At 39.0% G+C, this 121,896-nt stretch overlaps 1 protein-coding gene across 1 annotated transcript; it reads right to left on the reverse strand.

Annotated features, from left to right (window-relative positions):
- Nucleotides 1-32,628: 32,628 nt before the first annotated feature.
- Nucleotides 32,629-119,252, reverse strand: SH3GL2 (SH3 domain containing GRB2 like 2, endophilin A1). The gene is made up of 9 exons (XM_014872805.2): nt 119,111-119,252; nt 50,384-50,452; nt 48,149-48,221; nt 44,362-44,505; nt 42,483-42,616; nt 41,285-41,443; nt 39,776-39,879; nt 36,531-36,661; nt 32,629-34,119 (listed from the first exon to the last, which is right to left on the reverse strand). Exons 1-9 carry the CDS (start codon nt 119,153-119,155, stop codon nt 33,920-33,922), a joined length of 1,059 nt encoding a protein of 352 aa, XP_014728291.1. The 5' UTR covers nt 119,156-119,252; the 3' UTR covers nt 32,629-33,919.
- Nucleotides 119,253-121,896: the final 2,644 nt, after the last annotated feature.

Genomic DNA, 121,896 nt, shown 5'->3' on the forward strand with positions numbered 1-121,896 from the left:
ATAGGCACATGAACCACAAACTGGATTTCAAGATCAGTGTCACACAGAAAGGATGGTAGTGGTGGAAAGCTTTCTTTCCCTGTAGCTGTGATGGATCTTTCAGCTACCTATAACACCATTATGGGGTGGGGGTTGTTTCTTCATCTAAGGATATGTTTTTTATATCCTTAGTTGTTTGATGTTGCAAGTAAGGTGGAGGGCTGAGCATGCTGTCCGAAGATCCCAGCTCTGGACAGAGACTGCATCCCATGCTCCCAGAGAACATCAGCGGGATGCTGCTGACAAAAGGGTAGCCAAGCCAGTTTGCAGAGGCTGCAGAAATAGACAGTAAGGAAGGATTTAGCATGCACAAACCATGACTATTAATTGTGAAGCACAGAGCAGCACAAAGAAGTTAGGTGGTGACAAAAGGGAATATGTTGAGCTGTGACTCTGGACAGTTCAGAACCTCAGAGCTGGACACAATGTAGAACAATACAGATTTGTTACTTTTGGTCCAAAATCTGTACTTGAAGCTTATGAAACGTTTGTTTATTGTTGAACCTGCTAGTTATGCTCAACTTCATCTTGAAGCTGTCAGCATGAGTGACTCTTTGTTTGTCCCACTATTTATTTACACAATAAATGCAACAGAGCTTTTTAGATCAGGTAAATACTCTCTTGCAAAGTGACCAAAGCTTCAGACTTTCTTTCTGGTTGTCATTATTGTGGAAAACATGTATGGCAGCATTTTCAGAATCCTGCAACCTATCCACTAATCCAAAGTTACTGTAAAAAGCAAGCCACTGTTTCCCTTATGCCACACTTGAGCAGAAAGCTGCCATGTCCTCTGCATCCACAGCAATGAAGGAGCCGTGACAGGTACCTGGTATTCCTTGGAATTAAGAAGTCTCTGAAGAAGGGCTGTAAAATTTACGGGGTTTGACATTTTCATCAGTGAGTAGAAGTCTCTTCAGAGATTATTTGAAACTATACTTCCAACAGAAGTAGGAAGCTTCAGGCTATCCAGACTAATAAAGAGATGATGACAGAAAGGCTAATGTGTTGCAGATTAAAGGCAGAAAGAAGATGTGTCCTCAACCTATTAAAAAAAGTCCTACCAAAGGCTGAATTTCAAAACCACGTTTAAATTCCCTCCCGAAAAAACTAAGACATCCAACCAAACCAACACTACTACCATGGTAAGAAAATCAGATGACTTGTAGGGTTATCTCCTCTCTGGCTTGTCATGTGTCCTCATGTGAATTTTACCAATAAGGATGTGGATAGTGCCAAAGGTTGTGTGATCCTGAAGTGCAGCACTAACATTTTCACAGTGTGCTTCATCATGGCATACCCAGGCCTCCAACTTTACAATGTCCTACGTGCCCTGCAATACTGCTGCCTTTATCATGTCACAGATTCTGTGATATTTGAGAGTCACCCAGGGCACTGGATGCAACTGCTCAGGGAGTACGTATGGGTCTCCATTATGATTAATTAATCTCCATTATGATATTTGTGTCATCAGACTCCAAATCCAATGGCTACTTGCAGTCTGGAGACAAGTCTTCTTTAAAGGTTAATGATACTACTCTAACTGCAGCAAATAGGAAAAATATAAATTTGGGGCACTGAGGGGTTCTCATGATGGACTGTATTATAAATCCAGCCAGTGAAGACCTTAAGAAGAGAGTGATTGTGCAGTGCTCTAACATCAGAAGTGAGAAGAAGTGAGCAGTAGAAACCAGAACACCTCAGAAGATGCCAAAGGTAGTCTATGACACAGAGTGCTTAACAGTATTTTAAAAGCCTTCAGTTTTTGACCATGGACACGTGTTGGAAGAACCCCTTTTCTGTTATTCTGGCATGGCCCAAAATCCCTGTGAAAATCTATTTTGTATAAAGTCTTTTGGAGAACACAAATCACTGCCTCTCTATAATGCCTGAGAAGAATGTATGGTCTGACTGTTGTTGGCTGGAACTACTCCGTAAATATTCCTTTATCAAATATGTCCACCTCTCACGTGAGTCTCAGGGACAGTCATTTATTTCCCTCTAATAAAATAGTAAGGTTGTGTTTGCTTGTAAGAGCAGCAACTGAGGAAGCTTTAACTAAGTATGCACATCCCAGGAATCTCGGTGTCCAGAAGAGGTTTTTGCCAGGGTAAAAGTCACTCTGAACAAAATATATGATGTTATTTGAGAATCCCAGAGACTACCTCCAGGCTCCACCCCTGGACAGATTTATCCTGCAAAGCCCAGTTCTTTTAAGCAGTATTTGAAGAAGTTACATAGTTATCACATAAGTATCTGGATTCCAATTTAAATGTTTCTAGCCCAGAAGCTTTCAGACCAAAAAATAGTATTTTCCAGCCAGAGCAGCTAGCTCTTTACACATAAGTAAAAATAAAAATAAAAAGCTTGGCTTTCAACAGTAAAGAGAAAGAACCTGGACTGACATCTTGTGTTGCTATTAGTGCACACTTAGAAATGGGATGTCACAAAATCTGTCCCTCCTTGACCTGTTGTTAATCAGTCTTTCTTCTGACAGCAGAAAGCAATATTCGATACTACTTCTGTGAACCTGATAGAGTCCATTTCTGAAACTGAACAGCATATGTTTGAAGAGGAGCATTGCATTAGCACCCCAAGAAATACACACACTGAAAAAAGGCTTCCAGGTATGCCAAAATCCTGAGCAACAAAACTGTGCCCTTCAACTCCTCTTCATTGCAACGCTACTAGAGGCCGTTACCATCACGCCTGTCTGCAGGGCACTTTTGCATATTGCTGCTGATGTTGGTGGCCAGATTTCACTTAATTTCTTAAATGCAGTGGTCCTGCCCAGTCTGAAGGGGAACAGAAGGTAGAATCAGGCCCATCCCGATCCCAAATCTTGAGGTAAAACATACTAAGTTGCTGCAAAAATGGTGTGCTTCCTCTGCCTGCATGATGCAAAGAATCACAGCTGTTTCACTCTGGGGTTTCAAGCAGTGTTCTGATGGGGTCTAAATCCCTATGGCTGTTATGAATAAATGGGGATCACAGTCCAGCAGGTTCATGCTGTCCTTATTTTTATTTCTGGCTAAATCTGATCAGATTTTTTTCATCCAATGACAGCAACTTTCATTCTGGGCCTAGAAGTTCTCCACTGGAATTGCTAGTAAGTCTTGATAATTCTCCCAGGCCTTGAAAAGCAGTTAGCAGAAAAAATAAATCGTGAATTGCTGTTAGGTATGTGAAAGTTGGAGGTCTGAAAGTGAGAGGTTAGATGATCTCCCAGGATACATCTTAATACCATATTTGAGCCTATTATTTGTTGGAGTGAAGCTGGTGGAAGCAGAGGGAAGAGAGATTTAGCTGTCTAAACTAAGTATAAGTACTAAGGGATCAAGATCACAAAAATTAAAAACAACAGCAAAAAACCTCCACAAAAACCAAACCCCCCCAAAATCCCCAACCCCCCAAAAAAAACCACAAAACAAAACAACAAAGGTTGCTTAGTAATGTGCATGCAGTTAGAATGCTGTTTCTTTGGGTTAATGCCCTTATTTGCATCAAAAAATACTCATTGAAAATTTGAAGATTTAGTTCAATGAAATTCTTTTTTCAGTACCAGATTTTAAAAAATCACACAGCTTCGTATGACACAACTGTGACAAGGACATCTGTGAGAGTCAACAAACACTACATACTGAGGGTTAAATAAAGTATGTCACAGTTTGCTTTTCTTATTCAGGTTTTCATCACAGTGGGAGAAGGGGGGAACCCCAAACAAAACTGAACCAAAACCCCAAAACTCTCCTGGAAAGCCAAGTACTCTACTAGGCCTTTTCTTCACAGGGATTAATGATCCCGATTCAAATTTGTGCCACATTCAGAATAGCAGGGAAGACTCTATCCTTTGTTGGCATGAAATGGTGGGTCTCCTTTGACTTCAGCAGAGTTTGGCCTATTTATGCAAGCAGAGAATTTGGCCCTGAAATTATTAGTTGCATTATAAGTACCTTCTTCTGCCAGAGCAGGATTAGTCCCTCATTCAATGCATTTTGCAGTCTAACATTAAAAATGAAATGTTAAGCATTCCATATGACAGAGTTTTCCCTATGGCTCTCGGGATGTGAACTCATTAAGAACTTTTTCTGTTTGCTCAGCTTATGATGATTTCTCTTTATTATCATCTGACTCCATTACTTGCAGTTCTACTCCATGGTACTACACAAAGCAATTCCCCATCCTTTCTTTTGTGTAAATAACATGTGTCAGGAGAAGGAAAGATCCTTTTTTCGTAGCACTAACATGCATATATGATTGTTCTGCAAATGTTTGACAACTACTATTACAAGCGTTAAAAGTTAATTTAAGAAATAAGGAAAATGTCACCTTTGATCTTGTTTATGTGCTAGAAGGAATACAAAAGTTCTTACTGAGCAGACTGCCAGGAAAAAGCACTTGAAAAAGTACAACATGCCTCTGTCTCTACATGTAGGTGAATGGAGATTGCCAGATACACTAGAAGCACTCTTTAAGGAGAAACCATAAAGAAAGCAAATTAGGAGCTTCCTACTTCTTCTCTGGTGCTGGAAGTACACTCTGTACACTCCCTGACACTATTGCTAAATGCCAGAGAGTGAGCCCTGTTTGTTGAGATGGATTAGATGAGCAGAGGTCTAAAAAAATAGGTCAGCAATTCCTTGGCCCGCTATAAAACCACTTGCTTTAATTCCCCATGATTGTAAAGGTAACTCTGCTTTATGATCTAATTCTACTTTTCTTACATGTTTTAAACAGTAATTTACCATCCAAGAATGACCTCAGAGATCAATAAGGTTACTTATGAAATAAAACAGTATTGCCAGTAAAGATGGCACACAAAGGAGTCACTGAGCCCTTCTTTTAAAATTCTTGCTATTAGAAAGCTAAGTAGGATTTTAGCCAGTATACATACTTTGACCTTCCCAAGCTGCAGAAACTGAAAGTCTTGCTCAGCTCCCAATACAATAATTTTGTATTTTTTTCTATGAAAACTGTGTATCTTATGCTGTTCTTGTAAGTAAATATTTATACCTTTTCAGGGTACTGCAAGTAGTCCTTCCTAATATACTATGAAGTAGGTTAAACTGAGCAGAGAATGAAGCCTAATACAAAGACACAAAGGTCTCTATAAATTGGGAAGTCAGATCATCGTGATTTTGGCTGCAGAACGTAACCGGACTTGAGAAGCTAAACTGCTGGAGCCCAAGTGTAATTCTGGTGCCAAACATTTGTCTGCACACTGTTCCTGTGCAGCTCAGCTTTGTCAACATCTCTGTGACTTAGAAGGCACTGCTCCTCCTTCCTTCACATACTGAAACTGTCCCCTGTTAATGAAGTCATACTGACTGAACATAGCACACTCCAAGTGAACACTGACCGTAGGGCATGGGAGACACGCAAAGAATGGCCCTGCCCTCCCCACCCCAGCACACACCATTTTACAGCCCAGGGCTTTTTAGCAGGGAAAGCAGGCAGAAGTGTCACATGTTCCAGCTCTTTGCTAAGAGCTACTCCCAGCCTTGCCTCCAGTTGGTCACCACCTGCAGTACAGAATGGAAGTATATTTATGGGGCACAGAATTAATTTTCTTTCTATGTCTAGATGTCACAGAGCAAATTATTTTTGCCTACAGCCCCTCCTAGAAAGGTTTTGTTTGCACATTGCACAGCCTACAATATAGAGTCAGGAGAATAGTCACTATTTTTAGTGAAAGTTACTTACTGTCACAGGATACTTGTTTTCTAAATTAGATAAGTTGACCTAGAAGTCCATCCTTGTTTTTGGCCTCTGGGCTTAATTTCATCAGAAAGAAAAACAAAATCTCTTAAATTGTATTCTGATATAATTAAGGTACTTACTTCAGTGATATCATTAGTTTAAATCAAAAAGTATTACCCCCTCCAGGTTCATTTCCATGAACAGCTCAGAGACGGTGCAATAATTCAATAACAATGTCACTTTTCAACTCCTTGGAATGATTATCATATGTAAAGAAAGCAAAAAATCAGTAACAATGGGGGAGTTGAGTTGACATGTTGGAGTAAAGCAATTCCAAAAGGAGGAACAGAACTTCAAAATAATAAATGTAAATGTTTGATCTACCAGTAATTACAACCTTTGTGGCTTTCACCAGCTATACAGTCCTGGATATTATAATCTAAATGACATTATTAACTGAGTACGAACAAGACACAATTGTGTTAGTGAGATAAAACTTCTAAAATACTTTTACTCCATGGTTTTAAATTTGCAGTGATTAGCTTAGTTGGTCTTACAAGGCAGTAGCAAGATCTTGAGGTTTTCCAGCCCCTGAAATGATACACCGGTTCACTTCAAGTCTGAATCCAAGACAGTGTCCAGCAGCAGAACCTCGCAACAAATTCGTGCAAGATAGTCTCTCCACAATATCATGCTTATCCACTGTTTGTATTACACAAGAAAAAAGGCAAATCAGGATTAAAACATTTCAATGTTTTCAAACTCAATATAAAGCTTACTGTCTCAACAGATACGTCAGATAGAAGATGAATATAAACATATACGAATACATTTTAAAATAAAGACAAAGAACAAATGTTGGAATGACCCAAACAATCAACACTCCCCACCAAACATCTGGACACTACAAACTCTGAGGAAGTTACTGCATAAGAATCCAGATTTTGCAGCTGTCTTATAATGAGCTGAACCAAAACTTTGTATCTGATCATATCCGAGTTTTAAAGCTGTTTGGATTTGGACCTTAGTTTGGAGCTCTGGCTGAGTTACAATACATGCATGTTTCTGAGCAAGTAAAATGATTGAGCTTTGTAAAAACCAAAATATTTTGAAATACATGTTAAGAGGCACTTTACCATATTATGGAACTGGATCAACTAATTTTAAATTTTCTTATTTAGAACTTATTGTCATATTCACTTAGGTAAACTTTTAACTGTGTGCTCTCTACTAGTAACACAAAATATACATGCATTATGTGTCTGTAAGTTCCACCTTTTATATGACAAAGAAGTACTGGATATTTAAGAGGCAAAAAAATTGCCTTTTATCAGTTTTGTTTGCATACAGTATTGCACTGCTTGGTAAGCATGAAGTACCATCTATTGAGCTGCTCACTTTTTCATAGCATGGTTTCTCACATATCACTCAGAATTCTTAACATTTTTTAGGTCATTTGGAAATCTTAAAGATCTCTGGTATTCATCAGAATATTTTCTCTTGAAAGATAAGAGGGTTTTTTTGTTTGAATAAAAATCTGAGTAACCAACGCTTCCTTGTTTGCCAAACACACATCAATTCATTTTGTACCACAGAAAGAAACTGTGGCCTTCAAAAGCTACTGCTTTTAAAGACATTTTAAGTATTCCATATATATAATGTGAGATGAAAATACTGAGACAAAAAACACCTGACAGCAGTTTTTCAGAGAATAATTATGTAAGTCCAAGGCCCACTATAATAAATGTACCTGCAGATGCACACAATAAAAAGAGCTGACCATAGTAACTGGCCAAGAAAAGGACCAATAGAAAAGGTTAAGTTTTTGACACAAAACAGAGCCTCAGCATCTGCTTATACTAATATTTGCTGTTTCCTTTCCCCTTTTTTTGCTTGCCACTCCCAAAATAACCTGCCCAAGCTGATCATTCCCTGTTTCCCTCTCTCTGTAAAGAAAAAGTCACCTGTCAAAATCCAGAGATCTGTCAAATGCTTCTGGTATCTGATATTCCCCAAGGCTGCAGAGGCCCTTAGGTACCTTAGGTACACACACTGTACATTGCCTCACATCATCCAGAACCTGTGTTTCAGAAGCAGCAGAAATAGAAGTGAAACTACCCTTTACCACTGTTCTACGGGGGGCTGAATGACACCTTCACTGAAGAGATGCACTAACACTAGTCAGCTGCAGTGAAAAACTCAGAGCATCTGTGTTTGTTTATAGAAGCTTCACCCAAAAGGTTGAATGGCCAGCATGATAACAAAATAATCTTTGAAATACACTTTTTTTTTTCTCTGTGGAGAATTTGGGGATGTAGTATTTCCTTTTCATACAGGATATTTTCTTGCTATTAGTGATTTTTCAGAGATGTGTATCAGACTGCACACCATGAAGATTAGGCATAACTGCCATTCAAAAAACGGAAGATTCTAAAAAATGAGTAGATTCAAGTTATCGTTGGAAATACTCCTTTTTAGCTGTCCCACTCCACCTTTTTTTTAATACTCTAAAAACACTTGGAAATCTTCTAAGTGTTTTAAGCTTCTATGAGGGCAAGAAACATACTTAAAAGATTTCTTATACACCCAGTCATGTGCAAATATTAGAGCTTTTTAAATGAAACAGATAATATTGCAGGAAATTTTTACAATGAACTTTTCTTTTTGACTGCACTGGTCAAGAGACCTGAAACAATGCCATGTAAAAAGCCAGGAAAATAATTTAATTCTAGTTTCACTGCTCTGCATCTACTATCAGTAATTATAGAAAGATCAAGTCTTTTTCAGCAATGCAAAATTTGATGCTAAACACACTACTGCCTTCTTCATCTTTACACATACTTCATCACACATTTGTGAATTATATTGAAAACCAGTGCTACGGAGTTCTATTTGAACATATACTTCTTATATAGACTGAAATTTTGGTGTGAGCTAAGGTGAGTAAATGCAATCACAGACCTGAGACTTAAAAAAGAGCAGTGAGCCAGCTATTTAGCTTCCAAAGACTTCCAGTCAGTCAGCTCAAGAGACTGGATGATAGCCACACTGAAGTGGAAATGGAATATCACTTACACTTATTGCACTGAAGCTTTATTTAGATAAGTGAAATCCAGATCATCATTAATTGTAATCAAAGTAAAAGAACAGATACCTACACTGGCAGGGATCTCCTCATATGGGCCCACTGAAGGTGTTGGTAAAACAGATAGTTCCCTAGTAACTAGCCATTAAATTGCTCTACAGTTCTACCTAGCTTGCTTCATGGTAGACACAGAAAAGAAAAGGAAGGCCAGGGAATGAATGTCTCTTATTTCTGCAGTGTCTTAATTTTGAAAAGGAATAAATTCTGTTAGAAAAGAATCACAGAAAACCTTTAAGCATGCAGGCCTGGTAATAAGATATATTACTATGTACAGCTAAACAAAAGGACTGTTACAAAGCAATTATAACCATCAAAATTAATCAACAGTCTTATTGGAAATTTAAGACTAGTAACTGAAGAGTCAATGATACTCTAAGGTATAGCCCTAGAGTTGAGGGTTGCATCAAGTCAGTAAGACAATAATAAGTCTGTTTTAGTCCAGTCATTGAAATGAAAAAAAACCACTGTAAAAAAGGCTCAGCTATAGGATTTCTATTCTGTATGTCACCACAGAACCCACAACACTTCTCAATAACCTACAGAAAACTGAAAGCCAAATGAAGAAAATCTACAAGTATGAAGAAACATAGGAAGCGAGCAGAAAGGACGTCTCATAAATCTCACAGCTTCGTAGATGGACCCCTACATGGGTGAACCTCAGCAGGAACCTCAGAACACCCTCAGCAGGAAACCATGTTTTACACTACCAAGGAGACAGAAAAAATTAAAATTTTTGCTCCAATTTTATCTAAAGAAAAATTATTTCCTTACTCCAAACCCTGTTAAATCATGAGGATATTAGTTGTCTCATCAGTCAGACACCAGATAAAAATTATTGTCAGTAGTCACATTTGGTCTACATTTACTTGATTTTCAGTGCAGTGCTTCAGAGAAGTATAACAGTGCCCAACAGTCGATCTTTTAAGTGTTCACTTAAAAGCGGGGCAAAGGAGGGAGGAAGTGGAAGACGGGGGAGATGAGAGTCTTCTTGCCTTGGCAAAGAAGTTACCTTCCATAACAACTAGCAGAAAACTCAAAGCACATATTAATAGAGCAAAGCCAGACTGCAAACAATCAGTAATCCAGGCTCTTTTCAGACTCTATCAGGTCAGAACAGAAACACAGGAAGTATTTTCCTCATTTATGTTGGATGAAGCATGTAGCATTTTTTTCACTTATTTGTTCTTGTGCCTAACTAGAAGATGACATATAATAAGCAGATTAAAGAGGATTTTGATTGGAAGATTATGGGAGATTATTTTAATGATGTTTTTTAGTGTGTTTCAAGTACTTCACTGACAGTACTTAATTCTTCCTGTTAAAGCTGCTGGAGATAGAAGAGGTCATCAATTTGGTCACTACAGGATTTCAGTTCTGAAACAACACCTATTGAAGCAACCACAACACTACATTAGGATTCAGTTTAGGTTATATCAGTATAAATATACACATATTTGCCTTAAATAGTGCAAACAAATTGTGTATTATCCAAATTAATAAACTGGTGCATAGTTAAACAATTTCTGTGTTTTTACAGCTACCAAAATAATTTTATATATCAGGCTGGTACTCAGAGCAAGGTGAATAAATACTGCAGTGATTACCCCATAAACTGCAGGTTTTTACCAGGTTGGGTAATATTAATGATATTTGATTAGCAAGTGCTATTGAGGATTGCAGGAAGTACACATTTTGCACAGGTGCACAGGGCAAATCAAATCAAATTTGAGAGGAAGATAGGAAGCCCTGTCAGACACTCTTCTCTGGCTTAACTCTTGAAGGAGATGAGGACAGACAGGCAATATTTCTGTGGCCAAGGGAGTGCATGTAAACTTGCAGGAGAGACTCCTTTCCCACAATGATGAGGAGGAGAAAGGCTTCCCCAAGATCACAAGGGACTGTCTGGGCAGGGAGAAGAGCCAACAGCAGTCTGGCAGGATCTCAGGAGTCCCAGGGCAGCAGCCAGCAAGGGCATGCATGCTGCAGTGCTGCAGAAAAGGAGAGCAAAGGCAGGCTTCTCTTCAGCTGCCTGTTTGCACCAAGTCAGGCTGGGCCTGGCAGCCCTGCAGAGCCAGCAGGATCCTGCTGCAGGGGACTTCACTACCTTGCCCATGTCTCTGCAGGACACCACAATATTTGTGGGGTACTCCAGGACTTAGGCCACTCTCCTTCCCCAGGCAATGCTGTCAGTCAGTGCTCTGCCTGTGAGGGGATCTGTCTGGCCCTCTTCCTCCCAGTCCCAGCCGCTGTCCCTCTGTGTCAGCTGAGGCATGGAAACATGTGCTACTTACTGCAGCAAGGGGGTGAAATGGCAGCATGTCAAGCATGCCTAGAAACCAGGGCTGTGCAGAGCCTCACGGCCCGTCAAGAAAGTCTCTACTTGGAACTAAAACCTCTCTGTGCACAACTTCCCTATATTCTTGGTCAACCCCTTGCCACCTTGATATGGGAGGAGACTGTATAGGGATCATTAGAAAGCGTAGTTTTATCAGAGTTTATAATTCTGGCAATAATGTGAATTACAGCTGGTACTTGCTACAGCACCTCAATGCAGATTTGGATGTGGCAGATAAAGGATGGATCTCAAATGTCAGTGACTGCTGTCAAGGGACAGGAAATTCCCACAAAGGATCACTGCTGGAGATGGATGGGTAAATTGCCCTGCCCTTCCAGTCCTAGGCAATGACCAAAAGAAGCAGCAACAGCAGCTGTCTTGCCTTCCTACAGTCACCAGCTCTGGAAACCCCTGGCAGCTCTGGGACTCAAGTAAAGAGTCTTTCCTTTTCAGATGCTGTTGGGGCAGCCTACAGCTATCTTGAGCTCTCCATGGTAAGAGCCTTTCTCCTCTCTCCTCACCTGCAGCACATATAGTAGGGTAGCAGCACACAAGACCATGCTATTTTCACTCACTTTCCTTCCCTAAGTTCCTTGACAAAATCCTTTGGCATGAGAGGTACTCCTTCCATCTCACCCCAGGAAAGTCACTAGAGTGTAGCAGCATTTGATGGTCGTAATCCCCAAAGCACTGGCCCATTCCATTCAGGTGGCATCTTGAGTCTGGAGACAGGAACAACCCTTCACTTCTGCCTTCTGCTTGTCTTTAAGTGAGCCACTAATTCCTCCACCCTGAAACCCAAAACACAGTCAGCTTCTAGCTGAATGCTGTACACACAGAAACCTGTATTTGTGACAGGGAGACTTGCTGACTTCTGCTCTCTTTCTTCAGCAGCAAATTCTTAAGGGAATGGATCTACAGCCATTTATCTCTGACTGATGTAAACTCCAAAGTCTAAAGCCAGATCCACTGAGAACTCTATACTCTTGAGTACAGGAGGCTTAAAAACCAGTGTAATTTCTCAGTGGGTGCAACTTGGTGGTGAAAACTTGGGCTCTTTCACTCATCTTCCATTTTTCTTTCCTCATTTGCCCTTTGAATTTAATGTGGGAACAGGCATATTCAGGTGGCCAGTTATGTTATTGTCCAACTAATTCACAGGATAGGGTGGGAGAGGGGTTGGTGCCCAACAGTTCCATTGCTACTGCCCATCACTAGACTCTTTCCAGTACCTCCACATCTCTCTTATACTAAGGAACTCAGAACTGGACATAGGACTTCAGATGTGGCCTCACTAGGTGGTGGAGTCTCCTTCTACCTGTTGGCAATCCCTTGTGTAATGCAGCCCAGGACCCCATTTATTTTCTTTACTGCAATGACACACTGCTGGTCTGCTCCTGCCCAGGTGTAGGACTGTGTACTTTTCATTGTTGAAATTTATGAAGTTCCTGTCAGCCCATTTCTCCAGACACACCATGTAAGGTGACAACATGACCCTCTGGTGTATCTGCTACTCTTCCCAGCTTCGTGTACCTTTGCAGAGAGCACACTGCTCCGTGATCCAGCTTATTCAAGGTGTTAAACAGGACTGGACCAAGTATTGATCCCTCAGGTACTCTGCTAGCTACTGGCCTCAAAATGTACAGTTTGCACATGAAGGACAGTAAAGTATTTCAAGACAGCCAGCACCACTTCACCTAGGGCACATCTTGCCTGAACAACACGGTGGTGGAGAATCTTGCCTTCTATGGTGTAGTAACTCCATCCATGAACAAGGGAAGGGCTACAAATGTCACCTATCTGGACTTCTGTAAGCAGGCCTCTGACACAGTCCCCCACAACATCCTTCTCTCTAAAGCGAGAAGATTTTGATGGATGGACTAGTAGGTTTGTAATGAATTTTCTGTATGGTTGTATCCAGACAGCAGTGGCCAACAGCTCAGTGTCCAAATGGAGATCAGTGACAAGTGCTGTCACTTAGACATCTGTGTTGAGTCCAGTACCGTTTAATATTTTCATCAATGGCATAATCAGTAGGATTGAATGCACCATCAGAACATTTGCAGACAACAATAAGCTCGGTGGCAGAGATGACATGCCCAAGAGACAGGATGCTATCCAGAGAAATCTGGACAAGCTTAAGGAGTGGGAATCTCATGGGTTTTAACAAGGCCAAGAGCAAGCTGCTGCATCTGGGTCACAGAAATCTCCAGTATCAATATAGGCTGGGGAATAAACATATAAAGAACAGTCCCGCCAAGAAGGACTTGTAAATGCTGGTAGAGGAAAATTTGGACATCAACTGGTAATGCGTCAAAATGTGGATTTTTACTATCCATGCAGTTAAATATGAATTCTAATTTTAAGATGCATGTGAAAATATAAACTCTTTCAAAGACATAGGCAAATAAGTATGAATAATTAGACAGCAGATACTATGATATAGGCTCTAGGAGAAAATTTGGTGCAGCCATTAAAACAGGCAAAAATTCGGGGCATTATTTTTCTCCTCCTCCTCTCTGTTGATGTCTCTCTACCTCCAAATTTTATTACTCAAATTTACCTTTTTACAAACCACTTTTGGATGCATTGCGTTCAAGATATTAAAGATGAGGTAAAAAAAAAATCATTAAAAGATGCTTTCTGAGAACAAGTGAAAAAAGGAAGCAATATATTGAACACTTCCAAATTCAAACAGCATTTACCTCTTCATTACCAAGATTCTTCTCAGATTCCCTGAATGCTATGCAATGCTTTCTCAGTACATTAAACGTACTTGCAGGTATCTACCTTGGCCTGGTGCAAATTGTTCAAAGTTGTTGAAGAGCTGAAAGTAAGACAAAGCCTTTCTAATTGTGCATGAAAAAGACACCATAGATAATTGCTCAAATTATTTGTCATTGTCATCTATCAGCTTGTCTTCTGTATCTCTAGCTAAATGCCTGTATGAGACTTTCATGATATACTTCACTCTCGCTATTTGAAGGAGCTGTCTGACATATTTCAGAGGTTATTCAACTATTTTTATGGTACTTACTGCACAAGGAATTAATCTCCTTCTGTAGTTATATAAAAAAAGAGAGGACAATGCAGCTTCTCTTGTAAAATGAAAATATGCAGGGAATCCAGAGGTGTGCTAGTAATGTTTGACATTAGGAATGTTTTCTATAACAGAAAATGGAAAGAAATTGTGTGCCAGCTAGTCAGAGATTTTAGATGTGATAACACTTCTTTGCACTGTACTGTTTAGCATGCAGTTACAAGTACCCAAACACAGTTGAAGAACATTCTTCAGGTCTAGGTAGGGCTAAAGCATCTATTAAAAACTTTTAAATTACTTATCATTAATATTAACTGCCTTGTTCTTCATGTACTATGGAAACATACATATGTCATCAAAGAAACCAGATGAATTAGGGTAAATTTGCAATACAGGAATTGTGGAGATGAAATGCTGGCTGTCTCTATAACACCAAATAAAATTCTTTACATGATTGAATATGTTAGAAAGGTCTTTACACTATATTCTGTTTTTGAACTAAGCAAGTGTGAATCTTCCACTTTGAAGAACACTAGAAAACGCCAAGTGTAAGTGAGGAGGAACTAGTTATAAATTTCCAAAGAAAAACAGTGTTGAAATATTTCGGTTTGCTTTTGTGAGAGTTAATATTTATTTTTAGGTTTTTTATTTATTTCAAACACAATAATATGCGTTGCTCTCCACCTGTTTGAAGCACTTAAGTGAAAAATTACAGTCTTGGGCAATCGTGTCATAATAAATCATACTGAGAAATCATGTAGTTGAAAACCTCACTATTTTTTTTCTGTTGTTGGTATTTTGTTTTGGTTTTTTGGTGTTTTGGGCCTTTTTTACTCAGAATTGCAATTTACAATACTGCATTAAATATTGTCATGTTTATGCAAGTTTCTGTTGAATGTATCTTACTGGGTTTGTATGGCCAGGTTCTGGTAGCAGAGGGTGCTAAAGGGTGGGTTCTGTGAGAATATGCCAGAAGCTTCCTCGATGTCTGGCAGAGCCAATCTCTGGTGGCTCCAAGATGGATGCACCACTAGCCAAGGCTGGGACACTTAGAGATGGTGGTAATGCCTCTGTGATAATGTATTTAGGATGAAAATAAAAAGTTATTATGCAGATGTAACTGTGGCTAGAGAAGAGCAGAGAGAGAACATGTGAGAGGAACAGCTGTGCAGACACCAAGGTCAGTGCAGAAGGAGGGACAGGAGGTGCTCCAGCAGGTGCTGCAGCTGAGATGCCCCTGTGGCCTGTGGTGCAGACCATGGTGAAGCAGCTGCAGCCCATGGAGGATCACAGGGATGCAGAGATCCAACTGAAGCCCGTGGAGGAGACCCACACCCCAGCAGGTGGATGCCTGAGAGGAGGCTGTAACCCCATGGGAGGCCTGGGCTGGAGCAGGGTCCTGGCAGGGACCTGCAGACCTGGGGAGACACGAGCCCACACCAGGACTTGTGATCCCATGGGGTCCACGCTGGAGCAGCCTGTCCTTGAAGGACTGCACCCCGTGGAAAAGTGACCCACTTTGCAGCAGTTGGTGCAGGACTGTTGTCCATGTGAGAGTGGACTCTTACACTTCATGGAGAACTGTCTCCCATGGCAGGGACCCCATGGAGCAGGGGAAGGAGTTCCCTTCCTGAGCAGTAGGAGAAACAACAGGGGATGAACCAACCATAACCCCCATTCCCTGTCTCCATGTGCTGCTGGGGGGAAGAAGGAGAGCTGGGAAGGAGATTGAGGTGAGGGGGAAGGTGCTTCTTAAGGTCTTATATTATTTCCTTTTATCCTGCTCTGCTTTTTTTAGTAATAAATTCAATTAGTATCTCTCATCAAAGCCTCTTTTCCCCCGATGGTCTCTGATGGCTTTGGTGGGTGTCCAGCCAGGGCCAACCCACCACACACACTTTTTCTGGATTTCATCACCACTAACAACTAGCTACTATAATGGAAGATTATAATATTTAGTTGATTTTGACAGCATACAAGAGAGATGCTACGTTTTCAGATTCAACTGAGGCTACACTGTCAGTCTTTCTGACTTTTTTGTAGTAAGGGTTAGTGTTCAGTATCCTTTCAAGAAAGGAGAGAGGACTTTACAGAGAAAGCCTTGCATAACCTATAATTTAAAACGTTCTTTATTTATTTCTAACACAAATTCTTACTAGTAAACCAACAATGCTGTTAATTTAATCAAGGGGAAATCATTACTGTCACGTTGCTCTATTTTCCTGTTATCTACATCCTTTTGGATAGTGTGTTTATTTCTACTCTCCAGTTCCACTGGTTTCCTCCCTATCAATTTCTTTGGAAAGGGCTATTAAAGATATAGACAAATTTATTCCAGCCTCAGGACTTCAATTCATTTGTCACTTCGTAACTACATCTATACACTGTGCCTTATTATATGTTCTGAAGTTACCTACAGACCAGGAATGCATTTTTCACCTTTATATTTTGGCCAAATTCCTTTCCTTGCTGTATTTATGAGCTTTAGTAGACCAAATAAGTTCTCTATTTTATTCAATTTGCATGAAAAATCGTATTTTTCTTCAAAATTTAATTTATTTCTATTTCTTAGTAAGCTAAACAAGGATTGTTTTACCAAGGTGTTTCCCTTGTCTTCAAACATTTAACAAGTTTCTTCCCACATTTACATTTCTCATTTCTTTGTAAGTATTGATGTTAGAGGTATATGTAGTGTAGTGGCATCAGTTTCACAAAAACTCTGCATCATTGATTATGACTCTATTTACATGCTTCAGAAAATTAGATGCATTGTTGTTAGTATGGAAGTGCAGATTTATTTTGAATTGCTGGAAGCAGCTTAACAGAATAAAACTCATGAATGTGACACTGTTTTTATGATCTCTGTTTATCATCCTTTAACAGCAGCCCGGAATGAAAACCAGTTCTGGGTGGGGTGAACTCCTCAGCTCTGCCTATGAACCAGCAGACTGCAGAGGTGAAAAATAGCATGGAGAGTAAAAGATGGGGGATGAAAAACTCCACAAATCTTCAGGCCGTTCTGATAGCCTAAGCAGATACCAGGAACTGAGTTTTGATCCCTTCTTACAATCAATCACATATTTCTCATGTAAATTCCTCTAATTGTAAGATTACCTGCATTGAATTACTAGGAAAGATTTCTGGATTTTTGCAGGTGCAACATAAGAGAAGCTGGTCAGAAAATACAGCTTGGGTTTTTTTTGTTTTCTTTTTAAGATGTCAGAAATATATTAAGCATATCCACACAGGAGCTTATACAAAATATTTTGACTGGTAAATCAGTATTTCGGAAATATACTTTGTATGAATGTGTTGGGGTTTAGGATTCTTCCTTTTGTTTCTTTCTTTCAGGGAATTTTCTCCCAGATGTTTTGCTAGCAGATGATAACGACCGGGTACTTAAGAGAGACAAAAGATATGGCCACAGCTCAGGGGAGGAGTCCAGCTGGTTACTCTCCCTTTCTGCCGGGTGTTTCTCAGGAAAGGGCAGAGATAACGGGAGAACTGGGCTGGGAGAAGAGGTGGAGTGCAGCTCCTACCTTTCGGCCTTTGGAGGGGAGAGAGGCTGTGGTCGCTGTGAGGAGGATTCACCGCCACTGCCGGGCTCCGTTTCCTGCTGACTTTTCCTCTACCCTTGCTGCTTCCGAGGGACCTGCAGTGGCACCGGGATCGGCTGCCCCAGGGTTTGTGAACCAAAGCCTCTCTCCCATCCCTTCCCACCTGGGCACTGGGACTGACACTGCCCCAGGGTTTATGAACCAAGGCCTCTCTCCCATCCCTTCCCACCTGGGCACTGGGACTGACACTGCCCCAGGGTTTATGAACCAAGGCCTCTCTCCCATCCCTTCCCACCTGGGCACTGGGACTGACACTGCCCCAGGGTTTATGAACCAAGGCCTCTCTCCCATCCCTTCCCACCTGGGCACTGGGACTGACACTGCCCCAGGGTTTATGAACCAAGGCCTCTCTCCCATCCCTTCCCGCCTGGGCACCGGGACCAACGCTGCCCCAGGGTTTATGAACCAAAGCCTCTCTCCCATCCCTTCCCGCCTGGGCCCGGCCGCCATCACCGCGTGCTGCCCGAGCCCAGCGCACAGCGCCCCCTGCCGGCGCGGAGGAATCACCTCCCCCGCCCTGCCCGGGCAGCAGCAGCGCCCCGTGCTGGCCGTGCCCGGAACTGCACCAAGGGAAAGTGCTGAAAGAGTGGGAAGAGACGGTTTATGGGGTTTTCCGGGGGGTGGGGGTTGTTTGTTTGTGATTTTTTTGCCTTTTTTTTTTTTTTTTTTTTTTTTTTTTTTTTTTTTTTTGGTTGGTTGGTTGGTTGGTTGGGGGTTTTTGTTGTTTTGGGGGGTTTTTTTGTTGTTATACACATTTATACCAGTAAAGAATCGTTATCACTTTTACCATATCTACCTGAAAGCCCATTAATTTCAGAATTATAATAATTCAGAGGGAGGGAGGTCGTATTCTACATTCCAAGGGATGTTCACCTGTCTTTCAAACCAAGACAGAACGCTTAGCTTTTTTGCTCTTAACTGGAAATAATAAAGCAGAAACTTGGGTGAGATGTAGACAAGAAAATGTTTTCAGACCTAATTGGAAGAGAGGAACGTATAATAATAATTTCCCTCTTAATACTTTGAGAGAACTGTATTAAGTCAGAATCTTCTTGTGTCTTGCATTTCTTTTGTGTCAAACTAAGCAGGAATTGTATTGCTTTCTGCTTGATAACAACCAGAGAGGAATCTCTAACTAGTCTTTCCTTACCAGATTCCTGGGCTTCAGCGTTCCTTTCATCTCCCTGTGTGTGTGGATTCTCCCACTAGTGGTTTCCAATTTGCAGAAATGCTCACCCCAAGGATACCAACTGCACAGGATTAGCAGTTTGGGAAGACTGCTAATGCAAGACACTTCGACTATCGTTTTCTCTGTGCATTTGAGCAGCAGTATCTAAAGGCAGTCCTTACACTCTAGATTGTCATTACAGACCTTAGTATAGGAGACCTTTCATAGCAGATCTGAATAATATAATATTTTAGAAAATATTTGGAAAAACTTATTCTGGACAAGTTTATCCACAATGGGTATTATGTAGGATTATGTCTACAGCTGCTAAGTATTGATGTGCAAAATTACTGTAGAACCACATCATGTTTATTTGTCAAAAATAAAAAATATGGAGAATTTTTTTCCTCTTTCTGTACTGAAACCTGTAGAAATAATAAACAGTTATCCAGTCATAGAACCAAAATAGTTGAAAGAGAGAGGAGATGCACACAGCCTGAGGCAGTGCACGGCTAAATGCAGGCAGGAGTTATAAATTTAGGGAATTTTTTAAAGTGCTTTTCAACTAGATTCTTGTTGTCTGAGCATCCACAAGAAAAATAGAAAAGCTATATAAAGTTTTGCAGAATGTTAAGAAGATAAAGACGAAGGCCAAATGGAAAAGAATTGCTGATGCTATTCTAAAATACAGCCAGAAGAGATGAAAAGTAGTAACTATTTCTGATGTCCTCTAGAACACAAGTTCTCAAGGTTTACAGTGAATACACAAGAGCGATGTGATAACAGGAAAAAATGAAAATAAAAAGAATAATCTTGATCACGGAGATTCAGAAATGTGTATTATTTTATCAATATTTTCTCCTTCAGGGCAATCTTCTTAACAAGTAGGTGTGCATCCTCTACATAAACATAAGTTTATGTACATAAAACATGAACAAAATATAAAATAAGAGGCTGTTGCTTCAACCTGTAGACTGGAAAATGGTAGAGTGAAAAAGACATAGTGCAAGTTGTACAGTCATTTTCCATATAAAGCATCTACAGACACCATCTTATGTAACAGGGTCCTGAGGGAACTAGCTGACATTGTAACCAAGACATTTTCTATCACAATTGAAAAGCCTTGGCAGTCAAGTGAAGTTCCCAGTGACTGGAAAAAGAAAAACATTGCTCCCATGTCTAAAAAGCAGAGAAAGGAGGATACAGTGAACTACAGACTGGTGAGACTCACCAGCTGGGCAAGATCATGGAGCAGATCCTATCAAAAGTTGTGATAAGGCACATGAAGGACAAGGAGGTGATCTGAGGCAGCCAGCACAGCCCTTTACTAAGGGCACATCCTGCCTGACCAGTTTGGTGGCCTTCTATTATGGAATGATGGCAACAGTCAACAAGGGATGGCTGACAGATGCTATCTCTCTAGACTTTTGTAAGGCCTTCAACATGGCCCCACATGATATCCTCATCCCCAAATACAGAGTAGATTAACGGACAATTCAGTGGACAAGGGGATGGATGGATGGATGGATGGATGGATGGATGGATGGATGGATGGATGGATGGATGGACGCAGCCAGAGAGTTAGGATCAATGGTTCTGTATCCAGGTGGAAGATGGTGACAAGTGATGTCCCTTGAATCTCTGTCTTGGGACAAGTGCTCTTCAAAATCTTCATCAATGACATTGATGGTGTGACTGAGCACACCTTCAGCAGATATACAGATCACCTGAAGTTAACAGGTACTGTTGACACAACAGAAAGATGGGATGCTATCCAGGGGGACCTAGAGAAGCTTCAAAAGTAGGCCCACAAGAACTGCAAGAAGCTCAAATATGAGGTCCTGCAGCTGGTTTGGGATAATCCCAGATATAAATACAGAGTGGGAGAAGTCATTGAGACTGACCTTGCCAAGAAGGACTGACAGTTCTTGTGAATAAAAATCTGGACGTGAGCCAACAGTGTGTGCCATCAGCCCAGAAGGCCAGCCCTTGGCCTGCATCCAAAGAGCTATGTCCAGAAGGTAAAGAGAGGGGATTTTCCCCCTCTACTCTGCTCTTTTGATTCCCCACCTGGGGTGTTCTGTCCAGCTCTAGGGTCCTTAATAGAAGAAATACATGGATCTGTTAGAGCACGTCCAGAGGGGGACCATGAAGTTGATCAGTGGGCTGGAGCAACTCTCCTGTAATGACAGGCTGAGAGAGCTGGGGCTGTTTAGTGTGGAGAAAAAAGGCTCCAGGCACACCTCACTGCGGTGTTCCAGTACCCTAAAGTGCCTTATAAAACAAGAGAGGGACATTTTATATATGCAGAGAGTGACAGGGAATGGGAAATATATTTAAACTGAGAGAGGACTGATTTAATCTAAATGTAAGGAAAAAATCCCTTATTCAGAGGGCGATGACAGCATTGGGACAGGTTGCACAGAGCATTTTGGGTGCTCATTCCTTGAAGTGTTCAAGGCTAGGTTAGATGGGGCTCTGAGCAACTTGATGTAGAAAAAGGTGTCTCTGCCCATGGCAGGAGAGTTGGAACCAGAGAACCAGATTATATTTAAAGTCCCTTCCCAAGACATTTTATGACACTGTGGTTCTATAAGACCCTGTATATTTTAATCTGGATCTAGGAAATCTTGCTGTAGATCACATCTTTAATTACAGACATACTCACGATCCTATCTCAGGAAAAGTTATGACTTATGTAGTACAACCTGTCTTCAGTGGCCTTTTTCTTAGAATAGTGACTCAGAGTAAGACACCTGAAGAGAGTAAATACTTTTTCTAAAGCTAGAAATACTAGTTTTTTCAGGGTTTTGTTTATTTGTTTGTTTGTTTGTTTGTTTTTTCTGCTGAAACCCAGGAAAAATATGGCATAAGCAAGAAAAAACAGCCATCATTTTTCTTCGGTGGAACACTTAAAAACAAGATAACAGAACATTAAATCTTTTCACTCTTCATTTTGTGTCAAAAGCATTAATTTAACAAAGACAAGAAAAATTCTTTGGTGCAGAGACATTTATATGTAAGAAATTAAAATTTACATTTAAAAGTAAGAAAAAGTTATCTCTCACAAAAAGTGAGAAAATATTTTGAAGCAAGGTAACATCTATTCTTTGATAATAACTTAATCTCATGGGGAAAAAAATAATACCAGATAACATAAGATAGATGAGCTGACTTCTTTATTAAGTGGATCAAACCAGCAGGATAAACTGATAGGTAAAGGACTGGGCACACACGTGCATATGAACAGAGTTTCATGTTAGAATGCTGAGGATGCAGAAGAAGTGACACTGTCTAGTGGCTCCATGATGGGCTATGCCTGAGGGCCTGGCAGACTATGCTTTAACAGTTGAATTTTGGATGTTCTGTTTCTTCATGGTGCCAAATGTCTACATACCAGCTTCCTTAAGCTCTTATTTCTGGGATATTTACCAGCCACATGCTATCTCAAATGGATCCACAATGGTATCACACTGGGCCTCTCCAGCTGTTTCAGGGGTTGTTCTCCTGGCACTTTTTGATCCATGGTCCATACTATGGCTCGTTCCACTCAGGTCTTGCTTGCTTGCTTGCTTGCTTGTCACCTGTGGCTTATTATTAAATGGTTGCAATAATTCTGCAGCATATAAAAAATGCTTAGAGACAAAAATATCAAATATTTGGAAAAGAATGAAGATTTAAACACCTTATGAAAAGGAATTGCTTTCAGCTATTACAGGGTATTTTGCCGTCTCTATTGTCCACAAGTTTTGAGAATCTATTACAGCACAGAATATCCAAATAATTTGGCATTGAGACTGTGCATTCCTTGGAAACCCTATGTTTTGTAATCCAGATGGGTTTAACTGTAAGTAATTCCCTTAGCTCTTTAGGAACAAAAAACTAGCTGATACAATTGCTGTCAGTAATGATGCTCTGAAAGGACCAAGGAATAAAGACAGCAAAGATTGGTTGCTAGAAGGGATTTTTCAGAGCTCATCAACAAAGCATTTCTACTTTGCACATTCACGATACTCTCAAGGAATGTGCTGACACTGTCATGCCTGGAGCAGAGCTTGTAAACCTTCCCTGCTATGGTGGTACGCTGGTGGAAGCAGAAGCCTGTATCCATGGAGCTCTATCCCCACTCTTGTGTTATTGACTTATTTTTCTGTTCCAATAAGGACAAAAAAAGTCTTAGTTTCTTTTCATCTGACTGTTTTGTTTTCTTTTTAATTAATTCTAAATGGTCAAAATGATAGCTAGGAATAGTGAAAGTCTAAGGAAAATGTGTCTCTGTGTGATGCTGGACAAAGACACATTTTACAAAGCATAGCCATTGATGATGGTATTTGGCACTGATGATGACATCTCGGGTGGAGTTATGCAGGGACACACGACAGTGGTTTGCCACCATTGGTCCTGTACCTTCGACACCCTGAGTCTTTTCTGCCTAACCTATACCAAGTTGCCAATGCCTTATTTTATTATTCTCTTGCTCCAAGCACTCTTCTTCTGCACATGGGCATAAGGTTGATGTGATTACAATCCAGTTACGTGGATGGTTTTCAGATTTCTCATGAAGAGTACTTATTTCAGCATTTTTAAGAGGTATTTTCAGCTTTGCTGTTTACCAATACGAATAACTTCTGGAATGTCCCTGGAGAATGGAACTTTACTCCTAAAAACACTTATTGTTCCTTATTGTCTCACTTATATCTGGCATTCAGGTTACAAATTAATTAAATTCCTAGACAATATTAGTTTCCACATCTCAATGCAAAAAACAAAACACATTTCAAATTACCCTACACTCATAGTGAGCACTGAGATAACAATTTCAAAACATATTTTGTTAAAAGAGGTTTTTAAGCACTTATTCCTCAAGGGCTCAAATATAAACTAGTCATAATTTAAAAAAATCTGCTACTAGAAGGAATCTCAATTAATATATGTGAAATATTCAGGAAATTTCAGATGAAAGATACTATGAACTGTCAAAATATTCACATTCTGATATATTGTTCGAGAAATTTTGGCCTAAAGTAAGCAACTCTCCTTCTAGCTAAAGGCTGACAGATGGATTTTGAGACAAATACTGTGTGCTTGAATGAACAATTTCAGAAGCTATTCAGAATTTTCTTTCAATTTTATGTTTTCTGGAGGTGAGTATTTGCAATTCTATTATTATATGGAGCAGAGGGGAGGGAAAAAAACCCCTTGGTTTAAGTGTGTGCCTGACTGAAATAACAAAATTTTGTGCTGGAATGATCTGTAGTGAGCTGACAGCTAAAAATATACAGGACAGATTGGTAATGTAAATGCTATTCAACTGTTTTACCGGATTTTTCAATCCTTAGGTGTGTTTTATTAACCAGTTCTGAAGGTCCGTATAAAAAAACCCTGCCTACATTATGAAAATGTGACAGATGAAAGTAGGGTGGGCTTTAGCTATTTCCTCAGCTTGGGCTTCTGTGGTTTTTGGGGAGCTTAAAATTCTAATATTCAGGTTTTGATGATATTGAAAAAGCATATTTTCAATGTTGTCGCTGTACAGTAGCCATTATCTAATCTACAGAAGTCTCTACGTCTGTTAACGATACCCTTTAAAAGTAAATTTCAGAAAGGCAGCGGATCTATTTGAAAGTTCGTAACGCTATGAAATGTCAGGGTGCCCTCTACTGGCTCACAGCCCCAACGCCAAACTGGAACAAAAATTATTTGTAAGGCACAGTGGTCCAAAATCTGAAAGATCGAGTGCTGCATTTAATTTCAAATATCTTGCCCTCGTTAAAAACAGGTTTACATCCCTCCCATGTCTAGGGCTGAATGCAGCTTGAAGAAACAGACTGGCTTCTCCAGTGGCTGCTGAGTGCATGTCAGAATGAGCCACAATCACAATCACATGCAGCAACCAGGCTGCAAGGTTGTGCATCATCGATGCTTGAAAAAATGATTTCCAGGGTATGAAGACAGAAACCAAGCATGTTCCGTTAAATTTTCTACATCTCATAAGAGCCTACAAGTTCAGCAAGGACTGTGAAATTCCTGCTTCTGCACGATCATTCCCTGCTCAAGTTCTCCACAGGAGGTGTGACAAAAATGGGCTACTGACTTGTGTTAAGCTTAGAAAAAGATTGACAGTTGCACACTATCAACAGGGAAACAAACATCAAGTAAACAGATGCCTCAGGTATCAAGTGAAAAGCTTTTTGTCCAAAATGCAAATGTTTGCTCTGAAGGGGCAGCAGCTGATTGCTGACTGTCAGCATCCAGTGTCTGACACGGAGAAGAAGATTTTAACACGTGTCTGTTCTACCAGTATTTTAGTATTAGTACTAGTATTAGTATTAGTATCTCTCAAAGTATGTGTAAAAGCCAGATAAGCGGAATTGTTTCTTGATACCACTCTTCATAGTTCACTATTGCAGAGAAGCAGGAAGCGTGAGTCACAGGGAATTTCAGAATTCCATGAAGTTCCTCTAGATACAAAGAAATGAAAGGTGTAAGCTGGGCATTATTTATTACTATTGCAAGCTGAGAATCAGAATAGAAATAGAAGCACTCTGGCATGAAGGTGTGGAGAGCACATCACCATTTAGCTGCACAGTCTAGTGAAGTGCTAATGTTTTGACCTCCGAATAACTATGAAACTGCAGTGCATTCATATTTCTTCTTTGTTTCCAACCAGCTTCCCAGTATTCAGTGGAAGACACCTTCAGGTTAACTCTGTTTTCAGACTCTCAGCTGAAGTTTAGAGTATTAATGCTTTGTAAATATTCTTAAACTGTCAAAAGTAAAATGTCTGGCCTTGAATAAAAGCAGAAATTTTGTTTTGGCTGGACTAATAACATAGTTTTACAAAGAAAACGACAGATTTTTTTTCTCTGGTCCACAGTGTAATCTCTGAGAGCTTTATGTACATTCATATCTATCCTCAACTCCTCTGTGAAATATGGAATTATTATCAACCCTATTGCACAGCTGAAGAACTAAAACTAAATGCATCACCCAGGCAAAATGGGTCAGCATGGGAAATCAAATCTATCCTAGAACCTAAAACTGATCAGGTAGCATGTGACCTTCTGATTTTGGGAACACCACGAGATGCTGCTATACTTCCAGGCCAAAGAAAACAGTAACTTCATGATGCTCTAAAGTGAAAGCAAGGAGAGTTTTTAGGAGAAGGAATGCTGAGGATGTGGTGAAACGATCTATAGTGTTCTATCTCTGGAAGCTTACTAATTTTTAGCAGCTATCTCAGATTTACACATAGCCAAGGTATCAGTTCTGTCATATTGGACATTGTTGAGTACCAGGCTTTTTATGCTCTTGATCAGAAATGTTAAAATGATGGCATAAACATTCCAGCTGCCTTCTATTCACTTTAAATCTGAAGTTTTTTCTGCTCTTGGAAGATGACACTTTAAAGCACCTGCTTAGAGGAGCTGCAGAAACTGATCTGCTGCCTTAGCACCACTCTTCCCTGTTCCCCACAGAGGAGCTGGGTACAACATTCCATCTGAAGATCACTGTAGGATGGATGAAGCTGACGCATCTGCAGCTTCCTCTAGACATGACCACTGATGTGTGGGGATGTCTATCATCATACTGTATCTTTTCCTCATGGTTCAAAAGGCCACCTTTTGCGAGAGGCCGCCTTTTTTTCTCAAGCTGAAGATTTAAATTATCCTTGCAAGGTTTTCCATTTATGACTATTTCTCTCTTTGTGCAGTATTTGTTCTAGGAGCATCTGTGTTTATGTTTCACTTCCAGGCAAAAATCAGAGCAATTCCAGGAATATACATCCTTTATCTAGAAGAACAGAAAATAAATAAAATTCCCCCTCTCTTTTTCTTACTCTGCTTTTCCCTTACGATTTAGGAAGCATTCATTTCCAGTAGCACATGAAAATTCAGCAATAAGAAAGGATAGTTCAGGTGAAACTTCCTACTAGCAGTTTGAACTTCCTTTCTTCCTCTTCTAAAGCTAAGAAGGCCCTGCTCATCATGCAACCCCATACCTGGGCTGAAGCTTCAGGCATATGACACCTCTTACCTTCCTACCCAGGGTCTTCTGGGCTCTTCCTACTGTGATCTGTGGAAGTTCCAGGCAAGTGCAGATATTAAATGTTTGATTGGGACTGCCCAGTTAGATTAAGTGCTCCAATTTTTGCTCAATGTTTTAGATGTATTGAAGATCAAATCACTCAACAGATCTCAACTTAAGTCAAGAAAATTTAACTGCATACTGCACTCAGTTCTACTTGCAGAACTGGCAGAGGATTATCTATCTTATCAGTTGCAAAGGGTCACAGATGAGTTTTCTCAAGCTTTCACTGCTTCTGAATAATAAATACAAATACTTGAGGAACTTTACAAACAAAACCTATGATGGCAACTGGGCTAAGTAAAAACTCAATGGGCACTTCAAGAAACCAAATTTTATATATAGGCACTTCAAATGCATGTTAAATGTTTGAAACTTCACCAGGGGATTTGTGGAATTCTTATGCAGCCAGCTTGGTGCAATTATGCAGGTTGTATATTGTCACATTGACCATTAGATGCCTCAGTACCCCTCAAATACTTCAGCCAGCCAGCCATTACAGCTGTAACAGTCACAGAGTCATAATGCATATAGCATATACCTATATGCTAACTTTTACAGTGCTACGATTTTACTACTTCTAGCAGAAACAAAGGACGTTCTACCTCTCTAAAACAAAAAACAAAAACCAACCAAACAAAAAAACCCCAAACCACCACCACCAACAACAAAAACCAAAAAACAAACAACCAACAACAAAAAAAATTTGGGAAAACTGCACCTCCAGCTTATATATTCAAGGCTTAACCAGACATAACACTGAGCAGCATTATCTAGTCATATCTCCTCGGAGAATGAGGTTGAATTAGACTCTACACACCTAAATTTTTCCTTGGTTCCATGAAAATTTGTTTCACCAACTAACATGAAAATAAATGACATACTAACTATTACTATGTACTCAATATTTAAGAATCTTGCTATCATTTAACCATCAGAGTGTTTTGGGATACCATGGTCTGCTCTACATATAGACAAATGGTACAGAAATATATACAATTTATTAGTCTTGTGATATGACATTCTCTGAGGTTTTACATTATAATAGTCAAACCAAAAACCAGCGTCAGACCAGGGGACAATGAGGCAGATGGAACACGGACTGAAGGGCTGGGTTCAGACAGCTGTGTTCAGTGGCACAGTGATCACACATGAATGGTGTATACCAGGGACCACTGGTAATGGGTCTAGTCTTGCTCAACTTGTTCATCTTCATTAAAGTAGGGCTGGAAGAGGGTCATGAACACAGCTAGAGGACTGGAGCATGTCTTCTACGAGGGAAGGCTGAGAGAGTTTGGGTTGTTCAGCTTGGAGAAGAGAAGGCTCTAGGGAGATTTAATTGCAGCCTTTCTACATAAAAAGAGGGTTATAGGTAGGATGTAGAGAGACTTTTTAAAAAGGCCTCGAGAGACAAGACAAGAGGAGGTGCAAGTGGTTTAAACTGAAACAGGAAAATTCAAATTGGACATAAGTAAATGTTTCACAAGGAGAAGGGTGAGACACTGGGAGCAGATTGCCCAGAATACTTTCCTCATCACTGAAAATATTTAAACTCACGTTGCACAGGGCTCTCAGCAACTTGATCGAGTGGAAGGCATCCATGCCCATGGCAGGGTGGGGGCTTGGAACTAGGCAATTCCAAAGCGTCCTTCAAACCCAAACCATTCTATGACACTGCGATTTCATTATTAATAGTTTGGAAGATTAGGCACTTTGCATAACTTTGCAGATGATACAAAACAGGGAGGGGTGGCTGATACAGAGGGCTGTTCTGGCATCTGGAGGGATTTGGACAGGTTGGAGAAATGGGCTTCATGAAGTTCAAGAAAGTGAAGTACCTAAGCAGATGGTCTTTGTGGTGTGGAAGCACAGCACAGCTAACCAGGAGCTATAGGAGGTCACTCTTGCAGCCCATAGAGGGTGATGCTGGTGCTTACCACAGTGGGGAGGTGAAATGGGAAATAGCTGTGGGGTGCCAAGTCCAGGGCACTATAGCCATAGTCCAGGGATGTGCAGCCCCACAACACCATGGCATAGGATCCCTATTTGAAGCCATGCTTTGTCTCTCGTCCTCATGTCCTTAGCAAACCTCACACATGACCTAGTAAACCTGTGGTCTGGGAGGAGACAGCGTTACTATGGGGATCATTAGAAATGCTACTAAAACAGCTGTCTTGGTGATGTGCATTATAGCTAGTGCCTACTGAAGGCTCTTGCTCCCCATGTGAAAGCTCTGAGCACAGGACATGCCATAAGTCAGTGACTGCTGAGGGACAGGAAAGTTCCTAGATAAGCGCTGTTGATGGTGGCTGGATAAATTGCTGAATCCTCCAGTTTCAGACAGTGACCCAGAGAAGCACCGGTTGTTTCTCCAGGTGCTGGGAAAGCAGATCTTGTCAGATAGAGGCCCAGCCTCTCCTGACAAGGAGGAGAGACAGAGAAGCTTGAGCCCCTTTATCTTTCCCTACATTGTTACTGCTTCTTTTCAATCCCAAGTTTTACAAAAGGTGGAGAGAAAGCGAGAGACACAAGCCCTAATCATTGTGCAAGGGAGAACAAGAAGCATGAGGCTGGCTGTGACTACCCCACCAAAGGAGCTGTGGGCCAGGAGATGGCTCTGACTACAAGGACTTCAGCTTGTCCACTGCTTGCCTTAGTGGCACCTGAAAGGGAGATGTTTTCTGTGTGTGTCCCAGAGCTACCAGAGTTTTCAAGAGCCAGCAGCTCTAGGAAGGCATAGCAGAAATGGCTGTTTCTTTGACTGCTCCACTATGCTGCATCTCCAAGGAAATATTAAACCAACAAAGATAAACAGCTTAGAAATTTTCTGTACATTACAGTGCACAGGAAGAATATGTATGACAAATCTGTTCCCATCTTCTGCAATACGTTAGATCAAGGGAAGAAAGCAAAGCCGTCTGGAAATTTCACTGAGTCTGTGCTTGAACTACCAGAGTGCTAAAAGTTTAAAAACTATAAAATAATAATTACAGGACATTCCAGACATTCTGAGATTAAGTTTAAGACAACCTACTGTTCTTTACTGAAAATAAAACGTATCTATAGAATGTACTTGCTTTTAAACAGTGTTACCTGAGTATATGCCCAAATTCATTGTGTCATTTGCCTATCACAAAGTCAGCCTACTCCTGTGCTGGGAAGAAGACCCATTTCCACTGACCTAAACGCACCTGAATCCTTGCCTTCATGAGATATGAGAAGCTTAGGATACATTCTGAAGCAGAACTATTTCTCAGCATAAGAGTGGCCATAAAGATTTGCAAGACCTATTAGCGTGAAACCAGAAAAGAATTCCTCATAGCAGTTTTCAAGTCTTGTCAAAGTAGCTCATGTGGGAAAAGCACTATGACTATCTTCAGAGGGAGAATTGTCTGCAAGTCAGATTTGAATACGAAATTCTGGATTGACTACCATCTTCTTTCTTTCTGGAGGGAAGAGGCTATTTCAAAAGAAGAAAAAACCTATATCTTCAATCACTTTTTTATTTAGATGGAGAACTCTTCAGGGAACTGTTGGGGTATTTTGCTATGTTTTTCACAAAGATTCACTCTGCAATAAATAAAGCAGGCTAAGAATCTTACAGTTCAACAGAAAAAAAAGCCAACATCAAACCTAAAACATTTAGCTATATTTGGCAGTTGATGGCTCAGTGCTGGCAGGCTTCCTAATTTCCTCCGTGAGGAGCAGTTCTGCAGCCAAGTTTGATAACTAAGAACCCATGCGGTATTTTTATAATATTTCCGAAAACATACACCTTAGGAAGCAGGATGATGGAAGTTGTAAGTCTCCCAGAGAAAAAAGATTATATCCATCAACAACATATCTTATGTGTTTCTAGAATAAAGAGTCACAGAGCTCCATAGGCAAAGCTTTGAACTACCTGATGTGCAAAAGCAAACACCCTCCAGCTTTTTTTTTTGATCACTCCCTTTATCCTAGTACTGAAGGTTTAGATAAAAACTTTTGTCAGCCCTGGTAATTCCTCTCTTAAACAATTCAGATTTTGATCTTACCACCTCAAGAATAAAGCATTCTTTAGGTATTACCGCAGGAAACACAGAACACAGCAATAAGGAAGTGCCAAGAATTGTGCAACATGTCAAGACCAGGCCCATGCCATCATAATGACTATTCTGTACAATCCTTCTGGTGCCATTTGTTGAAAGACACTACCATTCCCTACACCTTAAAAACCAAGGCTTCTCCGCAGGGTGGGGCAGCACTGCATGCCAACCACCCTTTTGCTCTAAATCATGTAAATTTATCTCTGAGTTTGCTGCCCTGTGGTTGCATGCTCTCCACAAATGCTGCAGAATAATAACCTGACAAAACAGAGGTGTGCCAGTGCAGTACCTGTGACTGCTAGGCCTTGATAATTAGCCCACTTAACAGTTCTGTAACTGTTTATAGTAATACTAACAGTAACTGTAGTATGGCACCATCAACGCATCTGTAAAAAAGTTTCAGGTCCATTTGAAACAGATTTCTTCCAATCACTGACAGAAACTTCCTGAGAGGCCAACTATAGAATTTAGGACTGAACTGTAATAAAAAGTTACAGGAATTGTATCTCTGTCTTAATGCGTATTAATAGTTTGGAAGATTTGTAAAATTTCACCAATTTTCATCTGTAAAATGTCACCTAGTCCAAGACCCCTGCAATGAGCATCTTCAACTATACCAGTTTGCTCAGCCCCCTGTCCAGCCTGACTTTGAACAGACCCTTGAATGAGGTGCCATCTCTTCTACTCTGCCAGTCTCTGCCAACATGCACTGGGACATGAACATACGGTAGAGAGCAGAAGAGGGGGAAAATAAGAGTGAGAAACACTCTTAGCAGAGGGAACACTAAGGCTGAAAAACTATGAGGTAGAGATATTCTCAATGAGTCCTGTGCTCGACTCACTGAAAAAGGGGGAAAAATGAGGAAGGAGAAGCAGCAGAGAGGAGCTTTTATGGACATACTGCACACCTACAAGTAGCCATGCCAGTGAGCAGCTGGAGGGGAGAGTCAAGACTGAATTTGAGCTTGGGAACTGGGACAGGAAAAGTGAGTCTTTTTATTCTCACTGCACAAAAATACTTGAATTGGTTTAAATTAGTTTTCTCCAAGTCAAGTCTGTTTTGCTTGTGACAGTATCTCTGTTTTTACTCAAAACCATAAATTTTACTTAAAACCAAAATCCCTGTTTTTACTTAAAACTATTGTGGCTACCAGGATTCTTTGATAAGAAATAACCTGTATCTACAAGACCGTATGCTAGTCATTGAGACACTAATTTAATGTGGTCAGTGTTAAGTTCATCCTGCTTATAAAGGCCATTATATGCATGAGATTTATTTGATTGAAGTAAAATGATAATGCCAAAAAAAATAAAATTTCACATTTACAGGAAATGAGGATCATGCTTTCTAAAATACAATTTTTGTTAGACGAAGTTATCAAAGGAGATTTTAAAGCAATAATCCACAACATTATTCTCATTATTCTCTCAGCATTTATTTGAAATAACAATACTTTCCATGATATAGTTTATACATTAAGCAGTAGGGAATTGTCTTCATTTCACATCATTCAGTACTGAAGTGGCACATTCGAAGCAGCACATTAAACCTCTGATAGAGTCTGTACAATTTAGATAAATAGAACTCTGGATAACTAAACTAACAGAACTTTGCAACTGTTACCAAAAGAATGCCAAGAAGCTAGGCACAGCACTGTACACACCAAGTGCAGGAAGGAGGAACACAGGAGAACCAACTAAACAGATGGGAAATGTTTTTGTATATACAGCCACATGTCTTCAGTTGCTCAACAAAAAAATAACATGTTTTATTTTGTCCTCATTGAGGAGAGAGTATGCACAAATGATGTTCAAAGAACACATGGCAGACAGAAACAAATGAAATGAGGGTTGCGTTTGGTTGGTTACTGTATTCCTCAGTGAATAAGTTTACAAAGGATATCTGGTGCTTAAGCAGCAAGGTTTTGTGCCAAGACTTGACAAGAAACATTAAATAAATGCCAGTTTTATTCCCCATCTTGCCCATTTACTGGCATTTTGGTGAGCATGCTAAAAGTTCCTGAAGGGCAAATTCAGGTGGTTTGTGGTCCAACATTTCTACTACAGGAATCCCCATTTGATAGCTTACAGTTTACCTCTGGAGGGAAATAGGCCTTTTAACAACAATTAAGAATATGAAACTTAGCAGAGAGCAGCAGGACACACAGTACAGTGGTTCACTTTCTGAGAAACCAGAGGATCTACACTTACGCTCTCTCTGTGAGAACAGCCAGCCAGTTTGGTTGGAAGATACAATTCTGGTTAGTCAATGTTAGACCTGTGTGAACTGTATCATTAGGAAGGGAAAGATGGAATGGCAAGAACTTTTCCCTCTTTTTATAGAGAACTAGGACTGAAAAAGTAATACAGTGGTGATAGGCATTATCTTCCCAACACCACCTTCACCTCCTGCTACTTCACTGTGAATTACCTGCTTTGCTTGCCATCATCTTCCCCGTTTCATCTCACTAATGGCCCTGGTTACTACCAGGCCAGCACAGTCAATAAACTAATCCATGCTATGCTGGCTCAGAAGATACAACGCATCACCACCACATAGTATGACAACACGTAAACCAAAGATGCTCATTAGGAATCGGTAACTCTAACCACTGCAGTTTGCACTTGTAAGGTGTAAGAAGCAGCATTTTGAAAGCAGTGGTACTGACACAGCTATCTGTGTCAGAGGTGGTGGATCAGCATTCCTAATTGGGTAATGGAACCAGAATATCGACATAATTGATGGGGAAGAAACCTGACTGGCCATGAAGCATCCCCTCATACCAGTTTTCATCAATCTGGTTAGTGAGGGTAATAATATCACCCTCTTTAAATCCCAGCTCCCCTTCATTCTCTGGTTCAAAGTCATACAGAGCTCGGCAGCACGGCTGATCCATGTGAACACCTAAGGAGAAGAAACACAGAAACAACATGCTTAAAAATGTCAACGCTTAAGAGTAGCCATTTTACTACTGTACCTATGACAGATTTTGCTGTTTCTGTTATCACTTACATTCTGAGGACAGTTCTTTCATAGTATCAATATTTGGACTGTCAAACTTTGTTAGAAGACAACTATTAGCTTCTTACAGTCTTCAGTTACTCTAAGTGCCTGCAGGTAAAAGTGTGAGAATCCCAAGAGAACCAAGATACAGTCAAGCCCAGATCTGAAAGTGCAACTATGATCAATTTGGAATCTAATTTTTATCTGTTTATAAAACTCAAAAAATTAAGCAAAAGCCCTAAGATATTTCCAGCTTTACTGGCAAAGAGATGCTTTGTCTATTTACCTCAGGTAAGTAGTGTTAAGTGGTAGCTGAAAACAACAGTGAAGATACAAATGTTTGTTTGCCCTTTATTTGGAAAGGTCACTGGTGCAGCTACACCACTGTATAAGCTCCTAATATTCTGAATTTCAGTATCATGTTTCCAAAGACTTTTATTCCCCATTCCCACAAAATACTTTATTGCAGGGCCATCAGAATAGATTAAGAAGAAGTTTGAAATTGAGAGCTTGTAATATGCTAGTTCATGAACATCTGACCATAAACTCTTTAGGATGGCTAATGAATATTGCTATAAGTTATTAGTTTGATTGGATTTTCATCTGTTATATGCAACTAACAAATATGCTCCCTCTTCCTTCCACTTGAAGTCTCTGTAGCTTCAAGCTACCAAAACGAAAATTTTTACCGTTCAAAATATTTCAAATTTAGCAGCACTAAATTGTAAGAAATAATATCCCCACCTGAATTTCCATAGTAAAACTTCATGCACTTCCAGTGGTCTAAATGAACCAACACATGCCACTTTACCATAATGATAGTTCTAAGAATATATATTCTACTTTTTCATGGATAGTGGCTTTAAGATGAGTAACTTTCAGATTCAAACAGACTGCATATTCATTTTGAACACTTACTCTGGTTAGAAGGCCCATGCTTGAGTTATTCTAGGACAAAAATTTTCCATTTCTGTAGATCTCAATAGAGCAAGCTTTTCAAATACCAGATTTAATTTATTAAATTCTATAGTAAAATCTTATTTTCTTTTCTTTACATATCGCCCACAGTATATTTTGGTTTCTTGTCATGAAGACAATTGTGCTGACATCAACAAGCCTTACAGCGTGTTTGGTATCTTCATCGCTACCAGCTGAAATTTAGAAGAATTAGCAAATAAACTCTGAATTAATCACCCCAAACTTATACTCAAGAATTTTCGAATTCCTCTGAAACCAATAAACTCTTCAAAAGAAGAGAAGAATCCCTATTGAAGAAAATGTTAAATACTGCTCTCCTAAGAGGAAAATATAAATGCTGGAGAGATACGTGAACATCAGTCTGCTCTGTCTTAGCACAGACAAGTGTTCATGACACTACAAAAAAGGACTGAAGAAGAAAATCACTGGTGTAATGAGGAGAGCTCTGGCATGCAAGACTCAAGCCAACTCATGCACAAGGAATCTCTCCTTGTTAGCATACTGAGGCGATTGCTAGCAGTTTGCAAGATTGTGGGAGATAATTTCCAGTTGACAGTGCCAAATGGAGATACTGTTCTTGTCTATATGTGGGAGAAAATCAAACATTTCCATCAGGATGTGATGGAAAAAATCAAAATCCTGACTAAACATTGAGTGAGAAAAATCTAGTCTCGCAAGGTGGAATGTGATAGCAATTGTCACTGAGGTAAACTGAAATAACTAAAATCAGGATCTAGACAGAGGCCAGCTCTCACCATACCATGGGATAACAGATCATTATTGTGTAAGAAACAAATAATAAGGCTCCTGTGGTATGAGCTGATATTAAATAAACAATTCTTTAAGATAGTAATTATACATACTCATACCTATGCTGTATCTTGCTTGTGCTGCTCCCTTGTCACTTGGACAAAGAAAATAGCTCACATACCTTAGTTTTTCTTTAATCATTTTTACTTTTCAGGCTCATTGTGTTGCAAGACCTAATTTTAAAAAGTAGGATTGGGTTATGAAGGTCTAGCTGGCCTTTGCTTTCTGCACTTTCATGGAAAATTTTCCATTGTTATTTTGGTTTTCTAAATGCCTATTTTGTAAAGATCTGTATTTCAGGGTAATCTTCTAGGACAAAAGAAATTTTTGACCAAAAGACACATTTAAAGCAGTGGACAATCCACCTCTCTTCTACTGCCTGAGGATACGAACACTTCACAAAGAAACAACAGTTCAAACATCTCTCTCTTATATACTATCCCCATTCTCATTTTCCTTTATGGAAAAACTGACCTTCTGAAGAAAGCATGCAGCTCCTGCATTGACACAAACCCTGACATTACCTGATGGCTTGGGTGTGGTGGCGTGGGATATTCCTCCATTGTGCTGTGTATTGTCACCAGTCACAAAATCCAGGCTCATGCGGGGTTTGGGCTGGTATTCTCGCCTGGGCTGAGAAGATGCCTCTTTTATTCTGCCAAAACATGAAGGTTAAATGTCAAGAGCTAGTATCTTGTTAGCAGATGAGGTGCACCAAATACCTTTATTTCCAAGGCTGAAGTTCTCATCCACAGTAAACAAGTTGAGTCATTTCGAGTAGTTTTTTTGTTTACAACAGTAGTTTAAATTACCAAAATCAGTTGATGTGACTGTGCCATGAAGTTGTTAAATCTTCATTCCTTTTGGAAACCTAGCCATTTGTCTATCTTCCTTTCGCCTAACAAAAACAAAGAGTTTATAAAACAGAAGAACTTGTTACGTGACTATCAATGCTTAGAGGAGGGCTTTACAAACATCCCTGTCCTCATTTTTAGCACGACTTTTTGCTTCTAACCCTTGCAAGCATTAATTATTCAGTTGGTTGATGCCAACTCTTGTCATTTTGTAAGAAGACTGTGGGAATATACTGACTTTAGCTTCATTAACTTGGTTAATTTGCAATTTGGGAAACTTGTTTCACAAAGGGACAAAAGTCCAATCTTTCCAACTCTCAAAATAACCATTTATATCATTAATTTCAACTTATTCTTCTAATTGAGAAATCTAGAGTTTTTCGGGAAGGGTCTACTTACAGATTCCAGGGCAAAATCCAAGAAAGGGATGAACAGAATCAGAGCTGCAGAACTACCAAATGTATTTCTGATTCCACATATGAAAGAACATTTCATATGTACTTAAAAGACAAGCTGATTTCCCTTACCTTTTCTATATCTGCCCTAGACTTGATGCTGGTAGCACATTTTGATTCATCTGCTCAAAAGATCTGTATCTAACTTATTGACTTTTGATCCTTACAACAAGGTTTTCCTCACCATCCAAAATACCAATATAAGTCAGCCCCCAGAGACTGTTTTTCTTCCACATTGAAAGACCAAACACATAAGCAAAAAAACCTTGAATAATTGAAGTAGTCAAAATTAAAAAAAAAAGCCTTTATTTTGTTTCACTCATTAGTGAAAGTTACTTTTTCAAGTCAGCAAAATTTTAAAGAAAAACTAGTTCTGTTATCCTTAGTGCTTTCATGAAAAAGAAACAATTTTTTTCAGATTATGAACTATAAGGTGACAGTTCCAGCTCAGTATGAGCTATGTTTCTTAAGAAAAGAAATACTTCCAAGAAAATTATTCCTGCTTCCAACCTGCTCTGTCATGATGTTGTGTTGGGAAAACTGCATTCTCATTTCACTTGGCGAAAAAGGGAATTTAAAATAGTCTTTGTTGACCTTCCAGTTTTTATCAATTTTACTGAAAGTTTCCCAATGTTCACCAAGATCCTAATGTTTCCCAGTTCCTGGAATCATTGCATTTTAAGAAAGTTTATGACTTGCACTAATGTGTAGAAAAAAAAAGAAATTCTTTCACTTGTACTTCTTGAAGAAAGTCATGAAGTCTAATCTAAACAGCCCAGAAAAAATGGAAGACAAGTGCATTTTTAAATTTTTCATAGTTTATGCAGTCTATCTCATACTTTTAAAAAATTCTTTTGTGAATATTTTACACAGGACAGTCTTGGTAGTTATAAGACATTGTCCATGCCAGAAGCCAGCATAAACAGGCTCCATTCACTCTTTTAAAGTACCTAGAAAATGGGCAGTATGTGCTGTAGACTTCACTGACAGTGAGAAGTAACAAATTTGCTCAGCTTAAAAGTAAATAATCATTTATTTTCTGGTCCATATAGTAAAAAAACAAACAACCTAACCAAACCACAGGGGTTATGCATTACTTGCTACCTGCCTATCACCAGCAGGGAAAGACTAGCAGTTTGATAGTAACAGCTCTACACCCCTGACTCATCTCTGGCGTGAACACAGCACAGTGCTCAATTTGTGTCCAGTGGATTAAGCATGATTTAGCCAGCAGCCTCTTTACAATTAGGGATTCTAAAGATTTAGTTAACTGAATTACCATAGCATTATGATGCAAGGTCCTTGAAAAGGACAGCTGTAACTCAAAGCAAAAATACTGACCAGCAGATATTTCAAAAGGGCAAAGGATCATCTGAATTGATACAGGAAGAGAAATTTATTGTAGAGATGTATATTCACTTAATGACATAATCTATGGACTACCAGATAAAACATCTGTTCCTAAGGAATTTTTAATACTTCTGTAAAGAAAGTGAATTGTAGTACACTTTTGCAAGTGATATAAATTGTTCTGTTAGCTGCTTAGACAGTACTGCAAACTGTATCCAGGGACAGTCAACTGGACAGCCTACCCACCAAAACAAGTGTTGCTCCTAGTCTTACTGTGACTTAGAACTGAATGAGGTTTTCAGGAAGCATGCTCTGAGAAAATTAATACTGACGGATCTAGCAGTACTCGCAACCTGATCTATACTAATGACATCAGAAAATAGCTTCCTTTGCACAGTATGTGAACATTATCTCCTCTTGGGAATTATATCCAGCTTTTACTTAGAGTCTGTCAGAACCATATTGGTAAAGAAACCTTTCCTGAACGCTAAATTTCTTTGAAGAAGGATGTGAGTGTGAGAAGCTGATCAATCTGTAAGCTGATCAATCTGTTTTGATGGAAACAAAAATTCTAAAGTAAAAATTATGAAACACTTTTTAAAAAGATGTTGTAGGAATTCTTATACCATATACAGTTATAGAAATGGGGATGGAAGAGGTAGTTCAAGTCCTGTATCTGATAATAGGACGAATATTTAACAAAGTGGTTAATAATGAGGGTCAGAAAGATCTTCAGGTAGACAAGACTGCAACAAGATACTCTTTTGCAAAATCAATATTTTAACATCTTCTTTCAGAAAAAACACACTTTGTGAATATATGCACAAACAGTAAGGAATCCTAAGTTGTGAGTATCACGGAATTCAGTATTTATAAATACTTTCAATTAACTTTACTGAGCTGAGGTGCTTTCCTGAACTCATAGTCAGAAGCAGATGCATCTCCAAAACATTTAAATCCCAGCGTGCAATCATCTAATGAAATGGCCCTTGATTTCATAAAAATACAAGTAACAAGTCGATCAAGATAACAGCATTGCATTCTACTCATAGGTTTTCTACCTCTGTAAAATTAACAAACTAGACAAGAAACTGACAAAAAGTGCATTACCTATCTTCCAGTTTAGAAGTAACTCGCTGTAGGATCTGTGTGGCCTGCTTGTGGTACTCCAGCTGGGCTTGCACAAGAGCAGAAAGCTGGCTCACTTGTTCAATCTGAAGATTGACATAGAAACATCAAATCTTAGGTGAATACTAACAGCTCAGGCAATAGAGAATAAAGACCTCTGTCGATTGCAAAGGCAGTTGAACTTATCTCTCTAAAACCTTGACTCATCTTTGCAGTTAGCAGTAAATATTTACATATCAGGTTTATTCATTATGATGTCTGGTTATGACCTGATCTGGAATGGTAAGTGCAGCTCCTCTCCACTGATCATCTCTCCATGGCTGATCTGCATGCACAGCAGCCTACAGACCTACCACATTCAGCAAACACTATGAAAGTAAAAATGAGACTGTAATGAGAATATTAATACCCCTTCTCCCTCCCTGCCTTTGAAGGTGCAAACCCATAGGGACCATGGTCATGCTTCTGTTGTATTCTGACCTGTGAAGCAGACCAAAACAGAAAGACACAACCTACTCTGGCATGCAGAATATTTGAAGTGACGGGAGAGAGCATTCCACTTCATGAGGGAAAAAACACCTAGACCCCCACCTTGTGGACAATGCAATTGCTAGCAGTTTCCATAGTGCACAATGCCACAATGGTGTAATGTTGGCCAGCACTATTTGTACACAAAGGTATGGATGTTACTACAAAGGTAAAACTACAGACTTGTTATATTTTTTTCATTTCAGTGCAGCTATATTTAATTCCTGTGCAAGTATTAAGTTCTATATGCAAATATTTTCAGGTTTTTTACAGCTCCTCTACAGCAATCTGGTAACAAAATGAGGAATTAGAATAGGTGTGTACTTAAAATAAATAATTCACATCAATAGAAATACTTAAAATTAATTTACTTTGACTACATATTCTATAAGATAGACCTCAGCTGACATGTTATAGAGATGTTTTTTCTTGCTTGATTTTACAATTTCAACAATTAATTATAAATGAAACACTAGATAAATCTAGATAATGTTCAATCCCAACAGATCTATAAGCAAAATATATTCTACAGAGTCAGATATGAACAGTTCACATTAACTTTGGGTTTTCTAATCACCATTGCATCTGATTACCATGGGGTAACCATGGGGTTATGAGTTTGTAATTTTTGGTCTTTACTGTCCATTCAGCAGCCCAGACACTTGAGCAAAATCCTTGGCACAAACCCTATAACCACAAGTAAAAATAATTAGTTACATTTACATAACTCTAAGAAGAAAGATTGGTTTTGTAAGTAAAATTTTGCAGTTAGGAAGCACAACGATGCTACAGAGGATTTACATTCTCTAGCTCAGTTACCTACAAAATACCTAAGACATTGTTCCTATATGAACATACTGTAAATTACTATAGTTTCTGAGCCTTTCACTGTGTCCAACAGGAGGAAAGTGCTTCCACTATCTTTCTAAGGCTCTGGTCAAAGATTAACAAGGGTTATCTCACATCCATCTCCAGGAGGTTAAACATGCTTGACTCAGCAATTTCTTTTGATTCATCAAATTTCTCCAGAGCTTGACGAAGTTCTTCATCAGGGAGCTTGCCCTGTCTTTTCTTCTTGTAATCAAAATCCAGGCGTCGACCCTCCATTTTCTTCAGGTGATGCTAAAAAACCAAAAAACACAAATGCAAGCAGACAATAAGGGACCTTCCCCAAATCTCCTGATACTGCATTGTAAGCAGGTAGTCCATGCACACGTGGAAGCGTATGCTGTTTGCTGTCTACAAATCCTTTCCCAGAAGAGAGAGATATGGAACAATGAAATACATGAGTTTATGTACCATTTAAGAAGCAATGATCTAAATGACAGGCCAACACTAATAAAAGGCCACACAGAATGGACAATTTCAACTGCCATCTGTATAAAAGATACACAGGTTTCTTGGTTTTTAGCTGTAATGAAGAATTACCTGAACACTAAGTTGCTTTCTCTAGATGCTCAGGAGAAAATTCGTTTAAAAACACAACTTGGTACATTTTTGTTTGTGTAACAGAATTCATAAACAAAGCAACAAATTATTTTTATCATTTTTATCAGACCACTAAATTATCTTATACTGAAGATCTGCTAGATTGTTAATTAAGGTAACATTCATGTTCATCTCTTTAGCAGCTGCTATGTCATACTGGCCAGAAGTTAATGCTATCATCATGACCATGATTACTTGAGGTTTTTATTTTCTCACAAAAGAATCAACTACAGTATTTATAACTACCCATTTTCTAAATTATATCAAACAGTCCAAGATATCTTTCATCCACATACATTTAACATATACTTACTGAGCTGAGAAGAGCAGCTACTTATGCAGACAAGTATTTGCCATACTCTAGAAAATGGAATGCAAACATTGGTACATCTATTTTGTGAAATGAGCATTCAAATGGCAAGATTAGAGTACTGTGTTCATGCCTCCATAAGACTGAAAATTTTGCCATCAAAAAATGTTCAAATTTTTATCTTTTCCTTTCTAAAGCATCAACAAGTGACACAGAATTGAAAAGTAAAATTCAAGCCAAAAGAGACAAAAACCATTTTCAAACCTGAATGCCCCATTTTAAACTACACAACTAACAAAAATTCTTAACATATAGACAGTCCACACATTTGGCATTACTAAAATACTGCATTGAGGGAAATACCTGTATTTCTCTCAGATCTTTGTCATGGAGATTCTGAAGTGGGTCAATGAAGTTTTGCTTCACTTCCATGTCTAATGAGTCCTTGACTTCAGAAAGCTCCTTCATAGCTTCTCCCACATCAACAAGTGCTGGTCCTGAAAGAAAAGATGCAGTTAAAATAACTTAATTTTGAATCATCATTCAGTAGAATGAAACTGAGCCATGGGAACTGCATGGAAACTTCAGTTAGTATTTCATTTCAGGTCTCAAGTTTAGGAAAGAAACAGAGGATGATGCACTATGTGAAAGAGCAACATAGATTGTACTCTCCCGCAGCCAACAGAGTTCATGCCTTGTAATACAGCTGGATTTGTGGTTCTGTGCTGTATCAAGACAGGCTCCTCCACATCCCTTGTTTTCTGTTCATTCCACACTCTGTTGAAATTAATATACTAGAACAGAATTAACTGTAGTTAACTATAATCGGTGGTACCATCACCACACTGCATTAAAAAACAGTTTTAATTGAAGTCTAGGTCTCCCCATTTCTATCAGTGAGACTGGTGACAGTACCAAATGTAAAAATTCTTAACAATTTCACAGATTTTTTAAAATGAAAATTGCTCTTTTTATGGGACTACAGACTTCATAGTACTACTACACTTGAGAGGTCTACTACACAGACTACTCAAGTGTAGTGTGTAGTTAGGTGTATGAAGCTCATAAACTTCAATAACCCTAACTGCCTTTTGAAATTTCCTCCAAGAGTAACTTGAAGGCCACAAAAATTACCATTCTGTTTTACTTCTGCTGCATAAAAAGAAAAGCAAGAAGCTCAAACATACCCTCCTCGTTTGAGGAGGTACAGGTTAGGCATAAAAAAACCTCCTTTCAAAGAATACAAAGGGTCTGAAAACCAAAATATGGGAGAAACAAGAAGAAGCTTTGTCTCTCAAGCAGCAGATGCCAGCAATGCACTGCAAAATGAGAGAGCCTTCCACATTTCGACAAAGAGTGACAAATTGGCATAACAGCTGCTATTAATATATAAGCCATAATTCAGCTGCTATTAGTTAAAAATGTAAAAATAATTGCCGCATCTATTCTGCTGCACGGTAGTGCAGTTATCACTGGATATAAAGCAATTTGCAGAAACTAGATTATATTAGTTCTTCATTTTCCTTTTAGAAATGTTTGAAATTTAGTAAATGAGAGGCCACAAAGAAGTCCATACAAACAAGACAGAAAGACAAAGTATTCTGTCGTGAATGTCATAATTTTATAATCAGAACTCTACTGCTGAACAGATTAAGAGCCAGTTTAACATTTGTAACTCAGACAGCTGTGAACTCATGCGGGCTTGGAAGGAGGAGCAATTAACAGATAAGACAGGAGTGCTCACCAGTGCCTTAAAATGTGGAATTTGGTCAGAAAAAAATGGCCAAAGCCTATAAAAAATGTATTCGTTTTTATTCCTTGCCTGAAATGAGGACAGCAACAGTTTAAGGACTCTGAGGACAAAAGCACTTTGTTCTATATATGCATAGACAATAATGCAATTTCTGCACATGTACATATTTCAATCCAACATAGCCATAGTATCCCAATTTATGACAGAGAGCTAAAGCCTAGGGGTCCAAATAGAAACAATTTGACTTCCATTTATAAGAAAAATTTCTCTAGTTGAAATCTTCAAAAGGCACTCAAAACAGGCCTAGACCAACCTTAAAGGAAAAGTCGGATGAAGCAGAACTCTTGCTTCTTGCAGAGAAGCAGAACTCTAATGCTCCTTGCAGATGTTCTTCCTCTATAAGAGTGCAGCCCTTTAATAATGAAAGCTATATGAAATTTTCCTACCATTTTTATTGTATTATAGTGGAAAGGGAAGTAAACAAGTTACCAAAGTTGCAATCTTCACCAAGTTCTCGGCCAAATTTCAGCATCGCATCTGCCAGCAAGGCTTCTGCCTGAGGATAACCTGGCCCCTTCTCCTGGCCTCGAATTTTTGACATCGTGTTGATCATGCTGAGTTTAGCTCTGGAAGCTGAAGAAGGCAGGTGACAGAGGTTACAAACATGCAATTGTTTGTCTACACAGGAATAAATCCATTCTTGTGTTTAAATTTATCTGAGAAACTTAAAACGTATTTTAAAGACACTCTGTAAGTTTAGGACTAAACCCTGTTTTTCATCAGATCTTTTCAGAGCAAAGGAATGAAATGTTGTTTGTTGGTCAATACAGTTTTTATTTTGCTGGCAGACTAGAGAGGAGTCTCTGTCCTGAACTTTTAAGTCAAAGCTTTCCTTGAAATTACTTGGACAAAAATAAGCCCAGGAACACTCCCAAGATAGTATGTTTGACATGTGACAGAGAAGAAAATCTTTAAGATATCTCCAAATTCTTCTTAATCTTAAAATCCCCAGGTACCAGATGGATACCAGATTGAGCCAGCCTTCCCCTCAAGACTAGGTACACTAAAGATTAAACTGTGGTACACCTCATTTTTAAAATGTTTTAAAGTTTTTCTGTTGTAGAACATTAAGGAAAGCCTGTGTCGCCAAACATGATGTGCAGTAACCTTTGCAATGCTTTTTGCTTTTTATGAGGACTTAGGGAAATTTCTACTTCAATAAGGTTTTCAACTGTATTTTAGCTTGCATTTTATTTCAGACACACAATTGAAGAACAGATATTAAAAGAAAGGACACAAATATCATAATCGATGGAAACAAAGACAGCAAATATAGAAGAACTAATTTGTTTGCTGATGTGCTTTAGTGAATTTTTGCAACTACAGCATGTAAATGGCCTGAAGAGAATGAATTAGTTAATGTCACTTGACTTTAAATTTTTCCAGCTAAATCCTATTGCCAGCAATGCAGACTCAGAGCACGTTTCATATCTACATTACTGTGTGTGCTACTGGAGGGCAACCATGAACACCTCTACCTTCACCCTTGCAAACGCTTGACTTTGTATAGTGCTCTTAAAATTAGTTTTACTGTTTACAAAACATTAGTAGTTCACACTGTTGTGTACTTGACTGGTCAAAATTCAACCTCGCACACCTTGTTTCAGCAAAATGAAATATAAGCAGACAGGAGTCAATAAATGTTCATATATTTATTGAAAAAAAGTGCATATCAAGAGAGAGCTCTTGTACAGTATGTTTCACTTTGCAGCTTATGTATCTGTTTGCACAGATACAGACATGGAAACAGACGCAGGAAAATCAGGCAAGTCTCACAGCACTTATTTTGTCTGAGAAGCAGCTATGAAAGGGCAATGTATCTTTAACATTTAGTAATTACGGGTTTTTTTTTAGTTTTCCTGCTATCTTTGAGTGCCACCAGATTATATTTTTCAACATCTGAATTTCTTGATGCCTTCTGTTTCTACCCACTACAAAGCTACAGTCAGCAGACATGCTGAATGTTCAGTATAAGAAACTGCATTTTAACAAAGTTAAATATCATTGGAATGATGATGGTAATAAGAAAATACAGAAACACAAAAGAAAATAAGGAACAAACAAAATTAGTCAGGGGAATGGAAGTAGCAAGCAGAATTAAATCAGGAGCAAATGGGAATATTTTCAGAAACTAAGAAATATAAGAGGGAATATAAAAAAATAAAGTGGCTACATTTTGCAAGGTAAGAGTAGAAAGCAAAATTCAGACAATGATGCATACTTCTTTTACTGATATTTCAAAACACTATGGACTCAGGTGGTCTCTAGTACCACAGTACTACGCTATTCAAGTGTTTTCCATCTTATTTATCAGGGAATATGTGCTACATCTCAACTCCTCTTCTTCCTATCAAACCCAGGTAAGCATTTAATCTTCTTTAAAATGCTGCTGTTAAAAGGTTTGTTTCTTGCTTGTGGCTTGTTTTAGTTTGTTTTTTGGGTTTGCTTTTTGTTGTTGTTGTTTTTAAAATTAAATTCCCTCCCTTTTCCCAATGTAATATTTCTAATTTATATGAAAGTGAAAAAGCAAATGGGAATACTAGAATCTGCCATTTAAGGTGACCCATGTAAAAGGTAATACAGCTGTAGGGAGAATTTTAAAAGAGAAAAATTTTTATTTTATTGAAAAAATAAATTACAATTCTTCTCACTATAGGCAGCCCTTTTGCAACTGACATAAAACAATCAAAGATCAGGTGAGTGCTAAAAAATTTTAGTCCTCCTTTCCTCTTGCCTGTAGAATGAAAAACATTATCTCACTATATAGGCACAAAAGTGAATCTTACTCCTGCCTATTACGATGTTAATTTTTTGATTCTACTTGCACATGCCACAAGCAGATGAAAGGATATGTAGCTGGACTGTGGAAACTGTTATTTCATGCAGCACTGCAAATTTACATCTACCTGAATTGCCTGAAATCACACCTTAGCTACCTGTAGAAATTTTGCTCTCTGCTTTTGCCATGAGCCTGTTTCACGATTCACAGCAATCGTAATCACTCAGATGTGTCAAGAAGGCAGTCAGAGAAGCACTGAACAGTCCATGTAGTGCTGCTTAACAACAGTTTGTCAGCAGTTTACAATTTTATCACTCTCCCCATAATGTTTGCCAATCCTGTTGCTTTTCCTGCAGAGTACATTACAATGAGCAATGAAGCTGTGGTCTCAAGTCATAAAAATAATTTTATCTGCTGACATAGAAAGTGTTCTAGTCATCATTATTTGCTCTCTAGCAGTTCTTGAACTTGTAAATACTATTCCTTTTTTTTTTCCAATCCACTGTCAGCATAATCAAAATATTTTCTTCTCTTCTGTGGCCTAACATAAAAATATCCCCAATTAATCTGTACCAGCAATAGTCCTTCGGTATACCGCACTGGAGTTGAAACAATTCACAGCAGCTCAAATTTATTTCCAGCTATTAGGAATAAAATTTCTCAGTGTAAATGTGTGAATTTGGTCTGTAGTTCCATGAAACTCTAAAATGCTTATGGTTGACAGAATTAATTTTACCCTAAGCCTGGCAGAGTTTGAGAAGTGTTTGAACAACACTCTCAGGCGTATGGCATGACACTTGGGGATGGTGCTCTGTAGGGTCAGGACTCAATAATCCTTGATGGTCCCTTCCAACTCTGCATGTTCTGTGATTCTGTGATTTATCACAAGCTAACTCCACTGATCTTACCAGTGATGCTGGCATTGACATATGCAAGTATCAAAACACTTACATTCCTGATCACTACAGCAATCTCCATAATATCCAACATAATAGTTTGCTCGTTTATTGCAGGTCCAGATCACCTGTCCCTGCGAGAAACCTTTGGCAAAAGAGGAACATGTAGTTCTCCATCAGCCCAATCAAACCAGTTCTTTCATCTCCCTATGGAAAAGACTCATTGGTTTCTATTTTGAGGGTTCAATTTTGACATGTCTGGTAACACTTGATTTTCTGTCCTTTTCTCCAGAATGACACCACCTACCTAGAGAAAGAAGACTCAGAAGGGAAACAAGCCTTCCAAAGCCTGTCTCCACTCACTGTGACAGCCAACATACAGCCCTGTACTCACCTCTGTTGCTCTTTTTATGGTAACTTCACCAATTTTGTGTCAACCTTAATGGCACCAGTGAGGATGAGATCTGTAAGACTTTATACTGGTAAGAAAGAGCGTTTTCAAGAAGTGCTGCAAAACTGTAAAATCGTGAAATGAGGTTACCTGGATTTGGCTGAAGGTATTCTATTGTCTTTGCCATTATTTCCATAACTGCCCTGCTGGTAACATCCACTTTCTAGAGGACAGAGGGTTAAACAAAAAGAAACATGAAAGTTAGACAAAATGAAGAAGTTTTTCTCTCATTTTTTTCTTATGAATTCTTTTAACTCTACTTATAATTTTATTTTTTGTACTTCAGAACAGTTTTGGTACCAGAATGGTGGTAATACCTGGAAAACTACTAAGACATGAGTCTGCCATTTCAGTTTATAACAGGTCCGTTCTCAAGTAAGGCTAGTCATTAGTATGGAATACCTCAGAATGTGTTAGGAATTGTACATTGCACAGTGTTATTGATACACTTGATCATTATAGAGTGCTAATTCTTTATATCACACTGGGAACCATCCACAACAGGGAAAACTTTTTGACAGAACAGTCACTGACAACTTTTTGGAGAACTGTCTATCTTTGATCCCCTAATGACTAGCATAATGAGAGGAAAGCAGAAGTCACTCAAAACCAACCACTAACAATAAAATGGGCTGTTTACCTCTTCCAGAGGAAGGTCCAGCAAAATCAAGGTAAGGAGTACTAAGTATCACTCAGTTTCAAGAAACCTATTAGTATGAATGCACTGATCATGTATTTCTCCCTGGCTGATTCCCATATTAAGGATTTTAAAAGACTTAGAAATTAATAGCATTACTTTCTTCTACTTTCTTTCGTAGTAAGAAGTCTTTCTTTCTAAGGAAGCACATCCTAGACTGAATGCAGCAAAGTATGCAATGGTTCTTACTCTCAGAATCAGGTCACAGAGAAAAAATGCTGCTTTGGCAGATTGGGGGATCCCCATAATGTCCTGTACTCTGTATTTATGAGGACACATTACATTTCTCTGCAGGGTAGCTTGTGTCCCACTGAGTGAAGTCCTTTATCATAATGGCAAGTTCCTATTTTAAAAAAGAACACCTGAGACAGGTTGGTTGCATCATGCTGTCTTTCCTGTTTCCTATTGCCACTGCCATCTGCTGGGTCTTGCTTTATCCTCTACAGAGAGAAGCAAGAGACGTCTGCCAGGCTTGGGTGAATAAGCAGCTGAACTGCCTGGCAGGGAACACAGAAATGGCTAGGACTCTGCAGAGGATAGTGGGGGTGAGGGAACAGAAGGTCAGGGATGTGCAGAAGGATCATGTCCATTGCCTGCAGAAAAGCTGGAAGTGGACACAGGGGCAGGTGGGGAGTGTGGAGGCAACATGACTGGAAAGTTTACTCTATTCCTTTCTCAGCTTTCAGCCTTCTTGTCTCCTGGGCTGCCAACCCATCCTGCCCACAAAGCACGATGTGGGACACACACTTGGCTGTTGCAATATTTTCCTCTTCATCTCTGAATCCTTGTTAACATCTTCCAGTACAAATGCCTATACTGGTTCAAGCATAGAGGGAGAAACCAGCTCTGTGCTTTCTTCATAAGAAGTACTTCATCTTTCATCCAAGCTTTTTCTCCCCACCTCATTATACAACTGTACGTATAAATAGCTTCTTTTTCTCTTAATCAAAATTATTTATCAGATACATACCTTACAAATCTCCTAGCACAAGCTTTTATTACAAGATTTGATAGTACCTTTCAAAGTTGAAGCCTGAAAAAATGCTGCCCCTACTGCTCCTTTCGTGTGAAATACTATCACTGCCACACACAGCTGTGGCTTTTTTTTCTTTTTTTTTACCCCTCCACAGAGATACTCAGTGCTGTCACTGTCAGTGCCACCAAAGAGCCTGTTGGAGGGCTAGCCCCATCTCCCTGAAGCACACTGCCAGTGGAGGATGCCTAACAGGACCTCTGAACCTGTGAATGAACACCCCAGTGCTACTGCCATGCCCAGTGCCTTGATGCTCAAGATGCTGAAAATTAGCAGCACCCTTCACCACCGAAATGGCTATCTTGTAGACTGATTCAATTTCCAGAGATCCTCTACAATGGTTTAAATGCAGCTAATTTGTAGCTAACTTCAGCCTCAATCCCTGAATGAAATATTTGCATTATAGAGTGCCATTCTTTACATACCGCTTGGTTAGAAAACAAAAAGAAACAGAAAATGGAAAACTCTGTCCTGCTGAATAAAATCTAAGTATTTCAAAATTCTCTGAGTGATTCCAGGACAAAACCTTTGAAATTCCTGTCCTAGAAAGCAAAAATGCATGGCAATAATGAATATATGCTGTATTTAGACTTACCCTTTCCATTTCTTTGAAATCATCGTCTAACTTTGTTCCTTCTGCACCTCCTACTTTTTCACTCACTTTCTGCAATTAAAAAAAGAACAACAAACAGATTCAGCAACAATTGAAAAATCTAGGTACAACATGTCCTTGTAGAAATGCTAGATTTTTTTCTGTTAAGTCAGTACAACAGTACAGCTTATTATTCCTTTGGAAACACTTATTTCAAACACTACAGTTAAACACTCAGAAATAACATATTACTGCTTAAGCCTCAGAGACCCAATCTTTGACCAAGGATGGAAACCATACCTAAGCACAAAGTAAAAAGAAGCTCCCAAGGTGTAGCTCTAGCCATCCAGAAGGCATGAGGCACCATGCCTGAGAACATTCAGGTATGGACTCAACCCAAAGTAGATAATCAGTAAAAATCAAGAATTTATAAATAAACTTGATAGACAGAGAGACAGATAGAGAGATTGATTTTAAAAAGCCCCTATATTCACGCCATGAAAGAGCTTGAGTGCTACATAAGTTGTATACAAAATACTCACTTATCTAGAAAGAAAGAAATAAAGCCAACTCTGGTAGTATGACTTTAGCAAATACTCTGGGTTTTTTATAAAATATTCAGTTTGAAAACTGATTGATAAATTATATTGTGCTACTGTTTCATTTCCCTGATACGATATAATACACTGTGAACTATGCTTCCCTTCACAGTCAGTAATATTGACAATAACAGACTTGAACAGTAACTACTGTGCAGCACCATTCAAAATGGATTTTAACAATTGCATTGTCAGTCACAGTCTTTTAGTGGTATAATCCCTCAGCTAAATCAGGTAAGTATGATCCTGTGAATGTATTAATCTTTCACTGGGATGTTATTTGTCATAAGAAATTAATCACCATATAAGTTATTAACTATTGATTTCACTGAAGGGATTCCAGCAATAAACAAGAAGAAAGAAAAGAAAAATTTCACTTTTCCCCTCTTAGTTTTTACTACTGCGCTAAGTCGTCCATACTATTTTTGAGTATAAAGAGAAGGAATATCCAGGGTCACTCACATGCAATTAGTAAAATCCAGACATCTGTATCATTTTAAATTCACTTTGATTCACTACAACAAAGCTGCAAGTGCATCAAGGCCAAGTACTTACTAATGCAGACTGTAATTATCTGTGCAATATGAAATAGCTATCAGCTCTGTTTATTTTCTGTCAGCATGTCACAAATTATTAGTCAAAATGGTGCATTAATGAAATAACAACACTATGACAAAAACAAGAAACTGTGTTTATCCTGTCTTTCCTGTAAAAAAGAGATGCTCAAAACCATACAGACACCCTCTTATCAATAATCTGAATACAAATGAATTTAAACTTGTATCCTAAGAGATAAGTGAAGTGCCACAAAAGAATCACAGAACTGTCAGCAGTAGTGGACAAGGGAGTTTCAGTGTTCTAAAAGTTTTTATTCCTTTTGGTTTCATGAATGAATCTTCTGCAAATGGATATCCTACTACAGATAACATGGCAAAATCTGCACAGGAGCTTCCCAGCATAAAGATTTCACATCCTCAAAATAACAGTATGCTAATATGCTAGCACTTAAATATTTAAAATAGATTTTTTATATCTGTAGTTCAACTCTAGGGCTGCAAAGTACTCAAAAGTAGTTAATCTCCAAGCCCTTTCTGGCTGTAGCTCCACATCTCATAATTTTGAAATATTTTCATGGTTGATGAGGATTTGCAAAGACATGCCTATTCATCCCCACAGATGCCCTAAATGTCCTAATTCACATCTGTAAACCCCAGCAATTGCTTCTTTCTTTCATATTCATCACTACTCTAGCTGAGGAATGTATGACATTCTTAAAAGCACAGCCCAACAATTTTCTGGAGTGGTCACTGCATAGTCAAAAGGCAGGTCACCCCCTCTTCTAAACTTGTTTCCAATTTTTGCTCACCTTGTCAATATTAGGCACACAGTTACCATCAAGAGTCATTCATTTAAGGTGGCAAAAAACCCTATGTGCTAAGCAGAAAATTAATTTGCAAAGCTCTGTGACAAGTACTGTTACAAACAGGGGTGAGTTAAAGGAGAGAGAGAGATGAGCTGTTAACTCTTCAGCCCTTCTGGGGCTGGGAATCTCCTCTCAGGATAGTTACATCATAAGCCCTCAAGGAACTGTGTTCACCTCCATTAACCAGACAAACCTCTGGTTTGGAAAAGCACTGACAGACCTCAGAAAAAAAAAAAACAGCTGAACCCAAATCCCACTTAAAAATTTAAGTACTGTTTTGTTTTGACCCTTTTTTCCCTTGAAGACCACAGTCATTTCAAGCAGTCAGAGATGAGTACTCAAATTAAGAGTTCAGATTTAAGGATAAAAAAAATTAAACCCTCAACAGTTCTTGCCTCTTGGGGCAGAAGGGGATAATCTGCTCAAAAGAGGTTATCAAACCCCCTTTTCAAGGCCAAAATCAAAAGTGGTCAGGTGAGACCTTTGGCCCCGAGAAAGGCATTTCCAGGAGGGCCCATATCTAATGCCATTGTAGTTACTGAATTTAGAGATATTTTTCAGTCTGTTTATATTAATGCTCCAAATCAACTGTTAAAGCATTTCACTAAGGCTACCATTCCATTAGTATCTGTCAGATTTGATTATCATAGGTCATGAAGCCATGCCAGCTTCCATCAGCTCAGGATCTGCTCTCCTGCCAAAGATTTAAGAAGCTCTCAGGAACATCGTCACCTAACAGCTACAGCTACCCAGAAACTCAAAATCTCCCTGACCATATCATTTCAAGGTATCAACATTTTGGTTCTTGCTTTACAACAGATTTAAAATTAGGCTTTTTAAAGGAAGGAGGGGATATCCTGAAAACACTTTTATGAATCAAGAATATACAGATTTTTCTACCTTTAATAATGTCATGTTTTACTGTTGGTATCTTCGTACTTTATTTGACTGAAAACCAGTGCTATATAGCTCCTTAGAGTAAATTCCAACTTTATAAAGATCCTATTTCCACTCAGGTAGAATACGAATTTGACATCTGCTGGTCAGAATGGTTTCAGTAGGAACAATAAAACTGGCCTTATTCTTACACTTCGGGGAAAAAAAAAACCCTATTTTTTTCCAGGCTTTTAATATTAAGAACACAGTTTTTGGTAAATGTTGACAGGAGCTGGAACACAAGCCACAATAACAGGAATGAGGTTTGGTAGATGGATTTCATGTGAAACAACAAAACTTGTTAAGTCATAATTATGAAGCTATTTGTTTTTGTTTTGGTTTTTTTTTTTTTTTTTGTATTGCTGTTTTATGGTGCAGCACGTCAAAGGACAAAAGAATACTAGTGCAGTCACTATGAGTATCTCGAAAATTCCAGTAACCTATTATAGAATACAGCAATGATCACTTACTCAATATCTCATATAGCAGTCCTTTAAAGATGTCTCTGATGCTGTCATCTCTCACTATTCACAAATATTAATATAAATCAAACACACATTAGACAGCCATTCCAGACACCACATTGTTTCTACAGTTCTTCCATGCTGTTTTTGCCATTGTGAGTTTTTTTCTGTTACAATAAGGAAACACAGTGACAGAATTATCTTCAGGTTTGTTAAAAATTTTCAAATAGGCTCTAAAATGCTATGATGCTGTGAGCTTTTCAAACACAAGGAAGATAGAGCTAACTTGCAAAAAAAAGTAGTGAGAAGTACACATTTTAATGGGAAGAAGTCTGTGTATATATATGGTGAAGGCTTTCCTTCACTGCAGGATTTTCAGGAGAAAATATTTGAAAAGAACATTTTTATTTTTAAAAAAGCAGTTTCTAACCAAGACTTTTTTTAAATTCTGTCACTCCACACACTAGAGTAAGAAAAAAGCTGCCACATGCAGGCTAAGTTTTGCGTCTGGCTGATCCTGCACTGCTTAGCATTTATGGTATCAGAATTTGTTACCACAGAAAATATGTGACATCTGTAATTTAGATTTATGATCATGACCCTGGTTCTCTGTAGATTATGGAACATCTTGTGGCAAATCACATTCTCAGCAACAACAGTCATCAAGAGAGAACCTCTTCTGCTTTATTCAGATAAATTAGAATAGGAATTGTAAGAAAAACCCACCACAAAAGGAAATGTAAATTAGCTGCATTTTAGACTTCTTATTTTTCAATTGGCATCAAATTAGAATTAAAAAAGGACTTTTCCAGATTAATATGGAGATGCCTTATCTCAGAAACATTAAGAGGCTGTAGAAAATATCAGTATTGATTCACAGAACCTTATCATATACTGAAAATTATTTCAGCTGACGTAGAGCAATCTCACTCAATTTTTCGAGAATAACCATCTAGGTAAGGGTAATCCTCATTTACAAGCCAAATGATCCACTATCATTAGTTCTTGAAAGCTTCAGGAAACTCAATGAATGTGACAGATCACACAAGAAGCCGTAAGTGTGTGTGATAAGCCTTAGATTCACATGTAGTTAGTTATTGGTTAGTGAAATTGAGCAAACCCCACCCTTCCATTAAACACAACAGATTTCACAAGGAAAGCTTATCTCACTCATTGTTGCATTTAAAATTATTTGAATTTTATTCTATTTTTCTTTTAAATATGCAAACAACTTTTGCAAAATAGACTGTCAATAGAACAACATGAGAATATAGAAAAGTCACTTCTGTAGTAGAATGAAAATAGGATCCAAATTTTACATACATCTAAGTTACAGTAATGTCCATTTACATTTCACTAGTAAATTGCTCTTCTTCAGCTGTACAGCCACAATGGCAGGCCACTATGCCAGCTGGAGCTCAGCATCAGAAGATCCTTCCCATACAGAACTGAGGAGCACAATGACACCACTGCTATCACAGAAGCTGTAATACGTCATGAAGACAGTGTGAAAGACAAAAGTAAAAAAACCCTAGAGATCTAAGAATCTCCAGAGAACTTAATATTTTATTTCCTGTTTTCACTGAGACTTTGATCATGCCATTGAGGCTTTGCCTTCTCCATGGCAAAATGAAGAAATGCACTTGCAAAGCATACTGGAAAATGGTTAGCATTAATTTGCACCTGCTACTGCTTGCCATCAACAGCATATCTTACAGAAATGTTCATGATGTATTTTAGGTAAGCATCTGCCAGACAAGTCTGAGATTATCTTTTCTTTTTCCCTTCTGTCACTCAGCAGATATATTTAATCAGGGAATAATCTACTCTGTCCCCTGATGGCACAGAAATCACTTTCTTCCTGCTAGAAATCTTTGTTTGCTGACCTGTTCTGCCACAACACCAAACTAGCCACAGGCTGGCTAGCTTTATTCACCCTTAAAAGTTCCCTTGACTCTGCGGCTGGATTCAGAGTGTGAACAATAAAGTGTGCTATTCAAAGACCAGGAAGTAAACTGAATTTTGGAAACTCAAGCAGAGAAGGCTATGACTGGACTCTAAAAGGCTTGCCTTCTTCTCTCACAAAGCATCTTCTAAATACCCTTTATACATATACAATAGCTTGGCCTTGCTAGTCCTCACAGCTGCTAGTAGCAGGGCCCACAGCCCTGTTGATGAGTTCCACTAGCAGTCTGAAGGCAGGTCAGAAAGCCAGGGAAATTGGCTATATATGTGACATACGTGAGACACAGGAACTGTCAGCGTGAAAGACAAGCCACTGCTAAAGCCTGTCAAACCATGAATGAAACTCTTTGTGGGATAGGCTCTCCTTTAATACCAGTGTGGAGCAAAAGCAAAATATCTCAGCCGAACTATTTCTCCTCAAGAAGGATACATAATGGTCAGGATCCCAACCTCCAGCATTGTTACATGGTAAGAAATATGCATTGTGAACCTGACCCGTGTTCTTACTCTTTTCATTTAGATTCAATCCCTTTTTCTATTTTTCATCTTCAGCTAGAGTATTCAAAGGGAAGGGAAGAAGGTGGCTGGAATAATCCTTTCTTCAATCTGATCTAGCCTTACTACCAAGGGCCATACTGCAAATTTCTGCAACTCCAGCAATGCAGGGGAAATCATTCACATTCAGCGCTAGTGCACAATATGAAAGTATGCCACAAGCTTCTGCACTGGCAGGAGCTACTGCAGAGTCTCTGCTGCAATGCTGCTGCATTACACCAGAGGCTGTCCCGTGGTAAGTGAAATAAAACAGAGTGAGGGCAGGGAAGGAACTGCTGAGGAAGCGCTGGTGTAGCACTGCCCCGTGCTGTATCTCTGTAAGGGCAGTCCCTGCCTAGAGGCACACACCACACCATGACAGATGAGGAAGGTACTACCCTAGGGCCGACAGAAATTGAAATCAATGTTATGAATTCCAGTGACAGAAGTGGAATGCAATGGACTGCAATGCATCCATGATAACAGAACTAATTTCACACATTTAAACTTATTACTGAAGTCTCGCCTGTTTACCAAACACACACTTCAGAACGCTGGCTCTCTGCGAAGTTTAAGTTTAGCCAGAAAGCTGGTCACAACCCCAGCACCCCTGAAGTTTAGAGTGGCCTTGGAAGCTGAAAAAGAGAAGCTGGCAGAAGCTCAAAAGCTGACAGAAAGCTGAAGACAGAACACTGTGTGCTTTTTTCAACACTCTCTGTCCCCAGCAGGACACCAGTATGAGAAAAGGAAGAAATTGGTATTAAAAAGGTGGCTGTGTTAGCTGGAAGACATGCTAATCTCTGCTTTTTTGCAGTACAGGAAAGGAGCAGAGAATCTATTCCTGTATGGTATCTCTACTTCCAATGACAACAGTACCATGATCCGGTCAGTCTCTATAGGGAACCTGTGGGCCATAGAATGCTCACAAGTTTTTCACTTTTGTGCAAAGGGATCTGGATTCAGACCCACATTTCTTAAAAGTTCAGCACAGATCAGTAGTGGGAGCCTTGCCCTACACTGCACTGCCACAGAGAAAGAAGTCATCCGTGCTATATTTCTCAGAGTGCCAAAAAATTTGGTAGCTACCTGTTTCTTTCATGTAAGCAGCTCATTCAGCTGGGGGGTGATAAGGAAATTCTGAGAGAGTGGCATAACTAGTCCAAACCCACTAAAACTTTCTGGAGTTCTCAGGTTTCTTTCTTAGAAAGGTGTACAGCACTGTCTTTCTCATCTGGAATGCTACCAGCTGCCAGCTCCTGATCTATCTCTATTATCATGCATAAATATAAGATTTGTATTTTGAAAGAGTGTACACCATAAAGCAAACCTCCATACCTCTCTCATGTCTCCAAAGCAGTTTTTATGAGGCTTTCAAAGGAAATTGCTTCCTCTAAGTAGATAGAATTGCAGCTTTAAATTTTGTTGCTGTACTTTAGGGCAGATGAGGGGCACATGTACAATATGACAATATGGGGAGTGGAAAAAGAGAAAGAACACAGACCAGGTATCCATCCAGTTAGCATCCAAATCTGGAGCATTTTTATGGATCATGGTTCCATCTTAGCTAAAATACACGCATTAACATGTTTGCTTCATCTATGTAGCTTCTAAACTCAGCAAAAAACCAATTATCTTTACCATCCCACGGCTTCACTTGACACACATCTACCTTACCACGATGCTGACACAATCTGGGCACAGATGTCACGAAATTTAAAGCATCCCATGGTTTCTTAAACTATATCACCAGACTGCGTGTCCTCACCTACTCCATTTCAGCACAAAACTGTGTTTCCTGCAGCAGTGGTTTAGGCTGCCAGCTGGGAGCATGAGCTCACGCTCACTCTTCATGAAGAATGTTTAGTCTTGGCTACTGATCCAGCTGACTTACATGTGCTAGATGTCAACTTTGAAAAACACTGGAGTATTTCACAGGCAGTGAAAAACTGTCATAGCAGGTAGGACACAGTCTACAGCTTGCTAAAATCTCCACACTGCAGAGTACAAATATTTGATCAGCATTATGCAGGTAGTGATGCAACAATATTGATTGGCAAAGCAGACATGACTTTGTTAGGCAAATCAACTGCTCAATTTTATAGAGTGTTAAAGCTTTGCAATTTTTCTCTCAATACAGGAATAAATTAAAGTCTAGCAGAAATAAATAGGGCATAACCTGGCCAAAAGAAAAAAAAAAAGAAAAAGAACCAGGGAAAATAACAGCATGAGAAATTTACTGCAACTAAATTCCATTTAGGGTGTCGTTTGCACCTCTACATAATGTATATCAGTCTACATGCCTTCTGCTGGGTGAAAGTTAGCCTAGTCTTTAACATCTGGAGATGTGACAATACAGGGAACATTCAGAAGCTGCTAGAGGATAAGAGAACATGGCTTAAATATGATTCATAATTTAACAGCCGTACAAACTGTGCTATTGTGAAGGTGCTTCTGCTACATTTGAGAAAGAGTTTGTTGGAAACTCCAAATTAATTGTTATCTACCTAAGAGAAGACATTAAAAGAAGTTTATGAGGAAGAATATGTGTGTAAGCTGTTGCTAGTACTGACATGCATTTTATTTCTGATTTTGCTATTGCTACTACATCTAAAAGGCAGTCTACACAGCACAGCAAAGTGACAGTCAAAATTATTTTCTTATGTTGTTTGCAGGCACTGTTTTTAGCTTATTAACTACATACAAAACAAGCCAAATCCATCCAACACTTTCAGTTTGATAGCATATTTAGAAATTGGTGAGATCTGCTTTAAGTTGGTTTTTTTTCACATGAACAGCATATAAATTAAACTGAATGAGTTCCCATTAAACTGATGCCCCATGTCTCAAATCACCACGTAAGAGCAATATATCCCAAAGCACTGGCCTGTTCTCGGGGCTGGAGAGCACTACAATACAACAGTAATGCTCTGACAGCCACTGGGCATTTCTGGGGTGACCTCCTTGATGGACTGAAATAGTGGCATGACTTTTTGTGCTTCTGAGATGTATGCAAGAGAAAAAGAAGAGAAAGGGGACGGAGTGAGTTAGGACTGGATGAAACATACCCAGATAGTAGAAGAAAATGACTGGAGGCACCACTTAGCCTGACAATGTATTGTGCTATGAGCACGCTACACAGAGCAGAGGCAGCAAGGTCAGCAGAGGGATTCTGTCAGTGTCCCTGGCACGGAGGAAGAGCATACCCTACCTACCAAAATGAAAGCACAGCCACAGCCTTAGGGATTAATATCTACATCTGGAGATGATAATTTTCCTCCTTTTAACACTGTGCGTATCAGCTACCAATGATAAAGGTTGTTTTAAAAAGTAAGGAAACAAAACCTGCATAAATAAACAAGAGACCCACCAGAAACGCCTCTGACATCCATGCAACTACTCAAATATATCTGCATTAAGCAAAAGCAGAGCTGAGTCTGCTGCTCTCTGATAGGTACTGCTCTCTAAGAGGTATGAAAAATAATCATAAAATTCCCCTGAAAATAGATCATGCAATACCATTGATCTCACTGACTGGTTCATGACTACTGTCACATCTGATCACAATGCAACATGGAACAACACAACAAACTCTGCCTCAGTTGCAGTAGTGAGCCTATGGTTCTAGCTTGTATTCAAGATATTGATGCTCTAAGAAGGCTCCTGTGACAAAGGAAAATTAGAACCTTTCAGTAAGTACTTAGAACCTTCAGTAAGTCTTACTATTAGAAGGGATATACAGTCAAACCTCTGAGCCATTGAGGATCTAACTAGATACACACCTGAAGTTTCACAGAAAAGAGGAATGTTGCTTCTCATGTACAAATTCAGTTGCTGCCTTCTGCCTTTTCCCTGTAATTTCAACAGTTTATCAGAATAAACTAGGGCAGCCTATGAAGTCTTCAAACCTGACTGTGCAAGCTCATTAAAAATGAGGACTTTGAATTTTAGAAACTGATTTGGAAGATGCAAATGTGGAACTGCTTACATTTTTTAATTTTTACAAAATTAATTTTTTATGAAAAGTGAGAATAGATTCTTTCCTGAATTGCCTTTAACAGTTAATCCATTTTTATGGCGACTCCCTTCACTCAGTATCTGGAAGTCCATCACTAACAATGAAAGTGTTTTTATATTTCATAATGAAAGTGTTCTTAAACTCCATGCAGAAAACAAAACAAGTGAAGTAGATTCTAATGGGCACATGCACACACACTTGTAAATAGACTGCTTCCAGAAATGAGATAAAAAAATAAGTCTGAAAATACTGAAGTCTTCAAAAGGTAAGGTTTAATAAATTTCATCCTTCCTAAACCACATCAGAGGCATGTTCCTCTGAAATATGGGCAAACACTTTTTAGACAATGCGCACTAAATAAAACCATACCTACATAAAAGGAAAAATATTGTCAACTAAGAATGCAGAAATGTAGATGTGGGACTATACTGCTTGGTGCTAAAGCCCTACCTGATTCTTTCAGCAGTTAATGCAGATTAAGAGCTATCCTAAGACTCTTTCTTTTCAGAAAGAGAGCTGCATATTTATGTCAAATTCAGTTACACAGCAATAGTTTAGATTAGTTTACTTAGTTTATCCTTGGAGAAAAGTCGAAGAAACTGTTTATTTTACAAGGAAAGTAGTCACAAACATAAAAATTAAAAATATTAAACAATGGGACCTCTCTCTGTTCTGAAGAGATGGCAAATTCAGGAAGTCCCTGTTGTGGGGTTGTAGCTTGGCTCACTCAGTCTGTCTCAGTCCTTCCTGCTGGACAATGCCACATCCCGGCCCTGGTGAGGGTGCTCTTCTGGGTTTTCAGTCTAGAGCAGGGCTGATCAGTTCCAAGAAAAGAAGAACCACAGTCCGGGGAAGTTCTGTGCCTCAGCTAGCTAAAGAAGCCAACCAAAAGCCAAGGAGAGCTCTCTCCCACTGTCTATCCGGGCTGCACACAGACCAGACCAGGAGAAGGATGCAGGGGAGCGAGTGCAGCTTCTGCAAACAAACTGCGCCTTTCTTCTTCCCCCTTCCCTCTCAGAACCAGTCCTAAAGGTGCAGAACTCAATATCCAGCACAAGCAGAACACACAGCTGGGGATGCAAGCATCATAAAGTCACCCCAGGGCAGTAGTACAGAGCTGACATGAGACACGCCATACAGTCCTTGCCACATGCATAGAGATTTTACAGCTTCTGTAAAACACATGGAGGTTACTACCTGCTACCTGCAGAAGAGTACTACCTGGCAGGATAAGAGAGGGCATGTGAAAAAGGCAAGAAAACCAGAGCATAAAGGAGACAGGCCCTTCAGCCAGTGTAACACAAATGAATCAGCTTCTGTTTCATGACACAAGTAATACTAATAAATGCTCTATGCTGCCTTATCAGTGGAAGATTCACTTCTTCTTTCATCTGTTTTCTTCAAAACATGTACACTATGTTTCCAGGCACTTATCTGCTTTATTCCAGATTCTATCCCAGAGGCATTACATTTCAGCAAAAGGAGTATTTGTACTTCACAGAATAGGATAAAAGGGACATGCAAAATAAAGCTCTGAAATGCACAAGATTCCCCTTCCATTTGAAATAACCTAATGAGAAATGTTTTAGAAGACAATCATCTTACACTAGAGGGGAAGATAGAACTTTTTCTTCCCTCTGTCTTCCCTATGTTTTCCATACTGGCAAGTATTAAAACATGTAATGAATTTTATGATAAAAATACATTGCAGTCTGCATGGAATATCAAAGTATGTATGATGCTTTATGTTAATCTGCTAATTAAATAGAGAACATTTATGTTCAATATGAAATTTACCACATGTTATTCTGTGGTACTGTAAAAGTAAAAAGTAACAAAAACGCAATCCAGATGAGGTTTCCAAATGTCAAAATTGAAACATCACAACCACAAATAAAAATACAGCAGTAGCCTCTTAATTTAATTAGTGAATGGGACTAATTAACCTGATTATCAATGTGCTCAGAGTTACTGAAGAATAAGTTGGACTGTATTCTTACACAACCTTGAGACATGTAGTTGGCTGTAAAAGAAACAGAGATAGAAAGGTCACTAAATACTTTACTGGCTTACTCTGCCTTGGAAGTTGCTTAGCAGTATACACAATCTGAAGTAAAAAGTAATTCCTGAGAAGTCCTAAACGTTTTACACTGCTGTTTCTTGCTATAAAATACTACATTCAAATTACTTTCTGAAAGAAACATGCAAGCAAAATTATATTCAGAGGTGGTCAGCTTTGAACAAATTAATGTGCTTTATTGGTCTTAACTGCCTTAATGCACCTTCCATCTAGAGAAAATCCTAGACCAGCCTGCACAAGCCATTCAGTGACAGGCAGAAGCCCCTTGCATCTTCTACAGCATCACCTGAAGGCTATTGAGTCTATGAGGATCACAAACTCCACATTATTACCTGCTTGTGATGGTGTCTCACGTATGCATAATTTAAAAATATTTTTAACTCATTTATCCTCACAGTCTTCAGAAAACCAGTAAACAAGGAAACGCTGTAGTACAGCTGAAACTGTACCCCTCCAGACATCTTAAGACACCACTTCTTCTCCTGTGTGGGTGGGTGCCACTGTGAAACATTTTTACAGTGATACACCTCACTGAATGAACATAATTTAAGCCATGTCCTGTAATCACATGCAACCAGATTTCAGCACATACGTATTCTTCCCTACACCATATCAGTAGAAGGAGGGATTAATTAATTAATCTTGGAGTTAGAATGTTTGCAAGTGCAAATTTTCTCAGCAGAAAGTTAGCAAAACTTGCTTCATAGGAAACATGCTGTAGTTGCCAGAATTGACCTTTTACCACAGAGATCCACAGAAAAATTCTCACTGACTTTACAAAAGGGAAGTGGCAGAAGTGATGCAGTGTTAAACATCTGGCCTGCTTAGTGAATGGGAAGAGAGACTGTGGATGTTGTCTAGTGGACTTTAGTAAAGCTGTTGACACCACTGTTCACAACATTCTCTGGGAAAAACCAGATGGGTGAATTTTTCACTGTGTGAAAAACTGGCTGGATGGCCCAGAGAATGGTGGTGAATGGAGTTAAATCCAGGTGGTGGCTGGTCACCAGTGGGTATTCCTCAGGGCTCAGAACTGGGACTATTAATATCTTAATGATAGATGAGGGGATTGAGTTCACCCTTGGTGAGTTTGCTGATGATACCAAGTGGAGCAGAAGTGTTGATCTGCTGGAGGACAGGGAGGCTCTGCAGAGGGATCTGGAACAGCTGGATTGATGGGCCAAGGCTGAGTGTTTGAGGTTCAACAAGGCCAAGTACTGGGTCTCACCCTTGGGTTACAACAATCCCAGGCAGTACCATAGGTTGGGGGCAGAGTAATACAGGCATTACAATACATATCAATACAGATGAATGAGGCTTTTTAAACAATAAAAAATACATAAATAGTATATATAACATATGTACAAATATAGACATATGAGTGTTAGTATTCTCTCTTTCGTCATTCAAAATGAAGGATTTTAGTGGTTGAAAACCATCCAGAAATAAAACTAGGAAGTATAGAGATAAATCATACTGGATTTTGCAGTATCTCATTTTTCATACTCCATTTATACTCAATATGTCACTCACTTTGAAGTTGTGTAGACGGGGGGACAATAAATAAGTTATGTTGTGAATATGGATGAATGGTGAATAACATTTTCCCTGTGGCCCAATTCTTTAGCTACTCTGTGACTGGTAAGATACAGAAAAATAAACCATTTTTATGTCTCCTCCTTCAAATATGCAGGAGTAGTGATGGATTTACAAATCTGTCATGTTGTGCCTCCTGATTATGGTCCAAGAATCTCACATCCAGACACTCTATGCCAATATAAACATGCACAACAGCTAAACAAGAGGTACAAAAAGAGATTGTTGACACACAGTTTAGCAGCCTTTTTCAAAAGCTAAAAGAACATCACATATAATGACACTGTGAAAATCACCTTGATAGACACAATCTGACAAATCAAGGCAAAAAACTGTATGGATACAAGTACTACTGGTGCTCTCAAAACTTACTTTTCACTTCTTTATTCTTCTTATGCTCTCCACTATAAATATGTGGACCATGACAAGGTGGGCCATGATCCATTGAATCCTGCTTGTATTAGAATTTTCAAAAGAGGCATATGGGAAAGCAAGCTGTGGCTGTTGCAGGGGTGGGAAAACAGGAGCTTGGAGAAGACTCGTTTCCAGCACCAAAGAAATGTACAACTGGTTCTGCCATTACACTTGTGAAAGGGGACAGTGGTATGTCTGTGGCGGGGGTGGAATTAGAAAAACCAAAGCCAACTGCATCTCCTTTTAAAGATGTCAAAATATGGTAAAAATGTACAGCCCAAAGTCTTTTTTCTAAGGGAAGAAAGGCTACTCCCAACTATACACAATCTCCTGTACTTCACAAACATGAGGCAGTACCTATTTGTGGAGCTGTCAGAAAAAGCCTTACAAGCTCTTGTCCTGGTGGCCACCTGACCATTTGCTTTTATTTCTGATCACTACACACCACAGTAGAATCTGTTCATGCATCAGTTCTGCCACAAGCTACCCTAACTTTGTTTTTTTACAGTTTCAGCAGCACTACAACCTCTGCTGAGATAACCTGGCAGTGCACTCCACTCTCATGACTGATGGCCCATTTTATTTAGTAGAAAGTGAGGGGATGAAGAGGCTGTGCTGCTCTACAGTTTCCATTTCATTCTCAAGCTTATCTTACCACAGCACAGCCACTCTGAGGGATAATACTACTTTAAATTACTGAGGAAATTGAACAAAGAATTACTGTGCTTAAATGGAAAAGAGCATGTAATTTGCTCTTACGACAAACATTTTACTTATCTTTAGGAGTAACTGATAAGTTTCTAATTCTTATTTGCTGTATAAAGTTCTTTGGTGAAGCTGGGCTTTTTCCAAGACAATTTTCTTAACATATGATGTTGCTTCTGTCAAACAGAGCAAAATGAACAGTTGGAATTGCAAATGAGTACTCCCTTCTCTTATACTGTGGGAGTATCAGGAAAAAGCAAAAACCTCCTGAGTTTTAAGTATGAAAAAACACTCTAAAATAAGAACATTATGCCCTGAAATAGCTTTATCAATAACGTATTTTACAATCATCATAAAATTTGAAACTGGGAAAATAAATCAACAAAAAACAGTATCAAGTGACAATTTTGTTCTCCTGACACAGGAAAAAATCCTGTGAAATTAAAATTCTAAGAAATTTTACCTCTAAATACTACAGGATCGAGACCAGATGTATTAACCTGCAAACTAACAGCCCAATTCTTGAAATGAGGCTGCTAATGTTTCTATGTCACTGTTCTTTGTGTGATGAGTAGTATCTACTTCCTCAACTTTTCTCTCTTTTGTATCCTGAAGCTGGGGAGCACTGGGACTATTTTTATATACAGTATATACATCATCATGCTAGTTCAATTTGTCAGGACTGCATGCTTGCCACTGCTGAGGCACTTGTGCTGAAGAGAGGTACACCTCAATTTTGACATACAAAATGCAGCAAAAGGATACATCTAAAAACCTCTCATGTTCCTCATGAAGCCTATAAAGCCCCTGCAAGCTGCAGAAAAAAGCAATAAAGCTGAAGCTTTTATGACACCGGGCATGTCGTGATACAATCAAGGAGATAACTGATCTAAGCTCTGCTGAAACAGGTCAAAGGATACAGCATGATGATGTTTTGTTCTTCCCTGCAACCTCTTCCATATAATAGCTCCTGATTCAGATGACCTTTGTAGAGGCAGGAGCCCACAAGATCAGCACCATTAATAACTGCAGAAAGATTTTTGTAGTTCAGGGCATCTGAACAATACCTATAAATAGTAATTGCTAGTACACTATTGATTTAGGTATGCTTAGGAATTTCTCAAACAGTTTGCATTAAAATTTTGAAGCAAGTGAAAGGAAGAAGGAACTCACATAAACTGGAGGAGGTCCAAAAAGAAGCTATTAAGATCAAGTAGTTCACAAGAGAAATTTGCATGGACAGTACATATTCAAGTAGGTTGCCCTCAGCTTTTTCCACAAAATTTCTCTGCTACCTCAAAACTATTTCCAGAGTCATGCAAGTTAAGGAATTTTCTGTCATCTATCAAGGCTGTACAGGGCAAGAAAATCATGCTCTTCCTGATTTGATGAATTTTGTATCTTGCAGTGTTTCTTCTGTTTTTAACAGATTCCATGGAAAACACCTTGCACTGGAGGTTGGCAACCTTTTGATTCACCAATCCCTTTTCTACCATGATACTGGCAGTGGTGAGAATTAAGTCATCAGTAAATACGTGTGTAAAAGTAAGGTAAGAAAGGCAGAAGACAACATTACAAACGCAGATTGTGTGAATTCCCTCCCATATGTGTAAATACGTGGTTACTGCACTGCAAAGAGAGAAAAGAGACAGCAACACACACGGACTATTTTGGGGAAAAAAGGCCAACTTTATTGTGCGGAGAAGCCGTATTTAAAGTGTGTTACGTGCAGCTAGGACAGGACAGTTGTTCATTGGACAATTGGGAAAAACATCCCTGGGATAGTACCTCAGGATGTATCCCATGGGAAAGACACCAGGTGTTAATCTTTATTATGAATTCCCTTCTGTTTTTCACCATGTTCTCACCCTGGGAGACTGCCTCCCTAACTGAAGCTGGAGTCAGCCTTGTCAGCCTGGGAATGGACCTGAGAGTCAGGAGAAATCCAGGCCTGAAAAGAATTTCCAAGCTGTAATTCCCTAGCTCTCTAAATGTGTGTGTCCACATAAATACCATCAAGTCTCGTTGATTTATCATAGCATCAGTGAGATTTCATCTAGTGATTCCCACTTAAAAAGGTACCAGAAAGTGCTAAGTAATTAAATACACAAGAAAGAGGCAACTTGTTTGCAAAGCGAAAATATCAAGGAATAGTCTCCATGATCCATGAGCTTAATTATCTAGTGTTTCTTAATTTAATTACTCACTAAAAATCCATTCATCTACAGCTCTTGATGAGTTAAATGACCAACCATTCTTACTTAGGTAAAGGCATTCTGGCTGTCATTACAGACTTTGCTGCTGCTAAGGCACAACAAATCTTACTTTCTTTTATATGTAACCAAAAGCTATAAACTACGTATTTTGATTGTACTGAGACGTTAAAATTACTGCATGGTAGCTTGCTTACCTAATTAAAGGTTTTGCTTTCACAAAGGATAAAGTAATAATGGTAATTTTGTATTACATCTGTCAGTCTTCCCAATGGAGAAAATGGTAATAAGGGTTTTCAGACAGGTCTTGCTGCTTTGTGGATATTTGAGACAATTGCATCAGTGCAGTGCAAAGGATTGCTGGGTTTTATCCCAGGCAGTATTTGTAAAAATTTTTAAGGACTAAGTCAGCTAGTGAAACCTTTGTGTCTAGACATCCCACTCCCATGCTTTCTTTTCAATTCCGTATTCCTAGTTGCCTCACCTTATTCTATATTCTTAGTTACCTCTATAGTACCTAGCTACATAGGTACTCTGCTGGTACCTTTGTTACCAACAGAGGTAACAAAAGTTGACGATGTTAAGGGCGTTGACAAAGCTGCGAAATTGAAATTAGTACCAAACTAATATCCTGACAAATAAACTGCCTGACAGTATTGTGGCACATGTGTATGTCTGTACTGCATAATGCAGCCCCAAGACAAATACACCCAGCTGCCTCTGGGAAAGCTGGCTCTGCAGTAGGAGCCCAGCTATGACAGATGTGGTTGAACAGAAGGAAGTACAGGAAGGCAGAGGAGGGCAGCAAGCCTGGCACGCCTTGAAGGGCAGACACCTCTGAGCACAAGCAGGGTCTCCATACTGAGAACAGGCAAATACATCAGGTGTTTGGCTTGGCTAAGCAGGCACTCACAGCTGAGCTTCTACGCACAGGAAATGATAACATGAGAGGTTGCAAAGAAGGAAGGTAGCAATCTTGCCTACATATACAGGGACAGCACTGGAAATCTTCAGAGCTCAGCTGAAGCCAGAACTGGCAAAGAAAGCCAAGAAAAGCAGGAAAAGCTTCTTTCATTGTGTTAGAATGAAGAGACAAATGGAGGCCTCTTGCTGAACAGAGTGGGAACAACTGTGAAGGGTGTGGACAAGGCCAGAATGTATAGCATTCCTGATCTTGATACTGATACTTTTTGAGATTATCCCTGTATTTCTCATGAGATTCTACCGTCTGCATGATGAAGCAGATGAATGAAAAACGGCTCAGTCAGTCTCACAGGCTAATGGTTCATACTCTACCTGACAACAACTGGACGTGATCAAGGATCTGTCCTCGAATCTCACATCTGTTCACCACCTTTTTATCAAGTTAAATATTTAAGGAAGAAGAAATTTTAATAAAGCAGAGTATAGCTAAGCCACAGCTGCAATGCAGAGCTACAGAAGCATCACCTCAAAATGCATGCAGAAAAAGAAATCTGCTAGCTTCAAGGCTGACAATCACTAAGTACCATTGCTTAATACAAAGTTTTAGAAACACAGTACATTTTTACTGATTTATAAACTGAGGGTGCAGCAAAAAAAAGGGAGTTCTAGGATCCAAAACTATGGACATTGAAAAATCCCCAAAACAACCATCTTTTTAACAGCTGAACTCCCAATACTGATGCCTGTTGTAAACCCTAGGAGATAAGACAGGTCCTTCAACTAAGTCAAGACTGAATTTTTTCATTGTTTTTCTTAAAAGACCACTTATTATTTGAAGAAATGGTGGATTCTTTGGCCCAGAAAATTTCCTAAACCATGCAAATACTCTTATTCAAGAAAAGCAGTGGACATACACTGCTTTTTTTTTTTAATCTACCTGTAACCAACTTATATATATTTAAGAAACAACAATAACAGCAAAACACTCCTAGATAGACCTAAGTTAGATTTAAGCTAGGATTGCACAGACAAGAGACAGTATTCATCCTACAGATGTTTTTACCATGTATTTAATAACAATTTCTGCACAGAATTCAGCATAGAATTTTATTGCAACAACTCAGATGGAAAATTGTCATCATTCAAAATTTGTTTCACTTTTTCTTACACTTGCACAATTTTATGCTTTATAAATATTACTCTCTCAGAGAGGAAATAAACTACTGATATAGCAGTATAAAGGCTTAGATCCACTATCCACACCGTAAGTGGGTTTTGTTTTTCTGCAAACACTCAATGGCAGCTAAAGAGCAGAAAAGTCGCAGGTACACAACACCTCCTATCTGACATAGCTTTCTCACCAGCGTTTGGATTTCAGAGATATTTTCTGAGGTATCATAATCCAGTCTTATACAAACAATCTCACTCTCACTTTTCACGAAAGTAGCATTTCTTACCAGCTAGTCCAATTTATTATCAGGTCAGCCTCAGCTGTTGTAGTTTTGTTTTGTTTGGGAAGATGTCAGATAAACCATGAGTCAGAAGAGAGATATTTTACAATACTGTGAAAAAAACGCAATAAAACAGGATGAAGGAGAGAAAAAAAAGAACAAAAATGCTCAATCTCTGTGGATAACTTTAGAAGTATCTTGGAACAGTCTCAGTCCTGATACAAAATGGATCCTGAAATGGTTTTTGTGCACAAACTTTCCCACTGCTGAAGTAATTGTTTTCTGACATTTTCTTACTCCAAGCACGAGGCATAGGGTGTTTTTAAAAGGTAACTTTGTAGAAGATGCAAGATAGAAGTACTATAAGAATACTTGACATTCAGCCCCATAAATTTTCAGCTATAGGCAGCTCCCTTAGCTGTCCATACTGTACCACTAGCCTACCGTAAAATAATATTCCAATATTCAGTGCTTGTGGAACTCTAGTCTTCCCTCTGAGTTTCCTCTGAAGTTTTTTTACTGTCTAGATGTAATCGTCCTGTTTTCAGCCATTCCACACGCTTACATTTCCTTTCTTGGATTCCCAGCTGCCCTGTACTGCACACATTTCTCTCCCACCCTCTCAGAGGTCTTTCTCCCTAAAAGAAATGGGTGAAAAAAAATTATTATCTGCCACTGATCCCACCTACTGAAATATTTTACTAACTAGATTTCCAGTGAACAATCTATGTACAGCAGAAATGGCATTAGAGAAACAGAAATCACAAACACTGAAGCTCCAAATATGCAATTTGCTGCTCTGGTGACACAGAAGGAAACACACTGAAATCCTCAGATTGGCTGTGCAGTTTGATCGTACTTATACATAATTACACCAAATAGAGAGTTGAAAAGACATGTGACAGAATGATTTTTATCAAATAAGACCTTAATATAAAGAAGTTTCACATAGTAATAAATTAACATAAAATCATACCTATTAATTGTATATCTGAAACTTTTACATGTACAGTAGGCATCAAACATGCTGTAACCAGCAACCTTAGTTATGAATATTACGTCACTTTAGTTATTTGCTTTACATATAAAACATGTACATAGAAGAAATCCAGGAAACTTACTGCAAGATGACATTGAAATATTTTAATACCAATTAATATTTTAATATGCCAAGTCTCAACCAATCACCACTGCTGCATTCATTGCTTTGGCACATTATTTCACTGGTGCATGTTAGCTGCTCAGCTCCAATTAAGTCCAAAGGCAAGGATACATTCCAGCAGACCAGGCTTCTCAAAACCCCATCCAATCCAGCCCTGAATGCTTCTAGGGATGGGGCATGCACAGCTTCCTTGGGAAACCTCATCATCCTCACAGTAAATGATCCCTTCCTAATATCTAATCTAAACCTACTCTCTTTCGGTTTGAAGCCACTTCCTCTTCTCCTGTCACTACATGCTCTTGTAAACAGCCTCTCCCCATATTTCTTGCAGCTCCCTTCAGGTACTGGAAGGCCATAACTAAGTCACCACAAAGCCTTCTCTTCTCCAAGTTGTTCAATTCCAATAGTCTCAGCCTTTCCTCATAGGAGAGGTGCTCCATCTCTCTGATTACCTTGGTGACAGTCCTCCAATTGGTGAACATCCTTGCTGTGCTGGGGAACACAGAGCTGGACACAGCACTCCAGGTGGGGTCTTGCCCTTGGTGAAGCCGTGCTAGATGTCTCAAATCACCTCCTGATCCTTCCTGTGCCTTAGCACAGCTTCTAGGAGGATCTGTTCCATGATCTTCCCAGGCACAGAGGGGAGGCTGACAGAGTCTCTTTTCTACCTTTTTGAAGACGGGTACAACGTTTCACTTTTCCCAGTCTCCTGAGATTTTGCCTGACTGCCACAACTTTTCAAATGGAGAGAGTCTTGGCAATCAGGGAATTTCCTCAGGACTCTGGGATGCAGCTCATCAAGTCCCACAGACTTATGTATACTCAGGTTCCTCAGATGATCATGAACCAGATATTTACTTACATTTGCGAGTACTTAGACCCTCCAGTCCCAACCTGCTGTCCATCCCCTCAAGAGCTGTGGGAAGAAAGGTTGCTATTGAAGACTGAGGCAAAAAAAAAAGTTGAGTATTTCAGCCTTCTCCTTATCCATAGTTATCAGATTTCCAGCATTCTTTATGAGGAGGGTGGGAGGGGAGTCACCTTCTTTGACCTTCCTTTTCTGGTTAACGTGGTTAACGTATCTGAAGGAGCTCTTCTTACTCTTTATGTCTCTTAACAATTTCAGATCAGCATTGCCTTGGCCTTTCTCACCCCATGCCTACACAACTGAACCTGGCGATCTCTGGACCCTTCCCAGGTCCTTGTTTTCACTGCATGCGTTTGCTTCTCTTTCTTTAGTTTGACCAGCAGTTCCCTACTCAGTCATGCTGTCTCTTGACTTCTTTGCTTGAATTCTTGCTCCTGGGGATTGCCAGCTCTTGCGCTCTATGGAAGGATTCCCTAAAGATCTGCCAGCTCTGTTCTCCTCTCTTGTCCCTGATGGCAGTTTCCTGGGGATCCTATGGACTATCTCCTTGAAGAGCTGAAGTCTGCTTTTCTTAAGTTCAGGGGTATAACTTTACTTCTTACCCAATTCACATTCTTCAGGACTGTAGTATCTGACTCTTTAAGACACTTTGCTTCCTCTTTACAGGGCCACCACTACCAGGAATCTCTAATACAGTCAGTTCCTCAAAATAACTCTATGTTCATTGAACTTTAAATTGCATAATAAAGATTTACAGTCTGTCATGGCTGTTGTCAATTTTGCCAGTTACTATTAGCAACAGGGAGACCTTGTAAATATTCTTTGATTTTCAAGATGATGATATTTTCTTGGACAGTACTACCACTAAGCTTTATATTCATTATTTTAAAGATACAGATCATACTTTGCTATTGTCTGACGTAGCAATTACAGACATGATGAAAGTTCTTTATGTCTGAAGACCGTACAGGAGGAACCATGCTCCAGCTTTGTTTTGCAAGATGCTGTGTTTGTACCTGGGCAAAGTTAACCCTTCAAAGTTAATCCTGAAAAATGTAGATATATCTCTGTACACAGTTTAGCTTCAACTACACCAGCTATACAAACTTCGGTGGAGCTATGATTCAGAGAATATTATCTTTGAGCCTTTTTTCATAATCAGGACTCAGCTCTTTCCTCATTACAGATGGTGGTGGGTATTCTAACTCTTGGATGTACCACTGACTCATGTGAAGTTCACCACACTGCTAACATCTAACACTAGTAAACTTGCAGGTTTTTTAGAACTTTTAAGCTCCATGTAAAGACTTTCAGAGGGTATCTATAAAATAAAAATTGAAAACTGCAGTCGATGCTTAAATGTCAGCCTGTAACAGACTATTAAAAACATACGCAGTGTCTCAAGCTAGGTTCAGGGATGGTTCTATAATGCCTTTCAAACCCATAACATATTCTACAAATCTTGAACTGTCAATAAAGCCACTAATAATATTGTTTCTAAGAAATACAACCTACAATTTTACCTCTTCTTACTTACGAAATGAAAGATCGATTTACTGGAAAGTGCAATCAAAAAACCACACAGAACAGAACTGTAAAGGCAATAAAAACAATAACCAAAAATACATATAAAGAAAAGCATGTAATATCAAACAAGTGATGAAAATTAGAACAATCAAAACAAGAAAATTAAACCAGTGCAGAAACAGAAAACTGAACAGAAATTGCTAGATGCAAGAATAAAACAACCTACATGAAACAAAAGAAATGCCAGTGCATGCAGAGATTTTTCAGCTATACAAATCTAAAATGGAAAAGGATAGCTGAAACTGCAATGTAAGCATGGAGCTCTGCAGCTCCTATTCACCAGCATAAAAAATACCAGTCCAGGTGATTTGAACACAAGGAAGGAGGGTCCCAGAGAGTGTAGAAAATGACAGCTGGTGTTTTTTAGGTAGGGACACAATACAAGCAAAATCCCTGCCAGATTAAGAGATTATGTGCAAGTATCTAGACTCAGTGATTTACATTTCAGCTAAGCTGGACAGGCGGGAGAATTTTAAAGAATTTTAATTTTATTCTCATTTCAAAGATAATCTTTTTGGGGTGTATTGTTCCTCTTTTTATAAACTCAAGGTCTATACTCCAATTCATAGTTCAGTAAGAAGCTAAATCCACCTTTGTAAGAGGCATCAAAATTTGGCCTTGGGTAGTAAGGTATTCAGATGGAATTTACCTAGAGAAAGACAGCAATAGCTCCAAGCAGCCTGACCTGAGACCTGCAGCACCAAGGACATGACTCGGGCACAGCTGCCTACAGAAAGATGTGTAGCCCATACTTTCAGGAGCTAACACAACACTTTCAAAAGCATGGGAGAGCTGCAGAACTGCATCTTTCAGGTACTTCACACTCAAATTTTCATTTGTAAGTTGAGGTTTCCAGAGAGGCACCAGTGGAATTAAAATAATTCTATTAAGTAGAAAATAAATGGGAAAGGTATGTGTTGACAAGAATAAAGGGGTTTATTATTAAAAAAATCCCTAGGTCTCTAGGATCAGACTCTACCAACCACAGAGATCAGGATCTCTCTATTACAGTAGTCACATACAACAGAGTACAGGTTGGAGAAATAGCAATCATTTAATTTTTTTAACTTGGATCTAAAAGGAATAAATACTGTGTTAAAATGCTTTATAATGCTCTTAACAGAACCTTTTCCCTCTCTTAGTAATCACTTAAACCAGATTTCAAATTATTGTTTTTCCTCAGTCTTACACTAACTCACACCAATTTTTTTCTGAGCAGTATCTAATGCTACTGGGCAAGGATTATATCCCAAGCAAATACTCAACATCCTGAACAGATTCAACTTTATTTCTACTTCAGATTAATGTCCATGTGCACTGGCTGGCTGAACAACAGCAAGAAAAGATGTTTATCAGCACAACAATAATGATAAAATAACATTCTGCAGTACTAATGTTAGGACTTTTGCATAGAGAAGTCACCAAAGTAATTCCTGTAGCTGCACTGGAAGTATATTCAAATAAACCACTACATAAAATATTTGTCCTTTTGAGTATGAAATGAAATTTATCTAGCTCTCTTCCACCATATAAATATTTTTTTGTGTTTCCCCTCATGGTGAAAGGTACCATTCTGGCAAAAGAAACAATTTTTCAAGACCATGAACTGGAAGAGCATTTCAACATCTGCAGTCTTACCTTCATCTAAGCACTCGGCAATGGTCTTAGCAACACATTTTAATTAATTTCAGAGACTTCCCGAAAGAGAAGTAATTATGCATGCAGTGGATGGAAAGTCTCCAGGTCAAAGCAACAAGTGTTACCTTTTGAAGGGACATAGACTGGAACAAACTAAGATGTGCAAGAGTTGTCCAAGCAGAGGATTTCTCTGCTGTCAGTTCAAACCACAGGAGGAATGTCCCCCAGTTAGTTACAGAGGTGAGCTATTTTTTCTTTAAATCATCTTAGATTTTCCACTAAGTATAATGATCCAACATTCCCCCTCTGATAGTATTTATTTGGTATTTTATGATGACAAGGTCTCTGATTCAGTGTATTTTGCAGTAGGTTAGAAGGGCCTGAGCCTGTCATTATTTCTCTGACCTCTTCCTTATCCTTGGTGGGTTTTTGCATTTATTGTGATGAGCAGTTACCTAGCAGGCTAACATATACCAGTTCAACAGCTGCTCACTAGAGTATACATGTTTCCTCACAAATAAAGCACAGCATACAGCTCACAAGTAGAACTGAAAAAAATGCCAACCCAGAGTTATTAGACCATAAAACTTTCCCCAAATTTTTCTCCATTACAGACTTGAAACCTCACAATTCTACTATAGTTTTTGGAGTATTTTCAATCCCAGAGTATAGTAGCAAGAAACTTTAGATCATACTAGTGTCCCCAAACAACTGACTGCTAACCCTTTAAATAACTCCAAAGCATCACCTACTTTACCGGCCTCATCATCACTTGCCCTGCAGAAAGCACCTACAAACTCTGTATCAGTTTTCAAGACTATTAGGTGTCAGTTCGGAAAGAAACACTGTGGTTCCACTTTGCTACACTGATACAAAAAAAATGAGAGGAGAGTGAGGGTCACAATAAACACTCCCGTCACCTAGGGGCAAAAAGATACCTTTGTAACAAAATGATGCACTGCCTCCACAGATCACATCTACCAACACCACAGTTTTCTCATACTAGCATTCTATTCCAATTCTGAAGCACTTAATGGCAGTTTAATACTCAAAGCTGAATAGCTTCAGTTTCATTTATGAATATTAAGGTTAAAACTTGATTATGTATTTCGGCAACTAAATATACAGTTGGATTAATTTTCCTAAATCATATTGGCTTCAATGAGAATTAATTGTCCAGTTGTTAGATTAAGTCTAGCAAATGTTGGCTCTCTTACCAATTAACTCAGCAAGGGTCAGTTCTATGAACGGGTAAAAATATAAGGAGGTTTATGTGAAAAAATGCAAAAGTTAACAATATATTTTCAATTCTGCATTGTAAACAACAGATTAGAATATGCTTCTGGCTTACACCAATTTGTTTGCAGAGCAGAGAGACCTTGGGTCTATATACGATATTGCTGAATAAAAAAACCACAGAATATCAAGTCATTAGCAAGTGATTTCAATTTATGAAACTGGCCCAGAGGGAATATAACTTTAAAAACAGTGCCCTTGCTTTGTAAATGTTGAATCAGGTTATTGATATAATTGTACATTAATATATCATGCAAAACAAATTCATGTCACAAACAGCCATGAAATTATACTGCACTACCTCACTCTATTTCTAACAAAGCTCGGGCAAAACCCTGCACTGAGTAATAATATTTTTGACACAGTAGAACACACAGTCCACAGATATTATTAAAGAAAACCCATTAGAAATACCACTTTGTTATCATTTAATTGAAAATTTATATAAATTGTCAGAGAAATTGTGGTTTTTTCTGGGGTCATAAATTTCTGGACTAGTAACAGCTAAAATTTGTTTGTAAGATGCTATGTCACTCAGTGCTCACAGCAACATCCCTGCAAGTCAGAAGACTAATTCCCTGAACATTGTCAGTTTTGTTTTAAAGCAGGATAGTGGACTGCTTTGCGGCAGACCAGGAGCATCATTACTTTTAGCTCCACCTACATAATTAATCTTGATACAAGCTGGTGACCTATAGATCAAACTCTGTTAACCTCATTACCAGTACTGAGTTATTTAAGCACCTTGAGACAGGGCATTTAATTACCTTAGTAACTCATATAATAACATTTTCACAAATCATATGTCATCCTAGGTTACATTAATTGGTTTGTTTAACATCCACTTTAGAGAACACAAAATCATCCCTTAGCACAGTTTTCCTGAAGTAGTTTCTTCAAACATGTAAGCTTCACAGGAACACATTTCCATATTTTTTCCGGTACATACTATAAATTAATATTGCTTCTGTAGCAGTGTAAAAATTAAAAGCTTTGTGTTTTTCTGAAGCACAAAATCAGAAACATAACTCAATTTGTCCCTACCACTATCTGAGAAAGAGAAATAACTATGATCACATTATATACAGAATGTACTCTGCTTACAGAGACCCACTGTGACGGCTGATGACATAAACACTGAGACAGACAAGTCTTTGTTTGTTTCTTTATAGTATAGACTTTTAGTCTTAAATCATTAAAAGAAATTAGTCTTAAATAGTTAAAAAATTAATTAGTCTTTTCTTTATATCAAAGAGATTCTGGCTTCAATAACCTTTCAGTCCCTGTTCTCACCTTATGAAAATCTTCTGACAAAGGTAACAGGGATGCTGAATTCTGAGCCCTAAGGAGGTTTTAAATTCTGCTTTGTTTTCTGCAGAAAGTATCTGCTTTCTTATAGCTCTCTTGCATAGCACTGAGCAGAGCACTTTAATCAACTGCAGAATGCTTGCAAGCTGTGATTCCTATTTGGGACTGTCCTGAGACAGTGATTTGACAGTCTGCCATTTCTCAGTCTTGCTACTGCAATTCAGTATTTGCAATGCTCAGAGGGACTTCCACAAGCTCCAGTTATACATCATGCAGCTGATCAGCTCCTCATCAGGAACAGCAAGTCAGGTCTGTTGCCTCTATGCTGAAGTTTTGAACTATCTTTAAGATGAAATCATTATCTGTGATATTATTAGTGATGAAGTTCCCTCACAATTCCCTCACAACTTTGCATAGTTTAATAGGAGCCATACATGTCACAAGGAAATAGGTTATCCAAAAAAACATAGAGATTCCAGTAAGCTCTGACAGCTCTTGCTCTAGAGCTTTACACATTGGAAAACCAGAATGCAGCCCACTGAGGTTGAGAATTAATCCACCAGGCCTGAATCTCATGCGATGTGTGTCCTATGCAGTGCACTGCAATGCTGCTCATGCAGAAGCAGAGAGGGTAGGTGGGCATTGGGAATCTCTGAAGCAAGCATTGTCCAAGGACAGATGCTTCATACCTTCAAAACAGTGGGAAAGCAGGCACAGATAACCAGAAGTCAATTTTGACTTTTGGATAACCTTACTTTATCAAAAATTTTCCATGGTCTTAGGTAAATTACTTCTAAAAATACATATTTTTCACAGGTAGTCTTAGAATCATAGATTCAATTAGGTTGGAAAAGACCTCAAATATCACCATCAAGTCCAAACCAGTTAACCTGGCCCTGCCAAGTCCACCATTAAACCATGCTCGTAAGTGCCACATGCACATGATTTTTGAATACTTCTGGGGATGTTGATTCAACCCACACAGACTTTTTCAACATCTGATCATCCTTTCTGTGAAAAGGTTTTTCCTAATATCCAATCCAAACCTCTTCTGGTGCAGCTTGAGGCTGATTCCCCTTGCCCTGTTGTGGTTGCCTGGGTGAAGAGGCCAACCCTCACCTCACCACACCCTTCTTCCAGGGAGCTGTAGTGGTTTCCTCTGATCCTCCTTTTCTCCAGGCTAAACACTGCCAGCTCCCTCAGCCACTCCTCACAGGCCTTGGGCTCCAGACCCTTCCCCAGCTTCACTGCCCTTCTTTTCCCTGAACCTTTCAGAATAAATAACATGGGATTGCTGTGTGCAGCACACAGCATGTGTCTATACAGGCATGCAACTTCAACATTTTCACTTGTGCCGTGAAAAAGGTTTACCAGCTTTTAAAAAGAAGTCGTTATCTGATCATTAATAAATCATTTGTGTTTTAAATTTACTGTGTGGCTTTGTTATAAGCATTCAAGGAGGTGGAATTTGAAAGAAATATTTCACAGAAGAATTAAGATATGAATAAATTCTTACAAAATAAAGAATTCTTTAAAAATGAGGTATTTTCAAGCAGCTATAAAATTATTAAAAAAAAAAAAAAAAAAAGGAAAGGAAGAAAATTCCCCTGTCCTTTAAGAACTACAGGATACTTTGCTTTATCATGCTAGAATCGTTACCAGAGAAGTACACTGGCTTCCTGTCAGTAAACATAATTTATTTACGAGCAGGTTTTTTTCCACTGTTGTACCCTAGCATTGTTCTAGGCTGTTTAATAAGCTTCCTGAGCCATTCATAAATAGTGAGGAAAATGTCAGAGCGTTTTATTTCAATAAATTAGCTGCAAACAACATCAACAAAAAATATAGGCTAAGAAAACAACTAAAAAAAATGCGCTATGGTATTCCTTTCAAGAAATAATGAACTGTTTAACACCACAAAACACAGGATCTCAATATATTCCTCTGCTTATCCTTTTCCACATTTTGCCCTCCGGATTAATGTCCTTTCTGGCTTATGAAACAGGATTCTTTTTTGCTGGTTCAGCTGGATATATAGTTTTAAAAAAATTTAAATGACCACCTTCAAATAAAAGAACAGTCTTGTAAATGAAAAGAATTAAATATAGAACTTCATCTAAGTGTTTCAGAAGAAAGACACCAAAAGTGGGTAGACCTGACTAAATGTAACATTGGAAGCAATCTTTGTATCATAGACAGATTTAGACATGGGCTATCACTGACTTTCTGACGTGTACAAATGCCAAAGAGAAAGGAACATATGCCAAAGAGTAGTCACATCTGCCACAAATCAAAAGAAAAATCCAACTATTACCTTTTAGAGTAAACACAATGTAGTCCATGCTCACCTTCCACGTGCTCAAATACTGTACCCCTTAGAGAAAATTTTCTTCAAATACAGAAATTACTGTTCTATCTTGAAGGTATGAAGTCAAACATACCAGAACAATTGACATGATTATGTCCAAGTCAGCATAGTAAGGGTTATTATATAATTTAATATGCCAGCTATAGGACTACTATCATCTGACTGGTCAGTTTGGTCACACTGCCATGTGAGATACAAACATGCAGCATGGTGTATGTAGTGCATGACAATATTCTGTGCTGATCACAAGAAGCTCTCCTGGGACCAGTCTTATCTCTTAATTTGTACAAATGAACAAAAATGAAAAGCAAACTCTGGTGGGAGATGTTGGATCACAAGCAAGATTGTCACCTCTCTGATTCTTTGCATTAGAGACCAACTTGACCAGGCCAAAAGAGAAGCTGGTACTGAGAGCCCTTGGACAGCACCACCCTAAACTGCCAGGCTCTCCTCCATTTCCCTTAGGGAAAAGCTGCCACGCCCAATTTGTCCCCACACTACATAATGTGAAATGCCCCAGTGAACCTAGCTCTTCCCCAAATTCTTCCTCCCTTCCTGTCTGGAATTTCCCAGGTGTTCTGCTTAGCACAAATAACTTCATTAAATGTCATGGTCCATGGTGCATTACCGCCCTGTCCCCTTCCATCCAAGACTGTTTCTGGGGACTAGAGCAAACGCCCCACATCGTCCCTCTCAGCACTCAGGGTGACCATGCTCAGGCTCAAGGACAGGAGAGCCCAGGTCTCTGCCACCTCCACAGAGCAGGAACAGAGCCTCCTCACACTGGCCCCCCGAGAAGCAGGTACCACCAGATCCTTAAAAGGGAGAACAGATTTTGCACTAACCTCCTCCTGCCTGTCTAAACATCTCACTTTACACTGCCTGATGTGTCAGTACAGCTTGATGTGTACGACCATAACAACACGGGCACAAGTGAACTGTTAACTTCCAGTTAGCTGAGTATTAACGTGGAGGAACTCCCACATCTACCAGAAATCCAGACATATGAACAGCATACAAAACAAGTCATTTACGTAAGTTGGGGGTTTTTTTGACCAGAAGATAGTTTCAATATTGAGTAAGTGGCTCTAAGATGCTGTAAAATTATTAAGGTGCTGTTGCCTGGATACAAGTTTTTTCCTATTTCATTTCCAAGCAACTTCATAAAAAATTTAGGTTAGCTTTGTTCTAGTTGTCCAAGTGAAAAATAAAAATTCCTTAACATTGAGAAAAGTAATGCAGCAGTTGTCTTAACTTGAAGATATGCATTCTTTGATTTGATATATATGTATATAAAATTTTAAATAAAATAAATATTTTAAATTTAAAACAGTAAGTTTGTAATAGGATGTAACCGCAATTAATATATCTTTAATAATAAGTTGTATTTCTAATGAGTCAATTGTAATCTAACATTATTTCTGAACTACTATCTCTATATTTATTGTTAAAATACTGTCTATGTAACTGACTTTTAGAGACATAAAAGCATAATATTAAACTACATGCATAAAATTGTTTTAAAGATAAGGAAGGCTTTATAGATGCATTCAAAAATACAAGAAATAGCACTATTAGCCTTCTAAGTAACTTTAATTTAGCTCCTAATATGCTATCTGCATATATCACTAAAGTATATAAACTTTCACTATTTTTGAACTAGTTGCAGCTTCATTATCATTTTCTCATTCACTATATAGAACGCTCAGCATTAATTTTAAAAACCCATGGATTTTACTTTGTTTCAGCTCTATTGTGTAATCTACACTGAATTGTCTTACAAAAAAACTGTAACTTGCATAAAGAATAAATTCTTTGTAATATAATTTCCCATCATACTGTTACCTGAGAGCTAAAAAACCGTGTTTGAATTTATTTTGACAAAAAACTCTGTAGAAAACCCACTATTTTTTACATTTGCTAAATACAGTTCTGATATTCTTTTAATCTGGTATTCATAAATTGACAAGCATACATGATCATAAACACCCTTTCTGTTATGTAAAAAGCATAAACCCTGCTCAGAGAATTTTGTTTTGCAGTACAGTAGCAAGGGGAGCTTCAGAGTTTCACTCAGATATTCCTAACTGCATCGCTGAATACTGATGGTGCTCAAGAGAACATCACTCATCTAAATATTGCCTCGGTGAGTCCCACATGTCCCCAGGGAAAACACGTCTTCAGAAAACGTGTCATATTTTAATTCTGAAATACTTAAAGATAGCTATCACAAGACATCTCAATTAATCCAACTGATGCAGTAAAAATAATGCAGTTAAATACCAGTACAATTCAGATGGAGTTAAAAAAACGTGTATCTTCCAAGGAAGTTAAAAAAAAGTCCAATCACTTATTTTACAAATTCACCAGTGCTAAGCACAGAGGATGATCAAGAGCAGAAAACAGAGAAACAGGAAAAAAAAACTGAGAAATAATAAAAAGAGAGGAAATAAAAAAAAGAATGTGAGAAGGAAACTGAAAATAGACAGAAATAAAAACAATAATCCATAAACCATGCCAGGTTTAATAGACCTTGCTTGCACAACAGTGTCTTTACCTACTGCTTGATGGAACAAGCACAGCAATGACAACTAATTTCCTGAATTGCAGCTTGCAGCTGATTTGTTGTATGACCTAGAAAAAGTAGTTTTTAATGAAGTCATAAGTAATTTTACCATACACAGTAACATTTCATGCAGTCACATGCAGTATACGTTCAGCCACACAGCGACAGACCTTGTACTGCACCCCCAAGAGTGAAGGTTGTCATGGCTACTGCTACTTCAAAAGTCTTGACTTCTTATGACTAACATCTTATGTTTAAAAATAGTATTATGACAAATTATAAGAGAAAAAAATATATCTTTGGGCATGGTGCTATGAAAACACAGTCAAAATATGGCTCTTTTTTTTATCTAAACCATTAACAGTCATACAATATAAATGAAAAAACTGACTTGGACTGTTTTTCCATACATCTAACAAAAGCACTCCTTAATGTCCCTCAAAAGACACAGTTTCTAAAATCACGATAGGACATACGGCAATTCATGTCTGTTCTTAATAAGATGACCTCCATATTGAAAATTATCACAATTAAAATGTTGGTACTGAATTATCTGGTTATGGTAACAATTTGCTACACATACAAGCACATCTGATTGAATTTTTTTTTTATTAAATACCATCTTTCAAGATTTCAGACTTTCCAAGTTTGTGAAAATCTTGCTTAATTAAAAGCCACAAAATCACAACTAAAATAAAGGTAAAGTAAAAAAGAAAACACAAACAAAAACACCCCAACAACAACAAAAAAAAGGGAAATAAATAAAGCAAAAAATATTTTTCCACAACTATGTTGCTTTCACTTCATAGAATGGGAGGGAGTATTTTTATTCTATTTTTGGCATGAGGACTCAGCTCTGCTTACGCAAGATGAGTCACGGGGATGTCTCCCTGATGGAACTGCCAATTTTGGAGCCTTCATTACCTTTTAATGGAATATGTGAAAGCTTGCGACTCACTACAGCATTGAGGTACATTACTCTTTATCCTAAGTCTTTACCCTAATTTACCTTCAAGTAATTTCAATTCACATTTCTTCCTCTTAAAGATATTATTAGGGCATCCACAGTCAGTAATAAGAGGGTTTAGAACCTGAGAGTTCAATTCCCAGCTGAAGTTCTGTGACACTCTATCACCTGTGATATCAATTTAAGTTGTACTATTTTTGCATCAGTTGAACTCTGATGGAGTCTCAGCTGGAGAGAGCCTAAACCCACTTCTTTGGCTAGGCTGGTTACTATTTATGCTATTTTATTCTTGTTCCTTGCTAAAACTTTCCCTTGCCTTACCTGCTGAAGATATGTCCTGCAGAACAATGAGCAAGAGCTGTGCAGAAGAATTTCTTTGAGTTTTGAGGGGCTATTTTTAAGTATTAAAGGAAAGGTCAAGACCTTTCTTCTCTTCTTTCTGGTCTGCAGTGTTTTCCAAACCAACATCAAAAGGATTATCTAACTGTAAGAAGAGTATGTGGCTGCAGTATTCATAATATTCATTGATATTTTAAACTCAAATTAATTGTAACTGTTAAATTGTAAATGAGTTACAATTATTTAAACCAAACCAAAACAAGCCTTTCTTAGAAGAGAGTATGTCCAGAAGTATTGTGGGTCTGGCACTATACATATATATAATTTGCAGAAATTTTATAAAAATAATTATTACTTAATGGATGTGCAGCACAAAACTACCAATCTTTGAAATATATTAAGATATTACAGCTGCCAGACCTGGAATAACCTGGAATAACCATTATCTTTGTTAGAGAGATATTGAACACTGAACATGCAGAAAGCCAGAGAGATACTACTCAAAAAAGCAGATGGACATTTTGAGGTGAAAACAAATCACCTGGGGTCAAGATGTTTTTAAATTTGGTAAATGCATATTGGACTCTAAGGGAATGTCTACCAGAACCCCTAACTTCAGCATTAAAGGGCTGAAAAGCAAGCTACACATCTATATATGATAAAAATGATAAAAATATGATTAATGGAATGATTAACCTGATAATGCAGTATGCTTTTCAAAAAGTGTTGGTACTATTTGCTTTTACAAGCTGTGGAGGCTTGAAACTATTCCATGCAGAAGCTATGTTTTCTTTCTTCTGTTTTGTTTTGGTTTAGGGGACAATACCCCAAAGCACAGAAAAAGCGACATGCTAAATAAAGGTGAAGAAAGCTCTATTTTTTCATTGGTTTAAGACTCTTAGTATCTCATATCTGAATAAATTTTATACTTACACATTTTAATTTCTGATCTGGATGTTGCAGTTACTGCTGTATCAAAAGGGCAGCCTGTTCAGTGTGCATCTAGCTTCAGATTGATCAGCTTTAATAAAAGCTAGCATTGAAAATGCTCCTGATACAAACAGCAAATGAGAATCCTAAGAGTTAACTCCAAATGCCAGACTTTGGATGAAGGCAAAGGATGCAAAGTAAAGCTTGTTTTGACCTCTAACGTTCATCACAATTTCAATAGCAATGTGCCAGATTCATTCATTATCTTAAATTATCATTTGGTATTTGCTCCTCACATCAGTGCAAAATACTTTTAGATACTATTGAAAGAGTGTAACAGTGAGTTAAAGCATTACTTTGTAAGAATCTAGAGCACAGGAAGTGAGTGATAGATCACCAGAGGAAGAAGACAGCAGAGAAACTGGATCCAGACACCCAACGGGAATACTGAGATACGGAACTCAGGCCTCCAAATATTGAATTTGCCTTTACTGCAGTTACCCTTGGCAACTGCAGTGTGACTATGCAGCTCCATCTGGTCCTAGCGAGAGTAACTGCATTGCCATGTCCCATTAGACTGTCTGTCTTGGGTGCTACTGTAAAGTATAGTACAAGTTACCGGGTCCCAAATGTTCTATCACAGCAGTAAAACCTTATTTGTTTTTTAAATCTGCTAAGAACATAGCAACATAGAGATACCATCATTTTCAGGATACTACCAGAACAAATGTGAACAATGCACCTAAAACCAAATCCACATCTTCAGGACACTTAAACTAACCCAGATACCAACCACGTAACAGATCAGAGGAGTTTCCATCCCAATTTGCTGTGCATGTCCTGACAAGGAGGCACCATCCACAAAATAGTTTTTCTTTCCAGATGTAAGTAATCTGGACAAAATGTGCCAGTTCATACCGGCCATTATTGGTGGTAAAGCTGTGGGCAGATCTGCACTTACTCCATGAAATGCGCATTTTCTTGCTACATTATCTACTATTAAAAATGTCAAGAATTCAACTTAGGCAAACTGTCTTAGAAAGAGATCATTTTGGCCATGGTCTCCTTCCTCAATAAAGGAAAAATCCCATCAGAAAGCAAAGTGAACAGCTAGAACTCATAGCCAGGAGCAGAATCTAGCAACGTGCAGCCCAGGCAAACTGCTGTCCTCCTCATTTAAATCCACAGTCATCTTCCGAGGACGATGACTGCTGTTCAGCTGAGTTTTCAGACAGTTAGCCATTTGAAATACATATGAAAATGTGTCCTGGCCATCTAGGTAAGCCATCTGCAGTCTGCATCTGTAGGGCACTGTGCTTTGCAGCTGTAGAAAGACCTTGTACTCACACTGGTGTGAGACAGCTCCCAAGAATGTCTTGCTCAAAGGAGATCTGATGCCATAACCTCCCCTCTGAAGAATGAATGACCAAACCCCTATTCCACAGTTACTTTTTGTAATGGCTCCATATGGAAATATGCCTTTCATCATAATGGAAGCCAGTGCTTGAGGTACAAATGTAATTCATTTACAAAATACAGTACAGCACCACAACAGCAGATATTCTTTTCATATCTACTCACTTGCATTTAAAAGTTGAGACAGAACATGCTTTTCAAATTTCCCATATAGTTCCTTTTATTCTGGAGTAACATACTCAAAATACAGTGCAACAGGTGAAATGAACACTCTAAGGACACAAGGTATAAGAGCAAGATGTGAAAAAGCACCACTTACAAGTCCTCATAGGTATTTTAATTTTTCCTTGAAAAGAAGTAGATTAAATCTTTCTGCTAGAGACAGATCCAAAAGAAACAGTATACTTACCAAGACTCCCTGTCTGCATAACATTATCTTCATACCATTCTCTCCTGTGATATTCCACGTGATGAAATTACTCAACTTGTTTTGAAAACAAGTAAAAATTTAGTTTCTGGTAACAGGTGCTGATACTCTCCAGTGATCTGAAGAAACCTCAACAGAGTCTTTAATTACACAGTATTATGACTTCATCGTAAGGCAATTCCTATGATCATAGTCTGTCATTGTCATCCTCAAGTGGCACAATCTGTAAGGGTGGTGGACATTACTCATGTTCAATTTCAAAGAGGCTGTTTTCTTAATGAGTTCTCAGCGCCACCTATTAGTTAATTTCAAATTCACACAGTTCATGATCATAAAGGAAAAACCAGAGAAAAGAGAGTGGTCCTTTTGTTACTTGTTGAATGTTTATTTTTAGACAGTTTCAAGGTAGGAACCAGCTCTGAAGTTGTAAATTTTACAAAGAATCATCCAAACTGGACATATTTTATTTTTTGTGTTTGTTTTGGATAATATGTGAATAATCAAATGTAAGGTCAGGTACTTGCAGATTCTACTTTTTTTAAGCAGGTAGGGAGATAACTGGATGTCGAAAACCATTCATTGCTCTGGTTCCATCAGGGATATGAAGTTTAACAAAGTACAGTTTTCTTCTTGCAAGATACTTCTTAGGATTATATTCACTGGTTGATTAAATGAAATGAATGTGATAACTATTGCAGAATTTAATTAGCAGCTTGACGTTCTTAACACAAGCTGTTCACTTACACGCAACGTCTGTTTATTTGGAAAGGAACAAGTGCATTTGGACATTTTACCAGGGATTTTGACTAATACAGATGTAATTAGCTGCGAGATAATCACACCTCCACTTGTATTCTTATGCCTGTCCCATTCCTCTGAAAACAGATTTTATCAGGCCTACAATGCTCTTTAAATAAAACTTCTGTTAGAGTGATCCTGTCTGGTGCTAAGTTTATGTAGCTTAGCTGAAACACTCATAAATGTGCAGGTGTCTAAGACATCATGCCATCAGTATCGGAATGGAAAAGTTCAATTTTTTTAACAAAACCAGGAATTAGTAAGAGTATTTCCCTTCCCTCCCTTTCTCCATTTACAGTCTGTTTAAACTGGAGGTTGAAAGACTATTAGCAACATCAATTTGGCTGTCAAGGTCTTCAGAAATCCAGGAGGGTAAAACTAACATGCAAGTAATCTTTATGTTGTTAACCTATTCTGCTTTTTAATTCTACAGATGAAAGTGTAAGAGCAATAACCACATAAGAAGCATTTTCTCTGCCTGCATATCAGTAGCAATTATACACCTTTGCTAAGCAAACCATGTTTATTAGGGTTTTCTACATACACAGAAACGGATCTCAGCAATGCTGTGTCCAAAATCCTGAGAGAGTTCTGTATGACCTATTTTCCCACTAAAAGCATTAAAAAGTAGCTTCTGATTTCACTCATTTAAAATGCACATCTCACACAAATGATACTTGCACAGGAGAGCCAAGTAAATTGCCTATACCATTGCCTCAGTTTCCTCATCTTTGAAAAGTGATAAAAATCTTTTAGAAACTGTCACAAGAGGCACTATAAGAGAAAAGTGCTATTGCTCTATGAGAGTATTTTTTCAACTAAATCTCCCAGTCTCCTTTGATGCCATTTTCTCCACATTTCTCCTCATTTTTTAAAAACAGCCTTTACAAAAATGCACATAATTTCTAGAACTTTGCATCCACAAATACTCACAGAAGCAGTGGAAAAATACAGGGAACTCATTCATGTAAAGCAAAACATGAGTGAAGTTAAGACTCATCAGACCCTATATTACACGCTTCCCTCTCAGAAAAAGAGGAAAAGCAGTTGAGTTCTACTTTTGAGGCCTTGCTACACCAGCATGATAAAAGAGCACAGGAAAGATACTTAAATTCCGTGCTTGACTGTTTGACGGACAGGGTACCTTTTGGGTCACAGGATCTGGACACACTGATGCATACTCTGTAAACTGATTTCTCTCCTTGTGCCACTGTCCTGCTCCTATACTGGAGCAGATGTCTGCAGAACATATTTGACCTGATTGCTCTAAATGCACAGGTTTAACTGTAACCAGCTGGCCTAAGACACAGTTGACATTTAAATATTGTTCTGAGGAAGCCAAAACATTACACTTCCTCTCCCTCACCCCAATACTCCTTACCGCACCAACTACTAAAACATGCTTGCTTTATCCCTACAGATGCCAGCAAGCCCTACTATCCTGTGAAATTAATTGTTTATGATGTTTTACTGAAAAGGAAAATGTACTGATTCACTCATCTGGAGACCACTTGAAGCTCCACTAGCGCCCACATGCACCAGAGTAAGCTCAATTCAAACTACAATTTTTTGTTCGTTCTTCCTGTGTTTCACCTGCCACCTGCAGCCAAAGTTCTGTTCCATTTGCAGCTTTCCAAACCCTCAGAGAATGTTTAAGGGAAGCGAGTACAGAAAAACATTTTCAGTAACTGTGGACATCTGTGGTTTATGTTTTAAGCACATGAGTGTTAGATACAGGAATGACTAGGTGAGATAACTTATTTTAAGTAACCCAAAGGTAAGCATAATCAGAATGACTCATTATGAGCATAAGTACAGAATATGCATACCAACTAGCAGATGTTGTCTGCTTAATACAGCAGCTTACAAAAAAACTTGAAAGCTTTTAGCGAGAAAACTTGCCAGTTTGTAGTGAGACAATGATTTACTGTGGGTTCCAACATTTTTATTAAATTTATTTTGTATTTGCTGAAATACTGCCATCAGCCAAGCAATATACTCCATATCACTTTCTCCGTAGTGCATTTTTATTTTGCTGGATAAAACTCAAAGTATCTCAAAAACAGGCTTTATTTTAGTCCAAAAAATTAATTACTTCATAAGAGGTGATGGATCCTCTGATATAACTTATAAGTATTCTAAGTCATGTTCCTTCCTAACCGAGTTGCTATGGCAAAGAATTCCTTACTGTAGAGTGCAGAGATATCTTCTGGAGTATTCATAATGTTTCAAACTTTTTTCTCCATTTTCTTAACTCAAAATAAACATTTACCAAAGTTTCTAAATGGTAGAGTCTGGATCTCAAAGGAGCCTAGAAAAGACTGTATGAGATGATACTAGGACGTTTTTCATTTGTAAATTTCACACCACTTCAGTAAAAATGTTCTTCCTTGCTTTTCAATTATGATTTGTGTCTGAACAAAAAGCCCAAGGGAAAGACCATGTCTTCATTACCCCTTAAAAACAAACAAACAAGCAAACAAAAAAACAAACAAAATAAAACAAAACAAAACAACACCCAAACAAAAAAAACCCCTCAACCTACAAAATTTTAAAATTATGAATAAAAGGCCCAAAATATTCTTCTGAAGTTCTCAGGAGATACAAGGAGGCTTAAGATGGGTACACTTAGTTGTATAAGCAATTAAAATTACTTATCTAGCAGATATACCTTGCTGCATTCCCTAATGTTGTCACAGTATAATCACATTATGTCATATATTAAGGAATTCCATTACTTCTGTACAAGCTTTTCTTTGCAGAAAGAGGTACAATGGATGACACCAAAGTATCAGTGCAAATAGGATTTCAAGATGAATGACTGTCATCTCACTAATATTTCAAGTGGGGAAGTGTGGGAAAAGATGGATGACTTGGTTTGCTCTTAGATAAAAAAGTCATGCCATTAATAAATTCCTATATTAAGCGCTGGAAAGAAGTTTTTCCCATTACGTGGGGTTCTCTGTTACCTATGTCTGAATAAAGCACCAGATAGAGGTAGCTCATGGCAGATTTTAAATCACTTCATGTGGGCAATTCAAATAATTCCATACTCAAAATAACACTACATCCCCTCAAAATACCCAGGTTCCAATAATCAAAGTACTGGAATACACTTGACCTAAGTATGGGAATGCAAAGACTGACATTATGACTTTTGTGGGTGAATCCAAAGCCACTGTGTTAAAAAAAGGAAAAAAGAGCTAGTCTCTTTTTATGTCTCTATTTTTCTGCAAGTGTGCAGAGGATAAATGCAGAAATTACAGGAAGACAGACATTGAAAGACATCTATGTGACACACTATTTTAGCAGCTATTATGTTTTAGGAAAGCAGAGATGACACAGTCATTATTTGTCTGCATATACTGAGTAACAAATCACCAGCAAGGAAAAGAAAATACAGTAAAATACTGTGTCACAAAAGTGGTGTTTCCACCGCACTACCAGGTGATTTAAACTCAGAGTTGCTCACCCTCAGCTGAAAAAATTGCCCACAGTTTTTTGCAGTTACTAACTGGCAAGGTTTTACTGAAGCAAACTGATCTGTTTCCTGCATAAAAATTGAAAAAAGGCATTACTATACAAAAAGAAAAAATAATTTTATTAGTACTTTAATTCAAATTACTTCAAAGAAAGTAACATTTACATAATTTTCAAAGTATCATCTTCATCTTCCTCTGTCTTGAATTCAGTAGAACTAGTAGACTTGAGGAATGAAGCTAGTTTTTTTGTCTGATAATTACCTTAAAATATTCTTATTAGCATCAAATCAAATATAGTCAAAATACATTACCTTTTTCTATGTAGAAAACTCAAACAAGGTATTATGGTGTGCTTAAGATGTAAAATCTAAAAGCCTCATACAGCTCCTCCTTCTGTACAAGGCTCTTTAAGCAAAATAACTCACAGCATACCAGACTATATCCATTTTCACACAGGTTAGTCCCACACAAGAACTTAGCCCATAGAGAGGAAAAACACATCTGAAATATATCTCCCGGAGTTAAATCCACTGAAATCCTCTGATTGTACATTTTTACGTTTAATAAAAGAAGTTAAACTTTTACTTAAGAAGCTCTTGCAAAAGCGAAGTTTACCTATTAGTTTTATTTTTAGGGAAAAAAAAAACTTAAGCAGAAATGGAGTTTTACTACAAGCATGTCAACTCTGCTTGTTTAATCCCATCTACCAGCTTGACTGAAGATGGTCTGTGAATTAATTTCCAGAGAAGATCACTGACCCTGTACTAAATGAAAACGCACCAGAATCTCCTCCCTCCCACCCCACCCCGGCCCAAAAATCCGAAATACAACCTCTATCCAAATGCTGAGGGGAAAAAAACAAAACAAAACAACAGTTGTTTGTATCTGTAAAAGAGACACACCCCAAACTCAAAAATCATCACGTATCTATCAAGTAAAGAATACAAACTATACATTGCAAAGTGGAAGACCTGTATGGGTCATCATCTTCTAATTTATCCTCTGGCTATGGCTTTAATTAAGATGAAAAACAAATCAGAATCCTAGAAAATAAAAAGGAAAAACACCCTCTTGTGGCCCTGATTTACATGCAGGTTAAAAATTTAAGAGAGTGGAAGAGTTAGACTTTGCCAAAAACTAGAAGTCATCTAACCAATAAGGGATTGATGTGATCCATGCAGTTCCTGCTATAAAACATAATTTCTAAATGAAGCTCCATTGAGAAATCTAAAATGAAGACCAACCATGAGAAAAATCCTTTCAAGAAATTAACAGACAGGAGCTTAGGAAGACTACAAAAGCCATTCTAAAGGAATGTTGTTTTAAGGTGTGTATCTCCTATAGGTGATACATGAGATGGTTGGAGAAACATTTATTTATACATATGGTCGGTTTCACAGACTCAAAAATAAAAACAAAAAAATTTTATATATTTTAAGTCTAGCAAGCATGCAAAATTATTCCAAAGCATGGACTTTCTGGAATTCTTCAAAAATATGTCCTTTAATTTAAAAAAGAATCATAGAAATTATTTGGAGACAATGTTCCATTTTGATAGCAGCTGCCACAGAGAATCAGAGAGGATAGAGAATGGCATCTTAAAGATGTCAGTTTTCCAGGGATTTAGCTTTTGGCTAGTTGCAGAGATTTCAAAGTTTATACTTTCTTTTTTGTCTTTTTTTGGTTTTTTAAATAAACATAAATTAAAATTTAAAGACCTACGAAGAGTAAACGTAAAGAAAAGTTCTCGAGATGAGTGGCATAACCAAAACACATCAAAATTAGAAGGTAGTTGAATCAACTTTACCTGTTTGGCCAGATCATTAAGCAAAAATTAATTTTAATTTTTCCAATACTGTGAGGCACATATCAAGAGTTTTGCAATTTCCTTTTCACTAGCATGGATAATCCCCAGGAAGCTTCTGCCAAACACATGCTTATTCCAGAAGCTGCAGCAGTTAAATAACAAGCTAAGACAGCTGGGTTCAATTTAGGTTGCAGATTACGCATATACGCAAAAAGATAACCACTGTTAGGCTGGTGAAAGCCACAACTGCTGCCATTACTGAACCCCATTGCTATGTCCAGCTTTTATTTCTATTTAGAACATTAAGGAAATATTTCTAAAAGGTTACTATTTTCCAGTGGAGAAAAAGACATTATTTCCTAAACAATGACAATTCTTTAGCAAAAATAATTACTATTCTTAACACCCTTTTAAATCTCTCTTGGGGAGATTAAAAGTACAGAAATTTGACATTCTCAACTTTTGTAGCATACCTTGTCTATATTTTACTCTGTAACCGATTTGTTAGTTCCCATCCTAAATCTTTGTATATGGAGGATAGACTTTGTGAAAGAATTATTGTTATAGACAATGGTATATATTTTTTTCTTATTTAGCTCAAAAATGCGTTCTGGTAGGAAAAAGGTTTACTCGAGGGTGGGTATAGGCTCCAAATGCACTTCCATTTTCTAGCTCTGTCAGTTTCAGTGTCTATCTAGTCCTTTCCTGTGAGAAATCTCAAGTGGTTATACACTGACTTACACAGAAGCACTAGAAGATTCACTGACATGTTTTTGGTGGAATATTGCAAAAAATCTTTATTCAAAGTACAAGTCCAAGAGTTTGATATGAGTCCATCTACTTTTTATGACAATCTGATTTCTGATTTTAGCTAGATTTTTTTTTTTCACCATCTGAATACAGTAAGCAAGATACCAGATTCTGCTGAAATAATAAGGACAGTTTATGGTAAAACTTATTCATTGATTACTCATATTTGACCCCAAATATTTTCCATATCTATCTTCACCGGACATTTTAATTTATTGAGAGTCCACTTTAGTGTGTAGGCTTCATCCTACCACAGGTAGCTCCTCAGAATATTTTGGCACAACTGAGAAAGGAAAAGTACCAATGCTGTTGCAAGACTATCCAACTGCTCCATTGCAATTTGATTTATTTGTAGAAGATACTTACAAATGTTGGGGTGACTGAATAAAACTACTCCATGGCTAAAGCAACAGTTCCACACAAAAATGTGGCTCCTGTAACTTGATCAAAGCCTAAGTGATGGCACCTTATACGAACAGAACTTTTTTGCGGCATCTTCAGCCTTTTCTTTATCTTTTCACATCTTCACTGCTTACTCATCTTTTACTTTTTTATGCAATCATGATAGAAACTTCTGGAATATCTTATTTGTAAATCTTATATCTCCATGCTTGCACACTGATAACTTGTATTCAAATCATCAATTAATAAGCCAGTATCTTAAGAATCAGAGTACAGAGTCCATGACAAGTTGGAATGTCACTTTAGTGCAGTTGCAGCTTGCAAAATTTCCATATATTCAGAAATGTCTTCAGAAATAGTCTTTCCTGTATTAACTGGTTTCTGGGTCTGAATCTGAGAACCATTTAAATTACAGGAGGATAATAATTTTATCACAAATCCTTACTTTTCATGTTTAAGTTCTTGTGGCATTTCCCTGGATTTTAACAGCATCCGCAAGACAGAAACTTTTCAACACGGGAACATTCTCTTTCAGACAGAAAGTAGTAGATTCATAACATAAATAAGCACTTAAAATCACACCACAGAAAGCTTACAGGTAACTCTTCAAAGGTAAGCAATTCCTTTCCATGTAAATACTGTACTTTCACAATGCACACTAGCATTAAAGCTATCAAAAGTTCATCTATCAAAACCTGATGAAAATAATTTCTGCAAGATCTGAAAGCTTTTGAAACATTATTCACCATCTATAAGTAGCTGTGGGAAAGGCCTGCAGCTCTATCATTGCTCATGGCTGCAATGGAAATAATCCCGGGAGAAATAAATGTTTGCTGTACAGTGGTAACTTGCTGACTATTGGTTAACTGTATTGCAGTAGCAGATTCTCAATTTTTCTGATCTCTCACAATAGTCACATTGGTATTGTGATCTGTGGCTGAAACATCCTTTTCTAGTAGATTAGGAACCACGAGAAATTACTCAAGTGAATGGCAAGAGCCATTTAAAAGCCAGATTTAAAAGGACATTGTCAAGGTTGATACTTGTATTGTCACAGAATCAATTAGGCTGGAAAAAACCTCTGAGATAATTCTCCAACCTGTGATTGAACACCACCCTATCAACCAGACCATGGCACCGAATGCCACATCCAGTTTTTCCTTCAACACCTCCAGGGACAGTGACTGCACCACCTCCCTGGGTAGCCCATTCCAATATCTAATCACCCTTCCTGTGAAGAATTTCTTCCTGAGGCTGTACCTAAACTTCCCCTGGTGTATTTTAGGACTATATTCTCTCGTCCTGTCACTAATTGCCTGGAAAAAGAGGCCGATCCCCACCCAGGTTAGAGTGATGAGGTCCCCCCTGAGCCTCCTTTTCTCCAGGCTAAACAGCCCCAGCTCCCTCAACCACTTCTCACAGGACTTGTGCTCCAAACCAGCTCCATTTCCCTTCTCTGAACGCACTCCAGCACCTCAGTGTCCTTCCTGAATTGAGAGCCCCGGAATTGAGCACAGGATTGGAGCTGTGGCCTCACCAGTGCCCAGTACAGGGGTACAATCCCTGTCCTGGCCCTGCTGGCCACACTACTGCCGGAACAGGCCAGGATGCCATTGGCCTTCTTGGCCACCTGGGCACAGCTGGCTCATGTTCAGCCGCTGTCACCGGCACCCCCAGGTCCTTTTCTGTTGGGCCACTTTCCAGTCACTCTGCCCCCAGCCTGTGGCACTGCCTGGGGTTGTTGTGGCCAAAGAGCAGGACATGGCCCCAGGCCTTGGTGAATGTCATGGCGCTGGGCTTCAGTCTAAACAGATCCCCCTGCAGAGCCTTCCAGCAGATCACCACTTCTGCCCAACTTTGTGTCACATGTGAATTTATTGAGAGCACACTCACTCTCCTCATCCAGATCATCAGTGCAGATAATAACCACGACTGGGCCCAACAGAATTCCCCATTCCCTAGGGAATGCAACCAGTGCCTGGCTGCCAACCGAATTCACCACTACTTTCTAGGCCTGGCCATCCAGCCTGGCCATTTTAACAGAATGAAGACTGCACCTGTCTTTTTCTGGGACAGTGTTGTGGGAGACAGTATAAAAGACATTGTTGAAGTCAGGCAGACAGCATCCACAGCCTTCTCCTCCTCATTATCAGTACAGTAGTGCTACATGATAAGATGTTGTGTTTGCAAAAAATGTGTTTCAGAAACAGTGATTTTTCAGAAGGTAGAAAATAATAAGGCAGTGTGTAACAAGTTGGGGAAAAATACGTACTGAAAAACATTTTCATACACAAGCTTCTTGAAGGAAAAATGTCTTTAAATAGCATCCAAACAGTATATCGTTCTATATCTATTGTTCTCTTTCCATTGTTCGCTCTTTTAATTAAGAGCAAAAGTCTTCTAAGCAGCCTTTGACTACTTTAAGAAAATACTGAAGTTGCCTTAAAAACACTGCTTTATAAAGAAACTAAGACATATGAACTGCAGAAGGATTACAGAGTTCATAGATACCTACAACAATATCTGATTTGAGCTCACTTTTATTAAACAGATTTTTTTAAACGTCAAAGGGCAGTGCTCATAAAGCACAAGGCAAACAGCTTAAAAATCCTGTCAGGGTTAAATTTCAATAATGATCTTTAAGTCAACTGTTCAAGAATTCAGGTTTTTATTGTTGAATACTGTATCAGCTTTTGGCAATAACTATGTTCTTAAATATTTAAAAATGGATCTCACCAAGGTACATGAAAGTTTAGGAATGGCAAAACACTGACAACCACTATTTTATAGTATCACCTTTTCAGTTTCTTTATATGTAGCATTACAGCTTTGAAAAAAATGGAAAAAAAGGACTCATTCCAGATGCTTTGGCATCTTAAGAGTTGTCCTTAGCATCTTTTATAAAGACCATACGAAACGGATGAGCTGTTTCTAATAAATGCATAAATACGGGCCATGACAATAGTACTACAGCACAAGCCCTGCAGAACCAGCCCAGGACCAGCTGAGACCCCAGCCTGTGTTTGTGGGGTATTACATAACCTATGGATAAGCCACATAGAGCTTATCATACTCTGTGACTAAATAAAATCCTATTAGACAAATCAAGAAAATTTGAAGAAAAAAAAGAAAATAAGAAAAGTAGCTTGTGAAGTGCTTTGTGAGCTGACAATAGATCAGTTCAGGAGAGTAGGGGACAAGGCTGCCCAAGAACAGCTCATAAGCCAGAATTTCTCTGATCAGGCAACCTCCTGCACACGATCTGCTGCCCATTCCTCTCGGGACACTGCGTTATATAACCACTGTAATACTCTTAAATCAACTGGAAAAGGCCAGACACGGGGTGCAGTGTGTCTCCATTGCCCCCCTTCTCCTCAGCGCTCGTAACTGAACTGACGGCAACTGAAACTTGTTAGGTGGGGGCCTGAACTGATGCTGTTCTGAAGGCACTAAGCAGCTCCCAGCTTCCAGGGAATACACTGCCACTCCCCAGCCATCAGCTCTTGATTCCTGCTGCCTCACCTCACACCGAACAGGCAAAACGGTGCTCACAGTGCAAGACACAGAAAATAAATCTTATACAGGTACAGACATTGCAAGCATCAAGGGTCCCATCTTTACAACGCTGATGCTTCTCAACACCCTAAAAATAGATCAATGTGGGTCTTCGAGAAATGAGTTTAAAAGACTTCAGCATAGTTACTGTAACTTTTAGCAGGAGAGAACATGTTAATTAGTGCTACCGACACAGCCTCAACAGCGTATTTGTCTGGAGATGAGGATGCTGACAAACCCTTTACAGCAGAAATAAGTATAAGCTCATCAGGAATTGAATGACTTGTGCCTTTTAGAAAAACAATGGCAATTTTTTTTTTCTGTTGTCAGCATCCTAGCTTGAGCCAGCCACAAAGAGTACAACTTTTTTTTAAAGGGATGAACAGAATCAGTCAGCTCTGATCCAGTAACAATGGCTCTTTCCTATCCTCTATCTCTGTATCATGTAAATCGACAATAAACCCAGACAGGCAGCCTACAGATCCAAGATCAACTTAAACCATCTTGCACCTTTAGTCACAGATGTTCCTCATTTAGTCACCCAACAGTCAGCCACAACAGTAATGGCCATTTAAGCAGGAATCAGAGCCAAGGTTTCTGGCTGAGACTGTAAAAAGTCTTTCTGTTTATATGCATATAAAATTAATTGACTACTTAACACTGAAAAAAGTGGTATTTTAATTTCAAACTATAATCTTGGATGTGGTATTAATCCATTTATTGCCAGAAATGCAAAGAGAGGCAAAGTATTGCAGAGAACTCCTTTTTCTTTGGTGACTCCTTGCAGGAACCAATGTACCTGGAAATTCCCAAGTGCTTCTGCTTCCAAGCTATCAGTAGCAAGAAGGTCGAGGAATAGCAAGGATAAGGACCTGTGGATGTTTCTCTGTATCCTGAAAATGCCATGTCTGAATGGCAAAGTGCTATTAACTTTCTATGCCTTTGCAAGAGTGTGAGGTTTGAATGGAAAATAATATTGAACAACTCACACTGTCCACGTCACTGTTTCCCTCAGGGAGCCCCAATTCATATAGCTGCTCAAAGCACTAACCACTCTTGTAGCCAGCTCCTGTCTGGTGCAACATCTAGGCAGGCCCCTCAAAAAGTCTGACTTCTCTTAGCATATCATGATTCCTGCTAATCAGTACTTTTTCAGTGCCTGCTCAAGACTAGCGTCAGGGGAGTTCAAAGCAAAGATGGAACAGAGAAATACAAGACAGCAGTTCCTTGAGTGTCTCTCTTTTAGTGGACATTTTAAATATATCTGTATGGAAAAAGAATGTAAAATAAATAGTGTTCTTCTGGAAGGAATGCAAAAGTAGACTCAAGACAAACTTATCCACAGAGAATTTTTCCTTAGGCTGAAATAAACAAAAGCAAGAGCTGAAAGTGAAGCTTCTTTGAAGGAGAAGTCACAGAGGAGCAATATGCTCTGGGACTCCAGCACATAGCACACTCTATTCTGGAAATCACAGATTTGATGCTAATGCCAGAACAGGCATCATTTTCCACCCTCAGTGATGTCTGCACAAGCAAGCAGAAAGGAAAAAACAGTGGAAGACTCAATTTTCAAATCAGCAGTGTTATGGGGAAGCCTAGAAGAAATGCAACCTTGAAATGTCCCACAGACAGGCATCATTACCATAATGATTCAGGTTAGTATTGGCTTTCCTGCTGAGTATCTTTTGCAGTGATTTCTCAACTGCCAAAGCTCAAAATAAAATGCTCATATTTTTATAGTTTTGACCATAAAGCCAACAAATCAATGTACTTTGTTTTACTGTCTCATTTGGTAACTCCTGCGACAAATGTGGTGACCTTTTTTAGTTTTCCTCTACCTTTGGACTAGCATAAATCAGAGCTCATTTAACCTTCAGTTCACTGATAATTCCTCTACTTGGCATATCAACTACCTAAATCTCAAGTGTGCACACTAAGAATTAGGTATTTTGAATGTGACTGAAATGTCAAATGGACTTTTCTATATACAGTTCAGTTACGAAATCATCATTTTTATGATGCTGTTGAACATCCAAAATACTCCGCAAAGCATTTCCATTTTTGTTTTAATTAGATATGCAATTCCTACAAAACACAGTTATCTTGAATCTCCCATCTGGATCTACTTTCTTCAGATTTCCTCTGTAGCCTCCACATAGTGGAGCCTTGAACAATGAACAACCCCTTTGACAGTGCTTGATTCTGCAGACCACTCAAAAGAAGTTTAAAGTAATTTACCAAATTAATTTGGATTGGGCCTGTTGCAGAGTAAAATATGCAGTACAATAGTCACTGTGGCTTAGCTGCGCTGCGGCATTTTGATAATGAGCATCACGGACTGTCTCAAAGCCTGATATGTGTCAGATAGCCATCATCATGTCACAATGGCAGCCTTATCACACAAAACAAGACTGTTATTGAAAGACCAATTGTTATTGATGTAAGTTGGACTGTACAGTCTAAAGTATTTGCCTACTACCACACATTACTCATTTCTTAACTAATTGTTTACTACCACTTCCTACTGTTCCTTGTGTGAACATTAAAGGTGTGTCAGAAGTTCCTACAAAGACTGCGTCCTCATTTGTAAATGCATCAGCCTTTTTCCTCCCTCCAAACAACTCTAAAAAACCGCATTTTTTACTTCCAGTATTTGTCCTTTAGAATGTCTGTGTTGCCCTTTTTGTCAGCTTAGAATGGAAACACAAATTTTAAAGAGGTCTTTTTTCTGCTCCTATGAAAAAGTCATTATTTACATGAAAGGACTTAGTATCTCTTTTTTAGTAGAATTAAATCCCCAGTTCTCATATTGCACAACTAGAGAGCTTCTACACAAGGTGTTGAGAAGAAAGATAATAAATACTCTTATTTGGTTTAAAATGCCAGTGAGGCTTCATTTACTAGCCTTGTCCACTAATCCTCACTGTAGTGCTCATCATCGACCTGATTTGTCAACTGACAACAGTGTTTTCCAGAGTGATACTCCATGAAGCCTTCTCCTTCTTTTCACCCAACAGTGATTCTGCTGCCACCTGCATCCCTGATGGTGAGGGGGTCCCTCACTTGGACATCTGAACCAAAATTGACTTTGCTGATGGCAGCAGCATGAAGACTTCAGGCAAAGGTCCAGATGATATGGTCCTCTTTGCCATTGTGGAAGAAGTGACAGAATTTTGCAGCAGGTAAGCTCTTTCACTCTTTGAATACTACACTCCTATTTTCTTACAAGTAGGCTCTTGCTTTCAAAGCCTTTCACTTCTAAATTACCTCTTCTACTCTAAGAAACTGAAGTTGCTTGAGAAAGAAGAGCCACGGAAACACTGGCTTACAAACTGCTTGAAACACAAACTGAGACTTCTGTTCCCCAATCAAATTCTTATACAAACTTCATTCTACATTCTCTACATTTCATTGATAAATGCTGCAGTTTATCAGTAATTGCCAAAAACTTTGTGGAAAATGTGTATTTCTTAGCAAAACTGCTCCATTCTACAGATGGTGTTAAAACATTACTCCTGTATCATGCGATTACTTATTAGCAAGAACCATCTCTACAAGACAGATCAGCCAACAGCCCCACCAGAAAAAAGAAGAAATACTGAATTAGGAATTTAACAGTCAACTTGTATTTCACATAGACATGAAAAAGCATACATCATCTCCCTACATATATGTGCATTAAATATACCACAAGATTAACACGGCTTTAACTATTGTTCAATTATCACTTAGTAGTGAAAGATGTCATAAACCTTTCATTTAGACTTATCTTTTCCCTCAGAATCACAATAGCTGGCATCATCACTGGATACATTATTTCATATACTCACCAAATTTTGGAAGTATTTGGGTTTTGAATATTCTTTAACACATCTGAAGTAGCTTAAGAACTTGAGAATTGAAGTTCAAAGAAAATCAATGTGCAAAATCTGAGTTAGAAAAATAATGTATTTTCTTTCCCAAATTACGTAAAACAGAAATTCTATCATACATTATAATAAATGAATAATAAAAATTAGGATACTAAGAACTTAAAATGTCTGCATGTCACCTGTAGTTGGAATTAATTTAGCTAGAGAAAGTTCCTACACATAAATGTTTGATATGTTGTATATAAATATCTATGCCATGAGCTTCTATTTACTTCAATGTTACATTTGTCTTCCTAGCCTTAAATCAAAACCTTGATGAAAAATCTGAAAGTATAACTGAATGTTTCAGAAAGCCTCTTATTTTGTTAACTGCACAGTAACCGAAGACCAGGCTGTGCATCCTCCAAGAACCAGAAGATCAGTGTTGATCCCCATGACACAGGCTGACACTACACTGCTCAGCAGCCACCTGTACCCTGGTCTGTCCTGCAAGCCACTCATCACTCATTATTGCTTCAGGCTCTTTGGCCAGCATGGGTAACACTCCTGTCCTTCCTTTTTCACACCCACCATTCAGGCAGATCCACACTGCATATTGCCATAATACAGCTAAATGTTGGCTAGGAACTGATTTGACTCCTTATCTCCAGACCTGAACCAAAAGAAGCCATTCACAGAGAAGCAGTAAAGCAATTTTTTCTTCTACAATTCATTTTACTTGTAAGAGCTTGATAATGGCTTTAATCCCAGCAAGTTTCTAATGCAGCAATCACAGTTATTTATCATGCTAATATTTCCACACTGGTGATACATACAGTGACCCTTCTTTTGCTCAAGCCTCCCTTTCCCTCTGTCACTGAATAACACCCTACAGGCAGAATATCTGCAGCTATTTGTTTCTCAGTGCAGAAAAAAATTGCAATACTTTTGTCTTTATAAAACTACTTCATTAGGGTCAAGATTATCACCCAGCACTGTGAGTCATCTCTGCAGTTTTAGACATGGGAAAACAATCCACAGAATAGAACTAGAAGAGGTGAGATTTAATGCAAATTTTATAGAGAATTAAGAAAACTTTATTTAACAGTCTTAAGAACTGGCTGAAGAAGTTTCACACTCTATTGTGGATATACATAGTTAAAACATACTATATAATGGATAGGATGTGATGTATAACACTTAATTAAAGCATTCATTATGCATGATTAATATACCATCTCGCACAGTAGCCTGCTGGACAAAATGTCCAGCACACAGCTAAGAAAGTCTATAACGTGTTGGGTGAGAAATTGACTGATAGGTAGGGCTTACAGTAAATCATGTCACACTAGGCTGGCAGACAGTCACCAGCAGGCTTCATGGGGCTCAGTTTTAAGGCCAGTGCTCTTTGATGTTTTTATAAATTATCTGGACACAGAAATTGAAAGTATGTTAAGTACTTTGCTGGTGTTACCAAAAGAGGAAAAGCTGTGAACTTCCTCAGAGGTGGAGAGCCTTACAGAGAGATATGGACAAAACTAGAGAGGTGGGCAATGATCATCTACACGAAATTGAACAAGAGAAAGTGGTGGGTTTTCTAACTGCGATGGGATAATCCAGGTTGTATGTACAAGATGGGGGACTAGAGCCTGGAAGGCAGCCTTCATGGAAAAAAAAGAGGGAGTTTAGATTGATGGGAAGTTGAATATGAGCTAGCAGTGCCCTGCCAGCCAGGAGGGCAACTGTGTTCTGGAGTCCCTCAGGCACAGCATCGCCAGCTGGGCAAGAGAAATGATTGTCCCTCTTTACTTTGTGCGGGTGCAGCCTCACGTCAAGTTCTGTGTGCACTTCTGGGAGCTCAGTTCAAGAAGGACATCAAACTATTAGAGTGTGTCCAGAGGAAGGTGACCAAGGGGGTGAAAGATCTTCAGAGAAAGACTTACAAAGAGCAGCTGACATCACTTATTGGGAAGGTCATTATTCCAATGCCAACACTGGGAAGAAAACAGCATATATTACACTTAGTCTATGGAGGAATTCACTTTGATTATGAAATTCTGTGATTTTTTAAGTTTGAAATCTTGAAATTTTATTCACCATTTTCATAAAAACTTCAGAACCTGGAAGCAAATAACTGACTTGAAAATATCCACTTCATGGCGTTTTGAACTAAACATTTGGCCCCTGCACTTCTTGAAAGGTTTGGAATCATGAATACACAAAGTTTCAAATCAAGAATAATACAAACTCAGTCCAGTGTAATTTTTTTAAATCATGCTTTTAATTCAGCCTCTCAGTATCACAATGGCCCACCTCAAGATTTTTAAATGTTCACAGCTGATTACACTATATATCAAAATAGTACTGCTTGTCTCATTAAACTACCGTGATTTACTACTTGGATATAAAACATAAAATATTAATTATTACTTCAGAAGGCACTTTTATCTCTTGATTTGAATGCTCAAGCTTAAGATTGCTACAAAAAGCTTGATGATATCTTTTCCACATCTGCCCTTTTGTTTATGTTTGCAGCATACATATATATAATGGATGCACCATTTTCAGATATTCTTCACTGGTCAGATAGTAAAATAGCTAGTCATTTTCGCTGATGTACCACTTCATCACCTAAAGAGGAACTTCAGATTACCAGGGGTAGGGTGTCTATATCAATATATCTCCTTTGCTGATACATAAAAAATATGGTCATATACATAAAATTACATATCTCCTTTGTCTAAGTATTACATTCACATCCCCATTGGCTGGGACTGCTTGATTCATAATCATATACAGATATGTGAATGGGGATGCACCACAATAATTTCATTGCTAGTTCCACAAGGACAAGTAAACCAGAACATGAAATGAAAAAGGCTTGCACGTCTACGGGGAGACTCTAATTAGATTCAAGATTCAAATTCATCTCCAAATGCAGAGAAGCTAAGACTGACTCACAGATCTTTCCACAGAGAATGAGTACGTGAAATTAGCAGGAAAAATTCAGGTTATGTGGGCAGAGAAAGGCTATAAACCCAAATACATTTGTAGTGTAAAAAAGCAAGCACAAGTAATGTATTTATACGGTTCCTAAGAGAGAGCTTCACAGTTCCTGAGAGAGGGTGAGGACCAGAAGAGGAGTAACTGCCACATACATGTCACCCCAGAAGCAGACAAATACTAAGATATCTGAACACAGGCAAAGCTGGCTTAGTCTCAGGGGGACAGCTACTTTTCATTATTGTCACTCAAGAAATCAAGATAATAAATAAAATAAAATGAATAATAAAATAAAACTGCATATCAGGTTAGTGTATATGTATGCTCAGTCTGAAGGAAGTGTATAAAGAAAGTGTCTGTCACAGTTTAGTTTTGTCTGGCTTTGTCCCCACAGCAGCAAGGACACAGGTAAAGCGCTGGGTATACATCTAGGATTCCACTGGGATACACCAATCTTTACAACTACTTGCAACATCAGCTATAACAGTCTGAAGGCAAAGCAATCTCTGTGTTGTTATTTAGACACATGATCTTGGACATTGCTGCATGCAACTCCATTGAACACTCCACTGAAAAAATACAACACAGGTTATTCAGGTTGTGGTCTACTCCTTGGACAATTCTGTGTGACTGATTAGTTCATATTAAAGGATGAAAATGACTTCTAATGCTGCTCAGTGATGTCATTAGGTCTTATGGGAAGAAAAGTTGTAACAGACCTAGAAACACAATTAAACAGAAGCAACAGAACTCTCACAAAGGCTATTTGCATACGTACAGATAAGCTTCCTTTCTGCAGCATGACAGTAAAGTATGCCAGTGATGACATTTGCTTTAGGAAGACTTAAAGGAAAAAAACAAAACTATCCACTTTACATGACTGCTCTCTCTAACAAAGAGGGCTTTCTGAAAACCTCGTAAGTCTGTGCAGCCTGAAGGTTTTGCCATGTCCATGTCCCTACCAAGCTAGGCTGCAGAGATCACAACGACTCCACAGAACCACAGATATATACTGACATGAGCAATACTATGATAAATAGGGGGTACACCAATCACTTTAAATACGGAATGGCTCTCACCCACATATATTAACAAAACTATAAATTCCCTGATTGAGTAAAGTATTATTCATGAGAAGCAGTGTTTATTACAACTTATCAAGCTTTTGTGTGAACTTTGAGAAGTGTAGCTGAACAGCTACACTTGAACAAATTTAAATAAGGTGATGAATTATGATCAACTCAGTGCTGAAAATTTACCTTTCCAACTACACTTTCTTCATTTAAATCTTCAACTCTTCAAAGAAATGAAATAGAAGGCCTTAAAAATAACATAAATATACATTTTTCTCCTACCACACACCAAAAACAGGTGGTGCTGCAAATAAAGAATTTGAAGATGATTAAAATTCATGGCATATGGCTCTGATGAAGTGTATTGCTTTACTGGAAGTATCTGGAAAGACAAGCCTCCAGAGAGCAGGAGACATCATGCTCTTGACTCTTCAGAGGGATGCAGAATGCAGGGTCTTCCCATACTCACCTCAAATATTTCAGTTTCTACAATGAGCTTTTCCTGTCAAGGGTAGATTAAATTCATTAGATCTTCCTGTCTCACTGATTACTTGATCAACATCAAAACTACAGTTGTCAAGTCATGTCAGGTCTGTCTTTGTCTGCAGAGCATGGTTTTAAAACAACGTATTTCAAATCACTGACAATAAACAGGCATGGCAGTATCATTACTCACTAGCACTGCACACTTGGGTAAATTAGCAAATCAGAATCACACAGCATATATCTACAGCAAGACCACCATAGTCAAGATCATACACCACTCTAGTCATTGGGTTCTGGCTGTACAGCAGCAGTGGCTCAGATCAGCAAAATACAAAGAAATACAAAGCAAAAAAAGCAGGATAAATAGACATTTGCCACATCTGCAACAGCTACCATCTTTGGCATACCCAGAGATCATGAATTCACAGTTTCCTCATGAGTCTGCAGCTGCTTTCCCACTGTCACTACTTCTGCACGCTGGTGAGACAAAAGTGATGCAAAACAAGGGAAGGAATTCTGAGCAAAGCTTGCACTGCCAGTGTGGATCCCTTGGTTACTACAATTATCCACTTCCTAGCTCATGTCTGGATGCACAGAAAGTGGTTAAGGATCCTTCACTTCTTAGGCCAACTATGGCAGATGTCAAAACTCAGGATGGAGCACAGAAGCGGCTCCTCACCCACTTCTTGCATTATTTGCATTATTCAAACCTTGGAGATATGAACAATCAGTGGTGCTGCAGAATGCCCAGTGCTTCAGTTTTCCTGAAGATGACACTCCCAGACGACAAACCAGCAGTGCTACCAAGACCACCAGAGATCACAGGGAGTATTTCAGGAGCTCCATCCTGGTCTCTTTAAAGTCTCGTGTTTCCTGTGCCTCCGAAAATACAGTCTAGTTCTTTAAAATGAGATGAAGGTAAAGAAAACTACTCTGCCACATCTGTTCATTATTACACCATTTCTTATAATACAGCCCTCTTTGTCCATAAATCTACATGCTTTATTTTCTGTGTGGATGATGTTACTTTTCTTCTTGCATCTACCTACCCCCTTGCTTGCAAAGGAAGTTAGTAGTAGCCAATCAATTTACTAAATTTAAAACTCAAGTCAACTCATCAGCTGAGCAGAGAGCTCTTCACAGCTGTCTGAAAAAAAACCAAAAAAACTTTAAATAGTCACATGACATAGAAAAACCCATCTGGAACTGGAATATTTCCTGCAATTTTCACAAGCTTTTTGCAATGTGTGACTTTATAACACAGACACTACCTCAGAAGTTCAGGTCAGCTGCTACATCACTCTGAAAGAAAGCAAGAGGGAGGGGCACAATCACACACTGTCAAGGATCTGGAACACACTTTAAACTGGAACAGCTCTCAAAGGAGGTAAACTCTAAGACAGAATGGCTCAGAGGAATTACTGATCATCTTTGCAGTGCCTGTCATTTGTCTGCTGTTGTTTCCCCCTCAAAACTCCTAAGGCTTAAAACCATGTGGTTATAACAAAACCCTAGGTTTTGCTCTTGCATTACTAATTTTAAAACATCTGGATTCTGCAATGTCTCCTTAGTGTTTGGGATTACATGCTGCTAAAACACTGTTAATATTTATTTTTAAAAGCTGGGTTAAAAATTACCTTTGAATGCATAACATAAATAAGATCTGCAGAATTTAGTCTGCAGAATGCTTTCTTGCTGCTGAGTAAAGGCATATACCATGTGCATTAGTGAATGCCTCATACTAAGAACAAGGTCACCTCCACTGCACATTTGTATCAAGTCTCCTTTGGAAACAAAATCCTGGGAAATTTTTTGTAAATCTTGATTATGCACTGCTTGCTTGCAAAACCTGTGATAATGCATAAATGCTTTCTCCTTTCCTTAACTGATTTATCCACCTTTTAAAATATTACATTAAAGAATTACGAGCTATTCTACACTGTTTTATAATTTACAGCAATAGTTAATGACAGGACTCTTGCTGTTTAAAAACAAATAAAGCATCAGAACAAACCCCAACTTTTCCAGCCTGCTAACCAAATACATTATTTCAATAGAGCCAAGGAGTCACAATAATAGAAACAATGAATTAATTGCCTAAGTCTCAGCTCCTTGCTTACCGACCTGATGCAGAGGAAAATAAGCCCACAAACTCTACCAGAAATTCCTCAGATGTCAAAGGATGGCACAGAAAAAAAGCAAAAAGTCACTTTTTCTGTCCTCCTGCTCAGTCACTTTGCAGCAGAGAAAACGAATGGTTGGAAAAGGAATGGTTGCAGAAGAAGGCACTGCAGACCTTTTCTTGCTGGCACAGGCTCAGGAGGGTTGTGGCAGGAAACAAAGTACCTTTAAACATACTTTATCTTCCTCCCCCCACCCCCCACTTCCACTCTTCCCTAGGATTCTTCTGTCAGAGACTTAGGTTTATCTGTGACCTGACAGGACAGAATTCCTATACCTTTCTCTCAAGTCTTCCCTGTAGCTTAGTATATGTACCTGAAATGACTACTACTTTCTCCTTCACTTCAGTGTATTGAAAGTAAATTCCAAGCAAAGACCATGAAAGCAAAAATAGGGCAACAGCATTTTAAAGCACTCTCATCTCTCACCTGGGAATACTAAGGCGCAAGTTGGCATTATGTCATCCATTCTTATTAATGATTCTAAGATTTAATATTTCACATCTTAAATCTAGAACCACAAAGCCAGTCACTCTCACGGGGAACACTGGGGAGTTTTGGCCAGGACACCTGGCCAGACATAGCAGACACCTGATGACTTCTGATAGCGAAACATCCATGGTGTGTTGTGGTATCATGACTACATACGTGATGTTGCAATAGAGAATAGGGAAATAAAGTATTCTTCACATTCTCTTCTTTTAAGTCCTTAGTGTACTGTTAATAAAATTACTAAAACACAGCATACAAAGACAACACCTGATCCCACTCTCTCCACTTGCTGCAGCTCCCTGCTACTCGCTCCACCACATGCCTCAAAAACCCCTAATTTTCTAGCCCTGAGCCAGCAGTCTCAGCCATCCACAAGGCTATTGCTTATACTCCTGATCTGGTCTTCATTCTTCAACAAACAGCTCATTTGGCAACCATGGCTTCTCCCTCAGCTGCTTAATTTACTTTCCCAACATTAATTTTATTGCAAGAAAATTAATATAGCATTTAAAGGAAATTAAATCTACTGTAACAATATTTTCCAAAGGTTTTAAAGAAATATCAGGAGAAAATCAGGGAAAAAAAAGTATACCACAGTCAATCTGTTTGTAGGTCAAGAAGTTTCCCTGGGTATGCATGTAGTTAATCTGCAAACAGAAATGAGAAAAATATGGAACTAGAATAGGCAGCTTTATTGCAGCTTCATTAAATTTTCAAATCTCTCTTGCTCCAATGTGCTGTGGGAAGAGAAGAGAGAGTCTTTTACAAGGAACAGGATATAACAGCACCATGTCTGTGTATCTCTAGAGAAGCTTTCAAATCTGCTCAGGAACACCGCCTGCATTTTATAAAAGTTGCTAGAAATCCTATATACATTTTAATACATAATTTGGGAAGTGGTCTTAAGATGTTAAGGAAGTTCTTAAGATGAGAGGGGTAAATCAGCCCAAAAGAAATGAGTGTAAGGCCAGCCCTTGGGCATCATGTGAATTTTCTTCTATAGTCTGGCAGGCATTTTCAAACAGAAGTCCATCCACATTTGAATTTGGTTTTATCTCAGGAACTTATTTTAATTATTCAAATAGATTCTGCAGTGGAACCAGTAGGCTCCACTACTGAGCTTCTCAGAAGCTCAACCCAAGCATGTTCATCTCCTTTCTTGGCTAGTACATCAAGAAACAAGACAGCCAAACCCCATCTCCTGCCGTTGAAGCTCTAGACCTCAAGCGCCACAACTGCACATGTGTCCAGAGACTTATGTTCTTTGATAAAGGAGAATATATGTGGTTTAGTCACTTAAGACATGCACTGAACAGCACAGAGCAGAAGGACAGCTCCTTTTCTACAGATATACTGAAACTCATCTTAAGAGTCTGCAGCAATGCTTTCTCATGTTAAAGTACAAGGGTCTTCCCCTCCTTCAGGGTTACGGAGAAGCAAGACACAATCTTGCCTTTCATCCCAAAAAAACTACATATCTGCATAGTCAGTACGTGTCACTGCATCCTGTCTTTGCAGCCCGGCTGGGTACTTTCAGTCATTGGCAGCACCTCGGGCCCCAGCACATCACTGCACTGCAGGGATTCCCAGGAATACCCTAGCCCAGAGCTCAGCTTCTGCCTGGGAGAGTTTTGAGCTTCACTGGACTGTTGGAATGAGTCACCGATTTGATGCAGGGACTTGGCTGATCAAAACCTAGCAGAACCTTTGGCAGCCAGCACTGGGGAAACTTTCCACACATAAAACATAAAGGCTCTGTCAGCCTACTCAGAACAGCAAATTCCCCCCAGGTAAGAAAAGCACTAAGTCATGGAAAGCTTATTTTTCAGTGGCTGTCCAGCAGTTCTTGTTAAAAGACTATCTTGAAATCAGAGCAGCAGAGGAGTATTGCCTTTTCCTTTTCTCCCTTTGAGACAGGAAATCTGCAACAGCTGGGGTTATCATCTTAGAAACAATGTTGGCTTTTCCCCTTGTTAGTCACATTCGATTCCACCTATACTGCTGGACACCATTAAATTCATGCTGACCTTGTTAACCCATTGGTGACACTTAAGTTGTACGTGTTTTGGGAACAGTAGTCTTTTCTCCTGGGCAGGAACAATGCATATAATCACTGCATCCAGATCGGGAACTAGAATCCTGGAAATAGCAGGCTAGTAAAGCAGGAAACAATTGCTAGCTTAGTTCACCATCATCTGCCATTCCTTCTCCCCCTAGTCAGTCACCCATACATACCAGAACAGACAATTTGCCTCTGATCAGTTTTCAAGGATTCCTGCTGTGGATTTCTCCAATCTTTCATCCTCACTCATCTTCCTTTCTAGTATTTTACTCCCACCCAAGTCTACTGTTAAATAAAAAACCAGGATACTTTCCAGAAGTGTAGAGCTTTTGCTATTCTGTTTCAAATGTTACAGATTACTGGCCACAAAAGCACAACCTCCCTAAAACATGCCAGTTCAGGCCTTTGAAAAGTCACAAGTCCAAAATCACAGGGACTTAGGTATTTTGAATAACAATACTGTAAAACAAAGTAAAGTTATTTGCCTTTTGATATTTTATGTGTTTTGATGTTTTATATATTCTGGCTCTTATTCTCTCTAGTAAGAAAATCCCATTCCTACCATGCAAAGCTTAACTTTTGTTCCTATATGCCTCTTTTTGCAGCAGCTTACATAGGTGAAACAAAAAAGAAAAAGTCTGATAGAGGAAAAAATAATTTTCTGCATTAAAAAGCTAAAGATTTATATAATTCACCAAAGCTTGCCTCAGCTTTCAGCAATTACGTCTTCCCATGCTTCAAAAATTCATATTTTACCTTTTATACTTATGGCAGTCTAGAAGAAAGGCATATTATGTTTACTGCTTGCAACAGTCATATCCACTTCTGACAGTGGTGAATTTGCCTCATATTTGGCAATATGTTTTTCAGCAATTTTGTGAGAAAGGAAGATTCCCGGACAGCCTCAGAATACTATGTGCATATTTAAAACCCAAATTTAGACTGCAAATAAAAACATAAGATCCAACCACTCTTCCTGAAAGACAAACTTCCATTTGTTAATACTAGTGAAAGGCTCCTTGGATGATTGAGGCTAGCCAGTAAACGTGGACTTGTGTGGTTATTCTGCACATCAAGGCACATTTCCACATTCAAACATTCTCGTTCCTAAAAACGTTTGCATTTGGCTGGAACATTCTTCATGCCACAGCTCCATTTTAAAAGTTCTTAACTCCTTTCATAACAGTATAAAATAAAACCAAATTCCATCCAATCCTGACCAATGCAAGAAATGGGATAAAGCAACCAACAGAAGCCTCAGTTAGGACCTGCTCAAAGTACTGAAACCACCTTTCACTTAAACTGAAGCAAAACACCGTTTTAGATAATTGCGTTTGGATGACAAAGATAACATTCCCAGAGAAAAACAAATTAATATGGTGAATTAGCAGAGAAAAATACACCAACTGGTCATTTCAAATGCCTTAGCCAGTTCTGGGCAAAAATCTTCATTGCAGTGGAAGGATGAGTCTTAGTCTGATACCCTCAACTCCCTTTAAAAATAACAAAACAAAACAAACAATTAAGTTGAAAGGCTGTTCTACAAACAGAAAGAAACCCATCCATTTCAGTGTTATGCTTGAAAAATTGCAGCACTTCCAATTCAGCCCTTAGATTACGATGCCATAACTTTCCAAGGCAGACAAGCTCTAAGTGACTCATCTGGAAAGGCAAACACCATTTATTTTTGACATTTATACCTTATGAATTATTAATTGGTATTCTGCATCTAGATTGATTTTGCATGAAAAGAAATTTCTGGCACATACCTTAAAGCTGGAAAGTGCACAGATTGGAAAAGAACTCAGCAAAAATATCTGTCTGTCTAGTGTTGCTTAAAAGAGCAAATCCTGTTAGTCTACTGAATGTCATAAAAGACTAAATCAACAACATTTAAAGGAAAATTTTCTTTCTAGAGAAAAAAAACCCCAGTGTTTATCTCTACTGAAACTTGTTCTCCTACCACCCTGTTTTATTGTAGTTGCACTCCTTCCCAAAGGTGCAGAACAAAAATGATGTTTAGTGCTTAAGGACACTTTAAATTGAACGATAACCAGTATCTTTGGTGTTTCTGCACAACAGTCACCAAATTTCATAACATAAAGGTGAAAAACAAGCCCTATATCAAAATGTTTAGATAAACTCTCTTCACATATAAAGACCTTTTGCAGCTTATAGAAACTGGAAATTAGGCAAGCAAAAAGAGTAACAATTTATATATAAATAACCCAAGCTATTAAAAACATCAAACTGAAATCCACAAAAAATCATGACAGAGGCAGAGGGGAATGTAAACATTTTAAGTGTCAAGTGTTCTGCTGCCATAGAATTGTAAGGGAGAAAGGCAGGGAAAGCCAGTATTTTTTCTCTATTTTAGAATGCCTGGTTATAAAGGATTCAGCATAGTATCCCCTTTTGACATGAGAACAAATCCAAGGAACACACGACCAAAACGCAGCACATCAATGCTGACAAGGATCTCAACTAATGGCACCTATCAACGCTGAAACAGATATGCATTCAATTCTCCACCCCTCCTCCAGTAAGAGGTGCAATAGCCAAATGAGTGGTTGAATTTCTTCTTCTTTCAGAAGGTCCTCTGGCATCACACCAAACCACAAGGTTATACTGCTGCTGCCTCAGCAGCAACTTTGCTGGGATCAAAGAACAGTCTCTTTCTGTGGAGAAATGATGATGGGCAAAGAAGGTGAGAGCAAACTGCTGCAATCAGTGTGAACCATATGATGCTGCAACAACTACGTCAGTCCAATTTCAGTCTACAGAATAAAAAATTAAAATTGAAATATGTTTATTTATAAAGACAAATCCTCCACCACGGACACAAGAGCATCATCACTATTACATTAAGTGCAACTACATACCCACGAATCATTCTGTCCAGGTCCATCACAGTGATTCCACATACAGAAAAAATTGAAAATATGCTGAACTTCAAACAACCACTTCTAATTTTTCATTTTCTACCATGCAGGTTTCATTTTCTACCTTGTAGAGCCTCCATAAAGGGAAATCTTATGAAAAAGTGTAAACACAGTAAATACCAATTTCTCTCTTTTTTCTCCACTTTGGGAGAAAAGAAATAATCAGTTCCAACTCCTAGCACTTCTATGGCAGATTGAATGGATTCCTACAACCTCAGATTATAAAGACGCTACTATTTTGTCTCCAAGATTAAGTGCAGGATTAAGTAAGCACTGAAAGCAAGGTAATTGTACTGCAGCAAACATCATCACAATATCATGCTGTAGCTCGATCTTCTTTTGTCTGATTATCTCCATATACTTAAGAAAGGATAAGCACCACCATTGTCCATCAGAGACTACTACCTGGGAAGAAACTGAGAATCAGAGTCAAAGAAGTTTCTGGAAAGCAGCAGAAGGAAGACTTAGTTCTAAAAGAAGAGGTTTGGAGGACGTTTTGGCTGTCACAGACTTTCACTGATAAGAGGGCCATGAATCTGCTTCATCAGGGCACTTCCCACTAAATTCTGTCCATACAGTTTCTCTTCAGATGTACTTGCAGAGTGGCAGCAGTTCCTTGGGGCTCGCAAACCAGATTTTCAACTCCATCTCTCTTGCCAAGCTTTTAAAAGCCAAAGTCCTCTCTGGTACACAACTAGGTCATGACAGTCAATGTTCAAGCTCCTCAACCCTTCATCCTTCACAAGAAATACATCAGACCAACTCAGCACCTCCCTTCCATTGGCAATAAGGAGCTACATAAAACTCGAGAATTTTCTGCGCAGTAATATCTGAAAAACCTTATTCAATTAAATCGGTTATGCTGCTCCAGCACTTTTATGAAGCATGTTATCCATCAGTATGCTAGTCATGAGGACGCATTTAAAACTCAAAGACAGTTTTGCAAGAGTGACCAAGAGCATTCAGTTCTTCCTTGCTATGTAATAATTCCAGTTAAGATGGCAGTCAAGATATGAAGCAAAAATCAGGTGCAGGCTGTGTTTTGAACACAGCATCTGTGGGTATTCTCTGCCTCCAGAAATCACTGGGGGAAAATTTAGAGATGGGTGTCATTTAGTGCTCCAGCTTTTACATACATACATACATGAAAATGGAAAGTGTCTCTGTCAGTTGGAAAGATACTACAGTAAAAGATGTTTGAGAAATCTTTAAAAAAAAAAAAAAAGCCAAGATCATTTTAGTACACAAAGCAGCAGTTCCTCCAATCAGATTTAGAAACAGGGTTTGAAACTGGGGTAGACTGTTTAAGCCATCAACAACTCAGAAGGGTTACACAATATCCAACTAACGGGCAATTTAGATTAAAGTCAATTTTTCACCCTTTCAATTATGTAATATCAATAAAAGGACGCATGGGAATGATGCCAAATGTGAATAATGTATCTGGCAATCAAGTTAGAGCACACAAACAGAAAGTATTTCCCTACCTGCTGTGGAAATAATTCCCTCTGCAGCTAAGTAGATATTTTTTTCTAAAAATAGTCTTTATTTCCAGATCAAAAATTTGCTCCCTTTCCCTGATCTCAAGAGGTGGCCCTCCACACTGAGAGAAACCAACAGACTGCTGGTGGTGCATGCCTCTCGGGCAGAGGTTTCTAGCAGCCTGTTTGGGCACTATCCTCAGAGGCACACCACTTTGCAAAAGGCTCTCCTTCAGCCTTCCTCAGACAAGTTTCCACACTACACAAGAAGGAAGCTCAGTAAGTTCCACATAAGCAACACATGGTGCAGCATTCACATTAAAAAAAATACAACGCTGCCCAACTTTCCAGACCAACTCCCACACGTACCTTTACATACACAGGAAATGACCATTATTTGGTGGGTGAGGCTGTGAGGAAACACTGAAGGAGAAAAGCAGATTCAATGTGAATCCAGCTTCAACCACAGCCAGCTGGAAAAGACAGGTGATGTCCTATCATTGGAAAAGTACACACGACTCCCCCTCAACACTGCAGGACATTCAGGAACATATTATTAATACACAGTGTGCTAGAGATTTAGGAAAATATTGGTATCAACAGAGAACAGCAAAAACTGGTTAGTTAGAGTTTACTTAGTGAGCGGATTGTGTCATACATTTCAGTGAAAAACATTTTACATACTTCTGATCAAGGAATGAAAAAAAACATTCGGGGAGATGAACCCTAATATTTTCTTTTTCACAAGAGAACCTGTGTAGACAGGCTCTTAATAAGTCCAGAATCCCTAGGAAAACCACAGAACCTCATGAACAACAGCATAGCTAGGAAGGAGTATCATTTGTTTCTTATTAACTGGCAGAATAATTCTCTTGTGCCATTCACAGGTTACCCTGTTAAAGACAGAAGCACAGTAATTTCCACCTAAAGTAAGGGCAAGCTACTGAAAATAGTGAGTGGAGTGGAAGTAATTTCTTCAGATGTTTCTTTCAATATCAAACATTTTTCTCTATAAAACTGTATAAACTGGTTAATTTGGTCTTGGTGTTGAGACAAATTTAATCATGATGCATCATAAAAGCAGAATACCGTGGTAAAAAATAAACCATATTATAGGCTTTTGGTTCAAATCACCACATTCATACTGCTATTTAAATGTCAGTCACATTTATTCGGTTTTTTCAAACGAAACATCAGATGTGACCATTCCCAGAATTTTTTTCAATCTCTTTCCCTATGAAATTATTACTTTCTGAAAGCTTAGTTTTGACTGTGCCTCACAAGAGTCATATTATGCAATGAATGCAGTCATGTGGAAACAAAGCTCATGCTATTTTAAAACAACTCTTTAAATGCCCCAGACTGTCAAATCTCTATCACCCAAAGTGACTGTGATATTTTTAAACTGTACATAAACCTGTAGAAAGCAATATTCTCTTGGTCACACTGGCATAGCATGACTGGCAAAGGAGTCTGCATGACTAAAGAAAAAGGGACCACTTGGTGGCACAGCACTTTGTTGCCCATTTCTGGAAAAACACTCTTTAAATCTTCCTAGCTTCGGGATGTATGATAGATCTGCAGCAGCATGTTAACATTTAAATGGGGTTATTTCTCCTTCTTAGGTGCTTTGTGGGTATTAGAAGTAGATGAATAACCTAATCCGCTCCAAACTGGTCAGTCTAACAATACAGTCTTGCAATTCTGTATTAATGTCAGGACTTCCAGACTCATCCTGCTTTTACAAACTCACGAAGATTCTTCTAAACTTTATTCTTTGCTGCACAGAGGTAAACCAGTTAGTTTTTCTGAAAGGTAAAAGGGTGAACACTCGACTCGCTCCAGAAAATGCAAAGTATCCTTCTGCTTTTCAATGACTCACTGATGTTGCAGTTGGGCCATGAAAGTTGATGGGCATTAAATTCTTCAGTACGGCTTCTAAACTGGCAGTACTTCATGCAGCTTGTCATGCAGCTTGACATTTCTCAAGTCAGAAAACAATAAATGAAATTAAATAAAATGTTTATATTGTATTAAACAATCCAGATGTGTTCTTGATATGACTTAGGACACTCTTAAAACAGCATATCATATAAATAAACATGAATAAGAATGAAATCAATAATTTAGAATTTTTAAAACTTCCTATTTGGTCCTATCTGGAAAGCTTCATTCATGCTAGCAATGTCAATCTGTATTTCACCTGGGGTTTAATCGCTAGTCAAAAGGATTACTCCCTATAGCAAGGTCAGCACAACTATGTCATGGATTTCTCACTCATAATGCAAAAAAGCCAATAAGCAGATCTGTCTTCAACATACTTGTGACTCATTCTATTACATGAATTGTCTTCATGGCGTGCATGAAAACAAACTGTGAAAGTCAAGGCTGGGGCCAAAAATCCCTGGGTCATCATATGTCAGGCTGCTAAATCTGGCATCAGAGACTTAAGTATTTTGGTTCTAGACAGCTAAAACTCTTCCTTCCTTCTAAATGACAGTATTGCTGACAATCAGTGTGAGTGTCATCTGAAGGGCAAAACAACATGCACAGACCTTTCACACCATGTTCCCTCTAAAAAGATGTTTACCTCTGCTGCTGCAGATGCATTCTCATTAGCTTATAATAATGAAAAACTGAGACTTGCACTAAAAAGTGAACTTCAGCTTGCCTGCTTCTTAAACATGGACAGTACAGACATTGAAATTCTTATTTTCAGTACCAGAACTCATTGCAGTAATGATTTCTGGGCTTCTCATAGCACCATAGGCAGCAGGAGGAGAAACAACTAAGTAAGCAGCAGCAGTTGGGCGCTGCTGGATGGGCTCAGGCACCCTTACCTGCTCCTTATGGCATCTGTTTTGAGTGCAGCCGTTTTCTTGCAAGGCTTATTTTACCAATGATACAGCACAATGTGGCATGAAAGGTGACACAGGGTTATTCAGTGCCTGCATGCACCCATGCAGGACTTAGCATAAAACCATTGTATTCAGAGTTACAATGTGTTCTGGTATAACTGCAAGGTATGGAAAATCAGAATCTGGACAAATTCTTGGATTAAGGATCATTCTTTTAGGGAACACTTCCCCATAGTGCTCAGGCAATGAGATGCATAAGAAAGGGAAATACATGGGTGTTGAAAAGTCTAACAGCTGAATGTATCTTGTGTGCCGGCATCTACAGATTGCTTGCAGGCACCAAGACTCCAACCTGAGGATGTCCGCAATGGGAAGTAGTAGGAAATAACTGGAGATTTTGTACTTGGTTACAAAACAAACAAATAAACAAAAAAGCAAACCACTGCATGGGTCTTGGTGTCAGCTCTCTAGATCCAAAGCAATTCCTCCAACTTCTATGAAACCATTTTAGATTTAGCCCCAAAGCACAGTGAGTCAGAAACTGTAGCCTTGCAGATCGTAGTACACAGATTTTGTATTATGAAACAACTCAACTACTGCTGAAACACTCACCCTGACCTTCCTCCAATATCACACAATGCCTAAAGCAACAGAACCAAACCTCATTACTCGGATTTCAGCTGTGATCTAGACCAATAAAACAAAAAGGTCATGTTTACTGCTTTTTTCCCAAAGACGGGCTAAAACAACGCCTATAGAAACACGGTGTAGGGAAGGTCCTAGCCTAAGGCGGGTATTTGCTCCAGCAGCCGCCCCCTCCGCTCTGGGCTCCAAGCGCGGAGGTCAGGGCAGCCCAGGAGCTACTCCCGCTCCCCGGGAGCCCCTGCCCGCTGCCGCAACGCGGCCGGAGCCGGGTGGGGGGAGGCGCTGCGGCCCGGCAAGCGCCGGCCCCCCGCAGATGGACACTCCTGTAGATGGACACCCCTGCAGATGGACACCCCGGCAAACGGACACCCCTGCAGACCCACCGCCCGCCGCGCACATTGACGCACCGCACACATCCCTGCGCGCACCGCGCGCACCCGTGAGCACACACGGCCCCTCGCACGCTCCCTCATCACGCCCGAGCGGGCACAGCATCCGCGCAAACCCGCTCACCCTGCACTCACTCGAGTGGAGACCCGCGCACGGCCCCGCACAGCGCACACCCGCGGGTGCATGCACACGCCGCCGCCGTGCGGGGAGAGGGTTCGGTACCTGCGTGGCTTTGTGGAACTGCTTCTTCAGCCCGGCCACCGACATGGCGAGGGCAACGCGCTGGAACGGAGCGGAGTGGAGCGGTACCGAACTGAGCCGAGCCGAGCCGAGCCGAGCCGAGCCGAGCCGCGCAGCCGGGGCGCTCTGCCTGTCCGCACCGCACCGCGCCGCGCCCGGCGGAGGCTGTCTGTCAGACGGCGGCGGTGCGGGAGCGCCGTGACGTCAGGCGGGACGCGCCGCCTCCGGCCGCCCCCGCCCCGCAGGTGCCCCGGCGGTGCCGCTGTGGGGCTGCCGAGGCCTCCGCAGCGCCGCCGCCGCACGGCCCGGGACCCGCGCCCTGCAACCCCCGTGCGGGCAGCGCTCGCACACGCGTGTCCGCACGGTGCACCGAGCGGTGGCCCGGTGCGGACACCCCCGGGATGGGCACTCTCGCCTCACCGCGTCTGTCCGGGTCACGGGCGCGGAGCTTCTCCGTCCTCCCCGCCCCGCGCGGACCTGGGTCTCGACTCAGCAGCCCCCCCGCACGGATCGGGTACTCGTCCCTCCGAGACATCGTCCGCGGAAATGAACCCGTAAAGAAATCGGCAGAGCAGTAATGGGGGCAAGAGAGGAAAGCAGCAGCAGAGGGAATATCAATGTTGGCCTGTTTTTTGAAAAAACGTTTGTAGCTTCTTTGGGCCTGATCGTGCCTCGCTGGAGCGCAGTTGGTAGTCAAACCCCGGCTAATTAGGATTCTCTCAACAAGTGCTGTTTTCTTCTCTCCCGTCAGATTGTCAGTGATGAATAGAAAAGCACTTCTGAATCTTGCCTGTTCCAGCCTGATGGTGTGGCTGTCGGCTGGAGAGTAAAAGGCTAGAACCCAGATAAAAGTCACGTACTTTAGCAGTTCAGTGTAACAAACACTAGCAGAACAGTAATTAGCAATTATTAGGCTCTGCCAGCAAAAGACTAAACAACATGAGCAATGTGATCCAAACACAATGATCTTTCTCTGCAGGCTGAACCAGTCACTGCATATGTGTGCTGCAAATTAGCAAAGCGGGGATACACACACAGCTCATCATCTATTCGAAAGCAGCCATGCTACATTGGCCATGGTTTAATTCCATCACAACAAACACTCATCACTCGAGCTAGTTAGACAGCATTTTCAGAAGCACCTAAAGCTGTTTATAAAGTCTGTGAAGGCTTGCCATGGTGCTCCACGCAGGCTTGTTGCACCTAGCCAAGCTGCACTGCTGCAGTCTCCAGGCACACACAGCATCTCAGCCTTACCAGGTATGGGGAAAGGGATGATACCACACCTCTGGGCATCCAGAGGCAGAGCCAGGCCTCCGGATCACTGGCACAGTGCAGTTCTTGGAAGTGACTTGCAGTGAAGGAAAGGGTCAGAAATGGAAACCTTGTGAGTGCTTTTGGAAGCATTATCAAAGCTGTTCATTATCAAGAATGGCAAAATTCTCTTTGCACTGGAGAGTGGGAGATGGTAACAACCTCATCCTGAGCATAAGTAGGAGGCACTGCTCTCTGGCCTAGTCCCAGGTCCCAGAAGCACTTCCATCCACTCTAGTAGTAATATTGTTTTAAAGGATGAAAATTAAAACCTCATGGAAGTACTAGGCAGAGAGTGGGAGTCTCTTGTGCCAGCCATTCTGCTTTTAACAGAAAACTCCCATTGTAGTTAGTATTTGGGAAAGGGCATTTCAGTCTGGAAACACAATGAGAACTAAGAAGTAAACCTATGATAAATATCATGATTTTAAATTATTTTTATAAAATTAAGAATGTATTTGTATATTATTAAATAACTGGAATTCAGTGGTAACATTTCAGGATCTAACTTTTGCTGGCTATTTCAAAAGATTACATTCCTGTCCACTACAAATGTTAGGAGAAAATTTTATAAATAAATAAATAGACATATAAATGTCTGCCAAATTCAGTCAGGGTGAGCTTAAGATAGGTATCCCTCATTTTCAAGGGTATTAGATTCCTGCCCACTGCCTGTTGATTGAAATTATAGTATAATGCCTTGCTATAAATCAGCCCAAATAGTAGTTGAATGCCCTGAATCACCTATATTATTGTCTGTGTATTCTCATAGCTGGATCTGACACTTCTGCTTCTGCTCCCACTTCTTTTCTTTTCTTTTTTCTTTTTTTTTTTTTTTTTCCCTTCTTCTAGAATATCTGTTTTCCTGGGAGTGGAAAATATTATCTTTATTAAAACACAGTTCATGTGTGTCAGTGTCAATAGACTGAGAACCCCTTTGTGTAAATTAAATAGTGACACTTCCTGGACAAAGAGAAATTAATTTAGTGCCTGCTCCTTGGTATATCATGTTATATGGAGGAATCGAAATAATTCTTTAAAATCAGCTTTAGTGAGACGACTTCTGGTTTTAATAAACTACAGCAAACAAAAACAAATTATGTTTGCCTACAATTCTAAAATATTTTTATGTATTTATGAGATCCATACCTCTAAGTCCAAACTCCATTTTAAAAAGGATAAGTATAATAGGCTAAGCACTTCTTTTTATTCCACATGGAAAGGAAAATTCTAACAATAATTTAAGAATGTCGCCATTGTTGCAGTTGCAAGAAATAGTCAAGTGCAGGAAGGACCAAAGACTTTTGTAAGCGCAACCTAGTCCTTTTCTTTCATATGACTTTAGGTTGTAAATCACTTTAGTCCTTACATAACATGCAGTTGAATCTGCAAATTTAGAACTACGTTCTCATTCTGACAGTCATTTAGTGAAATAAGTAGAAATATTGACTTGA

The sequence above is a fragment of the Sturnus vulgaris genome, chromosome Z (assembly GCF_052056855.1).
Source record: "Sturnus vulgaris isolate bStuVul1 chromosome Z, bStuVul1.hap1, whole genome shotgun sequence".
NCBI lineage: Eukaryota > Metazoa > Chordata > Aves > Passeriformes > Sturnidae > Sturnus > Sturnus vulgaris.

Excerpts from the sequence above, each read along its gene's own strand:
- SH3GL2 (XM_014872805.2), bottom strand. The coding sequence starts at position 119,155 with ATGTCGGTGGCCGGGCTGAAGAAGCAGTTCCACAAAGCCACGCAG. Across the intron at positions 44,506-48,148 it reads ATACCTTCAGCCAAATCCAG|CTTCCAGAGCTAAACTCAGC; the intron begins GTAACCTCATTT and ends TGCCTTCTTCAG. Across the intron at positions 42,617-44,361 it reads TGGTGAAGATTGCAACTTTG|GACCAGCACTTGTTGATGTG; the intron begins GTAACTTGTTTA and ends CTTTTCTTTCAG.